The sequence below is a fragment of the Nuphar pumila genome, chromosome 10, assembly GCF_984573655.1.
Source record: "Nuphar pumila chromosome 10, dmNupPumi1.hap1.1, whole genome shotgun sequence".
Classification (NCBI taxonomy): Eukaryota; Viridiplantae; Streptophyta; class Magnoliopsida; order Nymphaeales; family Nymphaeaceae; genus Nuphar; species Nuphar pumila.
Window position 1 is genome coordinate 5,848,380 of NC_143258.1, and position 119,076 is coordinate 5,967,455.

At 37.0% G+C, this 119,076-nt stretch overlaps 4 protein-coding genes across 4 annotated transcripts; all 4 read right to left on the reverse strand.

The window, feature by feature from the left end:
- Positions 1 to 872: 872 nt before the first annotated feature.
- On the reverse strand, positions 873 to 1,403 carry LOC149823354 (histone H4-like). Its single transcript, XM_090020033.1, has one exon. It carries the CDS (start codon positions 1,324 to 1,326, stop codon positions 1,015 to 1,017), a length of 312 nt encoding a protein of 103 aa, XP_089876159.1. The 5' UTR covers positions 1,327 to 1,403; the 3' UTR covers positions 873 to 1,014.
- Positions 1,404 to 3,694: 2,291 nt separating this feature from the next.
- Positions 3,695 to 7,011, reverse strand: LOC149823355 (uncharacterized). The gene is made up of 2 exons (XM_090018790.1): positions 6,625 to 7,011; positions 3,695 to 4,147 (listed from the first exon to the last, which is right to left on the reverse strand). The coding sequence occupies exons 1-2, from the start codon at positions 7,003 to 7,005 to the stop codon at positions 3,737 to 3,739; spliced, it is 792 nt and encodes a 263-aa protein (XP_089874916.1). The 5' UTR covers positions 7,006 to 7,011; the 3' UTR covers positions 3,695 to 3,736.
- Positions 7,012 to 11,332: 4,321 nt separating this feature from the next.
- Positions 11,333 to 19,850, reverse strand: LOC149823356 (UDP-glucuronic acid decarboxylase 5). Its single transcript, XM_090018789.1, has 13 exons — positions 19,738 to 19,850; positions 19,021 to 19,126; positions 18,429 to 18,515; positions 17,990 to 18,077; positions 16,881 to 16,972; positions 16,054 to 16,118; positions 15,166 to 15,254; positions 14,290 to 14,367; positions 14,091 to 14,184; positions 13,790 to 13,856; positions 13,196 to 13,259; positions 12,343 to 12,383; positions 11,333 to 11,715 (listed from the first exon to the last, which is right to left on the reverse strand). The coding sequence occupies exons 2-13, from the start codon at positions 19,114 to 19,116 to the stop codon at positions 11,533 to 11,535; spliced, it is 1,044 nt and encodes a 347-aa protein (XP_089874915.1). The 5' UTR covers positions 19,117 to 19,126; positions 19,738 to 19,850; the 3' UTR covers positions 11,333 to 11,532.
- A 7,385-nt stretch (positions 19,851 to 27,235) lies between these two features.
- LOC149823357 (uncharacterized) lies at positions 27,236 to 108,975 on the reverse strand. Its single transcript, XM_090020034.1, has 10 exons — positions 108,906 to 108,975; positions 105,424 to 105,523; positions 105,263 to 105,334; positions 105,091 to 105,176; positions 104,327 to 104,471; positions 86,402 to 88,030; positions 55,629 to 55,716; positions 55,385 to 55,443; positions 29,873 to 29,930; positions 27,236 to 27,590 (listed from the first exon to the last, which is right to left on the reverse strand). The coding sequence occupies exons 3-10, from the start codon at positions 105,305 to 105,307 to the stop codon at positions 27,529 to 27,531; spliced, it is 2,172 nt and encodes a 723-aa protein (XP_089876160.1). The 5' UTR covers positions 105,308 to 105,334; positions 105,424 to 105,523; positions 108,906 to 108,975; the 3' UTR covers positions 27,236 to 27,528.
- Between the last annotated feature and the right edge of the window lie 10,101 nt (positions 108,976 to 119,076).

Below are 119,076 nucleotides of genomic sequence, written 5' to 3' on the forward strand. Positions count from 1 at the left end.
ATGTGGTCCTTGATGAGTTTTTTTTTTTGTAGTGTTCCAAGTTTTTTTGTTTGTGTAAACGGTGTTTTCATGTTTTGCTATTGTGTTTGTGGAACTCAATGCTTTGTTGAGTTTCATTTAAGTAATGTTAATAGCTTTTCAGTTCTCTCTCTCTCTCTATATATATATATATATAGAGAGAGAGAGAGGGGGGGGGGATAACTGAGAAAAAAAAACCCTCTTTTTGAATATAAAACCAATAAACTGAGGAAAAATACCTCGCTCGTGAGTCCATGTCAGGTGCAGTCACAGTGCACAAATGCAATATGCCGCTGCACCTGTCCTCCCTCCATCTGCTGTTCGGCACCAAACCAGACAGGTGTGAAAGATGAATGGCAGTCAGGTGCAGCATCATATTGCATTAGTGAAATGTAACCTTCAGTTTGGTAGCGTTCACAAGCTACTTCTACGAAACGAGCAGAGCTCTCTAGGCTGGAGTTATTCAAGATTTGATTAAACAGAGAAACCATTACAATGTAACAAGAAAAGCCTAAAAACAACAAATCCAATTGAGCTCGCACGTCTTACCAACTTTCCTACAAGGATTGGTTTGTGTAAGATTTGAGATCGTGGATAAAAAACTAAACAGGAAGAACAAAAAAAACCCCACTTCAATAGCGAAGGGTACTCTCACCAACATTCAAACCAGTAAAGCCCTCGGCATGTTCTTCACCGCATTTACCAAACCAAAAAAAAAAAAAAACGGATTAACAAAAAAACCAAGATCATAAACCAAACCAAACAACTCCAATCACCCGAATCACAAAGAATCCACCAAGCCCAACACTCCAAAAGTGGAATGATTGGAATCAATTCAATCCACAAGAAAGCAATTTCGCAGTAGAAATCACAAAACCCATATGTTCATACTGAACTTTCCCAAACATTGCTACCATTACACAATGGGTTCCCTTTAAAACCACATACAAGCCCACTAAAACAAAAGAAAGAACAAAGAAGATGAAGTTGGCCATCTTAACCACCAAACCCATAGAGGGTCCTCCCCTGGCGCTTGAGCGCATAGACGACGTCCATGGCAGTGACCGTCTTCCGGCGGGCATGCTCAGTGTAGGTCACGGCATCACGAATAACGTTCTCAAGGAAGACCTTGAGGACGCCTCTGGTTTCCTCGTAGATAAGCCCGCTGATGCGCTTCACTCCTCCCCTGCGAGCGAGGCGGCGAATGGCGGGCTTGGTGATGCCCTGGATGTTGTCCCTCAAAACCTTCCTGTGCCGCTTCGCACCTCCTTTGCCCAACCCCTTCCCTCCCTTTCCCCTGCCTGACATTTCTCTTTTTCCGGAAATTGGAACTTCCTGCTTTTTCTAGATTTTGGGGGATTTTGGCTTCTGCTCTAGAGTTGAATTGGTGATGTGGTATAGGACGGGGGAGGAGTTAGTTTTATAGCGTTTGAATTTTTTTTTTTTAAATTTTGAATTTCGCGTTTTCGAGGCGGGAATTGGGGTGAGAGATGGCGGGGTGGGATTTGATCGGACGGTGGGGAGCTTCGATCCGTGTCGAGGCATGTTCCTTGTTTCGAGCCGTCGATTTAGGTATATCGACGGTTGGTGGAGCTGCTTTGATGGTTGGCGGGGATTAAAGTGACCGCCCCATGGAAGTTTTGTGCCGAGAGAGAGAGAGAGATGGTTTAAGCAAGGCCTGAATCCGAACCCGATTAGTCGGAATAGGTAGCCAAATCCAGATCCGATTAGAAACCTGAGTAGGGTTTGTTATTGAGTTTTGTATGGAAACCTGACTCGAATCCGATTAAAATCCGAATCTAACTAATACCTGAACCCAATTAAGCGTAAATATCGGGTTTAGACTAGTCAAATCTAGATTCAGTATTATCTTTTTCCATCGGGCTCCAAATCTGATTAGGTTTTGTCCTTTTCATCCTACTAGGGATGGCAGTGAACCAGGGGAAAACAGGGCCCCGCCCCGCCCCGCCCTCGAGGACGGAGGACATGAAATGGGGATGGAGGTTAAAATCAAAACCCATGCAGGAATGAACTAAAGCTTTTCTCTGCCCCGTCTTGTCTCCATCCTTGAGCCTCATCCCCGTCCCTTCTTTAGAGATGGCAGTGGATTGAGGAAAAACAGGGATGGAGGTTAAAATCAAAACCCATGCGAGGATGGAGGCGAGGATGGAGGTTAAAAACAAAATCTCCATCCCCGATTCAAATGGGGCGAGGTGGGGCAGGCCCCGTTTTCCCCCGATCCACTGCCATCCCTAGTGGGATGAAAAGGATAAAACTGAATCAAATTTAAAGTAGGATGAAAAAGATAAAACCGAATCCAGACTTGACTAGTCTAAACCCTATATTTAGACTTAATTGGGTTCAGGTTTTAGTTAGATTTGGATTTGGGTCAGGTTTCAATACAAAACTCAATAACAAACACTACTCATGAAATGTGGATGGAGGTTAAAATCAAAATCCGTGCAGGGATGGACTTGCGCTTTTCTCCACCCCGTCCTGTCCCCATCTTCGATCCCCGCCCAACCTCCTCGATCCTTCTTTAGAGATGGCAGTGGACCAAGGGAAAACGGGGCCCCACCTCGCCCCAATTGAACCGGGGATGTAAGACATGAAACAGGATGAAGGCAAGGATGTTGGTTAAAATCAAAACCCATGCGGGGATGGAGGGTAGGATTTTGAGATGGGGCAGAGGTGGAGACTTTGTCCCCTGCCCCCACCCCGATCCACTGCCATCCCTACATCTGACTTTAACCTGAATCCGACCTGCTGACATCCCTACTATGGTCCATAGGGGTGTAACTGGGTTTGTTCAGGTTGAACATTGTTAGACCCTTTTTTGAGACTGATCTAAAATTTGGATGCAAATCCAACCCAATTTCATTCAACTTTGGATCTGGGTTTGGGTATGATTAAAATTAGTGCTATCGACAGGTCAAGTATTCAATCCACCAGGGTATACCAAACCCACCCAAATAACTAGTTGCGGGATTTCAGGTTCGGGTTTAAGTTTTGCCAAATCAAGCAAATGATATCCTAAACCCGAATCCTATAATTGAAAGTGCTTATTTTCACCAAAAAATACTTATAGAATACTCGGGTTAAGCAAGGTTAGATCGGATATGGACAAAAATCATAACTCAAGCTTGAGCCACATATTACTTGGGTCAAATTCTTGCCAACCCAAATAATCGAAGCTCAGCATTTTTTATGCCCACACCCGAGTCTAATACAAACCTGATCCATTGATAGCACTAATTAAAATTGTAATCCCATATCGGTTAATGGATCCGAAGTATTACTTATGCAAACGGTTCGGATTTCATATCCCAAAATACATTGGGAAGTCGGATCGGTTTGGATCTGGGACAGCCAAATTTGCAAAATTCCCTTCATGAATTCTTTCTGTTTGCAAGTTTTTAATATACCAAATTTTAATTGGGGTCTAAAATTTTGGATAGAACTCAACCCAATTTTATTCATGTTCGTGCTTGAATCTGGGTGTGACTGAAAATAAACATGTCAAGTTTTAAACAGACCTTGTTTTTTAATTGGGTAGGGGTGTGACTGATGCTCATGTTCTACCAAAGATTTGAGAAAGTACAATACCCATATAGTTTCCAAGTCACAAGCATACATACAGGCAAACTAACTAGTTTTTCTTTAAGCTCGTAGCTGCAAAAGAAGACATACTTTATACAAAAGTTAAATATAATCAGTTTTATAACTCAGAAGTGGCTTTTTTCCTTCTCATTCTTACATTATTCAAAAATTCCCCCCCTTCCTCAAGATACTCTATCACATCATTCTCTACATTCTTTATCAATTCAACCTTACCAAACCTCTGTAAATTCCTTAGCAAAACTGTAAATGTCAACTCACTGGGTTTACATCCAGCCTCTTTCATCAGCCTGTACATATCCATAGCTTTATCAACCATGCCTACCTGCATATATGCAACCAACATCTCTGTGTAAATTCTAGTTTCAGGTTGCAACCCCTCTTCTTGGAGCTGCTGAAAGTAATACTCAGCCTTCTCAATCAAGCTGTTTCTTCCCAGCATGTATATCATGTCAAAGTAGAATGATGCTTCTGGTATATACCAAATCTCTGCACGTGCGTAATCGAAGACCTAGCAGAAAATGAAAGAAATTTGCTTTTTCAATCTTGGGCCAAAAGTTGCAACTTGTTAGACCAAATATAATAAGACTCAAAGAAACTAATAAAATTAATAACAGAAAATGAATCTTCAGACAGTGATAGGAGAACAGTTAAAGACTGAAAACAAGATTAGAGTTGAGAATCCTCATCACAATCCTAATCAATATAAGATAAAAGTTTGTGAATATGGAACTGTTTACTACATGCCAGACTTTCCTTGAATAACATTTCGCATGCAAAGAGAAACCAGTACTCAAGTTTAAGCTTTTTGTAGTAGAATGATCAAACTATTTATCCTTTAGTATCTTGGAGGTTTTATAGTAAGTAGGAATCCAGAAAGATTCTAGAGTCACACAGAGTCATGTTTCATAGAAATATATCAGTTTTCATTCACGTCATATGTCTTATTTGAGTATTAACAGTTAAGATGACTCCAAGTTTCAAGAGATCACAGCTTAGAGTTTAAATAATATACTTATTTTACAGTTTGGTTTATCACCCCTTGGTTCAATGAAAGGAAATGTGATGGATGGACCTCTGTGCTACCTTTTTTATAGGCAAGACAGGGGATGACACCCATGGGATTCAAACCTGAGGCCCTTCGGTTATGATAGTGAAAACAAACCATCCAGCTATCTCATTCGATCCCAACCCCTTTGCACAGTTTGCTAGATCTTAAATAAATTGTGGGCACGTCTAGGAAATATTGGGTCTACAGCCATAAATTTCTCGATTAGGTCACAGAAGGTGTTCCACACATACAGAAACTGAATTTTTGTTGCTATGATTTAATTATAATGCCAGTTTTGCTTCTGCTTGCCAACAAAAGGCGCAACCCAAGGCTTTGAAACACATTGACAATGAAAACAAGATCCTAATTAAAAAAGGATCTCAAACCTTGAGGATACAGAATCCTTAGAGAAAAGGGATGAAACATACCTGTCCCATCTCACTATTTTCGATGATCTCAAGTAGTGAAATTTTGATTGGGTGTGTAGAGGGGATGTAATCCAACTTGAAGATGATTAAAATAAGTGGAAACCAAAGCTTCGGTTTCAGAGCAAGGTGACTGGAAGACGGTATGCTAAGGTAGAAGAAATAATAAAACACAATGTTCGGACAATCAAGGTTAGACCTTTGAGAAAATGCCAGAGAAAAATTCTGCAGTTGGTGCTAGATACAAAATTGTCTATCAGAATAAAGCATATAGTTCAAATCTAAATAAGTTGGGTAAAGTAAGAGGAGGATCCAGCCATATTTTATTTGATAAGATTGATTCCCCTCACTTTGAGAGAGATGATCTACAAGTTGCATTTGCTCAATGGGAAAAGACTCTAGATTTCAACACAAACTCTTGATAAGAAATGTTACACCAGTGTCATTTGATTATGAGTGAGGCAATTAAGTGGTACCGGTGATAAAAGCAACATTACAGGATTGAACTAGAAGACGCTTAAGAAAACTGTATTCTCAATCAGTACGTTACAAATTCAATGGTCTTGCAAGTTTTATAACAAGCCACCATCATCTGAAAATACCAAATGCAATTTCAAGAGTTAGGAAACTGTCTAAAGGGATTTCTTAGCCTTTGCCCTTTCCTGTTTCATTTAGGGTGGACTCAGTAAACAAAAGTCCTTGGTGACAATGATCAGATTGATCAAAGAAAGAAGAATAGATGAGCATGCAAATGCAACAATTGGAAGAATCTGAAGATCAAATTTGTATAGTACAAGATTAATGAAGTCCAGTGCTTCTAATAAGCGATTGCCAGGCATGAAAATGAATGAAATGACATTCCACCTATCAAGAAATGGTCATTGATTACTGAAATGACAAGGAAAAGTGTACAGGTTTCATTGGCAATGAGAAATTGCTTCAGGCAACTAACACAAGACCCAGCTAGGCGTTTGGAATGTGTTATCAACAAAGATTGATGCAGATCAAGAGCAGGAACGCAACCTGGGTCATAAGATACATTCGGATTCATTCTTCTGTTTGGGATTTTTGGGTCTTCCCATTGCAGTGGATACTGTATCTGTGCATATGGTCCTATCTAGAATTTAGAAGTTGAGTAGAACTAGGAAATTTATAAAGCTCATCTGAATTGGAAGCTTACCAACATCAGCAATCCTCACATATAAATAGATGAGAGGTACGGGAGAATAGAAAGATTATGCTACGAGACAGCCTTTACATTTTACTAATTTTCTGTTATTTCCTGCTTTCCTAGATAATCCAATTCTCAGTTAGTTCCACTTCCAGTTCGTACTTGCTAACGATTTTTTGGTACGTTTGGTTCGCAAAAACGAAATCGAATTCCTCAGAATCGAAACGGTTTTCATTGATAGACATCGGCATTTCACAGAACATCAAGCCAGAAAATGAAAATGGGTAAAGAAAAGAAATGTGTGGGGTAAGAAAAGAACAGAAAGTTGGGAGAGACCGAACCTTGATGGCGAGGTGGCAGGAGTCAGTGCGCTGGAGGTGAGCGAGGAGGGAGAGGAGGTCGGGCTTGACCAACCTGGAGACACTGGAGCCCATGACCCTCTCCACCGCCTCCTCCGAATTGCTCTTGCTGGCCATCCGGAGGGCGAAGGAGGCCTGCATCGCCTCCGAGCTCATGTCCTCCCTCGTCCTCCACAGCGGCTTCTTGCTCAGCCCCTTGTCCCTCAGGCTGCACTCCCATGACGCCCACCTTGGCGCGTTTCCGCTTCCGCCATAGGGAGGAGGTCTTCTGCTACTGCTGCTTCCCAAAGCCTTCTTGGGTCGTCTCGTATCCCACGGCAGAGCCAGACGGCTGCCCGGATGAAGACGAAGAAACACAGCCATCTTCGTCTCCCCTCTGGCTTACTACAGGATAGAAGAGAAGAGGAGGGGTTGTAAATATTAATAGGTTGGATTCGTGTTGGGTTACTTCGGGGTGCGTCACGGAAAACCTGGATTTTCCGCGGAAACGCATAGACGGGCGTGCGATTCCGCGGATTCCATAATGCCAAAACAAACATGGCATCGTAGAAACGCCTCGACGGGTGTGCAATTTTATACGCTGAACCCCTTTTCTGCGAAAACGGTTCTCGTGGATGGGATCAGATTCAGGGAATACTCTTCTCTATCTGCAGAAATGCAACGACGGGTGTGCATTTCCGCGGGCCCTACCTTGACAAAACAAATGTTGGAAATATGGAGCCCACATGTACACACTGGACCGCCCTTTTCCGCGGGAAGCATTCCTGGGAAAAGAGGTGTTTGCGGCTTCCTCTTCCGTGACATGCAAATGGACTCTTAGGGGTTGTTTGATGGCGTGTCCTGTGCGTTGTGCAGGATGCCATTGCCATCCAAGAACGGATGAGGTCGATGCGCAGAACGCTGTATGTTGTAGCCCTTTTCACGGTAAAACACTATTTCACCCCTGTTATGAAAAGAACAGGGATGGAGAACGATCTAAATATACAAAAAATAAGTCGGGAGAGAGGGGTCTCTGACTCTATCTCTCTTCTCTTGTAGGCGGGTGTTGATGCCACCAACAAGAGGCCCTGGTCTGTCTCTCTCCTGTGCAGTGGCTGGGCAGCGAGACCTTGGTGTCATCGCCTCGCCCTCTCTCTCTCTCCTCTCTCTCTCTCTATATATATATATATATATACATATATATATATATATATATGCTATTGAAAAACGGAAGGGTCAAGAAGGAAATTCCATGAAAACAAAAGGCTGGGGTGAAATAGCTAAAAATACTAAATTTTTTCATTCATATGCTTCTCATTGTTATAGGAGGAAAGTCGTTCCTTCAATCACCATTGAGAGAGTTCCTTATTTTAATCAACACGTTAATTCAGCAGTCACTCAATATTTTAAGGATTTATGTTATGTTTCGTTAACAGCGGAGGGCATCATTGGTTGAGCTTTTGTTGGGACGATTCAATAAGAGCAAGTCAAAATTATGCAAAGAAAGTTCTCTGAAGAAGAAATTTATAGGGCCATCAAAGATTTGTCGGGGGTGGAAAGCACCAAAAGGAGATGGGTTTCATGTGGATTTTTTCAAAATATTTTGGGATTGTGTCAAGATATGGTTAACATTTTTGATGAGTTCTATTGTAACTTCAGATTGCCTAAACAAACTTACATCATTAATTTCGAAAGATGATGTAGCCACGGATATCTCAAGGTTTCGCCCGATTTCTGTTATGAGTGCTCTCTATCGTATGATTGTCAAAGTTTTGGCTAATAAGATGAGAGCAGTGGCACACCAGATTTTTTTGGACTCTCAGTTCGCATTTATCTACAATAAGAGGGTTCAACAATCGTTCATCATGGCATCAAAAGTCATTCATTCCTTGCAACTTAGCGGTCAACCATATTTTGTTCTAAAATTAGATTTTCATAAAGCCTATGATTCTGTGCATTGGTCCTTATTTTAAATGTTGTTAAATTTTGGTATTGGTCATCGTTTTTCTGGGTGGATGAGAGAATTAGTTTCAAATGCTCAGGCCATGATAAATATTAATAGTGTAAGAGGAGACCAAATCAAGTTGGGGCATGTATTACGACAATGTTGCCCACTCTCGCCATTGTTGTTCAATGCAGTTGCAGAGGGACTAGTGGTGTTGCTTAAGCGGGCAACCTTACTCAGGGTCGACTCTTAAAGCAAAAACAAAATACTATAACTGATGAAGAATCAACCCTAACACTACGCACCAAGTACACAACCCGTGCATGAATATTTTATTATCTTTTATTCAGTTACATTTGTATTACATGTCATGTGCATACACAACTTTAGTTACGATTTTTTTTACACAAAAGGAGCACCACTCTTGAAAAATTATGAGCATCTTCAGCCTGTCCAAGGATGTTCATTCATACATTTACTTGTATCTTTTAACCCTTGGAGGACACCAAGGCACTTGTACCAGAGTTTAAGACCTTTCGTCAAGGTATCCCTCAACCTGAGACTCAGAGTTTCTGGACCTTATTCCTCACCCTTAAGTCGACATAATACACTACTAGGCATATTGTCACTTCTACCTCGAGTATCGGAGTCCAGTGTCCCTTAAGGCTCATGGTGGAGGATGGATCCCTTAGATCTACATGACAGGAGTTCAGTGTCTCTTAAGGCTCTCAACCACATGCTTCACAAATGCGAGATCGCCAACCCCCATGTTCCTTGTTGAACTAGTAATAAATCGGGAACCCCATATTTAGCATGAAGCAAACAAGCACATGGATTACCCGGTTGATGAGCCAACCAACATTGCTTGGCAACAAGTGCAATGCTCCTCTGTCTAGGTGCAAAAACTTCTAAGCCAGTCATACGCCTAGGTAATACCACCGTTCACTAACCAACCAAATGACGTTTACCCTAGATATGACACCCCGACCATAAAAAATTTGCCAATAAACGTGTAATTTGCTTCTTCACTCACACAAGTATCACAAACATAGACATGAAAAATTCTGCAATAGTTGAAAGATTATGTCTTCTTAAAGTCAGTCAGACAACGATAAAGAGATAAGACGCCTGCCACGAAAATAATTTGTTTTTCACTTTTTGAATTTTTGGTGCCCATGCAGGTGAAGATAGCTGCTTCACTTGTAACGGAAAGGCCAAATACGTCATCGACAACTCATAAATCATGCAATTAAAAATCATTTTTCATGTTATAAGCATAGTAGACTCAACATTGAACATAATAAGTGAGCATTTGTTTTCATTTAGTGCAAGTTTAGATAGAGAGAGAAAGAACTGAAGGATTAGTTTGAATCTAAGCATTTGTTGTACATTTGCTTGACCAAAATTGTTTACATTGATATTACATTATGTAATTAGGGTTGACCACTGGGTTGGTGGGTCGACTCCTTTGTGGCAAGTGATGATTTCATTCAGTTGAGGGTCGTCTTTCAGATTGGGAGAGTCGACTCCTACTCTAAATTTTGAGATTTTACTTATGCTGAGAGTTGACTCTTAGGTTGGAAGACTTGACTCCACCTGGTTCTCTTTAGAGAGACTTACCCCCCCCCCCCCCCCCTTAGTTGAGAGTCTACCCCTGGTTTAGCTGGTCGACTCTTCCTACTCTAAATTTTGAGATTTTTCTTATGCTGAGAGTTGACTCCTAGGTTGAAAGAGTCTATTCCACTTGGTTCTTTTTAGAGAGACTTAACAACACACACACACACCACCCATACACACAATTGAGGGTCTACTCCTGGTTCAGTTGGTCGACTCTCCTGAGTCTTTTTCACAATGAGAGTGCTCCTGAGGGTCGATACCTGATGAGTTAAGGGTCGACTCTTCTTGTTTGAGAAAAATAAAATTTTAACAAAATGACTTTCCAATTGACTTGATCTCACATGATGTTTGTGTTGAATGGTTGGATAACACTGAGATGTGTTGTCTCACCCCTTCAATTGTTATTATTTTCAGACAGTCATCGGTAGGCAGATAAGGCAGCAGAGGACATATGGGCAGTGCATGAACATTCAAGGACGTGGACCTAGGATTGCTTCGGATGTTTTTTGGAACTTTGTATAGATATGTAAATAATGATAAACATTTTATATAAAACACATTTTTGTAAATGTGCAAATTGTCTTGAGAGTTTTGGATCCTAGTTTGGAAACCCATATTAAAAAGGTAGTTTTAATATAAGAATAATCTTCTGATGTGTTTAAAAAAAATTATTAAGGAAAAAGAAAATACTGAAAATTTCATGTTAAAGTAACCACCGTGGTGTGGTCATGTGGTCAGTGAGGTCCTTTGTCAATAAGGCTCAAGATTGAGCCCCACTTGCACATGCAGGTTGTTGTTGCTTTGCTGGATGGTCACTCTCATCCTGGAGTTTTTACATTGCAGGGAGGCAGGCCCATTAAATGACCTGGTCTTGGGTGGGGGTTTTCCTTGGTTATATTAGAAAGAAAAGCCACAAGTAGAAAGGAAAACTGCAGCCCACTTGTACCAGCATCCCACTACGATGATGGGATGTATGTTTCACTTTTGTGGGAGAGGGATAAGATTGTCAGCTCACCAATTTCTCATGAAAATTACATGAAACAAACAGCCCTTAATGCATCTTTTCTCGCACCCAATTCTTAGTCGGGTAGCTATAGATCAAGATATCAACCACCACCACACACAAACACACGCATCCAAGAAACTCTGGCCGCTTCAAACACCAAAATATGCATTTATGAGAAAAGAAAGGAATAGCGAGTCTGTTATTCCACATACCAAAAATTTCCAAGACAAGATTTAAACTGACATAATCCACAACATAAAAATATGACTTGTATCTCTCCAAGAATCAAAATCCAGCTCCAGCATGTCTGATACACCAAAAACTATAGCAAGAACCATGGCAATCATTTCTTCGGGACCGCGAGCCGTAGCCTGAAGTCATCTTCCATTAGCGGAAGACCGTCACACAGTTTAACCTTGGGCTCCCAACCTAGCAAGGTTCTCGCCTTTGTTATATCAGGCTTTCTCTGACGAGGGTCATCCGGTGTGTTCTCCACATTATTTAGTGGTATGGATGGATCAATCAACTGGAAATGAAAGCAAAAATAGATAAACCAAACAGAGGAATTACAAGATACACTTTTATTGGTATCGTGTTTTGGGTGGGCTAGCATGCACTGGCATATTGAGACTTAAACATGAAAACACTGCTAGGACCATCCCACATTTTCTTGGCATTGCATTATGGATGAGATAGCATGCACTGGCATATTGGAATTGGAGGTTGAAATGAAATGCTGTTAGGACCATCCCATATTTTTTTTGCGTTGGATTGAGGATGGGGCAACCATGCACTATGGTCCCTTATGTGCCCTTCAGATGACGCGGGTTGGCCTGTCCCCCATGCATCGAAAGGGTCACATCAGATGAACACTCCTACATAAGATCTGAGAATGCACCAATTTCTAGTTGAACAAATTAAGAAACATTTTCTAGGAGAAGATACTTTCAAACTGCAGTGATAACGTGATAAGATTAAACATTTTGCTTTTGGGATAGACAAGCTAAGAAATACAGCTAGTGGGAATCAAATCTAACCATCCAGATATCTCATTGGATAACATTAGAGAACTATTTCTGTTTCCTTAGAGATAGGAAACTAGCCTATAAAAGGAGAAATTCATCAATTCAGTAAAAATAACATGTGAACTGACCTCCTTCACTGTTTCAGCAAGCTCCAACATTGTGAATTCACCTGCAAGCAAAGTGAAAAAATGAAGTCAGACATGTTTGAGAATAATATGCAACATGGTAATGATCATACTATGCAACTCAGAGTTAGACTACTTGGAACAATGTGCAGCACGACCACAGGGACCTGAGACAACATGTAGAGTGCTGGTGCTCTGCACCAAACTGAGAGAGAGAGAGAGAGAGATTGCAGGTTGCTGAAGGGTTGGATATGCATCAGCCACACCACCCATATCTAAAATTGAAATAGACCCTATTGCAAATGTCTAGATCCACAACGCAAGTGAAACATATAGATTATAAGTTAAAAAATGGAAAATGGGCTAGTTTGTAACCGGTTTCGACCCAAGTCCAACCATATATATCCATATGCATGATTCCGACCCCAAACCTAATAGATCCAAATATATTGCTTATAGACCCGACCCAGATTTAAATACATGCCACTTGAAACAGATAAATCTGCATGAGGTTGTAGCGCAAGTCAAAAGCTTAAGAGGCTTAAGATGTTGATGTTCTCTTGATCATAATTTGAGTTATACATTTAAAGTCAGTGCAAGAGGCATCCCTCTAGGGTTTCAAAAAGCAATTATGAAGTCATAAATGCAGGATCAATATAAAGCTACTGTGAAAGGGAGTCATCAGCCACACAGCTCTCTCTCTCTCTCTCTCCACCATCTTTCACGGTATATTTCTGATCTTTCATCCAACAAACTTTGAAGTTTGAATGACATGGTAAAGATGCTGAAGATGGAAACAACGTTATTCACTGATATTTCACTTTCATTCATGCAACATAGCATCCAATAAGGTAACCTGGATTCCCAAGGTTGATTGGTCCAGTGTGCTCTCCTTCCATGAGTCGTATAAGTCCATCAACCTTCATTCAAGAAAATGCAGCAAAAAGAGGAAAAGGCAGCTCTTAGTGCTGATCACACCGATCCTTCAAATTAGTGTTATAGAACTGAAATTGACGGAGATGGCACTAGCTTTTGGGCACAATACCGAGATTGGCTGCGAACTAGAAATTATGACAAATCCATCTATTCAACTTTTTTCTTGACAGTTTTGCCCTTTTGTCGCCTGAAAATTTAGGTGCCTTGGTCAACACCACTTGTCTAAGTTTCTCACCTGAAAAATTAGGCACCATGATAGTTCTCGCCTGAAAAATCAGGTGCCTTGATCGAAAAAATCAGGCACCATGAAAGGACCACCATGCAAGTGGTTTCGACCAGGGCGCCTGATTTTTCAAGCAACAAAAGGGCACAAGTGTCAAGAAAAAGTTAATTGGTCAGATGTGCCATAGTTTTTAGTTTGCGGTCAGTTCCGGTATTGTGCCAAAAGTTAGTGTCATCTATGTCATTGTCCGTAGTTAGAAAGGACTTGGAAAGAAAGACGAGAACTACATACCATGTCCGATACATAACAGAAACTCCGGGTTTGTGTTCCTGGAGCTTGAACTGTTAAAGGCTCACCCCTACACACAGATACCACAACAATAACATTTTTGTTAGTGAATAAGTCCAGTTAAACCTTTGCTTCAAGATTGTAATAAAGGTTTCAAGATTTGTGTAGCACTTTCACTGTTGGCTTCCAAGTTGACATCAAATAACTCATGGAAACATCGAGAAGTTGACCATACTATTAAATAAACTTGCATTTGCCCTTCTTTCGCAATCAGACAAGCTTCTTAAAGGAAAGCTGAATTTACCTGAGTGCTTGAGCTATGAAATTGCTAACAACACGCCCATCATCAATGTTCATTCGGGGGCCATAAGTGTTGAAGATTCTTGCAATACGAATCTCTGAAAATAAGGACCATGCTCAATACTCATGCAGGGCTAGGGTATAGACAGTAACTATATTTAGCATGTCTGTAGCATGCCAGATTAAAAATCCATATGTTTTACCAATGCCATGTTGCCTATGATAATCAAACATCAAAGTCTCAGCAACACGTTTTCCCTCATCATAGCAACTTCTAACACCTGAAACACAAAAAAACATTACATAAAAGCAGTAAAAATATGGCACTATGTGCAATTCAAACATATCATCTTTTAAGCAGCACTAAATGCATGCACCATGAAGCCGGCTCAGGTCAAAGTCTCAGCTAAGTTTCAAAACATAATTTGCAGACATGCCACCAAATCAACCAAAAGTAGGCAGGTCGACATGTAAGTCTCACTTACAAGTTACTTCTTGAAGACTTGAACGGTTCAGCTAAACTAGGACCATCCTTCGGCTGACAACTCAAAAAATGACAGGAAAACATGGAAAAATCTGAGATGGTAGTCCTACTCTTCTTGACTTAACCAAACTGGATGAATCTAGCTAACCAACGTATTTAGGCCAATATAATTTACAAAAACTACTAAAGTACATGCAATGTGAAGCTTTCCAAGTGATCCATATCATGAACTGAGTCACTGATGCTTATTATGCCAGGAGTTGAAATATTTGAACATTGACCACAGCAGACAAAAAAGATAGGAGCAAGTATGCCAGAATACCAATTATAACATGTGATTCGGTTAGATAGTGCCAATAATTTTCACATCAGTGTTCAGGGCCATCAAATTAGCCGTTTACAGGAAAAATACATCCACCAGGATCACATATTTTCTCTACTTCCAGTTAGAGATGCAAAGAGATCAGATAGTCAGATATCCAATTCAAATCTGTGCCCAGTTGCACATGTATTTGATTCAGATCATGCTTAGAAGTTCACAAAAGGAACATATAAAGCAATGCCAGTGATAAGAGCACTTCAGATTCAGACTTACCAATTGGGTTGACATTACCCCAATACTCTTCCGTCTGAGGATGCTCAAGAGGATCACCATATACTTCTGAAGTTGATGTAAGCAAAATCCTAGGAAAATAAAAAATAAAAATTAAGAGTGCTACACTATTTGAGGGAAATAGCTTACATTGTATGGTAATTAGCAAACAGTAGCACACTATGAGAGTTTGCCAAGGTTCTAACAAAGTGCCCTGGACATGCCTTGAAATTAAAGACTTGGTGGAAGATATCTCAAAAATTTCAACCAAAAGATATAATGGACACATTTCTCTAACCAAAACCAGCTTTCCAAGAAAACATCAGGTAGTCCAATGACCACTTAAAGTGATTCCTCAGAATAAAATGTGAAAAAGAAGAAATATGTCAGTCAGCACATTCTCCAACAAGGTACTTTTTCAGTTTTTTAAGGTCTTCCCGATATCTGGAGGAAAGATTGCAAAATAAAAATTCATAATTGATCTTCATTTGTAGCAAATTTTCTATGAGGAAGACCAATATGAAATTTAAGGATCTTAAGGAAATATCCGTAGTACACACACACAGCAAGAAAGAATAGGTTTTCTATTATTTTCTTACAAAAATATAAAGAAACAAGTTTTAAAAGTTATTAAAATACAAAAGAAACAAAAAAATTAGAAAAACTGAACTTAAAATATATAAAAAAAATTTATTTTGCAAAAATATGATAATATCATGATATTTTCATTTTAACGATATTTTGAAAATATCACGAGATTTTTCCAATATTATCAGCTACCTTAAAAAATCAGAATTTCTCGCGATATCGATATTGGTGAATATATGTATATATATATATACACACACAGTCATGCCTACACACACAGGGGGAAAGGAGAGAGTATCAAACCTTGCTCCAACCCGCTTTGCAAGTCCTAACATATTCAGTGTCCCAATCACATTTGTCTTTATGGTCTGTTAAAATGTCATAATATCTAATTAGATTGCAGATACATGAGCAGACCATAATCTTATGCAACTCAAATCCACTACATATGTTAAGTTGAAGCTATATAAGAGGTGGATTGGATCAATAGGGAGGCAGTTATAAGAATTTCTCTACAAAAAGCAACACAATACTAAAATGGTTTGAATAACCAACCACCAATAATGCAATTCAATATCAAGAAAGTTGGTTTGAATTGATATTTTATAAAGATGACCATGATTGCATGGTTGGTAGAGAATTGGATCATTATATTGACTCCAGATTCTAATATGTCAAGAAAGGTCATATTCTAGGAGACACAAATGCACACACACAAAACAGCATAAACTCAATTCCTTTGTTTTTGTGTTCAAGTAATGGTTGTTCAGAGAGAGAGCCAGGAGCCATTAGCATGCGAGCGCACACACACACAAAGTTGCATAAACTCAATTGTTGTTTGTGTTCAAGTAATGATTGTTTAGTTAGATCCATTGGCATAGGCATACACACACACACACGTGCCCAAGTGGATGCATGCACACATATACAGAATTGCACAAACTCATTTGTTGTTTGTATTCAAGTAATGGTTGTTTAGAGAGAACAATTAGCGTAGAGATAACCTTGAGATTAAACCTTATGACATTAGTCATCCAAAAGCAAGGCATATAATAGGTGAAGTATATAGAAAACATGAAAAGCCATAAAAAGGAGGTACTAATGAGGCACTTAAATTATCGGATACTTGCCTTTACAGGGTTATATTTGTAAAAAATTGGAGAGGCTGGGCATGCAAGATGGTATATTTGATCAACTTCTATCAACAAAGGTTCTGTCACATCTGCAGCAAAAAAAATATACATTAAGAATCAAATTGACATTGCCATAGGCAAGACCTCAAGCAAATACAAAAAAGTAATAATGATAAAAAAAAGTTAGCAGAACCATTAAAAAGGGCAAACATAATAAAGAAAGAAATAAGACCTAAAAAGATTAATAATTGATCATTTGAAGAGAAGGATACTGCTTGATTTTCATTTCTCTTTTCCTTTTTTTAACAGCACCAACAAAGGATTTCCTTCTAGTTATTATATTTGCAAGAAATGGAAACAGATAAAGGCTTCAAATTTAAAACCAAAAGAATTGAAGTTTCGAAATGCACAAATAAAATGGTTGTGCTCTTCCATGGTCCAACTTGGATTTTATGTTTTCAGAATAATTACATATGCACGCAGATAATAAACAGCTCCTAGATAAACTACAGAAAAGCCATTTCAGTGACATGGAATAAAGCACAATCTGATAACATAAAACATGATTATCTTTCCAAGTAAGATATAGATTAGAAGCATCGATGTTTTGTTTGCTTTAAGAAAAATCTCAATTGTGGCAGCTACATAATTTTCTCTATCCAAAAGCTCTAAGTCCATTATAAGCTATAGCAGTGAGTGTAAACACACATCCTATGCAAGGAGGCAACTTGCTCAAGATAATCAAATATTTGAAGCTGTTGGTTCTGTAACGCACAAATTTATGACATCCACTAATTCTGAAATCATATCCTGGCAATTTCCGTAAGATCATCACCTCAAGATTTTACCTTCTCTATTAACATGTTTCTTAGTTTCTCATCATTTCATTATATTTGGACTAGTCAAAATTTCCTAATTTTACTTGATAAACCAGGACTACAAAAATATTACAAAAAGATTCCAGAGCAAAGGACACTTGCAACATGAAGTGTAAAACACATTTTTAGAAAAAAGAAAAGAAATATAATCTTAAAAAAATTGGAGAACATAATACGAGTGGATTAGAAAAATCAGCTCTTAAGTAGTAAAGAAAAACAGAAAAATACCATGTCGAATAAGCTCAAAGTTTGGATGACCAATCCATTTTCGAAGGTTGTCCTTTGAACCGGTGAAAAAATTATCAGCAACAATTACCTATTTACCATAAGAAGCCTGTCAAGGATTCATCTAATACAACAAAGTCAAACTTAAATCCTATAATTTAAAATTTTCATGATATTATGTAATAATTGGGTGCAATACAACATGCTGATGCATGTTTGCTGACAACAGCATGGTAAAGAAATTCATTGATATATGTTTCCATAAATAACAAAACAAATGTAGAATGTTCATGACAACCAAAATCACTGAAAAGGTTAGTAGGTGTCATTCCTTCCGTTAACTAAAAACTAACAGTGACTATGAGTGTTTCCTGAAAGAATTACCAGTGTTCAGCATAAAAAGAGCAAACTATACTATACATAAAAGAGAACAATGCATTACCTCATTTTTATCATTTTCCATCAATTTATCTACCAGGTGGGAACCAATAAATCCAGCTCCACCAGTCACCAAGATCCGCAATTTGGGCTGTCATTACTAATGACATGAGATTATGAAAAATAAAGTTGAGACAGAAAACAAAAGCGTTCAAAAAAGGTAGCCACACGGTCCCACCAAATAACAAGAAATTGTTGTAACAACTCAGTCCAGACCAGAGATTCTGGCACTAAAGCAATGAGAAATTTCAAAATTAAGCAAGCATCAGTGCCTATTCTAGAAGACTAAAGATATTACAGGTGCCAATGACAAATCTCAACATTCAACAACCGTTTTAGTAGGAAGAAATTACTACAAGGAATAGGTATCAGAATGATTGCCGTGCAGACAAGCACCATGCTCCCATAACAAAAAATTTAAAAAATAAATAAATAAATCAAAATTCAGCAACTTCTCTGCCAATGCAGAACTAAATTCCTGCATACCATGCATCACTAAGCATTTACAAATCCAAAATCAAGCTGTAAAAAGGACTAAAAACGTAACAGACCACACGATACGATAACAAATCGAAAAGATTGTGAATTGATCATACCTGACAAAATTTGGAACTGCGCAAAGGTGATGGCATCGGAGGTGGCTTTGAAGCCGTTTGTTGTGAAGCATGGTTCTCGCTACCATTGGCAGCCATTTCTGAAAATCTGTCGAAAAAGAAACATATCCAATTTCAACGAACAGAATTAAGGGGAAAAAGAAAAAACCATTGCACTCGACAAAAAGACAAACAATCAGATTCAAAACACCAACCAAACAGGCATCAATAAAAAAAATCAGTCTAACCCCTGAAAATCGACCAAAAATACGTTTTTCAAGCAAGCAAATCTGATCCAACTACAGGAACTTCAAAAACCCAATACAGATCTACCACCCAAGAACCAAAATAAACAATAAATAAGTAAATAAATAAATAAAATCTCACACCAAAACCAAGAAAAGGAGCAACGATCTCTCTAGAGAAAACCAATAAGAATTCAAACTCGATCAAACTAGAATCGCTCCAAAGAAAAGCTCAAGTTCATCACAAACACAAATGAAGATCAACGAACCCAAGAAAACCCAAAATCAAAATTCACCGCAATCGCAAAATCAACACCACCAAATGCCAAACGCACAGCACGAAACTGATAAAATTATTATACATAACAACACAGATCACAGAACCAACACATACCCAATACAGATCTCGAAGAATTACGCAACCCTAGAACTCTAAAGAAACCCTAAATACGAATCGAGAGCATAAGAAGCCTACCAATTAAAGCAGAAAACCAATCTTCGGACTGAAGCGAGTACAGTCGGTAACGGCACTCGGAAGCAACAAACCACCACGATTTACCAAACGCTTTTATACGATTGCTTCACCAGGAATCCATAAGAATTCAAACCCAAAATCTCCGAAAAACCCTAAAACTTGAGAAGCATGGTGAAAGAAAGGTCTGCGTTTGACAGGTAATTTTTTTTCACCGCCGTTGGGAGGGGCCGTTTGTTTCCGCCGAATATGAGGGAAAGAGGCCCACTTTCGTACGAAAATGAACCTCTTTCCAGATCATGTGATGGGGCCCACGTGCTTTTCATACAATTGGGCGCGTTTATATGTGAAATGCATAGCATCAACCCTCTCTCGGGAAGAAATTTCTTGTTGGGTGGGAGGTTTCAAGCTATGTTACGATGATTCGTAGACTCAAGGATGTAGGATTTGGATTAGACTCAAAGTTCGAAAAAAGGTTAAAAAATGAGACATGAGGATAAAGATTTTTTTTTAATATTTTAACATTAAAAGTGGTTTTTTATTGAAATAAAATTTAAATGTAAGAAATTATTACTTTAAAAAAATTAAAATATTGTTGTACGTGTAGGTGTCCAAGTCGGCATGTGTGATGTGTCCCTGTGACATGGGTTTCATTCATAGCCACAAATCTTGGTATAGGGATTTTCTGGGAGAAAGAAAATCTCAGTACAAATTAAAAGAAACTTGTTTTTCTCACAAAAATCTCAGAAAAATATTCATATATTGAAATTTTAAAATCTATAAAAAATGTCTAAAAATACAAAAAAAATATTAAAGGAAACACACACATATATATATATATATATATATATATATATATATATATATATATATATATATATATGAATAAAATATTGGCTAATAATGAAGGTGAGAAACAAATTAGTAGAAATCACGGTTTTCTTAAAAAAATTTCCAATTTTTTGTAGGTTGAATGTTACGGATGTGATCTACATGGTTTGATTAATAGGAAACTTGTTTTAAATCATGATAAGTAATTAGGTTTTTAAAGGGGTTCAAAAATCAATTGCCCACATTGTGTCAAAATTTCATAACTCAAAAATCATATTTTTACATCAGAAAGCTCAAGGCTTGATCCTTAGCAAACAAATCATGTAGAACACATCTATGTGGTTAGATTGAGTCGATACAAACTTGTACCTATGATATATTTGGTGCCTTTGAAAGCACCAAATTATATGTAACTATTGAGCTCAAATCATAAGTTTGAGTAGTTTTTTTGTAAATTAAATCCTATGGATGTGATATACAATGCTTGTTTCAATCTTGTGTTTGAATGCACTAAAATTTTGACTAAAAAATTATATTTTAAAATTGAAATGACACGATCCAAAGCTTGATCCTTAGCAAACAAACTTTTTTCAACTGTTTTACGTGGTCAGATTGAGTTGATAAAGTTTGAACCTATGATTTTAGGCTCATAATTTGGTGCATTCAAAGGCATCAAATATGTACACACTTTTGTTTGTTTGGATCTAGCCATTGGTAGATCTAACTGTATAGGTGTTTAACACGATTTACTTACTATATTAGAAGGTTGTATCATATATGATACAAGCATATTTTTTAGACCATGAAAATCAATCGCTCACAATTCATGAAAACAAGGGTGGCCTATAAATGGTATAAATTATCACATTTCATTTAGTAAATAGACCATGTTAACCATGATCCAAAGGTTAGATTTTGCATTTGGTGCTTAGATCTATGTAAAAGAAATATGTGCCACCACCACAAATTATTATGGTGGTATGGACTGTATGGTAACACTATATATATATATATATATATATATATATATATATATATATATGTGTGTGTGTGTGTGTGCCGGAGCACCTATTCCCATATCCTAGAAATCATAGTTGTAGTTTTACATCTTCTCAATCAAATCTTATAGATGTACTTATATATATATATGTGTGTGTGTGCCGGAGCACCTATTCCCATATCCTAGAAATCATAGTTGTAGTTTTACATCTTCTCCATCAAATCTTATAGATGTACTTAATATAGTTTATTTGATAGAATTTTGAACATAAAAATAAGTTTTTTAAAGTCATGAAATTTTGGTACATTATGAGCCATTGATTTTTGAAGATCTTAAAAAGCCTACTACATTGACACTATAGCACTTACCTAATATATATATATATATATAAATTGCTAGGAATATCGTGTATTTTTTATAGAAAAATGCTATTATTGAATGCTTCAATATGTATGAAGATTATGAGCCATTAAAGCATTAAAAAATCTTATTTATGCATTAAATTTGAATGATTCAAGAGCCGGTTCTTATAAAACCAAACATGTAGATTGCACCTTAGATTCAAGAGAAAAAAACAAAAAAATCATGAAAATCATGGTTCACTTAATTCTCATATTCTACTGACTCTCTTTTTATATTCAAGAGAAATGAATCGCTGGTGGAACCAAAGACGGTTTTTTTTCCCAAAAATGTATTAGCCCATTAAACTGTGTTAAGATCATTAGGACCCACAATCCACATGTTAGTAAATGCAAAATGATTAATTAAGCAGCTGCTATACTTGTGACCAATTCCAGGAACTCAAATGCCTTTCTTTTTCATTCCTTCAACAAACTCATAATGAGTAAGACCTGATGTTTTTCTCAAATCAATGGCCTTCATTAAGGTTTACTCTTTATTCTCTATCTGTCAGAGGATTTCAAAAAAATAAAAAAAAATGATGTGGGTTGTGAAAAAAAATGAAGTAGGTCGTGGTAGATCCTCTACTGATGTTTCTTCCTTGGTAATAACTTCCTTTTTAGTTGAACACCCCTCTCCTACAAGGACAACTGATTTTTCTCAAAAAAGAAGTGAAGGTAGGAAAACAATGAATACACACAAACAGTAAACATACAGAGAAGAGTTTTTTTGGTTCCTGATTTTCCCAAAAAAAGAAAGGAAGATAGGAAAAAAAATGAAGAGGGCTCGACTCAAAGAGAGATTCCTTTACCATCGTGTATATGCAGAGAGAAGAGAGCTCGGTGGTGGCCGCGTACAGGAGAGCGGCCAGAGATGGCAAGCTGCTGGGAGTGTTGAAAGAAAGAGGAAAGATGGGAATGAAAAAAAATTGAAATGGTCATCACTTCTTGTTTTTTGGTATTTGAAATAGTATGAAAGAGATAGGACATTTAAAATCTCTTAAAACAGTGAGGGCCGTCTGATCAGAGTTTATCGAACGACCCTTAATAGTTCAACCAGTGAACAGGTTCCCTGGTATACATATTCGAGGACCCTATATATAGTTAGGGGTGGCAACCCGACCCGCCAACCCGCTTCTTAGCTGGGTTCGGGTTTGGCTTAAACGGGTTCGTGTCATAAATGGGTCGACCTGCCTAACCCGTTTATTAAACGGGTCGGGTTCATCTTAGGGGTATGCCAACCCGCCTGACCCGTTTAATAAACGGGTTAAGCAGATGGGTCAACCCGTTTACCCGAACCCGACCCCGACCCGCCCGCCAACCCGTTTACTCGAACCCGACCTGCCAACCCGTTTACCCGACCACGACCCGCCAACCCATTTACCCACCTGACCCGTTTATTAAACGGGTTACCCATGTCGTGTCGGGTTACCCGTTTAATAAATGGGTCGGGTTCATGTTTGCCACAGCCGACCCATTTGTTGAGGTATGCTGACCCGCCAACCTGCCAAACCGACCTGCCAACTCGACCCGATTGCCACCCCTATATATATAGTAGAGGCTAGGTGCTTAATGAGTTTTTCTGCTAAAAGAGCTGATCCCTATAAAATAAAGTACATAGATCACATCCGCAGGATCATAATTTAAAAATAAAACAAAAAAACCTGAAAAACCCATTAAGCACCTACGCTCTAATATATATATATATATATATATATAGCTCCAATGCAGCAGGCCTCCCCACCCGATGCCAGTTTACCTATATAATAAATGAAAATAAAAATATTGAGACTTGGATGCTGAAAGAAAAATCAACTACGGACCCATTAAATCAGAACCCTTCTAGAGTGGACATTGGGTCCCATATTTTTAATTGGAAAGAAAATGGCAGAAAAGAGAAAAGATTTTTTTAAGGGTACTTGGCACTAATTCAGTGGAGATAGGGTGAGAACTATAGCTCAGAAAATCAGAGCATGCTGTTATGATCCACGGTGTCGGAGGTTTGAATCTCTACTAACATTTTGGGGCAGTTTAGGGCAATATCTGACTCAACCCAGGTGACCCAAGTGTTTTATTATATGATTTTATGTAAAAAAAAAAATCTAAATTCATTCTAAATTATGTGGGTTGGATTTGAGATCCCATTTTCTTAACCTGACATAACTTGAACCGAAATCCGAACCTCCGTTCTTGTAATCGGGTGGGTTTTGGTTCACCACAATTGTTTGGATACCCGACCCATTAATATACCTATGGCCAAGCACATGATGAATGAAACAAGCAAGACGGAGGGCTTGAACTTTGAAGCAGCCGTACCTGTGTTTTATGGGGCCCGAGGTGGAGGGAAAAAATGGCCCCCCTATTAACAGTAGGAGTTCGGGGGCAGCGCCTCCAATTTTCTTTTAAAGAATCAAAATAACAATAAAATTTGCATTCACATTAAACAAATATAATATTCCAAATATTTATATTATATTAAATAAAAATGTATAAAATATTTATATAAACTACCTAAACAATGGGCCCCTAAATTTTTTTTGGGCCCAGGGACTCTGAGGCCCAAGCCCCATTGGCCTCTTTACAAGTCCGGCTCTGCTTTGAAGGATTCCGCATGATGCACATGCACACATGGATAGGTTCCATCACCGACGGCACATTGGCTGGCCTCCAGTTGGTAAAGCCCTCAAGGTCTCCCCTGCCCACTGGGGAGTACACCCAGCTTCGACCTTGCGGCAAGGGACACCACCCGTGGGTTTCAAACTTGTGATGTCCCGTCAACTTGGTGACATTCACAAGTCACCCCTACCAGATGAGCAGAGCCCTTGTGGGCATGTTCATCATTTTTTTTAGAGATGCAAGTCCGTCAGACTTCCAAACCGGATCCAACTTGTATTATTCGACCTAAGTTGTATATATCCAAATCCAGTTAGATTGGAAACCCACATGGTCAGGGACTATTCAGATCTAGATCTGGACTAGGATCAAGTAAAAAAGTATGAGAGCATGAAAGGTATCCTTTTTTATTCCAGCTTATAAAAAATTGATGCATGGAACTGAACCACAATACTCTATTGCAACACCCTATGGCCAGCATATGCCCAATTTTGAAAACTAAAGTTCACTCCTTGAATGTATTTGAGATGGCCCAGCTACTGATCTTGTGTGCTAGAGTCCAATATGAAAATTCAGGCTCTTCCTCGACCATGGTCATTTTAGAGCAATGATAGGTCATTAGGGGTTTGCTGCTTTATTAGCACATCAATTGTGCAATTATTGGCTATTATCAAGTACATGAATATTAAATACCTCATCACCCTTGAATCGGCTATTTTTTAATAAATTTTAAAAACACTTAAAATTATTTTTTAATAAATTTTAAAAACACTTAAAATTATTTTTTAATATTATTTTAATGGATTTAACACATGTCAAGTTCTGATTGACACATAATATATTATTATTATTTTTTGGCCGAGTCAGAATGATTCACTTGAGTATCGGGGGGGGCCGATTCAGCTGAATCGTTGGCCAAACGCTACAGGGCCTATACCGAATACTGACAACATTGGTAGCAAAAGCTACAATCCAACTCATGCAATATGTACAGCATAATATATTTACCATGCAGGTAAATTCAAATAAGATGACTCAAGTTGTGTTGGATCAAATTTTTGATGAATAGGTTACTAGGTCTCTCTCTCTCTCTCTCTCTCTCTCTCTCTATATATATATATATATATATATATATATATAGAGAGAGAGAGAGAGAGAGAGAGAGAGAGAGAGAGAGACCATTTGATGCTAAACCATGTGCTAAATAGGGTTTTTTGTTTTTTTTTTTCATTTTATTTTTAAATTCTGACTGTACAGATGTGATCTATGTACTTGATTTTATAGGGATCTGCTCTTGAAGCGTTTGTTTCCAATACATGGGTGGGTTTTTATAAAGTTCCAAAAATGAACGGTCCAAAATCTTTGTAAAATTTTTAGGCTCCAAACATCATTTTTTTCATAGAAAACACATGATCCAAGTGTGAATTCTTAGTAAATCGACCATGCCCAACATATTTATAAAGCCGAAACCTCATAAAAAGCACCGAAGAAGCTGAAAAACCCATTTAGCACGCGGTTTAGCACCAAATGAGTTCAGCACAGACCCATTACTCTCTCTCTCTCTCTCTCTCTCTCTCTCTATATATATATATATATATATATATATATATATATATATATATATCATGTGATAGGGTTTGAGAGGAAATGACGCCCTGACTTATGGCCCAACCCCACGCAATTAAAACCCCACCCAAAAGCGAACCTAATACTTTGGCCTTGTTATAAATCTGAATTTTCTGTTTAATTTTTTTTTTTTGCTAATCCAAGAGAAAATCTCCTACATTGACGAGTACACCCAGCTTCGCGACAAGAGATGCCACCCTTGTTTCTAACTTGTGACGTCCACATTTACAAGTTGTCCCAACCAGATGAGGGAAGCTACCTCTACAACCTCATGGGTTTGATAACCGAGTGACAGTCCTTTGCTGCAAGGCTTAAGCTGATACGATTGCCTAGGGCGCGCTGAAGCTTAGGGTTATATCAGTGGAGGCGTGGGATAAGGCCAACCGAGTTATGTCACATCTATCCTAGTCGCAGCCAATGAGAACCAGGTGTTTTTCTTGGCTTAGCCAAAAATAGAAAACAAAAAGCAACACCAAAATGATCATCCTTATATTTTTTCTGATAGGCTGGGGATTCAAACCTGAGACCTCTTGGTTATGACACTGCAACCTCACCATCCATCTATCTCATTTAGGGATGTAAACAGTTCAGAATTAAGTTGGATGTACCCTTTACTGAAACTGACCTAGTAGGATCTTGGCTATTGAGATTTTAAGCCAGATTCAGATTCCTACGGTAAAGGCTGTGCCAAATCCAACTTTTACATGTAATCCAGTTCCAATATTCAGATGCAGATATCCAAACGGATTTGGTAATAATATCTCAAACCAAATTTCAGTCCAATTATTAACTGCATTCAATTTGGCTTTACCAAATCCAGGGGGGTGCTCCTCTTGTTTGGCAGGAGCAGTTAGTGCACGTCACATTGTGTTGGGACGTTGCAAGTTCTAACTCCATATGGTATGGTTGTATAACTAGTAGGGGTCTGCCTAACCCCAGCTTTCTATGTCGAAAAAAAAAATTCCAATTAGTTGGAGTGGGACTCCTGTTGCATGTCAGATAACATTCAATCCATTAACATCCCTAAATCTCATTTGACTTCCATTCTTAATGACAATTAGCAACAAAGCTTTTCACATTGTAGCAGCAGCACAAGAAAACTAAACCACATATACATGACATATTTACAGGCATAGTGACAATTAGCAACAAAGCTTCACATTGTAGCAGCAGCACAAGAAAACTAAACCACATATACATGACTTATTTACAGGCATAGTGACAATTAGCAACAAAGTTTTTCACACTGTAGCAGCAGCACAAGAAAACTAAACCACATATACATGACATATTTACAGGCATAGTACAGTTTCAAAATTGCATCATCTACGAGCTTTTCTTCCTTTTGCGGGTTCCTGTTTGTGGGGTGCGTGACCTGGTGCCTGAAACTATATAGTGAAACGAGAATCAAATTATCATGAACAAAAAGTACAGGGAAAAAACAACACACGAACAAGCAATTTTTGCTTGGCCCCAAATGAGAATCGTTCTCCCATATTGATGAGAGTGATTCCCATTCACCCCATTTCTAATGTGCAAGCAAACATGAGAAAATGGGGCAGTGATTCAAATTATATTTGGGTCATTTTGCTCACTAAATCATATTGTCCTCCCTGTGATTAGGAATCATATAAGTTTGAATCACATGAAATGGAATCACACCATTTCATGACTTCGAACCATATGAGATACAATGACACATACCCCAAAAGTTATAAGAAATCCCAATGCAATGCTAATGCTTAGGACACAGTTTATTCAAAAAACAACTGCTCTGTACAATTTACAATGGAAAAATTCCTGTTCGTTATAAGATCACCGAAAGAAAGGTTGATCATAAATTTGGAGAGTTTGCTTCTACATGGAAATGAAGACGTTCCAGAATGGATAATAGACTAAGAAGAAGGTAAAAAATTAATAATTGGTTCCACAAAATATAAATGAAGAGTTTTTGAGCTGATCTGTTGGTTGACAGAAAACACTAATAATGCTCAAAAGCAAGAAAAAAAGAATAAAACTTTTGTGGGATTCTGATAAAATATTGTAAGCATTAGTGCTTTAATTCTTATAGAAAAGTTAAATAGTACATAGTGAAATGGATTCTTCCAGGATTTTGAGGTTGTTTTGAGAGGATTAAGTTGTTGATATATGCAATCAGTGAGGTAAGAGTGGAAGGAAATGAAAGGTTATGCAATCAGCGAGTAGAGAACGAGGAGAAAAATTAGGGCAGCTTGTCAGGCTCTTCTCATTTCAGAACCAATATCACATATATCTTAAAGACTTTTCTGGACCGAAATTTCTCCATAAAAACAATGAAAGACACCTATGTACAAGAGAGGGAAAAGACAAAAATGCCCTTGTATATACAAATAATGGCAAACGTAAGTATTATACTCTCTCCAACATGTAGGGTGATGAATCCCCCATGCAAAAAGTACATGAATTTAGGGCATGAACATATAATTCATAAGATGAGAAATCAAGAGATATGAGCCAATATGAAGTCTACGCAGATATGAAAAACAACACTACCAGGAATAAAAACAAGATCTGGAGTTGCCTTTGTATTTTATGGTTTTTTCAAAATGTAGAAACCTACAGCACAAGCAGATTCAATCAACTACAATACCAAAAAGCATATTTGGCAGAACTGCATCTTTTTTATCTCATTCTATTATAATTTTGGAAAATGTTCTAGTCAATACCCATTTTCGTTAGGCTCCGAGCTCGGCCCCCAGCAAAAAAAGTTCTTAAAGGTGATTTTTGTCAAATCTGAACCTGTAGATGTGCTCGTTATTGTTTATTTACCAATAAACATGCTTTGGATCAAGTCAATTTACCAAAAAAACTTAGAATCTTTTATCACCAAGTTCTGGTGACTTTTCACCTTTTTTAAACACACACATGTGCATGAAAACTGCCTAATCTAACGCATGTTCTTGTGTAAACTATGATAAACACATCTATCAGTTTAGATCAAGCAAAAAGCACCTACAACCATGTTTTTTGCCGAGGCCTAACTTGGGGCCTACCTAAAATGGATCCTGACTAGAACATGCCCCTTTAATTTTTTATGGTAAATCCGTTAAAAACCCATCTATTATCCAAACCCAGGATCCTTTGGCTAAGATGGTGCAACTTCACTAATCCAACTATTGCATTCATCCCAGAAATTCTAATCATATGTGCAGAAAGCATCAACTTGCGGCTGTATAGTATTATAAAGAAAAATCATCATAAAGCTAAATAGAGAAAAGGGAAATAACAAGAGTTCAGTCAACTAATTAAATAATAGATGTAAATTTATTTTCACCTGCTGGAGTCAACCCTGTATCATCCATTTAGAGTAGGGGTAGGCAACAAGCTGGCCTAACCTAACTGCCCTTTTCTAGGATGGGCTGGCCAGCCAATTAATGGGCCAAACCCATCAAATGGCCAGCTCAGTGTTCAAAAACCTTATTTTTGACCAGGCCAACCAGCCCATTGAAAATCCATGAGCAGTTTGACCACTCCATGGCTCGTCAATAGGCCAGGGCAAGGCTCAAAAAACAGACCAAGGCCCAGCTCAAATGGGCTAGGCCATGGGCAGCCTGCAGTCAGGCTAGCCACTAATTTAGGGGTTATATTTCCATGACTAAGACTTGGTGGCGCTCAAGGACAGATTACAAACCTGTATCTGGCCGTTTTATTACTTTTGAGCCATTGAAAATACAAGTAATGCCCCCATCCTGCAAGACATAAGTAATATATCAGCTGTATTTATGTGTGTGTGTGTGTGTGTGTGTGTGCATGCAGGCACACACAAAAGTTTCAAAGAATTGACACTATTTGCTGACATAGTCAAGTTTTTTTTCGATAACTATGTGCTGACATAATCAAATTATTTGTAACAAAAAGATTATAGAGCCCAACCCCCTCAGCATAGTTGACTGGAAAACTTTTCTTTTTATTATAAAAAAAAGTTTTTCAGTCAACTATGCTGATTATGAAATTAAAGTATGATGTTTCAAAGTTCAAATACTCTATCCCAAAGGAGCATCAAGGCATGCATTTACAAACATTATCATCTTAATAACCATTAGATATGTTCATGGGTCAGACCCAGAAAACAATTAGTGTGGTTCAGTTTATGCCAGGCCAAGAAGATGAAGACCAAAGCTGTAGCCCATATAATTTAAAGGGGTTCAAAATGTTAAAATGTATCTAATATATATACTGTATATTACATCAATACCCGATATGGGTATTTTTGTAATTTCACATAGTTGTTTTAGAAAACAACTATTTTCGAATTTCATAAAATGTAATTTTCTTTTTTTATTTTTTAGAATTCTTTTTTGTATTTTTTGAGGACTAAAAGAGGCTCCAACCATAGAGTCGTTGGAGCCCCCAACGGTCACAAATGTGACCGTTGGGGGCTCCCAACGACTCTATGGGAGCCCCCTTTTGGGCCCTCCTTTTGAGGCCTTTGGCCATCCCTTCTCTCCTCTCCCTCTTGTATAAATAGGGGTGAACCCCTTGTATATTTTTCATTCTTGAGAGCTTTCTCTCTTCTCAATAAGAGGCTTTTTATATTGTTGCCTTCTTAAAGGCTTGTGCTTGTATTGTCCCTTTGTGGACTTGTGATATTGTCTCTTTATTCATTGTTGTAAGTGCTTGTATGAAATCATTATATTTCCGCAATATCTCATTACATGGTATCAGAGCCACTCGATTCTTGAAGGAAAGGTGTGGTTCGTGTATCTCATATTTAGTGAACATCTTCTCACTTCTTGGCAACATCATGGAGACAAAGATTGACCTATCTTTCAAGCTCAATGGAAAGAATTATATGATGTGGGCATCGGCAATGAAAAATAATCTCAAAGGAAAGAAGCTTTGGGGTTTTGTCATGGGTACCGTTCCAGAACCTAAGCTTATGCTCACGAAGGTAGAAGAAGGTCAAGAAAAGGCTCTTGAAGGAGATGCTCGCCTCAAGGCCATTAAAAGTCATCAAAAGGAAGTGGAAGATTGGGAAAGCAATCACGCAAAAATCATTGCGTGGTTTATGAACAATGTGGAACTTAAGGTATGTGCTAATATAGCTAAATTTCGTAGAGCCAATGAGGCTTGGTCCTTTATGAAGGGTATGTATACCCAAAAGGATCTTGCAAGAGCATACTTCTTGCAAGAAAAGATTAGAACCACCAGGCAAGGTGATTTTAGCATTCAAGATTATTATAGTGCCCTAAACCCACTATGGGATGAATTGGCTCTCTTGGAGCCAAAATGAGTTTCTATGAAAGATATTGATTTAAGGCAAAAACAAATGGAACAAGAGCGATTGTTTCAATTTCTTTTTGGGCTACGTCCCGAATTTGAGCAAGTGAGATCTTCACTTCTCCATAGATCTATTTTTCCTCCTATTGAGGATGCTATTGCCGAAATCACTCAAGAGGAGACAAGGCTTGGCATGAGTAAGCATGTTGATGAAGTCCTTGCCGTATCAAAACCGGGTAACAATGTTAGAACCTACAAGCCTCCTCATTTTGGGAAACAAGGAAACTACAATGGAGGAAGAAAAATGATTGTTTGTCATTATTGCAATGAACCGGGTCACATTAGACCCGTTTGTCCAAAGCTTATTGGAACCTTCAAGCCTAAAGTGGCTTCTCTTGAAGAAATCACCACCAAAGAAGATGAAGGCAAGAACAATGACATCAAAGAAACTCTTGGACAAATATTTATGGCTCTCCAACAAATGCTAAAAGTTTCTTCCTCCACATCGGGTGCGGCTATTGCTTCAACATCATCGCCCGGTACGTATTCTTGGATCCTTGACTCTGGAGCTTCTTTTCATATGACCCCTCATGAAAATGCACTTAGTGATGTTTGCACCAATTCAAAGGACTCTTGTGTCTCTACGGCCGATGAAACCTTTTTTAAAAATTTCAAATATTGGCTCTTTTAAAGATTCACAAAATTTTTGTGTTCCAAAAGTAAGAGTTGTTCCCAAACTAAATTTAAACCTATTTTGGGTTTCTCAAATTGCCGACCATGGATGTGAAATATCTTTCTCATCTAATGGTTGCTTTGTGCAGGATCTTCGGTCCGAAAAGCGGATTGGGCAAGGCCATAGAAAGGGAGACCTCTATTATATGGACCATCTTGATCTCCCTACAAACTTTTTTTGTTCTTATGTACAAGAAAAAACCATGGAAACTTGGTCATCCAAGTTATTCCAAAATGTATCTCTTTCCTTTTGGAAACAAATTTTGTAAGGAAAAAGAAATTAATTGCAAAGATTGCATTTTTGGAAAAATGAAGTCTATGCCATTTCCAACTAGAACTTTTCTCTCATCAAGGCCTTTTGAATTGGTGCATTCGGATGTTTAGGGGCCTTCTCCGGTTATGTCTAAAGGGGGTTATTCATATTATGTTACGTTTATTGATGACTTTACTCGGTATGTTTGGATTTATTTCCTTAGTCATAAGTCAGAAGTATTTACTTTCTTTAAAGATTTTCATAAAAAGGTTCAAAATCAATTTCAAAGTAACATATCTATTTTAAGATCCGATTCCGGTGGCGAATACTTATCTCACGAATTCCAAAACTATTTAACCCAAAATGGCATTTGCCATCAAAAGTCATGTCCTAGGACTCCTCAACAAAATGACCTAGCGGAAAGGAAACATAGGCACATTATAGAAACTGCTAGAACATTACTTGTTTCTAGGAATATTCCAAAGAAGTTTTGGGCCGAAGCCGTTCTAACCTCAACCTATCTAATCAATAGAATGCCCTCTTCTAAGTTAAAAAATGCTTCTCCTTATGAAAAACTCTTTAAATTTTCACCCGATTTCAATCGTCTTCGTATTTTTGGTTGCAAATGTTTTGTCCTATTACATAAAAGGGATAAGTTATCTCAAAAAGCAATTGAATGTGTTTTTCTAGGATATGGTGAAAATAAAAAAGTGTATAGATGTTATGATTTTAAGAATGATAAACTATATGTTTCAAAAGATGTAACATTTCTAGAAGAAGAAAACAGTTTTGATAAAATAGAAGAAACAAATGAAATTGATTATATATTCTTATATGATCTTATTGATGACATACAAGAAGATTCTCTTGAAAACATAGACGATACTCGTGAGGTATCCCCTCTTGACATAACACCCTCAAATGATAGTGATTCAAATATAAATGTTCATGATAGTGATACCAATATAAATGTTTACTCAAGAAGAAATCAAGAAAATCCTATTAGTGCCCTCGAAAAATACTCTCAAATTTCTGAATCCACTGAGGAACCACAAGTTAGGCATTCTTCTAGAATATCAATACCCCCAAATAGGTTTGTATCCTATGATTCCTTAACTCCAAACTATCGGGCATGTTTAATAACCCTACATTCTTATTTTGAACCGGCCCACTATAATCAAGCTAAATCTATACCTCATTGGGTTGAAGCAATGGAAGTTGAACTAAATGCTTTAAAAAAGGCCAATACTTGGGAAATAGTTAATCTACCCTCACACAAAAAACCTATTGGTTGTCGCTGGGTCTTCAAAGTTAAAACTAAAAGCGATGGCTCTTTAGAACAATATAAAGCTAGATTAGTTGCTAAGAGATACTCCCAAGAATATGGCATTGATTACGAAGAAACATTCGCTCCCGTAGCTCGAATGACTAGTGTCAGGACCTTAATAGCTGCCGCATCAACCAAAAAATGGCCTATTTATCAACTTGACGTAAAAAATGCTTTTTTAAATGAAAGTTTAAGTGAAGAAGTTTATATGGATTCGCCACCCGGAATAAATATTAAGCAAGGTCAAACACTTCGGCTTTTGAAGGCATTATATGGTCTTAAACAAGCTCCTAAGGCTTGGTATGATCGTTTCAGTGATATCATGATAAAGTTAGGATTTCACTCTTGTTATACTAACACTGCTCTTTTTGTTAAACATGCATGTTCTAGTATCGTAATTTTGTTGCTTTATGTTGATGATATGATTATCACTGGGAATGATCAAAATAGTATTATTAATGTTAAAAATATGTTAAAAAATAATTTTGATATGTCTGACTTAGGTTTTCTCAGATATTTTATTGGAATTGAAGTTGCCTATTCTCCTAGAGGATATATTTTGTCACAGATGAAGCTTGCTGCAGATATATGTTCTAAGTCTGAGATTTCTGATGATAAGAAAGTAGAGACTCCCGAGGTTATTAATGCCAAATTGCGGTTAGAGGATGGGGTTCTTCTGGAAGATCCCACACCTTACAGACAACTCATTAGGTCTCTTACCTATTTAACCATCACCAGACCAGATATCACTCATGCGGTTCACTCAGTTAGCCAATTTCAGCATGCTCCTACAACTGTGCATATGAGTGTTGTCCTCCGAATCATCCGCTACATTCGGAATACCATCAATAAAGAGCTATTTCTATCATCTTCTTCTTCTTTGAATCTTCTTGCTTATACTGATGCAGATTGGGGAGGTAATCCCAATGATTGAGTCTCAACTACTGGTTTTTGTGTCTTTTTAGGGGACTCTTTGATTGCCTGGCGATGCAAGAAGCAGCAGAAAGTTTCACTATCATCCACTGAAGCTGAGTACCGGGCTATAGCAACCACGACAATGGAGCTTGTATGGCTTCGCAGTCTGCTTAAAGACATGGGAGTTGATATTACCGAAGCCTCAAAACTATGTTGCGACAACAAAAGTGCCATCTATATTGCGAGCAATCATACTTTTCATGAGCGTACAAAACATATCAAAATGGATTGCCACTATCTTCGTGACGAATTCTTACGAGGAACTATTGCCCTTCCATATGTCACTTCAGAATATCAGTTGGCGGACTTCTTCACTAAAGCTCTTTCGGCTCCTCGCTTCATGTTTCTTCTTGGCAAACTTTCTGTCATTTCCCCATAAAGTTTGAGGGGGGGTGTTAAAATGTATCTAATATATATATATACTGTATATTACATCAATACCCGATAGGGGTATTTTTGTAATTTCACATAGTTGTTTTAGAAAACAACTATTTTCGAATTTCATAAAATGTAATTTTTATTTTTTAGAATTCTTTTTTGTATTTTTTGAGGATTAAAAGGGGCTCCAACCATAGAGTCGTTGGAGCCCCCAACGGTCACAAATGTGACCGTTGGGGGCTCCCAACGACTCTATGGGAGCCCCCTTTTGGGCCCTCCTTTTGAGGCCTTTGGCCATCCCTTCTCTCCTCCCCCTCTTGTATAAATAGGGGTGAACCCCTTGTATATTTTTCATTCTTGAGAGCTTTCTCTCTTCTCAATAAGAGGCTTTTTATATTGTTGCCTTCTTAAAGGCTTGTGCTTGTATTGTCCCTTTGTGGACTTGTGATATTGTCTCTTTATTCATTGTTGTAAGTGCTTGTATGCACTCATTATATTTCCGCAATATCTCATTACACAAAAATATCCATTTTTACTGAAAAATACATAAAAAACACTTGAGTAGGGTTCAGCCATAATGGATATTCAACAAAAATCAGAGCTCAAACTCAGCCCCAATTATTTTTTGGGTCAGGTTCAGGTCAGCCCAAATACTATTTAGGTTAGCATTCTTATGGCCATATCTGAGCATTCTTATGGCCATATCTGAAAATACATAGTGGTCGGGTCACAGATACTCAACATGAATCTGAACCAGCCCATGTAATTTAAAGGGATTTAAAATACCCATATAATACTTGAGTAGGGTTCAGTAAAAAATCATAGCTCAAACCCAGCCCCAAACATTTTTTAGGTCAGGTTCAGGTCAGTCCAAAAAATATCTAGGTCAGTATTTTTATGCCCATATCCGAAAATACATGAGTTGGGTCGCAGATACTCAACATGGATCTTGTTAATATATATATATACCAAAATACCTGATAGGAGTATTTTGGTCATTTTTACTGTATATTTTATTTTTATGTATTTTTTAGGTTTTTTTTTACTTTTCTTTTTTTCTTTTTTCTTTTTGCTTTTGGGGAACCATTGGGGGCCCCACCTAAATAGGCGTTGGGGTTCCCAATGTCTATTAGGGGAGCCCCAATGGCACGCCCTTTTCAGCCCATTCTTTTTGTATATATAGTGGGTTTGTGTAATTTGCACATTAAGTGCTTGTGTTATTTAGTTCATTATTGAACCCTTTTGCATTTTCACATATCTCATTACATGGTATGAGAGCCATTTGGGTTATTTGTAGTCTTGAAGTATTTTGCCAAGTTCTCTCTCATCTCTACCTCTCTTTGTCATCATGAAGCACGACACAAGAGTTGAACTTTTCTTCAAACTCAACGGATGTGGGCGTCGGCTATGGAGAATGACCTTCGTAGAAAAAAGCTATGGGGCTTCGTGATGGGAATCGCTCTTGAACCAACGTTGAAGCTCACCAAGATTGAAGGTGACATCGAAAAGGTTCTTGATGGTGAAGATCACATTAAGGCAATCAATGAACATCAATCTAAGGTAGAAGATTGGGAGAGTAACCACGCCAAAATTTTGGCGTGGTTCATGAACAATGTTGACGTAAAAATTTGTGCCAATATTGCTAAGTTTAGAAGAGCCAACGAAGCTTGGTTCTTTCTTAAGGGTATATATGAAAAGGAGTGTGTACACACGACTGGGTTTGGATCTTATCCAAACCCAATCTGAGTTCATCCAACTAGCACTCTAATTAGCACATGTTCATTAAAGTCACTAATGGCATTTTGTAATTTACATTTCTTGTATGATGGGTATTTTCGTACCCTAGTAATTGTAACAACATGTATTTAACGTGAAGCCCAATACCACAGTCGTGTGATTCATTTTGGGGAAAATCCTGCAGCTTTCTCTTCTCTCTCTCTCATTCGGCTGCTCTTGTGTATGAAACAGAGAACCACGATTTCTATCATGGTATCAGAGCTACAGATCCAAGCTTAAGGATCTTATTCCTTCATCCGGTAAAGTCTCTTCCCACTCACTTGCCTTTGAATCATCTCTCCTACTTGTTTCTCTGCATATTTCTGTTTTCACTGTTTGTTGAACAACCTTCTTTCATTAGACTACCTGTTTCTTTCTATACATATTTCTGTTTTCACTGTTTCCTCTATTTTCTTCACATTATCATATTTCACTGTTATCATATTTGCCTTTGAATCATCCAACATATTTTTGTCTCCCTTTTGACTTGTCACTGCACGTGATCTTATATGTTAACAACACAAATACTCACGCAAGATCAGATTCACATCATTTGATCTTTGCGTGAATAGGGTCACGTTAAATATTTTTTCTTTTACAAGTTGACTGCATATCAGATTCAGATCTTGCTGTCCTGATTAACTAATATTACATTAGTTGATCTTTCTCTATCTTCTTCTTTGTTTCACACTGTCTGTTTCTATCCCAGAGTTATAAATCCATATTCCCTCATATTATGAAATTACACACGTTAATTTTAAAGTAACGTATCTCTTTGATCAAACTCTAATTCAGAACAGTTTCTTGGTAAATAGTTCTGGTTTTCTACCTCAGTTTTATCATTCAAAAAGGCTTGCAGCAGAATTTTTGATATTAAGTTTCTGTTCTGATTTTCATTAGATCTCAACTGCAATTGGGTCCTTGTCGTAAAGTCATTTTCTTAATTTTTATCTCTTCTTATATTTTTGGTTTCGATAGAATATGGACTCATTTCCTCACCCTCAGTCTGGTCTTTCCTCAAACTTTCTTAGTCAACTCGTGTTTGAGAAACTCAAAAATTCCAATTTTCTAACTTGGAAGCGACAAATCATTTCATTCATAAGAAGTCAGGACCTTTCTGGACATCTGGATGGCTCTGTTCCTGTTCCTCCAGAGTTCGTATCACAAGAAGCAAAGAATGGTGAGGGAGATCCTTCTATTACCTATGTCAGAAATCCAGAATATGTATCCTGGATGAAGCGAGATCAGGCGCTGGTTGCCTACATCACTTCTACATTATCACAGGAAGTGCTTGTGGCAATTCCAGATGACTGCTCTGCAATGCAATTATGGCATCGATTGGTTCAGACATATTCTCAAGTTTCTCAGGCCAGTATTATTTTTGAAGAAAGAATTTCAAATGTTAAGAAAGGACTCCATGACCATCATGGAGTACTTGAACAAAATAAAGATCATTACAGATCAGCTGGACATCGTGGGATGTGCAGTTAGTGACAAAGATATGGTGCAACAGACTTTGAGTGGGCTGGGATCGGATTATCATATGATGGTTACTTCCTTATTGTGTTTGCCAGAGTTACCTGCCTTTGAAGATCTTCGTGCCAAACTTTTGCAGTATGAGATGACCCTAAAGGGATTTTCTGAAGATACTCATTCTCAAGGTGGAGCACACACTGTTCTTGCCACAGGAGTTGCATATGGGCGAGGACGTGGTACATATGATTTTCGAGATAGAGGGAGTCAAGAAAGAAATGGACAAGGAAGTCGTGGAATATTACCTACACCTAATATCCATCCCAGTGGGCAAAGGCAAAGACCAATACCGACCTGTTTTCTATGCAATAAAAGGGGGCATATCAAAGCAAATTGTTGGTTCAATCCTCAAAATAAAGGTAAACGGACAGAGACAAGCAAGGGGCCAGATAAATTGAAGAACAGTGATGAAGTGAAGGAGTTGTTACTCTCTGCTTTAGCTGAATTGAACTTAAAGCAAAATGATCAGGGCACTTGGTATGTTGATTCAGGTGCAGCCACTCATGTCACTGGTGATGTTGGTAAGCTCCTAACTTGTGTTCCCTATGCTGGTAAAAATAGTATAGTCATTGGAGATGGGTCTCACTATTGTATTTCCCACATTGAAAACTTTGTCATACCTATGTCTACTTCTTCCCTTGCTCTTTCAAATGTCATTTATGCTCCGAATATCAAGAAAAATATTGTTTTTGTCTCTAAGCTTGTTGATGACATCAATGCCTTAGTTGAGTTTACTCATTTTTTTGTTCGTGTCAAGGATCTCCACACGAGGGAAACGTTCGCTGAAGGAAAGTGACAAGGGAATATGTACGTGTTTCAAGAGAATCCTTCCACTTCGAAGCTCGCATCATCATCTTCTTCAGCTTCTTTTAAAAATGTTTTTAGCCTTTCTGAGTGTAATAAGCCAAATCTTTGGCATGGTCGTTTGGGTCATTGTAGTAGTCGTTTTATTGAAAAGCTTGTTTCTAGCAGTCTTATTCCCAAGTCAAGTCTAAATTCAAATGTTGATGATAAGAAATGTTCTAGTTGTCTTCAATGTAAGAGTCATGTCCTTCCATTTCATTCTATCAATAAAAGAGCTTCAAAGCCTTTTGAAATTATTTGTTCTGATGTTTGGGGTCCGGCTCCAGTTCCCTCCATGTCTGGCATCAGGTATTACCTCATTTTTGTTGATAGCTATTCTCGGTATACATGGATCTTCTTTATGAAATGTAAGTATGAAACATTCAAGTTATTTCAGAATTTTCATTCTTTTGTTCAAAATCAATTCTCTGATAATATCCTTTGTTTCCAATGTGATGGAGGGGGTGAATTCTCCTCAAATGACTTTATTAAATTTCTCCAGACAAACGGAATACGTAGGCAGGTGTCTTGCCCTCATACACCTCAACAGAATGGGATTGCTGAACGCAAGCATCGCCATATTGTCAAGAGTGCCATGAGCATGATGCATGATAGTAACCATCTAGTTACCTTCTGGGCAGAGGCCTTTCATTCAGCCGTTCACATCATAAATCAATTGCCCATAAATATCTTGGAAAACAAATCACCCTACCTTTCCTTACATGGTGTTCATCCAAATTATCATGAAAAGCGAGTATTCGGGTGTGTATGTTATGTTCATGTTGACAGTTCAATGCGACATAAGTTTCAGGATAAGGCCTTGAAGTGCAGATTCGTGGGGTATGCTGATGATTATAAAGGGTACAGATGCTATGATCCCGTGGGCAAGCGTATCAAAATATCCAGGAATGTTGTATTTGATGAATTGAATTTTGATCACAAGGTTGACAACCTTCCTGAAATTGAAGTTTATCACCCCTGGTTGAACTCTGACCTCTTCTCTAGTGTTAATGATGTTTGTCCTTCAGAATATAATAAAAGAGATGAGAGAAACATGGAAACATGTCTGATGATGTACATACGACTCAGGAAAATGTCATTTCCGATCCACTCTTGCCTCCCGAAAGGTATAAAGCATTGTTTACTCTCGACGTGAGAAGGGGATTCTTCCTAATTCTAATCAAGAGATGAATTCTTCTTCTGCTCCCAGAAGATCCACTCGACCTCGACATCCTATTGATAGATGGGTAAGTTATGAGAATTTCACTATGGATTTTCAACTCTTCTTAACCTCTTTAGGTAAGGAAGATCAACCCACGACTTTCCATCAAGCAGCAAATTCTAAGCGATGGATTGAAGCTATGAATGAAGAAATGGAGGCTCTTCATGAATGTGGCACTTGGGAAATTGTTCCCAGACCACATGATCAAAATGTAGTTGGGTCCAAGTGGGTGTACAAAATAAAGTATAAGCCGGATGGTACTATTGAGCGATATAAGGCTAGGCTAGTTGCCAAGGGATTCACCCAGGAGCAAGGACAAGATTACGATGAGACCTTCAGTCCGGTTGTGAAAATGGGTACTATTCGAATCATACTATCATTGGCTATTGAACATCAGTGGATTATCAGTCAACTGGATGTAAAAAATGCATTTTTACATGGAACTCTAAAGGAAGAAGTGTACATGGAACAACCCACTGGGTATGCAGAAGGGAACTCCAGAGAATATGTGTGTCGATTAAAGAGAACTATATATGGTTTGAAGCAAGCCTCTCGATCTTGGTTTGACAGCTTTTCTCTTGAAATAGAGAAATATGGTTTTAGTCATTCGCTTCTTGATCATTCACTTTTCATATTCAAATGTAACGACACAATTACCTTATTATTGATATATGTAGATGACATAATCATTACAGGTAGCTCCGCTGAACACATTGAGCAGGTCAAAGAACTCCTGAACCACAGGTTCAAGATGAAAGACCTTGGTAAACTGCGATATTTTCTTGGAGTAGAAGTTGACAGAACTATTGAAGGCATGACACTTACCCAACATAAGTATACCATTGATGTTCTCAGCAAAGCAGGTATGAAATATTGCAAGCCTCTAAGCACACCCAGTGTACTTCATCAGAAACTCAGTTCTAAAGATGGCGATTTGTATGAGGATCCTACAGGATATCGCAGGATAGTGGGGATGCTTCAATATCTCACTTTTACTCGCCCTGATATTGTCTATTCAGTCAATCAGGTATCTCAGTTTATGCATGAACCGCGTATTGGACATATGGAAGTTGTTAAACACATTCTTCGATATTTGAAGGGAACTATTGGAGATGGTCTTTTGTACAGAAAGAGTATGAATGAACATAATATGCATGAACTTCTTGTTTACACAGATGCAGACTGTGCAGGAGATCCAGATGAGCATAGGTCAGTGTCAGGATACTGTATTTTTGTTGGCCTAAATCTTGTATCTTGGAGCAGTAGAAAACAAATGGCTATTGCCAGATCAAGCACAGAAGCTGAATACAGATCAATGGCAGCTGCTACAACTGAAGTAACATGGATTAGACATTTGTTGATAGAAGTAGGAGAATCAATATCTAAATGTATTCTCCTATGTGATGAAAAGGAGTGTGTACACGACTGAGTTTGGATCTTATCCAAACCCAATTTGAGTTCATCCAACTAGCACTCTAATTAGCACATGTTCATTAAAGTCACTAATGGCATTTTGTAATTTACATTTCTTGTATGATGGGTATTTTCGTACCCTAGTAATTGTAACAGCATGTATTTAACGTGAAGCCCAATACCACAATCGTGTGATTCATTTTGGGAAAAATCCTGCAGCTTTCTCTTCTCTCTCTCCCATTCGGCTGCTCTTGTGTATGAAACAGAGAACCACGATTTCTATCAATATATACGAAAAAAGATTTAGCTAGACAATTTTTTTGTCAAGAAAAAATTCGACCTACTAAACAAGGGGATATGAGTGTCCGAGATTACTTTAATGCTTTATCTCCCTTTTGGGATGAGCTTGCTCTTCTTGAGCCCAAGTGGGTGGCTCCGGAAGATGTTGAATTAAGAAGAGAACAAGTTGAAAAAGAACATTTCTTTCAATTTCTCCACGGTCTTAGACCGAAATTTGAACAAGGGCATCCGTTTTTCATAGAAGCAAGGCCTTACCTATTGAAGATGCCCTTGCCGAAGTATGCCAAGAGGAAACTCGTCTTGGCATGACTCATAAAAGTAATGAGATTTTGTCTGTTACTAGGCCGGGATCCAATGTTAAGCCTTATAAGCCTCTCCATTTTGCTAAAAATAATGGTTTTAGAAAAGGTGTCATTTGCCACTATTGTAATGAACCGGGGCACATCAAACCGATTTGTCTTAAGCTCAAAGGAAAAGTGGCCACGGTTGGTGAAAATGTCCAAAATAAAGAAGTGAATAATAATGGAGGAGACATTAAAGACACCCTAATATAAAATCTTGAAGGCACTTCAACATCTTCTCAAGTGTTCTTCTACTTCGGGTGCCGCTATTGCAACCTCATTATCTCCTTCAGGTATGTGGATTTTGGACTCCGATGCAGTTTTTCACATGACATCTCATAAACACATCCTTTCCAATGTCTATTCCTATGTCACATGGGTGCGGGTGCGGGTGCGGGTGCGGGTGCGGAGATTCGGCACTTCCAAAAAACCCGGGTGCGGGGGTGCGGCAGGGGCAAAAATGTAAAAAAAAAATTATATATATATATATATGATTTTGAAGTTTTAACAGTTTAACATTTAACAGTAAACATTGTCATAAACTCATAATATGATTCATCATGCATGCAATATATCAACCTAAATATCAAATTATCAATCAAATAAGTAAAGCAATTACTTAAATCGACCTAAATATCAATCAAATAAGTATTGCATAAAAGAACTAAATTACATACCAAAGTATATCCTGATGAAGTAATGGATGCTAATAATTTTCTTCTTCATCATCAAATGCATCATTAGAAGGAATACTGGGCTCAGCTAAATCCATGTTTGTTACGTTGAATTCATGTTCTCCCTCGAAGTCACACTCTTCTGGGTTTACATCACAAAATTTGGATGTTCCTTGTCTGCATTATAAACCCAATTTGAAAATGATAAATACAATACAAGTATATTTAAATGAAAACTAAGAAATAATCAAATAACTAAAAGAGCAAATTAGTATCTGTATTCATCATTGCTTCGCGAAAGTAATCGAAGATTTGAATGAACATATACTAAATCCTCTGCACGCTTGCTGGTAAGTTTGTTTCTCTTCATGTTGTGGATTTGAGAATATGTGCTCCAATTTCTTTCACAACAAGATGAACTAGCAGGCTGCGATAGCAATCTTAATGCAAGACGTTGCAGAAGAGATGTTTCTGATCCAAATGTTGACCACCATGTGATAGGATCTATATTATCTTCTTCTCTCGCGAATAATGCTGGTGCATATAATCTCGAAGATGAAAATTTTTCAAACTCTTGTGTGACTTGATGTAGAAGATATGCTTCTGGAAAAAGTCTTGTCATACACATATTTCTATGTCTTGATAGCTCTGGGTCTAAATTTGGAGGGACACGACCAATACCACCAGCCCGCCACTTATTTGCATAATATTTTGGATTAAGAGAATGTGCCATGCAATGCAAAGGAGTGTTGCTCTTATCCCATCTTCTGACTAAAATTGAATGAATATGATTAAAAAAATCTGAATCATCCAATGTAGGATTTTTTCCTTCATGCATGAAAACTATAGCTTGTATTTTTTCAATCATATTATCCCACATTTCATAAACTCTGTGAAGCATGGGCTCATCCTTATCAACTTCTCTTAACATTTCCCAAATAGGTTGCGTAAATTGAAGGAAGTATACCACTTTGTCCCAAAATTCATCATCAAGAATGAATTTCTTAATTTCTTGAGCCTTCATATCATCATCAACACGATAGAATGTCCAATTTTCATCAGTCACCATGTTAATCAAAGCATTCTTCACTCTTTTAATCCTCTTCATCATCACAATGATGGACGCAAAACGTGTTTCAGCGACCTTCAACAATTTTAAATCAGAATGCCTATTAAATATAGCATTAACACGATGGTGGTTAACAACAAAATTCTTAATGCTTTTGACATTTCTTTATAAATCTTCAATCCATGAACATAAAGCATATGCTTGTGAATTTTCTTCTTCTTTGGGGTTGCATATGCTCTTTAGGGCTAGATTTAAGCTGTGTGCTACACAGGGAGTCCAAAAAATATGAGGGTACTCACTCTCCAAACTCAACGCTGCACTTTTACAAAATGGAGCGTTGTCTGTAATGATTTGTACCACTTTCTGATCACCCACTTCTTTTATCACTTCTATAAACAATTCCTTCAAATACTCTGCATTTTTATATTCCCCAGATGCATCAACTGCTTTCAAGAATATTGGGCCACTAAGCGAACAAGCAATGAAATTGATCAATGGACGCCTTTGAATATCTGTCTATCCATCAGACACAATGGAAACTCCATTTTGCTCCCATGAATATTTTTTAATTTCTAGCAACCTCTCCACATTTGCCCTCTCTTCTGCAAGAAGTGTGGTTCGTATTTTTTCTGAACTTGGAGGCACATAACCACTCAAATTACAATTTGCCAAGGATGTTACTAAATCCTTCCAATAAGGATTTCTAGCCGCATTAAATGGGAGTGAACCAGAATAAAAATACCTCCCAACTTTTCTATCCAATTCTTCTCTTCCATATGTATTGAATGCTGCTTGTATCGTTCCTCTACCTCCTACATTGACTTTTCTTTTTTTTTCAGCATCTTCTTGGTGGCTTGCAAATGGCACACTGACTGCAGAAGAATCGGCCATTGCCTTTCTCTTCTCATATTCTTCTTGTATTTTCTTGTATTGTCTTCGCATTGCCTCATCAACTTTTCTGCAAGCTGAAATGCCATGTCCTGGTATCTTCAACAAATGAGCCTTCACTCTTGTGTAAGACCCAACAAAATCTCTTTCGCAGAGCTTGCATCGAAATCTCTTGTTTCCACCACCTCCTTCTCCAGTTTTTGCGAGTTTATCTACATGTACCCATAGTGGCCCCACATCATCAATCCCACTGCAACTATCAGCAAAACTAGCAGCAGAACTCGCATATTGGGATGAGGATGATGCAAGTCCTTTCCCTTTGTCCGTCATTTTTATCCTGAAAACAAAAAAAAAAATACATTACAATTTTCAAATCAATTCGAAAACACAGGGAGAAGGGGGGGCTCAGCCCCTCCCCTGCCAACCCAACAAGAGAGCGAGAGCGAGGGGGGCTCGGCCCCTCCCCTGTCAACCCAACAAGAGAGCGAGAGCGAGGGGGGCTCGACCCCTCCCCTGCTGAAAACAGAGGGAGCAGGGGGGGGGGGGGGGGGGGCTCAGCCCCTACCCTGCCGACCCAAAAAAAAAACAGATGGAGGAGGGGCTCGGCCCTCCCCTGTCGACCCAAAAAAAAACAACAGATGGGGGAGGGGCTCGGCCCCTCCCCTGTCGACCCAAAAAAAACACATGGGGGAGGGGCCGAGCCCCTCCCCTGTCGACCCAAAATAAACAACACATGGGGGAGGGCTCGACCCCTCCCCTGTCGACCCAAAATAAACAACACATGGGGGAGGGGCCGAGCCCCTCCCCTGTCGACCCAAAATAAACAACACATGGGGGAGGGGCTCGGCCCCTCCCCTGTCGACCCAAAATAAACAACACATGGGGGAGGGGCCGAGCCCCTCCCCTGTCGACCCAAAAAAAAAACCCTCCTGTGCCGAAAAATGAGGGAGCAGGGGGGGCTCAGCCCCTCCCCTGCCGACCCAAGAAGAGAGTGAGAGAGGGTACCTGCAAAAGGAGAGGATGAGCCGAGAGGAGGAGCTGGGGCGGCGGAGCTGGGAGAGAGCTCGAGCTCAAGGGGAGAGAGGAGAGATTAGGGCAAAATTTTTTTTTTGCCCTAATCCTCCTTTTCATCGGGGAAATTTTTTTTTTACGCCCAAATCGTGAACAAAAATGACCCTGGGTGCGTTGACCGCACCCAGGGTCGTGTTGACCGCACCCGGTGCCGCACCCGCACCCGCACCCGCGTCGCGTCGCGTCGACGCGGGACGCGACGCGGGTGCGGCATATGTTTTGCAGAGTCCCTGTGACAGGTCTATTCCATTCCCATAACATCTTATGTTTCAACGGCAGATAGGACTTCTTTAAAAATTGAAAATATTGAAACACTTGATTTAAAACATTCTCAAATTTTTTTCGTTCCAAAAGTAAAGGGTGGTTCCAAAAATCAATTTAAACTTATTTTTTTTCTCAAATTACTGATTAAGGATGCCAAGTCTCTTTCTCACCTAAGGATTGCATCGTGCAGGATCTTCAGTCAGGGAAGCTGATTGGGCAAGGCCATAAGAGGGGTGATCTGTATTTCATGGATTTTTTTACTCTACCATCCAAGTCATTTTGTAATTTTCTAAATGTCAAAAGTATAGATGTTTGGCATAAGAGACTTGGCCATCCAAATTTTTCAAAGATGTTTTTTTTCAAGTTTTTGACAATGAAAGAAATGAACCTCATGAAAGTATAGATGAACATATGACAAACAATACTCAAGTTTATACTAGGAGAAGTGAAAATACTCATCCATGTGCTTTTGATAGATATTCTCGAAATATGTCTTTGGAAGAATCATCTCAAAGAAGGTCAAATCGTATCTCTAAAGTACTAAATAGGTTTGTGTCTTATGAGTCTTTTTCACCACATTTTAGAACTTATCTATTAGCCATTCACTCCTTTTATGAACCATCTCATTATAATGATGCTAAACAATATGCACATTGGAATGAAGTCCTGGAACATGAACTTAATGCTCTTAAGAAAACCCAAACTTAAAATTGTGGATCCTCCTCAAGGAAAGAAACCCATAAGATGTAGATGAGTTTTTAAGGTAAAAATCAAAAGTGGTGGATTTTTAAAAAGATATAAAGCTAGATTGGTAGCTAAAGGATATGCACAAGAGTATGAGGTAGATTATGATGAGACGTCTGCCCCGGTTCCTCGAATGACAAGTGCCCGAGCTCTTATTGTAATTGCTTCTATCAAAAAATGACATATTTATCAATTTGATGTTGAAAATGCTTTTTTTAAATGGAGATCTTAATGAAGAGGTTTATATAGATCCTCCTCCTGGTATGAGTTTAAATGAAAAAGTTTTAAAACTAAAGAAACCTTTGTATGGTCTTAAACAAGCTCCCAAGGCTTGGTAATGACAAGTTTAGTAATGTATTAATTAACTTGGGTTTTGTTTCATTCTATACTGACACTGATCTCTTTGTTAAGAAAATAGGTGGTTCTATTGTAATTCTGCTCCTTTATGTTGATGATACGATCATCACAGGTAGTGACAAAGAGGGAGTAAATGTCATTAAATGTATGTTAAAGAAAACTTTTAATATGTCTGACCTGGCTTTTCTGAGATATATTCTAGGTATTAAGGTGGCCTATTCACAACGAGGATATATTTTATCTCAAATGAAGCTGGCCACAGACATTTGTACTAGGTCGGGGATTTCAGATGATAAGAAAGTAGAAACTCCTGAAGTTATAAATGCCAAATTAAGACTTGAAGATGGTGTTTTACTTAATGATCCTACTCCTTATCGACAATTAATTGGATCATTTACTTGTCTATCACCCGACCAGATATTGCTCATGTCGTTTATTCAGTAAGCCAGTTTCAGCATGCCCCTACGATAGTTTACATGGCAGTTGTCATGAGAATTGTGCGATATATCAAGAATACTATCTTAAAAGGGCTTTTCTTATCCTCTTCTTCTTCTTCTTTTAATTTGACTGCTTATACTGATGCAGATTGGGAAGGTAATCCCAATGATCGAATCTCAACTACTGATTTTTGTATTTTCTTAGGGGATTCACCTATTTCTTAGAGGTACAAGAAGCAACAAAAGGTATCTTTGTCGTTAACTGAAGCTAAATATTGTGTCATGGCTACTACAACCATGGAGATCGTATAGCTTAGAAGTCTTCTTTAAGATATGGGAGTCGTCATCTCTGTTAAATTGTCTCTTTTTTGTATACATATATTTATATATATAAAGAGAGATACATATACATATATGTATGATACATATATTTATACGTATCTGTTAAAATATGTAATCTCATATAATATCTCATATGTAATCTCATAGACATGTAATGTTTTATCTCCTTTTTAGTTAGGATTTTTCGTTTAATTAATTCTAGTTAAAATACAACTAGAATTAGCCAAACCAGTCCATCATTGGACTGATTTGGCCTTTACCTTTTTGACTAGTCAAAAAGGTACTTTTTTTACAAAGTCAAAAAGGTAAATCCAAAAAGAGTTGTTGGAGAGCAGTTGGAGAGTCCAACAGCTCTCTTAAGGCTTCTCTCTACCTCTCTATAAATATGGGGCTATTCCCCTTGTAAATACTCACTCTTGTTTTGGGTTTTTATCTCAAATCAATAAAATTGTTTATTTTTCATTTTTTATACCTGTTTCGGGTAGTGTGTATTCTTAAGTTCTCTTTGTGAACCTTTGTGGTTCTTATGGTGTATTTGTGAGAACTTGTTGAGAGACATTTGTTGTAGTGTATTTTTCACTTTCTTACATGGTATCAAAGCAAGGTCGGTGGACATGTATTGGGAAGCGTGTCATGCAACTACTCTTCAAAAAAGTGAAGTCTCTTTGAAGGAGTGCTCGTGTGTAGCCTTGAAGGGCGTGGAAGGCTACTTATTTTCGATCTTTGTGGTTAAAATATTCCTCTTCCCACTTGCTTTTCTTCTTCCCCTATCATTCTCAAGCTTGTAAAATGGATGACAATGATAATGTCACCATTAAGTCCATAAAACTCAACGATTCAAACTATGTAACATGGGCTTCAATCATGAAGGATCTTATTTGGGGAAAGGGTCTATGGGGCTTAGTTGATGGAACCGATAAGGAACCTAAACTAACGCTCACTAAAGAAGAAGGTGGAAGAGAAGTACCTCTTTCGGAGGTGGAAAAAACTAAGGCCATCTCCACATATGAAAAGGAATGGAAAGAATGAAGAATGGGTCACGCCAAGATCATGTCTTGGCTAATTTCTAGTGTAGACATAAAGAAGTGTTCAAGTCTCACAAAATTTGAACATGCTAATGATGCGTGGGAATATCTTAAGAGAATGTATTCTCTTAAAGATATTGCTCATATATGTAACTTACAAGAAAAGGTTCGGAATATGGTTCAAGGGGAGAGAAGTATTAGAGAATACTACAATAGCTTATCCGAACTATGGGAAGAGTTGGCTCTTCTTGAACCAAAGTGGCATTGTCCACAAGACATTGAGCTTCGCCAAAATCAAGTAAATGCGGAGCATTTTTTTCAATTTATAAATGGGTTGAGACCCGAATTTGAATCAACCAAGTCCGCTCTTCTACATCAGAGAAATGTTCCCTCTATTGAAGATACTATTGAAGAGCTAAGTATGGAAGAAAATCGACTCAAGAAACGAGTTGACAAAAGTGATGATGATACAGTTTTAGCTGTATCTAGACCAGGTAATCACATTCGCACATACAAACCTCCACATATTGGGAGAATAAACAATGAAAGGCAAGGAGGCGATTTTGAAAGGAGAAAAGTTATTTGTTATTACTGTCATGAACTCGGACATGTTAAAACTTACTGTCCAAAGGTGAAAAAATCTTATGAGAAGAAGGTAGTTGTTGTTGAATCAAAAGAATCAAATGAGACATCCATTGGAAACATGTCCCTGTCTCAGCTGGTGGAGGCTCTACAACCTCTTCTTAAAGGAACTTCTCCCTCAGCTGGAGCTGCGATCTCTTCTGTTGGCACCTTCGATCCAGGTAAACCCCTATGGCTTCTTGACTCTGGTGCTTCTTTTCACATGACACCAAATTTAAAATTACTGTCGCATTGTTATGACTCAAGTGGATCGAGTGTTTTTACTGCGGATGGAACATCCCTTGAGATAAAAAGAATAGGAAATTTCAAAAATAACTCTCAAAACTCAAAAGGATTTTGTGTTCCAAAAATTAGATATATCCTCAAACTTAATCTAAATCTCTTATCTGTTTCTCAATTAACTGATCATGGGTGTAATGTTTCTTTCTCTTCTCATGATTGTCAAGTACAGGATCACCAGTCAGGGAAGCTGATTGGGGAAGGCCATAGAGAATGAGGCTTATATTACATGAACTTTTTGGAATTACCCAAGAAAACATTATGCTGCAATGTTCAAAAAGTAGGCTTGGATCTTTTACATCAAAGATTTGGTCACCCTTGTATATCCAAGCTTCAGTACTTTCCAAACATGGAAAAATTTTGTAATTTTGAAACTTTCACTTGTGAAAAATGTATTCTTGGAAAAATGAAACGACTAGCATTTCATGAAAGAACTTTTGTCTCCACTCGACCACTTGAATTAATTCACTCTGATGTTTGGGGTCCTGCACCAGTTATGTCAAAAGGTGGGTTTTTATACTATGTAATTTTCGTGGATGACTTTACACGATATACCTGGATTTACTTTCTCAAACACAAATTTGAAGTGTTCTCTTTTTTCCAAATATTTCATAATATGGTCAAAAATCAATTTAAGAATGATATTTTAATATTTCGCACTGATTCAGGAGGAGAATTTTTATCAACTGAATTTAAAGAATATTTGAACTCACATGAAATTTCACACCAAAAATCTTGTCCCTATACCCCTCAACAAAATGGGTTAGCTTAGAGAAAACACAGACACATTATAGAAACAACTAGAACACTACTTATCACACATCAAGTTCCTAAAGTTTTTTGGGCCGAAGCTATTTTGACTGCTGTGTATCTTATTAATAGGATGCCCTCATCCTCAATAAACAATATTTCTCCTACTGAAAAGCTTTATAAACAAAAACCTGATTATTCTAGACCGAGGGTGTTTGGGTGCAAGTGCTTTGTTTTTACAGATAAGAATGATAAATTCTCTCCCCGTGCTATACCCTGTACTTTTTTAGGATATGCAAATAATAAAAAAGGATACAAATGTTTTGACCCTAAAAACAACAAGTTATACGTTTCAAGGAATGTATCATTTCTAGAAAATGAATGTTTTTTTGAAAACAAAAATTCTACTGAAATAGATGAGTATTCCTTCTTGTTGGATCTAGTTCCAAAGAATAGTGAAAGAGAAATTGATCTAGATGATCAGATGGATGTGATTGATTCTGATCCTCATAGAAATAGTCAAGATTGTATTCAATACTCTAGACGAGGAAATTTAGAAAGACAATGTGCCCTCAATAAATACACAAGGGAACAGGAATCTGCCTCTTCATCTAGAAAATCCACTAGGATCTCGAGGGTTCCTGCAAAGTTTGTGTCATATCAGTCTTTTTCACCAAAACATCAAGCCTTTATTGCTCTAATTCATTCCTATGAAGAACCTCCCAGTTATGATATAGCCAAGGATCAACCAGAATGGGTCAAGGCTATGAAAGTCGAATTAGAAGCCTTAGAAAAAACAAATACTTGGATCATTCAAGACCATCCTCCAAACAACAAGAAACCTATTAGTTGTCGTTGGGTGTATAAGGTGAAAACCAAGAGTGATGACACTCTTGAAAGATTCAAGGCCCGATTGGTGGCAAAAGGCTATTCCCAAGAATATGGAATAGACTATGAAAAGACCTTTGCCCCAGTAGCTAGAATGACTATTGTTAAAATCCTAATAGCTCTTGCATCAATAAAGGGATGACATATCTTTCAAATGGATGTTAAAAATGCTTTTCTAAATGAAACTTTAGCTGAAGAAGTATACATGGACCCACCACCAAGAATGAATATACCTAAAGGGAAAACACTTCGCCTAAACAAGGCTTTATATGGTCTCAAGCAAGCTCCAAAAGCTTGGCATGATAAGTTTAGTAAGGTTATGCTTGATTTTGGTTTTCGATTTTGTCTTACTGACACAACTTTGTTTGTTAAGAATTCTGATGCAAGTATTATCATTCCTCTACTCTATGTTGACGACATGATCATCACTGGAAGTGATAAACAGGGAGTTTATGATATTAAAAAATTTCTCAAAACATATTTTGAAATGAGTGATTTGGGTTTTTTGAAATATTTTCTTGGTATAGAAGTTGCCTACTCACCTAGAGGTTACTTGCTAACTCAATCTAAGTTTGCATTAGATATTGTTGTCAGGTCAGGTATTTCAGATAAAAGACATGTTGATACTCCTGAGATTGTGAATGTCAAAATGAAGATTGATGATGGAGAGACACTCGAGAATCCGACTCCGTATAGGCAACTTGTTGGGGCTCTATCGTATCTATCTATCACAAGACTTGACATTACACATGCGGTCCATACAGCCAGTCAATTTCAACATGCTTCAACTTCTATTCATATGGGAGCAGTTTTGCGTATTATTAGATATATCAAAAATTCTATTTCTCGAGGATTATTTTTATCCGCTTCCTCTAACTTAGAATTGCTTGCTTATACTGATGCAGATTGGGGTGGTGATCCAAATGACCGCCACTCAACTACAGGTTTTTTTGTCTTTTAGGGAGAATCCTTGGTGTCTTGGCGATGTAAGAAGCAACAAAAGGTCTCTCTCTCATCAATTGAAGTTGAATATAGAGCAATGGCTACAACTACTATGGAATTAGTCTGCTTCGACGTCTACTTTCCGATATGGGAGTTGAAAGTCCAAAAGCATCAAATCTGTGTTGTGACAACAAGAGCTCTATCTATATTGCAAGCAATCGGACATTTCATGAACGCACCAAGCATATAGAAATGGATTGCCATTATGTTCAAGAGGAATTTTTGCGTGGCACCATCAATCTTCCCTATGTTGCTTCAGAATATCAGCTGGTCGATTTCTTCACCAAGCCTCTCACTGCTCCTAGGTTTCACTTTCTCTTAAGCAAACTTTCGGTTATCCAACCGTAAGTTTGAGGGAGAGTGTTAAAATATGTAATCTCATATAATATCTCATATGTAATCTCATAGACATGTAATGTTTTATCTCCTTTCTAGTTAGGATTTTTCGTTTAATTAATTCTAGTTAAAATACAACTAGAATTAGCTAAACCAGTCCATCATTGGACTGATTTGGCCTTTACCTTTTTGACTAGTAAAAAAGGTACCTTTTTGACCAAGTCAAAAAGGTAAATCCAAAAAGAGTTGTTGGACTCCCCAACAGCTCTATTAGAGCCATTGGAGAGTCCAACAGCTCTCTTAAGGCTTCTCTCTACCTCTCTATAAATATGGGGCTATTCCCCTTATAAATACTCACTCTTGTTTTGGGTTTTTATCTCAAATCAATAAAATTGCTTATTTTTCATTTTTTATACCCGTTTCGGGTAGTGTGTATCCTTAAGTTCTCTTTGTGAACCTTTGTGGTTCTTATGGTGTATTTGTGAGAACTTGTTGAGAGACATTTGTTGTAGTGTATTTTTCACTTTCTTTCAGTATCTACCGTTATATATATATATATATATATATATATATATATATATATATTATTTTCACATCATGTAACCCTAGGGGTATTTCTGTCTTTTTTACTTTTTACGCATATTCACATTAGTGAATGTATTTATAAATCTTTTCTTTTTCTTTTCTCTTTTCCTTTTTTCTTTTTCTTCTTTTTCTTTTTCTTTTTCTTCTTTTTTTTCTCTTTGTTGACTTAATCAACACTTTGGAGGGGGTCCAACACTAGATGTTGGAGCCCCTCCAACGGTTAGATTTCTAACCGTTGGAGGGGCTCCAACGTCTAGTGGGAGCTCCTCCAAGGTCTCCTCTTCATTATAAATAGGGGTGAACCCCCCTCTTAAATGTATTCATTGCTTGGAGCATTGTTCTCCATTGTTAAATAAAATTCTTTATATTTTAGCATTTGTGTTCTCTATTTGTACCTTGTGTACATTTTGTTCTAAGTGTTCTTGTGCCTTTGTGCACATATCCCTTTGTGGAGGTGGTGCTTATTTTGCACATTATCTCTTTTGAGATATTTTCACAATCAGAACTCCTTCGAAGATGTGTTGGGACAATAAAAGTGTAATCTACATTGCAAGCAATTATACCTTTCACGAGTGCACCAAGCATATTGAAATGGACTGTCACTATGTTCGAGATGAATATCTAAGAGGGACAATTTTCTTGCCTTATGTCACATCAGAATAGCACTTGGCCGACTTATTCACCAAAGCGCTTCCAACTCCTCGCTTTCTGTTTCTCCTTAACAAACTTTCAGTTTTCTTTCCATAAAGTTTGAGGAGGGGTGTTAATATATGTATATGTTAAAATACCCGATAGGGGTATTTTGGTCTTTTCCACTATACATTTTATTTTTATGTTTTTTTTGTATTTTTACTTTTCTTTTTTCTTTTTGCCTTTTGGCAACCATTGGGGGGGGCACCTAAATAGGCGTTGGGGTCCCCAACGGTCATATTAATGACCATTGGGGCTCCCCAACGTCTATTAATGGAGCCCCAATGGCCCCCCTTTTTCGGCCCATTCTTTTTGTATATATAGGGGTCTTCCCCCTTCTTTTTTGTAAGGAGTTTTCTCCTCTTTTCTCTCTTGAATAATATTCTTTTGCCTTTTGTCTTTCACCCCATAGTGGGTTTGTGTAATTTGCACATTAAGTGCTTGTGTTATTTGGTTTATTATTGAACCCTTTTGCATTTCCGCATATCTAATTAGAGATCTCACCCATTGGCAGCCCTAGTTTGCATTAACATTCAAAGTCTAAATAAGCTTATCTAATTATAATCCAATGCAAGCTCAAATTTCTTAATATACAGAGAAAGTTCACATGTTTCGGAAATGGTTGGAGTGTGTTCAAGAATAAACGAAATGACTATCATGAAATGTGCATAAACCATGTTTTTATCAAGTGACCCACAAAAAAATATTTAGGTCAGTAAAACAGAACTGTGGCCTTTGTAATGATCTAAAACATGATTCAAAAACGAAAGGTGAAGAAAACCTTTACCATGTCATAGACAATTTGTTCATTCTGCCAGTATGCCAATGGAGGAACAATCAATCGCCCTGTAGTTGAAGAAAATATACTTTTTAGCACTTGGGAAAAGTGACATACTCAAAATGACTGAATATCCAACAAAACCAAATTAAGAAAAAAAAGACATCTGCAAATTCAGGCTCCAGGATAAGCCAGCATTCATCTTACTTATTGAATAAAGAATGATTAATTCTGATATGCTAGAAAAGAGTACCTGAGCTAGAGACTTTTAAATTGAATGCTTTTCCAGGACTGGAGGATGATTTTTGCATACTATTGGGAGGGGTATACGGCTGACGTATCTGAAACGGGAAATAAAGACAGAAAAAAAGGATCACTGTATGTTATGGAAGCTGCAAAAAGAATACAAAAAAAAAAAACAGTAATGCATAAAAGCAAATATTGAAGCTTATGTTTCAGGAACTCTTGCTTTGGTTCACGATATCATCACGAAATGAACTAGTTGCCATAGCTTGAGTAGGTGCAACATCAGGTTGAGCAGCCTACCAGTACCAGGCCATGGTGACCTGGCTCAGTCCTGGATGGGTTGGGTTGATTGCCTGGAAGTGGTAGTTGCCTAGCCAAAATCCAACATGATAGTTGATAAGATTGAGTCTAAAGACTCTAAACCACCCAATGACCCAAACCAGGCTGCCAAGTAAAGGAGGAGAAAAAAGATAAGCTCCCACCTTACACCTTCCCTTTTTCTTATGTCGGCTTAGTGTTTGGCAACATTGGCTGCCAATCTCAGCGGGCAATGGGCCTACCCTTGTCCTGAGCCCAATAAGACCAGGTGCTATATACTGAACCCAACCACAAATTTTGCATCAATAAGTTTACATCATATAGTTATTAGGCATTCAAATGGTCATGAAGTTTGATCATCAGTAAGCTTTCCAGCCAAGAGATCGTGACAGCATAAAGTGGAAACATTTGGTGTAAAATTCCAGGTCTAGGGCCAGTTTCAAATTTGGATTTTGTAAGCACAATTTTAAATAACCCTGGCTTCTCCACAATCCTATGATTGGGGAACTCCAAAATTCACCAAATTTAGGATTCTCATAATCCTAAATTTAAGTACAAAACTGGGATTCCTAAGGTCCCTTGTTCTGGAAAAAAGTTCAAGCATCCTACATCCTCTTGATTCGGAACGAAGAGATACGTAAGAAGGTAGGTGTTGCACCCATTGAAAATAAGATGCGAGAGAATCGTTTACGGTGGTTTGGACATATTCGGCGAAGGCCTAATGATGCTCCAGTTAGAAGGTTGGAGAAATGGGAAAATATATTAGTTAAAAGAGGTCGGGGTAGGCCTAGGAAGACTTGGATGGAGATGATAGGAAAGGATATGAATGCTTTGAACCTCACCGAGGACATGGCGTTGGATAGAAATGATTGGAGGAAAAGGATTCATGTGGAAGACCCAAAATGAATTTCTTTTTTGGTTCATATCGCTGACCCCAATTGTTTTGGGATGAAGGCGTAGTTGTTGTTGTTGTTGTTGTAGTTCTAATACAGAATTAGACCATCAACATGGTATGGATGTTCCTAAACCACATATAAATCCAAATTGAAATCCAATAATGATCCAATCCATCTATTATGTAAAATTTTCAAAGGGTTTATCTATTAGGAATGATATGGTTATTATCCATTTGAATCCAAACCTGCTCAAGCCAAGGTCCGACTAGATCTAGATCCAGGCTCAGTACAAAAACAGCAAACTGGATCATGATTTGGACACAAATGGATTAGTATGAAATCTAATCTATTAATAGAAGTATGCTGATTGCTAGATTTTAATAAATTCACCTTAAGTCATAAACAGTCATTCAAAATGTTATTTTCTTGGATGCCTAATGTATGTGGGGCCAAATGGCTAATCCAAATATAATTTATATTATAGCATGTTGATTCAAAATAGGCCCCCAACATATCTAATGGATTGGGCCTGTCAGGAAATATATGTGGTTTTGATATGGACTTTATTTGTTTATTTTCTTGTTCAAAGAAAGAAAAGATCCTATTCACATCTTATATCTTTCACCAGGTTCAGTACCATCCAAACCAGATCATGCTCAATTTAGAACCAATTTGCCAGCTAAAATTTGCATGTGAACTAGCCATGTTTTAGTATAGATTTTACCTCTTTTCCCCTTGGCTGAAATTAATAAAGAATCTTTAAGTTTTAAAACAATTTCTGGATGTGCATCAAACAAGGAATTCTTGAAAATTCAGCAAATATGTATCCTGGCATTCTAAGAATAGTGTAATTTCTGAACCCTAATTCCAAAAGTCCTGTCTCTAATTGTCTATAAAGTGTAGATCTAGAAGAACAAACATTTTACTACAAACATTCAAGTAAAATATAAAACAAATAAATAACTCATAGCAATAAATAATTGGTATAAGTTGAAATTTTAAGTCATAATACAGAACCTGTCAAGCACTTATTAATTTTCAGTGAGGAAGGAGAGAAGGAAAAGCTTGAGGAGATTGTCATGGCTCCCAACAACTCAAGTGTGGGGGTAGCAGTTACATTTTAAATATTACAAAGATTTAGGTTTGTCAGATACAATTGTCAAGTCCAGACTGACAACACCCCTAAACCCAAGACTCTTTATTTGATTTTTTATATCATAAGAAAAGAGAAAAAACAAAATATTCACCAAAAATATAAAAGGAAACAAATATAACCCATGAAATCTTGACTCATCCAATCATGACCTATTGAAACTTAGACAAGTTATGCATATTATGTTTAGATTGTTAAAATATATATTATGCATGTATATATAATATATACTTATATATATAAATTTTGTATTGTAATAATTTGCCCTATAAGGGCATTTTAGTCTTTTCACATGTACTTATAGTTGTTTATTATAAATAGTTATCCTTTTCCTTTTTTATTCTTTATTTTATTTTTTCATTTTTATTTTTCTTTTGCCATTGGGGGCCCCACTCCATAGAGTCGTTGGGGCCCCAACGTTCATAAATATGACCGTTGGGAGCTTCCCACCCAACGACTTTATGTTGGGAGCTCCCAATGGCTTCCCTCCTTGTTGGTTGTATATAAATAAGGGATGTGTTCCCTCCTATTTCTCAATGCTTTCTGAGCATATTTTCAATAAGATTATATTCTTTTACTTGTTTGTATTGCCCTTTGTTGGCTCTTTGTATTGTCCCATAGTGGACTCGTGTCTTTCACTCTTTTACTTGTATTGTGTCTTTGTGCCTTTGTATTGTCCATTACTGAACTTGTATGTGCTTTTGCATTTTGTTCCTACAATTCTGCATACTTCATTACATGGTATTAGAGCCATAGTGCTCTTGGTCATTTGGGAAAGTGTGCGCGGATTAGTGGTGCTTGCAAAACTCAAGGTTGAGAAGCTCTTTTCGTGGTCTTCCATATTTTCTCTTCCCTCTTCTATTAAGGCAAATGGAGAATGAACAAAAAATAGATCTCTCTTTCAAATTAAATGGTTTCAAGTACATGATGTGGGCGCCCGCTATGAAAAATAACCTCAAAGGCAAGAAACTTTGGGGATACGTGATGGGCTCTATTACGAAGTCTCAACTCAAACTCTCTAAGTTGGAAGCAAATCAAGAAAAAACGTTAGAAGAAGATGCTCAAATCAAAGCTAATGAAGATCATCAATCCAAGGTAGAGGATTGAGAAAACAAACATGCAAAAATTCTTGCATGATTCATAAACAATGTTAAGCTCAAAATATGTGCCAACATTGCTAAGTTTCGCAAAGCTAATGAGGCATGGTTATTTATAAAAGGTATGTATATCCAAAAAGACCTTGCGAGACAATTTTTTCTTCAGGAAAAAATATGTATCATCAAACAATGAGACATGAATATTCGTGACTACTTCAATACTCTTGGTCTTCTATGGGACGAGTTAGCCCTTCTTGAACCCAAATGGGTTGCTAGTGAGGATGTTGAGCTAAGAAGGGAACAAATGGAAAAATAACATTTTTTCAACTTTTGCATGGGCTTAAGCCCGAATTTGAACAAGATCTTCTCTCCTTCCCCCAGCGTTTACTTCTCAAAAAAAAGTGGGTGCTGATAAGATTCTTGTAACAAAGCCCTTATATTTATTATCCAAATCACAAATATATAATATTCTTTATACTGATGATTAATAGATTGCCTTATCATAGCAACCTGATCTACACTTATTGTGACACAACCTGAAAATGTTTCTTTCTACTATATTATCTCACTTCTGATATGTATAATGCTTACTTGGGAAAATAGGGAATATGTCCATAATTCTCACCATCAATTAACAACAGTAGAAAGATTAATTACTTTGAAAGCTCTGTGTTGAGAGCATAGTCACGTTAATCATTCAAGCTAATTTCTTGGCAAGGGGTTTTTCTAAATTTTCAAAAAGTGATTTTTCTTGGGAAAATCTCCGAAGCTTTAAAAATGAAAAAATATAAATAATAATAAGAATTATAAGAAAATAATAGGTTTTCTATTATTTTCCTTGCAAAAAATATAAAAAAACAAGTTTTAAAAGTTATTTAAAATATAAAACAAACCAAAAATAGAAAAACTGAATTTAAAACATCATGATATTTTCATTTTGGTGATATTTTGAAAATACCAAGATATTTTGCTGATATTATTGGCCTAGCTGAATATCAATTATATCGGTGATAATGGTTGAGAGATGTAATATAGAGTATTGTGTATTTGGTCTTAACCCTACTATATGTAGATTGTCATTATTTATGAGGGCAGTGTAGTCCGCTCAATTGTAATGCTATTGTAAAGGCAAAAAGTCTAAAAGTCATTGTTGTTCGTTTTAGAATATGAAGTTAGAATGGGGGCTCAACCTATATGTTGTATTCTCCTCTATTGCTTTTGCTTAATGAGTTTCTCATCAAGAGTGCTTAATATTCTATTGTATATAGTCTTATTGAGCTTCGATATGGTATGAGGGCAATATTCAGGCAAGAAGGAGGTTGTGAGATAGTGAATCTACAAGAAGGAAGCTGCATTCTCGCTGTGTCAGGTCTGCCTTGGGATTTGTGCTGTTAGTGTCAGCATCAGTTGTACGATTTTAGGGGTTCTTTGAATCAATAATCGCCGCAAACGGTGAGGATTTGGATTTATTACACATTTTTCTTTGAGTTTTTTGGAAATAGTGTTATTTTGGGACCAGATTTAGATTTTTGCTCACGGTGACTAGATCAATATTTTTTTATGACTACAACTTGATGCAATCAGGTCGTTTTTGTGTAAGGAAGCCTTTAAAAGTGGTAATTTTGACATGATTTGGTGATATGTTGATATTTTATTGGATTTTGTAGGTGTATATGGGACGTTAACTGCATTTTTGGGTATTGACATCTCTTTTGTTTACTGTAGTCATTACCAGCATAGTCTAGCCTCTGTTCTGTTGTGAGAGGCTTGTATTGGACTATGTGAATCTGAATATAGTTGTGCATGTGATCTTGGAATTTTCGTCTATAGGCATGAATCTTGAAGTCTTTAGTATATTGATTTGTGCCTTTGAGTATTGTGATATTGGGACAATTAGTCATTATTTTTGGTTATGTTGTTATTATTGTTGGTTGTGTGCAGGGATTTGCTTTGTAGTTTGGGGGTCGATGTGAGATGGAGAAAGAGTCTATCCAAATTATCCCGGTTAAACTAGATGGCACAAATTATGCCTATTGGGACAAGTTCATAAGAACTATGGTGAAGGGATTTGGCTATGTGGGCTACTTGGATGGTACCAAATCTAAGCCAAAGAAGGGTGATGCAATGGATGTGTGGGGTATTTGAATGGTACTAATCCTCTAGTACTTCCAATGCAGATATATTTGATAATTCTCTTGGTTGATAGATAGACTTAGGGAACATCATGTCATATGACTGCTCATGATTCTCTCCTGGCCAATTGTTATCCATGCAATGACATTTTTCGCACTATAGATGGGTCATCTATGTTTGTTTCAAAAGTTGAATTTATTACTTCTTATTCATATCTTAGAAGCAAATTGAATCTCTCTCAAGTATATCATGTTCCCTCTCTTGCTATGAATTTTATCTCTGTTGATAGAATAACTAAACTTAGTTGTAATATCACATTTTCTCATGTTGGTTGTATTTTGCAGGATCAACTATCAAGAAGGAAAATTGGGATTGCCCATAGAAGGGGAGATATGTACTATCTGTATCGGTTAGATATGAGTTCACAAAGGAGATCTAGAATCAGTCTAGGAGTTATCATAAATGAGTTTGTCTTATGGCAACAAAGGCTGAGACATATATCCAATTATAGGTTGCAGCAGTTGGAGTATTCAGGGAGTCTAAATGGGTCTAAGATGGTTGTGTCGAGTCATGTATAGGAGTGTGATTGTTGTAAGTTGGCAAAGAGTTATGCCATACCATTTGGGTCTAGAGATAGAGAGACTAATAGTCCTTTTGATTTTGTGCACTCAGATGTATAGAGTCTCTCATCAGTTTTGTTTAAGGGTGGTTCTGCATATTTTGTCACTTTCATTGATGATTGTACAAGATATACTTGGGTTTATTTCATGAAAAATAAAAATAAACTTTTTGAGATTTTTAAGAAATTTTGTGTTATGATTGAAACTTAATTTACTACTAAGATCAAGATTTTTTGCATTGATTATGGAGGTGAATATGTTAGCCATATGTTTAAAAGTTTCTTGCAAGAAAAAGGGATAGAACATCAAACATCTTGCCCTTATACTCTTAAGCAGAAAGTAATTGCAGAAAGAAAGAATAGACACATACTGGAAAGTACTAGTGTCTTGTTATTTAGTGGGAGTGTACTTAAAGGTTATTGCCTTATTGGGCATATGCAGTTTGTATGACAATCTATCATGTTGATTGTATGCCATATGGAGTTCTTAAAGGTATTTTCCCTTAAGAGAAATTATATAGAATTACTCCAAATTATAAAATGATGACAGCTTTTGGATGCACTTGTTTTGTTCTTTTGCCCGATAGATATAAAGATAAGCTTTCACCTTGGGCAGTAAAATGTTGCTTCTTGGGATTTCCAAATGGGGAAAAAGGTTATAAACTATGGTACCCGGAAACTCCATTTTGTCTTCTGTACCCGTGTTGACACCTGGATATGCCATTTTACCCACCGTACATAAAAGTTTGTATTTAATTTATAATTTATAATTATATTTTTAGTATATAATATATTTTAGATATAGCATATATATTTATATTATATTCAATTTATTTTGTATTTATGTGATATTTAATATATATATATATATAGCCGTGTCCCCGTACCCACATTTTTTGGAATTGTTGTGTTGTACCCTCCGTACTTGTATCTGTACCCACACCTACACCTGTACCGAGGTGACATAGGTTAGAAATGTTCTAATCTTGTTGAAAAAAAGATTTGGATATCCAGAAATTTCATATTTCATGAGGATACACCTTATTTTAGTCAGCTTAAGGATAAGGAGGAAAGTGAGATAGATTTCTTCTACATGGTGTTCTTTTTAATAGTGGAAAGAAAGGATAAGCATGTTATTGTTCAAGGGGAGGAAACGCAGAACAAGGATAACAAATTTGGACAAATTTGTTAAAAAATGATGTATATTTATATATATATATATATCTATATACATAGATTACGACACATACACATATATATGATATATATATGTCTATGTGTCTATCTATATATATATAAATATATATATTTATTTTGTAAAACCCGATAGGGGTATTTCTGTCATTTCACCTGTACACGCATATCATTGATATGCTTTTCTCTTTTTCTTTTTCCTTTATTCTTTTTCCTTTTTTGCTTTTTTAGTTTTTTGTTTTTATTCACTTGAGAGGGGTCCACATAGAGTCGTTGGACCCCTCCAACGGTCATAAATATGACCGTTGGAGGGGCTCCAACGACTCTATGGGAGCCCCTCCTTGGGTCCCTTGCTGTGTATAAATAAGGGGCACAGCCCCATGTATTTGTCAAGCTTCTTATGAAGCATTCTATGAAGAGAAATATATTTTTCTTTTTGTGCTTGACCACTTTTGTGGTTTATTTCGCCCTTTAGTGGCCTCTTGTGTATGTGCGTGCTTCCGTGCTTTCGCTTGGAGACGTTGCACTTTTCATTTGGCACTTCATTACATGGTATCAGAGCCTTGGTTAAGAAGGCTTCATTGGATCCTCCCTTGACAAGTAATACCTCTCCTCTCTCTTGTCTTATAAATTTTTCTTCTAATGGCCAACAAAGATGCAAAAATCGATCTCTCATTCAAATTGGATGGGACCAATTATCGCATGTGGGCGGCCGCTATGGAGAATAATCTCAAAGGTAAAAGGCTTTGGGGTTATGTATGTGGAACCATTCCGGAACCACAACTAAAGTTAACTAAACTTGAAGGAGGTGAAGAAAAAGCTTTGAATGAAGAAGAAAAAGAAAAGGCTATTCTTGATTATTCTTCTAAAATGGAAGATTGGGAAAGTGAACATGCTAAAATCTTAGCATGGTTCATGAATAACGTCGAATTAAAGATTTGTGCAAATCTTGCAAAATTCAAGAAGGCTAATGAAGCATGGTTTTTCATGAAAGGTATGTACACTCAAAGAGACCTTGCTAGGCATTTTTTTCTACAAGAAAAGGTAAGAGCTACCAAGCAAGGTGATATGAGCATTAGGGACTACTATAGTGCCCTATCTTCTTTATGGGATGAACTTGTCCTTCTCGAACCGCAATAGGAAGGAAGTGCTATTGCTATGCAACAAGAGCAAATGGAAAAAGAGAGGTTCTTTCAATTTATTCATGGGCTTCGTCCCGAATTTGAACAACTTAGAGGATCTCTACTTCATAGAGCCTCTACTCCTCTAAGCGATATTTTGGCCGATTTATGTCAAGAAGAAACCCGTTTGGCCTTAAAAAGGGATGTTGATGAAGTACATGCCGTGTCTAGACCCGGCAACAATGTAAGATCATATAAACCACCACATTTTTGGAAGAATAATGGTGGTGGAGGAAGAAAAATCATTTGTCATAATTGTAATGAACCGAGCCATATTCGTCCCGATTGCCCTAAATTCAAGAAGAAGGTAGCTTCCGTGGGAGAGACTCCTCCAATCATCAATGAAGATACAAAAAAGGATGGTGACATAAAGGATTCCATCGCTTATCTAACCGAAACTCTCCAACAATTTATGAAGATGAACGCCTCTACATCATCATCCTCACCTTCCACTTCCAGTGCCGCCATCTCTTCATTTCCAGGTATATCCTCTTGGATTCTTGATTCGGGTGCCTCTTTCCATATGACTCCAAATGCATCACTTTTGTCAAAACCAAGTCTCAATAAATTTAAATCATATGTATCCACCGCCGATGGAACTTCTTTAAATGTTGAGGGTATTGGAAACCTTGAGAAAATTTATGACCAAAACAAAGAATTTTTTGTTCCCAAAATCCGAATCATCCCAAAACTTAATCAAAATCTTTTTTCCGTCTCTCAAATTACCGATTTTGAATGTAATGTCTCTTTTTCACCTACCCATTGCTATGTGCAGGATCTCCGGTCCGGGAAGCGGATTGGGCAAGGCCATAGAAGAGGGGACCTTTACTATATGGATTTTTTGTCTTTGCCATCCAAATCATTTTGTAATCATGTTCAATCCAAAGATATTGAGACTTGGCATAAGAGACTTGGACACCCTAGTATTTCTAAATTGTACCTTTTTCCATTTTTGGAAAAATTTTGTAATACAAATACATTTACATGCAATGATTGTATTCTTGGGAAAATTCACTCTATTCCATATTCTCATAGCAATTTTGTGTCAAAAAGGCCTTTTGAACTTGTGCATTCCGATGTATGGGGACCGGCACCCGTTATGTCCAAAGGAGGCTTCTCTTACTATGTTTCTTTTATTGATGACTTTACTAGATACACATGGGTTTATATTATCAAGAATAAATCCGATGTCTTCACTAATTTTAAAGAGTTTCACGCTCTTGTTCAAAACCAATTCCAACACAATATAGCTATTTTTAGATCCGACTCAGGAGGAGAATACATGTCTAAAGACTTCCAAAATTATTTTAAAACAAATGGAATTTTGCACCAACGATCTTGTCCTAAAACTCCGCAACAAAATGGTCTTGCGGAAAGGAAACATAGGCATTTAATTGAAACCACAAGAACTCTTCTTGTGTCTAAATGTGTTCCTAAAAATTTTTGGGCCGAAGCTCTTCTTACCGCAACATATCTTGTGAATCGTATGCCCTCTTCCTCTTTGAAAAATGTTTCGCCCTTTGAAAAATTATTTAAAATTACTCCCGATTTTAATAGACTAAGAATCTTTGGATGCAAATGTTTTGTACTTAGTCTAGGACAAGATAAGTTGTCACCTAAAGCTATTGAATGTGTGTTCATTGGCTATGGTGAGAATAAAAAAGGCTATAGATGCTATGATATTCGAAACAATAAATTATATGTGTCGAGAAATGTAAACTTTATTGAAGAACAAAATGGTTTCGATATCCACACATCTAAGGAAGACATCGATTATTCTTTTCTATTTGACTTAGCTCCTAGAATTGAGTCTCCTGAGGCTATTGCTTGTGATACTAGTTGTGATGGAATTTCACATTATAATATACAACATGATAATACCTCCCAAAATGAAAACCTTAATGATATAAATGTCTATACCCGGCGGATAGGAAATGAACATCAACCTGCTATTGACAGATACTCTCAAGACTTCTCTTTAGAAGAATCTACTGACAACAATCTACCTAGGAGATCTTCTCGTACTAGTAGGCCACCACAAAAGTTTGTGTCCTATGAATCTTTTTCTCCGAATTATAGGGCCTGTCTTATGTTAATACATTCGTATCACGAACCTACCTCTTTCAAGGAAGCTAAAGATCACCCACATTGGATTGAAGCCATGAAAATCGAATTAGAGGCTCTTAACAAGGCCCAAACCTAGAGCATTATTCCTCAACCTTTAGGGAAGAAGGCAATTGGGTGTAGATGGGTATATAAAGTCAAAACTAAATGTGATGGGTCTCTTGAAAGATACAAAGCTCGTTTGGTTGCTAAAGGCTATGCCCAGGAATATGGGATTGATTATGAAGAAACTTTTGCTCCCGTAGCCAGAATGACTAGTGTACGAACCTTAATTGCTTTAGCATCCATCAAACAATGGCCTATATACCAACTTGATGTTAAAAATGCTTTCTTAAATGGAACTTTATGTGAAGAAGTTCTTATGGACCCTCCACCGGGTCTTGAAATTGGGAAAGGTAATATTCTAAAATTAAACAAAGCTCTTTATGGGTTAAAACAAGTGCCAAAAGCTTGGTATGATCTTTTTAGCAAAGTAGTTCTTGATAATGGTTTCTCCTCATGTTACACTGATACTGCTTTGTTTGTTAAATCCTCTAATGAACACATAACAATTTTGTTATTATATGTTGATGATATGATTATCACAGGTAATGATAAGAAAGGTATTGATCTTATTAAAAATATTCTTAAGAAAAATTTTGATATGTCTGATCTAGGTTTTTTGAGGTATTTCTTAGGAATTGAAGTTGCATACTCCCCCAAGGGGTATGTCCTATCTCAGATGAAGCTTGCCTCTGATATTATTGCTAGGTCTGGGCTAACAGATGACAAAAGGGTGGAGACTCCAAAAGTGATCAATGCTAAGATGAGAGCCAATGATGGCACTCCTTTAGCAGATCCCACGCCTTATCGTCAATTGATTGGATCCTTAACATATTTATCTATCACCAGGCCTGACATTTCTCATGCAGTTCATAGTGCAAGCCAATTTCAGACTGCTCCTACCACCACTCACATGGTAGCAGTAATGAGGATTATCAGATACTTAAAAGATTCCATAACTAAGGGAGTATTCTTTTCCTCTTCTTCACCTCTTACTTTACTTGCGTATACTGACTCTGATTGGGGGGGTAACCCCGATGATCGTATTTCTACCACAGGTTATTGTGTGTTTCTTGGGGAGTCACTTATCTCCTGGAGGTGTAAGAAGCAGCGTAAAGTTTCTCTCTCATCTACTGAAGCAGAATATCGTGCGATGGCCACTACCACAACTGAGATTATATGGTTAAGAAGCTTACTTAAAGATATGGGTGTCTCATTCTCCACTCTCTCAAAGCTGTGCTGTGACAACAAGAGCTCCATTTATATTGCTAGCAATCACACTTTTCACGAACGAACAAAGCATATTGAGATGGACTGTCATTATGTTCGAGATGAGTTTTTACGAGGCACCATTCAACTTCCATATGTTCCTACCGAATATCAGTTAGCGGACTTCTTCACCAAAGCTTTGCCTTCGCCTCGCTTCTACTTCCTCCTTAGCAAACTCTCGGTGATCTCACCATGTGTTTGAGGGGGGGTGTTAAAAAATGATGTATATTTATATATATATATATATATATACATAGATTACGACACATACACATATATATGATATATATATGTCTATGTGTCTATCTATATATATAAATATATATATATTTATTTTGTAAAACCCGATAGGGGTATTTCTGTCATTTCACCTGTACACGCATATCATTGATATGCTTTTCTCTTTTTCTTTTTCCTTTATTCTTTTTCCTTTTTTGCTTTTTTAGTTTTTTGTTTTTATTCACTTGAGAGGGGTCCACATAGAGTCGTTGGACCCCTCCAACGGTCATAAATATGACCGTTGGAGGGGCTCCAACGACTCTATGGGAGCCCCTCCTTGGGTCCCTTGCTGTGTATAAATAAGGGGCACAACCCCATGTATTTGTCAAGCTTCTTATGAAGCATTCTATGAAGAGAAATATATTTTTCTTTTTGTGCTTGACCACTTTTGTGGTTTATTTCGCCCTTTAGTGGCCTCTTGTGTATGTGCGTGCTTCCGTGCTTTCGCTTGGAGACGTTGCTCTTTTCATTTGGCACTTCATTACAAAATTTACTCTAAGATGCAAGAGAATGTTGTTGAAATACCATTTTCGGATCTTGTCAGGGAACTTAGAAGCTTATTTTGATCCCCTTCCAATTGTTATTTATGAGCACACAAGTTCAAAGCCTTCTCCATCTCTTTCACTCACTCAGGTACGTTAGAATGAGTTCCTATCCCTCCTACTAACTCTGCATCCTGAGTTATTTTCTCCTAAGAATTGTGCATTTTTTTCCTTAATTCACTCTTATGTTGAACCTAATTTCTATGAATAGACATCTTCTAAAGAGGAGTAAAAGAGGCTATGACTAAAGAGTTATGCATAGGATCTTGTAAAGCTACCACCTGGAAAGAATGTGGTGGAATGCAAACGAGTTTACAAGATAAAAACTAAGGCGAATGGGTCAATTGAAAGATACAAGGTAAGATTGGTGGAAAAGGGTTGTAGTCATTGTGACAAATCTCACGAGATTTATGAAATCTCGCGAAAATATCACGAAAAACTACCTGAAAATTAAGAATGGAAATTTCTCGCGATATTTTCAATTTCTTACAATTTTTTCATCAAAAACATAAATATTGTGTTTTAAACATGATATTTATGTTTTTATAGGCTATTTATCATAAAAAAATGTGCATTTTGTTAATATATTTATTTATAAAAAATATTTTTATATTTTTAATTGCTGATATTTTGTTGAAAAAACACACATGAGATTTTAAAAAAATCTATTTTCATGAGTTTTTGGCTGTTGATATTTTGTCATTTTTAACTTTTGTCACTATGGTTGTAGTTAGCAGTTTAGAATTTTGCAATATTACGAGATTTAATCCACAAGGACCAATATGACTACAAGAAAATAACAATTGAGTCATCACTAAAAAAGATAAATACGAGCATCCAATAAACAATAAGGATCATATAAACAATTGAGTGATATAACTCGCTCATAGAACCAAAGATTAAACAATCATCAGTCAGAGCCAAAACAAACGCTAATACTACACTCATAAATCGGCAATCCAAAATGACAAAAGAAACGAGGTGCACATAACTCACCCCAACAAACATCTCTAGCTCCACAATACTGAGGTGAATACAACTCACCTCGAAAAGGCTGAACGAAATAATGGATATATCGAATAGAAAAGTGATTGACTAAGCCAAAGAAAGGCAAAAAAAAGGAAAACCTTGAAAAACACATTCCAAGGATAAAGGAAACAAGAACTGATTTGACAAAAGTTTCAAATCAAGTGAAATAACAAGAGTTTGAATCCTCAAATAAGTTTAGTAAAAACATGCAATAAATGCAACCATATGACAAGATAAAATGTCTACCAATGAGAGTCTTCAATTACGAACAAGAATGTCCATCAATAGATACAAAATGGACAAGCACAAAAGTGAACCACAAAAGGCACACACAAAGAAGGCTCTCATAATTAACAAATTAATATTTTTTTAATACCAAGTATGCAAAAAACATAACACTTAAATCCCATGTGAGGCAACACGATGTAAAACATGTAAGATAATATTCACTAAAGGGTCATGAGTCCAAGGAATAACACAATCACAAGGTAAAAATGCCACTAAGGTCTTCAAAGAAAGATTTCACAAAACCTTTAAAATTTAATTATTACGATACACTAATCATGCAAGGCATAAATCACTCAAGTGCGATTAAAAGAAGACATAAAATGACTTGGGTCATAAACACCTTTCAAGGACAAAAAATACAAGCCACATATGGGCACAATTACAAGGGCCACTAAAGGGCCAATGAGAGGGCACAAAATAAATATTATAATAAAAAGCACATTAAAATGCCTTCAAAGAAGTCAGAAGATTTTAACATAAAACCCACAAGGATGAGTGAATAATTCCCATAAGGAACAAGTCATGCATGAAGAAAACATGCTCACAACCTAATGCATAAATAAACAATCTTATTTATTAATGTGTATGCAAAAATAAGACAATCTCAAAGATCATATATCAATAGGGAAAAATCATGTATACAAACTCAAATTTACAAAAATAACAAGATACTCATGATCACTAAGAACCAACCACATATATAGATATTTTTCAAATACATAAAATATCTAGGTTACATATAAGAGAATGTCAAAGAAAGTTCAAATATAAGTTAAGCAAGCTCTCAAAAGATCATATGAGTGGATAATACACAAAACCATTATACAAAAATGAAAGGCTATTTCAAATAATTTTAAACTATTTAATAAGATTGAAAAAACAACACCAATGTGAGTCCAACTAATTCCAAGATAGGGATAAAAACACAAAAAAAATTGAAAAAAATCAAGAAAACATAAAGACATTCAAAAGAGCTCAATCATGTGCTCATGATCAATCAAAAAAACAAAGAATATTACAAAAAGATTTCAAAGGAATAACAATCAAACAATTTTTAATAATTTTTTTCCTTTTAAAAAAACCATAAGCAAATGTTTTCTCATACAAAATGCATGAGATGGGCAACAAAATCAAAAAAAGATTTTAAAAATACTTACCTGATTAAGATTACCTTATCTCCACGATTAAAGTATCCTAAATTCATTGTTAAAAGCCAAATATCAAGATGGTCATATCTTGGCTCTAATACCATGTAAGTAAATAAAGCGGAAAGCAAACTACAATGTGCACAAGTACAAGGGACAATACAAATGCCAAACACAATACAAAAGCACACAAGTGCATACAATGGCTATAAAGAGCCTAAATGTGTACAACCACAAGTCGACAAAGGGGCAATGCACAAGTCAATCAATAGCAAAAACACATATCACAAGAGACACCAATGTGCATACACAAAATAACACAAAAACATAAAAATAATAATCCTTTATTGAGATAGAATGCTTAGGAAAAACATTAGAAAACAAGAAGAGGTTTTAACTGTTAAAATGTAAACTGTAATACATATATATTATTGTTAAGATAAGTCGACCACTTTAAAGTAAAGTTTATTTATTCTTAAAGTTGTTTTTGGTATTTTATAAATAATGAGGGACTCTAATATAAATTTACTCTCTTGGCTAATCTCTATTTAAACTAAAGGAGATTAGACCTAATTAAGTTTATAAGGTCTTTCTTTCTCTCTCTCTCGTTTCTGAGTATTCTCTGAGTTTTTTCTTCTACAATTATTATATTTTTCCTTTAATTATTTTCTTTTTCTATTTTCCTTTATTTTCTTTTTTAGCATTAGTTCAATAGGAACTAGATATTTGATCCAGTCAAGTTCTTGTTGGAACTTGATTGTGCAATGGCTATTGGACTCTAGTCCAACGGCTACAATAAGAGTCGTTGGAGTAGAGTCCAACGTCTCTTTTGGAGAGCTCAAAATGAGCTCTCCTCTCTCTTTCAAGGGTCATGCTTGTAGTGTCTCTAATAGACACTTGTTTGTGAGTTATTCGTGCATCTGTGGAAGACCACCATTTCATTACATGGTATTAAAGCTACGGAATCCTTAGATCTTGAAGTGCTTTCGCCTCGATTTTCGTGCTACATTTACAAAAGATGTTTCATCACCTTGTTCTTGGCTCAAGAATATTTGTTTGAAGAAAGGAGGACTTGTGCTACAAAAATTGGTTTTGTATTATTTCTCTTATTCCCTTGTCTACTCTTTTTCTTTCTCTCTCTCCTCCTATCTATTCCTCTCTTACCTTTGTAAAAGATGGATGACAATGATAAGATCAACATCATTACTATGAAGCTAAATGATACTAACTATATAATGCGGGCTTCAATTATGAAGCATCATATTTGGGGAAAAAGTTTATGGGGTATAGTGGATGGTTCTGATTCAGAACCTAAACTATCTCTTACCAAGAAAGAGGGTGATAAAGAGGTTCCTCTAATGGAGGAAGAGAAGAGTAAGGCGTTAGCCACTTATTAAAAGAAATGGAAAGAGTGGAAGATAGGGCATGCAAAAATTATGTCATGGCTAATCAATAGCGTAAACATTAAAAAATGCTCTAGTCTAGCTAAGTTTGAGCATGCCGATAAAGGTTGGGAATACCTAAAAAAACATGTATTCTCTTAAAGATAATGCACATGTATGCAATTTACAAGACAAAGTTCGGACAATGACTCAAAAAGATAAAACCATTCGAGAATATTACAATGAGTTGTCCGAACTTTGGGAAGAGTTGGCTCTTCTTGAGCCCAAATGGCATTGTGCCGAAGATATCGAGTTTCGCCAAAAACAACTCGATATGGAACATTTCTATCAATTTGTGAATAGTCTAAGGCCGGAGTTTGAATTCACCAAATCGGCCATTTTACATCGTGGAAAAATTCCTTCTATTGTTGATACTATAGAAGAGCTCACTATGGAGGGAAATAGACTTAGAAAAAATACTCCAAAAGTTGATGATGACTTAGTTTTAGCAGTGTCTAGACCGGGGAATCATACTCGTACTTACAAGTCATTTGTCATCATTGTCATGAACCGGGGGGTACTATAGGCCTCAATGTCCAAAGTTAAAAAGAAGAGAAGAAAAAAGAGTTTCATCTTTTGAATCCGAGTCAAAAGATCAAGATGCACCTGTATCTATGGTTCAACTGATGGAAATCATTCAACCTCTTCTCAAAGGGGTATCTTCCTCAACTGAAGCCTTAATTGGAGCGGTTGTTGCATCTTTCTCCGGTACAGGTAACTTTCCTTGGCTTTTAGATTCACATGACCCCAAATGTTAATAGTCTATCTGAATGTCTTAAAAATAACTCAAGTGTGTCAAAGGTTTTTACAGCCGATGGCACATCTCTTAAAGTAAAAGGATTAGAATGTTTTTTTGAAAATATTCAAAAATCCAAAAAAAAATTTATCCCAAAGTTAGATATATCCCTAAACTTAATTTGAATCTCTTATCTGTCTCGCAAATATCTGATTATGGATGTAATATCTCCTTCTCTTTTCATGGTTGTTGAGTACAGATCACCAGTCAGGGAAGCGGATTGGAGAAGGCCATAGAGAAGGACTCTATTACATGGACTTTTTGGAATTACCCAAGAATGCATTTTGTTATAATGTTCAAAAATTAGAATTGGATTTATGGCACAAAAGGCTTGGCCATCCTCATATGTCTAAAATTCAATATTTTCTAAGTTTGGAAAAATTTTGTAATTCTGAAATTTTTTCTTCTAAAGACTGCATTCTTGGCAAAATGAAAAGGTTACCATTTCTTAGTAGAACTTTTGTTTCTTCACGACCACTTGAGTTAATACATTCGGATGTTTGAGGCCCCACACAAGTTATTTTCAAAGGTGGTTATACATATTATGTCATTTTTGTTGATGACTTTTCTATACATACTTGGATTTATTTTCTTAAACATAAATCTGAAGTCTTTGCTAACTTTCAAATATTTCATAAAATGGTTAAAAATAAGTTTCAAAATGATATTTCCATTTTTCGCACTGATTCTGGGGGAAAGTTTATGTCCAAAGAATTCAAAGACTATCTCAATTTACATGGTATTACGCATCAAAGATCATGTGCACACACTCCACGTCAGAATGGCCTAGCCGAACGCAAACATCGGCACATTATGAAAACTACTAGGACCTTGCTAATTGCAAATCAGGTTCCAAAAAGTTTTTGGGTTGAGGCGGTCCTAACTGCCACCTACCTCATCAATAGGATGCCATCTTCCTCATTAAAGAATACAACTCCAATAGAAAACTTGTTAATTTAACTCCAGATTATTCTAGATTAAGAGTCTTTGGATGCAAATGTTTTGTTTTCACCAACAAAAATGACAAACTCTCTCCTCGTGCAATCCCAAGTGCTTTTTTAGGATATGCTGATAATAAAAAAGGTTACAGGTTTTCGATTTTCAAAATAATAAATTATATACGTCAAGAAATGTATCATTTTTTGAAAAAGAAAGCTTCTTTGAATTTGAAAAATCCAAAGATGCCACTGAATACTTGTTTTTAATTTATCCAACTTCAAAATCCAATGAATGTGACCTTGACAATGATCAAAGTCCTATTGTTGTTGAAAATGATGATAATGAAGAGCAAATCCATAGGGATGTTAGTCTACAATATTCAAGAGGTAGAGAGCAAAATCTTCCATGTGCATTATAAAAATACTCTGAAGTTCCACCCAGAAGAACGTCTAGAATCTCTAGACCTCCTGAAAAATTTGTATCATACGAATCTTTTTCACCCACATATAGGGCAACCATTACATTAATACAATCATATGTTGAACCATCATCCTATTCTCAAGCCAAAAATCATATAGAATGGATAGAAGCCATGAAAATAGAATTAAATGCATTAGAAAAGGCCAACACCTGGACGATCCAAGATATCCTTCCAGGTAAGAAACCTATAAGTTGTAGGTGGGTATACAAAGTCAAAACCAAAAGTGATGGGACCCTAGAAAGGTATAAGGTCTGTTTAGTGGCAAAAGGATATGCCCAAGAGTATGACATCGATTATGAATAAACATTTGCTCATGTGGCCAATATGACCACTATTAGAACTTTAATAGCCTTGGCCGCCATTAGAAAATTGTCTATCTTTCAATTGGATGTCAAAAATGTTTTTCCTGAATGAGAATCTCATTGAAGAAGTATACATGGAAGCCCCGCCTGGTATTAGTATCTCTAAGGGTAAAGCTCCTCGTCTAGAAAAAGCTCTTTATGGTTTTAAACAGGCTCTAAAAGCCTGGTATGACTGATTTAGTTATGTTATGCTTGATATTGGTTTTCAACCTTGTTTAACTGACGTTGTTTTGTTTGTTAAGAAATTTGATGCAGGCATCATTCTTCTTCTTCTTTATGTAGATGATATGATCATCACCGGAGGCAACAAACAGGGAGTTGCAAATATCAAATCTCTTCTTACAATTCACTTTGAAATTACTGACTTAGGTTTATTAAGATATTTTTTAGGCATTGAAGTCACTTATTCTCCTCGGGTGTATTTGATATCTCAATCTAAATTTGCTCTTGACATTGTTTTCAAGTCTGGAATTACAGATGATAAGAAAGTGGACACTCCAGAAATTGTCAATGTTAAAATCAAAATTGATGATGGAGAACTTCTTGATGATCCTACTCCTTACAGGCAACTTATTGGAGCTCTTTCTTATCTTTCTATTACTAGGCCAGATATAACTCATGTGGTCCATACCAAGGTTGTTAAATGCGATGAGGCGAAGCGAGGCGTTGAAGCGTAAGCTTCATGATCAAAATAATAAAATATATAATATTAATAAAATAATGAAAATTTTAAATAAGAACTACTAATAAACGACAAAACTAAATTCAATGATCTGTTTTATATTTCTTTGGAGATTCACAGATGGAAAAAGACTTCCATTTTCTACTCATAAATGAATTTAGACATTGACAAAAAAATTCACGTAGTTACCATTGATCAAAATTAGAAGAAGAAAAACCATTAAAAATAATGGGTATGAAGTTTTGCCCATAGTGACTATCAGGTTCTATTTATTGATCAAGGTCTGGCATCCTGATGCCAAACGACATGCATGTGTGCTTATGCAAAATCCCACTGAACTTAGCTTTGAAAATGCACATAGATGCATGTATACTTCCAACACATGGCACATGTGAATACAGATACAACACTAGGAAACAAACATCAACATGATTGACATATAGAACATTGTAGAAACATACAAAATATTATATACAAGTTAGATAAATGCCAAAAAATTCAAAACTTTGATTGTTTCCTATCATTTCTGCAAGAATCTTAACAGCAAATTTGCTTCGACTTTTGACGTGAAAAAGAACTTCAAATAAAGGCACTAAATCCAAATAGTTCTCAGAGCATACATTTACAACCACCTCAAGCATTTAACTAGAACTACTATACAAAACTACTTGACTTAAATAAAAAATGCATATGGTAACACTCAAAATGGATGAAGAAATGAAAACATAGGATCCTGTGGACATAATCTCTCTCAGGAATTTTGTCAAATATTTGATCTGTAACTTCTCACTCCCCAAAAGACCTACAAAGAATAAACAAATGTCAAAGAAAAAACCATTCACACCACCTCAAGCATCAAACTAAAATTGTTTTACAACAACTACTTTCTCAAATAAAAAGATACACAGTAAAGAAACAAAAACATGAAATTCCGTGGATGCAATCACTTTCAGGCATTTCATCAAACCGTTGATCGGCAACTTCTCACTCCCCAAAAAACCCAACAAGAATAACCACAATGGTCAAAGAAAAAATTGTCGATCTGGTCAAGTTTAGCCTATCCATCAACAACGAAAGCATATAACAAAAAACTACGTTGAATCATCTTACTAAGTATTGTGGATGGCAGATTGATGCTTGATTGGAGATGCAAATGGGCCTGTTACTTAGAGAAGTGAAGAGAAGAATAAAGTTGGTTTGAAGCAGAAAACAGAGAGAGAGAGAGAGAGAGATCTCACGGGCCGAAAATGGCCACGAGAGATGCCAGAGATGATGATGCGTACGCCTTAGAAGCGAAGCGCGCCTCGACGCGAGGCGTGCACTTCGAGCCTGCAAACGCCTCACTACAGCGCCTCGGTTCTTTGAGCTTGCGCTTCGCCTCTGAGGCGTACGCTTCAGGTACTGAGGCGTTCGCCTCTCACAACACTGGTTCATACAACCAATCAGTTTCAACATGCTCCCACCTCTATGCATATAGGAGTAGTTTTGCGTATTATTAGATACTTAAAATCCTCTCTTTCACGAGGACTTTTCTTGCCTACTTCATCTTCATTAAATTTAATTGCATATAATGATGCTGACTGAGGAGGTGATCCCAATAATAGGCACTCAACTACTGGTTTTCGTGCGTTCCTAGGTGAATCATTAATTTCGTGGAAGTACAAGAAATAGCAAAAAATCTCTTTTTCCTCCACCGAAGCTGAATACAGAGCCATGGCAACCACCACTATTGAGGTTGTCTGACTCAGACGATTGCTAGCGGATATGGGAGCTGAAGCAACGCAAGCTTCAAAGATGTGTTGTGATAACAAAAGTGCGATCTACATTATAAGCAATCGAACATTCTATGAGCGCACTAAACACATTGAGATTGACTGTCACTATGTGAGAGAGGAATACTTACATGGAACCATTGATCTGTTATATATTACATCAGAATATCAATTAGCAGACTTCTTCACCAAGCGTCTCGCTGCTCCTAGATTTCACTTCATCTTAGACAAACTTTCGCTCATTGTACCGTAAGTTTGAGGGGGAGTGTTAAAATATAAACTGTAATACATATATATTATTTAATATTATTATTATATTTTTTCTTTTATTATTTTCTTATTTTTATTTTCCTTTATTTTCTTTTTTAGCATCTAGTTCAATAGGAACTAGATATTTGATCCAGTCAAGTTCCAAGATTGTGCAATAGCTGTTGGATACTAGTCCAACGACTATAATAAGAGTCGTTGGACTAGAGTCCAACGTCTCTTTTGATGAGCTCTCCTCTCTCTTCCACTTTTTTGTATATATAAGGGTGAACCCCTTCAATGTAAGTTACTATGCTTCTCAAGCATTTTATGCATGAATAAAGTATTATTTATTTTTCAAGTGTTCTTCCTTTTATACCCTTTCAAGGGTCATGCTTGTAGTGTCTCCAATAGACACTTGTTTGTGAGTTATTCATGCATTTGTGGAGGACCACCATTTCATTACATTAACCCCTTTATATAGACCAAATTGTGAAGAATCCTTGCAAACAATCAAGTTTTCAAATAACTTGATACTTCAAATACTCAAGACATAAAATAAATGCAGAGTGTTTATAAGCTTTACACCACAAAAGAAGTGCAATAAATGCACAATGTTTATAAGCTTAAGGAGACAACTCCTTACTATAATACTTACATTCAATGGGCTCACATAGCCCTTATTTATAAGCACACTTAAAGAGTCGTTGGGCTATTCCCAACGGCTCTTATTAGAGACGTTGGGAATCAGCCCAACGTCTATCTTTTTAAACTGTGTTGTACACTGTACACAGTCAGCCACTGACTGTGTACAGAAATATTACATAAAAGAACAAAAATAAAAAATAAAAAAAATCATAAAAATAAGAAAAAATAAAAAGGAGGAATTACAATCATATTAAAAAATATGAATATGCATAAAATATAAAAATAACTAAAATACCCCTACAGCTAATACATTGTCTTATTAATTACAATTTAACACCCCCCTCAAACTTAGGGCAAGATGACCGAAAGTTTGCCAAGGAGGAAATTAAACCGCGAAGCACACAAAGCTTTGGTGAAGAAATCTGCCAACTGATATTCTAAAGTTACATATGGAAGATCTATAACTCCTTTCAGATACACTTTTCGAACATAGTGACAGTCCATCTCAATGTGTTTAGTCCGCTCATGAAAAGTATGATTTTTGGCAATGTATATTGCACACTTGTTATCAGAGCATAGCTTGGTGGGCCCTTCTATTGAGATCCCTATGTCTTCTAATAGCTGATGAATCCATACAATTTTCATGGTAGTAGTCGCCATGGCACGATATTCAACTTCTGTTGAGAATAGAGACACTTTTTACTAATTTTTGCATCTCCATGAGATCAACGAGTCTCCTAAAAACACGCAAAAACCAGTGGTGGAGTAACGGTTATTTGGGTCACCTCCCCAGTCAAAGTCAATATAAGCAATTAACTTTAATTCAAAAGAAAAGGACAGGAATACTCCCTTATTTAGTGTACCATTTATGTATCTTACGACCCGCAAGATGTCACTCATGTGGACTGATGTCGGTGCATGTTAAAACTGACTTGCAGTATGAACTGCATGAGAGATATATGGTCTAGTAATACTCAGATACATTAATGATCCCACAAGTTGTCTGTAGGGGGTGAGATCAGATAGAGGAATACCATCATCAATCTTCATTTTGGCTCCTACTATAGCAGGAATTTCACAAACCTTATCACCCGTAATACCTGACCTGTCAATAATCTCAGAGGCAAGCTTAGTTTGAGATAAAAAATACCCTCTATGAGAGTATGCTACTTCAATACCCAAAAAATAAGTTCGAAATCCCAAATCAGACATTTCAAATCTATCCTTCAAAATTGTTTTTATGCTTTTAACTCCCTTAGAATCACTTCCGGTTATAAGCATATCATCCACATATAAAAGCAGAATGGCAATCCCTGCATTGGTTTTTCTAACAAATAAGGTAGTGTAAACAGAAAGAAAAACCATTTTCTAACATTACGGAGTTAAATCTATCATACCAAGCCTGGGGGGCTTATTTTAAACCATAAAGTGTTTTTCGAAGGCGAAGCACTTTCCCTTTGGGAGTCTTCATTCCTAGTGGAGCATCCATATATACCTCTTCATTCAGATCACCATTAAGAAAGGCGTTTTTAACATCCATTTGATAGATGTTCCATTTGTTGATTGAGGCAACGGTAATGAGACATCAGACAGTGACCATTCGGGCCATGGGGGCAAAAGTTTCTTCATAGTCAATCCCGTATTTTTGACTATATCTCTTTACAACTAATTGAGCCTTATATCTCTCAAGAGATCCATCGCTTTTAGTTTTTACCTTAAATACCCATCTACATCCTATTGCTTTCTTACCCTTAGAAAGATCTTGGAACTCCCAAGTCTTTGCCATGTTGAGAGCTGAAAGCTCACATTCCATTGCTTTCAGTCATTCATTATTCTTTTTAGCTTCTTTGAAGTTTCTGGGTTCTATATAGAAATGAATGGCGCTAAGGCAGGCTCTATGTTTAGGAGTAAACGAATCATATGAAATAAACCTAGAAGACATCTTTCTACTTCTCTAAGTTCTTCGTAGGTTTTCATCATTTGTTGAATTGGACCCACTAAGTTCACTGGATTTTTCAATTGCACTCCTAAAACTGTTTTTATCTCTATGGGTATATGTTATAGGATCTCTCAATGCTCCTTCATTTCTATGTTGGGAGATAGCTGGATGGGAAGAGTCATCTTCTTTATCATTGGCGTCATTATGAATGAAATTGTCATCACTATCATCATCATGTGCTAACATTTCAAATAAAAAAGAGTAATCCATGTTTTCTTCAAAGGGTTCACTCCTTTCAAAACCATTAACATTTTCCAGAAAACTCACATTTCTGGAAACATATAGCTTGTCATTTTTAATATCATAACGAAACCCTTTTTGGGTTTCGGAATATCCAAGAAAAGCGCAGGCAATGGCTTTTGGTGAAAGCTTGTCGTTCTTGTCAATAAGAACGAAGCATTTACAACAAAAAATTCTCAACCGACTATAGTCTGGTTCTTTGGTATACAATTTTTCAAAAGGCGAGATATTGTTCAAGTTTTTAGAAGGTAGCCGATTTATCAGATAGACACATGCTAAAGCCGCTTCAGCTCAAAAACCTTTTGAGATGTTTTGAAAAACAAGTAATGTTTGAGTTGTCTCTATTATATATCTATACTTTCTTTCGGCTAATCCATTTTGTTGAGGGGTTTTCGGACAAGATCTTTGGTGAAGAATACCATGACTTTCAAGATAATTTTTGAATTCACTTGAAAGGTATTCTCCACCAGAGTCAGTTCTAAAATTTTTTAGATTCTCATTAAATTGATTTTTAATCATCATATGATAGGTTTTAAAAAACGAGAAAACTTCATATTTGTGTTTAAGAAAATAAATCCAACAATATCTCGTGTAGTCATCAACAAAAATGACATAATATGCAAAACCTCCTTTTGATAAGATGGGTGTCGATCCCCATACATCCGAATGGATAATTTCAAAAGGTCTTGTTGTAAACATAGATCTTTGACAAAAAGGCAATTTTTTCATTTTTTAAAGAATACAATTGTTACAAGTAAAATCACTTTTACATAGACTTTTAACAAAAGGTAAATGAGAAATTTTTGTAATATTTGGATTTCCAAGTCTCTTGTGCCACACATTAATATCCTTTTGTTGGACAACATTACAAAATGGGTTCTTTGGAATTTGAAAGGAATCAACATAGCATTGATCGCCCTTTCTAGAGTTTTCCCCAATCAATCTCCCGGACCTGCGATCCTGTATCCAACATTTGTTAGATGAAAACTTTATATCGCACCCATGATCCGAGAGTTGAGAAACGGAAAACAAATTTAAGTTTAATTTGGGTATAAATCTAATTTTTGGAATAAAGAACCCTTGTTTTTCAAAATTTCCTATTCATTTTACTTCAAGAGATGTTCCATCCGCGATTGAAATAAAAGATGGAGAGGGATTTTTTGAGTATTCGAAAAAAGAACTAAAACTTGGAGTCATGTGAAAAGAAGCACCTGAATCTAAAAGCCAAGAAGTCTTACCGGGAGGAGAAAAGGTTGACATGGCGGCTTCGAAAATAGCACCTTTTAGAAGAGGTTGAAGTGCATCCACCATTTGTTGCAATGAGAGAGCTCCATTTGAAGATGACGAATACTCTTCCTTTTGAGATTGGGATGTAACTTTTTTCACTTTGGGCAAATAGGCTTGATATGCCCCGGTTCCTTACAAAAATGGCATAAAAGCTTGCTATAATCCTTCTTTCCTCCTTGACCACTTGAGTTTTGATTCTTGAAGTGAGGAGGCTTGTAGGTCCTTAAGTTGCTCCCCGGTCTTGAGACAGCATTACCTCCTTCATTTTCTTCATTATTGGAAGGTGTAGCTAAAACACTTGGGTTGTTCTTGCTTATACCCATACGAGTCTCTTCCCCACTTAGTTCAGTAATTACATCTTCAAGAGAGGGGGAAGTGAAGGCGGATAAAAGAGAATACCGGATTTGTTCGAATTCAGGCCTAAGCCCATTCAAAAAATTAAAAAATCTATCTTCTTCCAATTGTTTATGACGAAGCTCTATGGCTTCTCCACTCCACTTGGGTTCGAGCATAGCAAGTTCATCCCAAATAAAAGAGAGTTCGGCAAAATACTCCCTTATAGTCATCTCTCCTTGATAAAGAGTTAGCGCCCACTTTTGGAGGTAATATTTATGAGACAAGTCCCTAGAGTTGTACATCTTCTCAAGGTAATCTCACACTTGAGAGACCTTCTTAAACTTGATAATATTGGCGTTAATTTTTGTTTCTACGGATGAAAAAAACCATGAGAGAATTTTAAAATTCATCATCTCCCATTCTTCATGCTTTTTGGTGTAGTCTTCAAGAGCCTTGGCTCTTTCTTCGCCTTCAAGGATTTTTATTTTTTTCTCCATCAAGGTTATCTTTGGCTCCGGTTCGGGAATCGGGCCTTGGACATAGCCCCAAAGCCCTTTCCCTTTAATATAAGCTTCCATGTTTTTGGCCTAAACGTGATAGTTGGACCCATTGAGTTTGAAGTCGAGAAAAAAATAAGTCTTTTTCACCCATTAGAGAGGAGAGATGATGAAAAAGAATAAGTAACATAAAGGATTTTTAGACCTTTCTTGATAGAATAGTCTTCTAAAATATTGGATGAACAAGAGGATCCACTCCAATCACCAAAAAATTGAACGCACGCTTTTCGAGGCACCCAAAAAAGTGAGAATCCACACGATCTTTCTTTCTCCAACCTTGCTCTGATACCATGTGAAGAATCCTTGCAAACAATCAAGTTTTCAAATAACTTGATACTTCAAATACTCAAGACACAAAATAAATGCAGAGTGTTTATAAGCTTTACACGACAAAAGAAGTGCAATAAATGCACACTATTTATAAGCTTAAGGAGACAACTCCAGACTGTAATACTTACATTCAGTGGGCTCATATAGCCCTTATTTATAAGCACACTTAAAGAGTCGTTGGGCTATTCCGAACGGCTCTTATTAAAGACGTTGGGAATAAGCCCAACGTCTATCTTTTTAAACTGTGTATAACAGTCAACGACTGTCGTACACTCTACACATATAAAAGAACAAAAATAAGAAATGAAAAAAAAATTATAAGAATAAGAAAAAATAAAAAGGAGGAATTACAATCATATTCAAAAACATGAATATGCATAAAATGACTAAAATACCCCTACAGCTAATACATTGTCTTATGAATTACAATTTAACACATACAAGGCCAAGATGAAACACAAAGGGTTTTAGTCAAAGATGAGGAGATTAAGGAGAGATGGAAAAATTATTTTGATAAGCTATTTAATGAAAGTCATGCTCAGGATCTTGGAGACTTCTTTATTCCTTTTCATGAGATGAATCGTGACTTCATGCGCAAGATTCAAAAGAAAGAAATTGCAGAGGCTTTGAAGAAAATGAAATCAAGAAGGGCAGTTGGCCCAGATGGTATTCCTATCGAGGCTTGGAAATGCTTGGGAGAGAAAGGTTTAGAATGGTTGATAAATCTTTTTAACAAGATTTGGCGGACAAATAAGATGCCTAATGAGTGGAGGAAGAGTACTTCGGTGCCTCTATATAAAAATAAGGGTGATATACAAGATTGCACAAACTATCGTGGTATAAAACTCATGAGTCATACTATGAAACTTTGGGAGAGGGTGATTGAGTCTAGGTTGAGGAAGATTGTCATGATATCGGAGAATCAATTTGGTTTTATGCCTGGAAGATCAACTATGGAAGCTATACATCTTCTTAGACAACTTATTGAAAGATATAGAGAGAGGAACAAAGATTTGCATATAGTTTTTATTGATTTAGAGAAGGCATACGATAGAGTACCTAGGGACGTTCTCTGGTGGACAATGATGAAGAAAGGTGTTTCTCTCAAGTACATTAAAATAATTAAATATATGTATGAAGGAGTAGTAACCAATGTCCGCACTTGTGGAGGGGTGACAACCAATTTTCCTATAACGGTTGGGTTAGATCAAGGATCTGCTTTAAGCCCTTTCCTATTTGCTATAGTGATGGATGAGCTTACGAGATCAATTCAAGAAAATGTGTTGTGGTGTATGTTGTTTGTTGATGATATTGTTTTGATTGATGAGTTTAGAGCTGGGGTTAATGCTAAGTTAGAATTATGGAGACAGACATTGGAAGCAAGAGGTTTTAAGTTGAGTAAGAGTAAGAGTAAGACAGAATACATGGAATGTCGGTTTAGTAAGCAACAAAGTAATGATGAGAGTGTAGTGAAGCTTGGTGAGCAAGAAATACCGGTGGATGATTGTTTCAAATATTTGGGATCTATCATTCAAAAGTATGGAGAAATTGATGGAGATGTAAATCATAGGATAAAGGTTGGGTGGATGAAATGGAAAAGTGCAACTGGAGTGTTGTGCGGTCGTAGAATGCCATTGCGGTTGAAGGGAAAGTTTTATAGGACGACTATTAGGCCTGCTTTACTATATGGTACGGAATGTTGGGCTGCCAAGAGACATCATATTCAAAAAATGAGTGTAGCTGAGATGCGTATGCTGAGATGGATGTGTGGAAATACAATAAAAGATAAGATTCGGAACGAGGAGATACGTAAGAAGGTAGGCGTTGCACCCATTGAAAATAAGATGAGAGAAAATCGTTTACGGTGGTTTGGACATATTCGGCGAAGGCCTAATGATGCTCCAGTTAGAAGGATGGAGAAATGGGAAAATATATTAGTTAAAAGAGGTCGGGGTAGGCCTAGGAAGACATGGATGGAGGTGATAGGAAAGGATATGAATGCTTTGAACCTCACCAAGGACATGGCATTGGATAGAAATGATTGGTGGAGAAGGATTCATGTGGAAGACCCATAATGATTTTCTTTTTTGGTTCATATCGCCGACCCCAATTATTTTGGGATCAAGGCGTAGTAGTTGTTGTTGTTGTTGTTGTTTGTAAGGCCAATATAGTCTTTGAGATGCTCCCAACAGCTATAAATATAGTCGTTGGGGTTATCCCAATGACTATATTGGACAAAGTCCAAAAAGCCCTTATGAAAAAGGGAAATGATAAGAAACATAAAAGATAAGAAAAGACAAAACTGCTCCTAATGGGCAGTACTTATTACATGTGTACAAATGACCAAAATGCCCCTACATGGAAAAAACCTATTACAATAATAAAACAGTTAAAAATATATATAATATATACATATATATGAATATATACACTCATATATGAATATATATATATATATAAATATGTATATATATATATATATGAACCAAACATTTTAACAAATACAAGGAAGCAAAACTCCTCTCTTTGAGAAACAGCTAGAGTCATCTAATTAGACACTAACCTTAAAAAAGTGAACTGAGAAATGGAGTGCCATAGCATGGGAATTAGACAAACTAATAGTGGATGAGGACGATTGAATTACATATGCTATCATATGAAGGAGAAAGAAATAACAGTTAATATATGATGATATGGTTAAAAATGAGAAAAAGGACATCAAAAGATTCAACAAGAAAATCCAAAAAACAAATGGCCAATAGAAAAATAAAAAGGGCTTGGCTGAAGAAAAGTTGGGGGCAAGATCATGTTAAAGATTCTTTCATGTAACATGACTGGTTGAACAAACTATGGTTTTCTTTACCATGTAAAAAGTTAAAAACTAATAGTGTAGAAGAAGAAAACATGTCAGAAAAAAAAAAGTGAAAGGGAGGAAAAAACAACAAGGTAGCGAAGATGAAGTGAACAGAGGGTAACAAAAATAAGGTGAGAGGTTAACAAAAGATGGAACAGAAGGATACTGTAAAACATAGTTCAGTTTAAGGAATGAAAAAAGCATGAAAAAAAGAAAACAATGGTGTAAATAATACTGGAAGAAGATTGAAAGGAAGATACCAAATATGAAGATTTTGATGAAACATGCCAACAACATCCCTGAAGATATGGTACCATACAATCATGCTTAGCTAGGAATAGAAAGATATAAAGAAATGCTTGAGAGATTGACATGACCCCCAATGACCTCAAGTTAAGCAGTAGACCAGTGTTCTCCTTTATATATATATTAACCTTAATAGTCTTGTGATACTGCTATCAGAAAATTAAAGCAAATTCAATGAACCAAACAAAACTTACGTGTCCGATGTGTTTTCTGTCCCTTTTTCTTCTAGTTGTGCCAATTGTTTTACTGCAGCTTTGCAGTGGTTTTGTTGGTTCATCAGAAGCATTTGACTTCTCACTTTCCTGGTCTTGAGTATGATCACACCCAACAACTGACCTCAAACATTTATTCTCACTAGTATGTGGACTATGGGGATCCGCAGCATGGTCATACTGCAGTTCGCACTTTGCAGTAGCACAGCTTATTGTATTGGAGACATTAAGCTGCTTCTCATTATCAAAAGTTGTAGGACCTGACCTTACTTGATCTTTAATTTCTCTGAGATCAGGCTCAGATGAACCTGCTTTGCTGTCATTTTCATCCCGAACAGCATCCTTAGAACAGTTTGGTGAAACAGTGATATCCTCATTGTCACCATCCTTTAAACCAGACTTGGCTGTCTGCACCTCTTTCTGAAGGCTCCTCAAACAAATTGACATGGCACTGGATCTTGTGACCCTGTGGTTGCTTGGAGCTACTGTTGGTGCATCCACCTTGGTATCTAACAGGTTCATTGTCTTTGTATCTGCACTAGAAATTTCTAAAGAGAATTTACTCTCTGCATCTTCATGTTTTACCTTAGCTATGTCACATGGAACTCTTCGGTCCCTTAGAATCATAGAACTGGATCCTGATCTGGCATCTGGTTGTTCCCTTGAAGAACCTATTGGCATCTCTGTTTCTGATTTAGATGGATAGATGACTTCTGAATCAAAAACATTTTGCATGTCAAAACCCTTGTCAATATTATCATGACCATCTCCTAATTTCTCTACAGGAAGTTTTCCAGTTACAAGGTCATTGCCACATTCAAGTGGGTGGCTGCCATGTTCCTTCATAGGTAGGTCCCCCCCGTCTTCTTCAAGGTCCACATTGGCTGCATCCAATGCAGCCTCATAGCCTCCATGGTCAAGAATGAAATCTGCCACCACCACAGAAGAATCATCCACTGAAACAGAAGTTGCAGAAAGCAAATTGTTTGTGCCATTCTCTTGGTAAGTTTTAGCTACCAGCCCTTCTTTTACATTATCATTTACGCAGTTAAGCCTAGTGTCTGCCCCTGTGTCTCTATGCTTACTTGGAATGTTCATCTGCATGCTTTTTGACACATGAAATGATGTCCGATTCAGGATTGCTTCATCTAAATGAATTTTTGCACGGTTGTCACCACCCTCAGGAAGCATTTTTCCATCATCAAACTGAGGAATACTACTCAAAGCACTTGCAGTAGAAGAATCCTTATATTCAATAATGCCCTTTTCTGTGCCCTTGCATGTGTCAGATGAATTAACAGCATTTGTATTTGAGCCTCTATGCAATTCAGAATCTCTCAAGAAAGCATTTGTCCAATCTTCAAACTTTATACAATAAGAGGTTTGCATTGATTCATCACTCCCTGGCTCACTGATAAAACCACTTTTGTTTGTTCTAGCTTCATCTGATAGTATCCTCATATGCCTTGCCCTACCAACTGAATGCATCAGGGTATCATTATCATCATAATCATGTCTTAGAGAACAGCTTGCAGTTGCATACTTGCCTAAGTATATATTGGCAAGGATCTCCCATGTAAAAGGAAATCCTATCTGGAAAATATTAGTTACCTGTTCAGATTATAAAATGTATTAAACTGAATGCTTGTGTGGACAAATAGAAACACTGATACACAGGAAACTGCTGCACACATGCAGTGACAGACACATCAATGTATGAGCGCAACACTCTGGCGACTGTTAAAATATGTGTATTATCGTCATTTGTAATCTCGTATATATTTATATTCATATATATATAGATACATATACATATATATATATATGTATATGTATATCTATATATATATATATGAATATAAATATATATTCTTTATTCACCCAAAAGGGTATTTCTGTAAATTCCTGTTTTGCGCATATTCCACTTTGGAATATTGCTTGTAATTTTCCATTTTTATTTTTTATTTTTCTTCTTTTTTCCCTTTTTAATTTTCGGCTTTTGTGCCACATAGGGAGGCTCCCCAAAGAGTCGTTGGGGAGCCTCCAACGGTCACATATGTGACCGTTGGGGGCTCCCAACGACTCTCTTGGGAGCCCCCTTTGTGGCTCCTTTTCTTGCTTATAAATAGAGGCTCTCCCCTTTGTATTTCTTAATTCTTGAGGGAGCTTATGCTCCATTGTAATGGGGTTTTTACCCCTTCTCCATTATTCTTCAATGATATGCAACTTATGACTTTATGTCATATTTTTCCCTTTTTATGGGTTTTATGGGTTAGCACATTATGTGCTTGTGTTGTTTCCCTTTAATGGGTATATTTGCACTTCACGTGCATATGTATGGGTTCATTATTGAACCCAATGTATTCCAACTCACTTTCTAACATGGTATCAGAGCGAGGTCACGATGGGGTTGTCCTTTGGTGCAACGGAAAGCGTGTCGCTCAAGAAATGGTGAAGTATTCATTGCTCTTCCTTTTTGCTTTGAAGTTATTCGGTATGTATCCCTTTTCTTAGAGTATTATGCATTTGAAAATATGTTTCTTGCATATAGTTTGTTCGTTTGATCGTTATGATAGTTGAATTATGTCTTTTCACATTTCGTGTGCTCGTATATTTTAAAATTATCTCCTTTAACTTTGGTGAACTCGTTTGTTGTTCAAATATATAATTTGTGTTTATCGAATTACTCATCGCATACAATAACAATTTATGTTTTTTTTTAAATTACCTTCAATTATGTGAGATTTATAATTCTTACATAACTATCTCATGATTGACCTATAAGTTAATTTTTAAAATTATATATATGATTTCTTGCTAAAGTAATGATCTTTGCTTAAAATTTCTTAACTCTCATATGAACCCTAATTTGATTTGAGTTCCTCTTTTGATTATGAATTTTAGTGCATTTTTTGAAAAAATTGATATAATCCTTATATGAAAATCTCTCACATCTAAAAATCTTTGTTGAATTCTAAAGTAGTTCTTGTTAATGATAACTTATAAGAACTCCTAAAAGTTTTTCAATGTTTCTTTTTTGAAAAATTGTTTATGATAAACCATTAGGAAAGATTTTTTAAAAGGAATTTCTCACACTTCATAGAGTGCATAGTTCATCTTTTGCATCCTTTTGGTATAAATGATTTCATTTTTCATCTTTATAAACTTGTTGGTTTGTATTTTTCATAAGGTTTTGAAACCTCTTAATAATATCTTTTAAAAATGCCTACATTGGCCATAATATGGTTTTCTTTGTCCTCAATTGCAATTGTTAAAGTTTGAGAATTTCAAGCATTGCTCTTTTTATAAAGTGCATACTTGCTCACTTTTGTGTATTTTTGTGTTTTGTGCACATTTGTTTCTCAAATATTTGCGCTTGTATGCATTCCCTCTTTTTTTATGAAATACATGCCTTAGTGCATGTTTGTTTACACCTTGGTGTGTATTTGTTCAAGTATTGTATGAGTGCCTTCGTGCACATCTTTTATAAAGCCTTTTGTGCTCACATGTGTATTGTCTCTTCGTAGACATTTTTGCATTATGGAGCCTTTATGCACATTTATTTTTTATGAAAAATATAATGAATTTAGATATTGAGTCCTTTTTAAATCATTGTAAGTGCTTTTAGCACTTTGGATGTTTCCGCATATCTCATCACAATCAAAGGTTTTTTAAAAATTGTTGTATGGGATTTAATCCCAAATTTATAAATTTTCAAGTGTTTTAAATATTCATTCCTTGAGTATTGTGTTAAAGCCTTCTTTGTGAACCATTACGGTTCTTATGATTTCTTTGATTAAAAGCTTGATTGTCTTGATGAATTCTTTATGTTGTTGTGTTTATTGCTTAATAAGTCCTTTTTGGTATAAATGACTTGTTTGAAGATTAAGCATAATTTGTGTTTATGCAAAATTGTTGTTATAAAGCACATTATTGATTATTGGACCTTTTGATTCAATTTTTTAATCGGTCCTCTTTTCTTTGAAAAATGATTCCTTAAGTTTATTGCCTTTTTGTGGCATTTATATTTGTCCATCACATGTTATTTAATGCATCTTTTATTTGGCCTTATTATTGTTATATTAGAGATGTTTGTTGAGGTGAGTTATGGGCACCTCGTGTTATATCATTTTAGTTTGTCCACCTTCCATATTATAGATGGTTGTTGAGGTGAGTTATGGGCACCTTGGGACTCTAAAATGATTTGTTGTATGATCTCTAATTATGAGTGTGTCACTCATTTTTTTCTCTTGTGGCCATTGATATTATGGATGTTTCTATGTAAATGTGATGGACATATGGTGTTTTAAAACCTTAAATGTTTTAAGGTATATTAAAAATCAAGGGTTTTGGGATTATTGCCCAACCTTTTCTTGTTTATGAATCTTATGAGTGCATTTGCACATTTATGATTTTGTGTTCTTGTGATTTTGCACAAGTATTCTAAGTGTTCTTGGTGTGTGTATGTTCACACATTTGTTCTCAAGAATTTTATTTTATCGATTATAGTATCTTGTTGAAGATATTTTTTACATGCATGTTATTGTTATGAGAATTCATTTTAAAAGGAGTATTGTTTTATTAGAGGTTTATTTTCATTACAAGTTTATTGCCTCAAAAGTCTTTTCCTTTTATGCCCATTATCTAAGTGTCATCATATGTAGACAAGAATTTTATTACACCTTCGTGTGTTTTTAGCCCTTTGTTGGCTTTTGTTTTTGGTCTAGTAGCTGAACACACTTGTCTTGAGTGTTTTTATATGTAGACAAGGCACGTTGATTCACACCATGGTGTGTGATTTTTAGCCTATGTTGGCGTTTGTGTCCTTGTTCTAGTCGCTTAAGATGTATGCCCATGGTTGGCTTATTTCACTCATTTCAAGTGCTATCATATATAGACAAGAGATGTATTATGTTTTAGCCCATGGTTGGCTTATTACTCTTGTTCTAGTAGCTGAACATACTTGGTTTTAAGTGTATTTTTTACGTAGACAAGAGATACTTTTTAGTCCATGTTGACATGTATTCTCTTGTTCTTGTCGTAGATGCACTTATTTCAAATATTATTATATGTAGACAAGAGGTTCTTTCACACACCTTTGTGTGTGTCTTTGGCCTTTAATGACATTATATTTATATTCTTGATCTAGTAGCTTATACACTTGATTTATGGGTTTTGGAGGACTAATGAGGAAGATGTTTGTAATGGATAAACTATTGTTGAAATTTGCAAAATTTCATTCATGACTTGTGTTTTTCAAGCAAATCATATTTTTGATATGCATATCAAGTTGATTTCTTAGCATTTAATCTATATATTAAGTGCTTATGGCTTTTGCCACCCTTATATGCAAAATGTGTATTAAGTATGTCTTTCATAAATGATTTTAAAATCTTGTGAACTCTTGGGTTTATTTTGCGTAAAGTATGCTTGGAGACTTTGTTTCTCTTGTTTGGCACTTTATTACATGTTTGAAGCATGTTCATTAATGAGTTCTTTGAGTATTAATTCATTTAATGATAAGTATATGCATATGCTCTTTATGGCCTCTTTTGGGCTCTCATTCAATAAAGCATAGGAATTTTATGCCTCTTCGTAGGCTTCTTGTGGTATCCCTTTGTGGATCATTTTGTTATTCCCCATTATGAGGTTATATTTGTCCAATGTTGGACCTTATGAATGCATTATGCATTCTTGCAATTTATTTTTGCATAATTTGCTTCCGCTCAGTTTGTTTTAACATGATGTATGATTTTGAAACTTTAAGTGTCATTTCTGCATAATTTGCATAATTTCTAACATAGGTCATCCATAATTATGCTAGTTAGAAATTGTCCATTTGAGTAAAAGTGCAAAGATATGTTTTACTTGTTTCTTTGTTGATTCTCTATAGGATCGCTAAAGATGTGGAACATTAGATACATCATGGATTCGATCGATGGGGAATTGGACTTGAAGACCTAGCTCAAACTGTCATGAAGATGGAGTTTTTTCTTAAAGACTTTTGAAGAATTGGACTTCGTCTCAAGACTTCCCTTTGATTTTCCAAACTTTCGGGTTTTTTCCCCGCAAAGTTTGAGAGGGGATGTTAAAATATGTGTATTATCGTCATTTGTAATCTCGTATATATTTATATTCATATATATATATAGATACATATACATATATATATATATGTATATGTATATCTATATATATATGAATATAAATATATATTCTTTATTCACCCAAAAGGGTATTTCTGTAAATTCCTGTTTTGCGCATATTCCACTTTGGAATATTGCTTGTAATTTTCCATTTTTATTTTTTATTTTTCTTCTTTTTTCCCTTTTTAATTTTCGGCTTTTGTGCCACATAGGGAGGCTCCCCAAAGAGTCGTTGGGGAGCCTCCAACGGTCACATATGTGACCGTTGGGGGCTCCCAACGACTCTCTTGGGAGCCCCCTTTGTGGCTCCTTTTCTTGCTTATAAATAGAGGCTCTCCCCTTTGTATTTCTTAATTCTTGAGGGAGCTTATGCTCCATTGTAATGGGGTTTTTACCCCTTCTCCATTATTCTTCAATGATATGCAACTTATGACTTTATGTCATATTTTTCCCTTTTTATGGGTTTTATGGGTTAGCACATTATGTGCTTGTGTTGTTTCCCTTTAATGGGTATATTTGCACTTCACGTGCATATGTATGGGTTCATTATTGAACCCAATGTATTCCAACTCACTTTCTAACAGCGACCATGCAGACAAAGGTGTACATGAGCAAAATGCATGCATCCACACACACATGCACACATAACTGTAATGAAATATGCGGAAAAGCAAAGAGTGCACTAAGCACTTACAACATCTACTAATGAACAAACAAACAAAAGGGCTAATACCCAAACTCACAAGAGACAACACAACATAAAAATATAAATGTCTCTTATTGAAAGAGAGAGAGCTCTCTAGAGTGAAAAATACAAGAGGGGTTCACCCCTATTTATACACAAAAGAAGGAGAGGAGGAGTGGTCATATGGCCTTAAAAGAAGAGCCACCTAGGGGCTCCCATGGAGTCGTTGGGAGCCCCCAACGGTCACAAATGTGACCGTTGGGGGCCCCATCAACTCCATGGTGGGGCCCCTTTTAGGTGGATAAAAAACCAAAAAATAAAAAGTAAAAAATAAAAAAGGAAATTTACAAAAAGAAAGAAAAGAAACAAGTACCCCTATCGAGTACTTGTGAAATGACTAAAATACCCCTATCGGGTATTTTAGATTATACAAATATATATGTATATAAATATATACATATATATGAATTATATATATTTTAACACCCTCCCTCAAGCTTTACGGGGATATAACCGAAAGCTTGTTAAGGAGAAACAAAAACCGAGGAGCCGCAAGAGCCTTAGTGAAGAAGTCCGCCAACTGGTACTCTGATGTGACGTAAGGTAGTGCTATGGTTCCTCTTAGGTATTCATCACGAACGTAATGGCAGCCATCTCAATATGCTTAGTACGCTCATGAAAGGTGTGATTGCTTGCAATATAGATTGCGCTTTTGTTATCGCAACACAGCTTCGAAGGAGTAGAGATGACAATGCTCATATCACTGAGGAGGCTTCTTAGCCACACAAGTTCCATGGTTGTAGTGGCCATAGCACGATATTTTGCTTCTGTCGAGGACAAGGATACTTTGTGTTGCTTCTTGCATCTCCAAGAAATCATAGAGTCACCTAAGAAAACACAAAATCCGGTAGTTGAGACTCGGTCATTGGGATTTCCTCCCCAATCTACATCAGTATAAGCAATTAAATCAAGGGACGAGGCAGAGGAAAAAAAAACTCCCTTAGTTATGGTATTTTTGATATATCTGACGATCCTTAAGACTGCACTCATGTGCACAGTTGTAGGTGCATGTTGAAATTGACTGACAAAGTGGACGGCATGAGCAATGTCTGGCCGTGTGATGGATAAGTAGGTTAGAGACCCAACAAGTTGCCGGTAGGGAGTAGGATCCTCGAGAGGTGTTCCATCTTCCAACCTTAATTTTGCATTGATGACTTCTGGGGTTTCTGTCTTTTTATCATCGGAGATACCAGATTTAGAACCGATGTCAGCAGCAAGTTTCATCTGAGAGAGAATGTACCCTCGAGGAGAGTACGTCACTTTAATTCCTAAAAAATATCTTAAGAATCCAAGGTCAGACATATCAAAATTTTCTTTCAAAACCTTTTTTATATCATTAATGCCTTGCTCATCACTTCTTGTGATGATCATATCATCAACATAAAGTAGTAAAATAACTACTGAAGACCCTGCACTTTTCACAAACAAAGCAGTATCAGTATAACATGAACGAAAATTCAAACTTGTCATTACATTGCTAAATCTATCATGTCAAGCCTTTGGGGCTTGTTTTAAACCATATAATGCCTTTTTAAGTTTAAGAATTTTATTTTTACCAATACATACTCCTGGTGGGGGATCCATGTAAACTTCTTCATTTAATTCGCCATTTAGAAATGCATTCTTAACATCGAGTTTATAGATAGGCCATTTTTTTCACTGACGCAATAGCAATAAGAGTCCTAACACTAGTCATTCTAGCAACAGGTGCGAAGGTTCATAATCTATACCATATTCCTGAGCATATCCTTTAGCTACTAATCGTGCTTTATAACGTTCTAATGAACCATCACTCTTGGTTTTAATTTTGAAGACCCATCTACATCCTATTGATTTCTTTCCAGTGGGTAACGAAGTTATTTCCCAAGTTTTTGCTTTTTCAAGAGCACTAAGCTCTAAGTTCATGGCTTCAACCCATTGGGGAATATTTTTGGCCTCATTATAGTGTGAAGGTTCATGAAATGAATGCAACGCAATTAGACATGCTCTATATCTAGGAGTTAGGGACTCATAGGAGACAAACCTATTAGGAGGGTTGGAGATCCGACTGGATCTCCTTAAAGATGTTTCTTCTATGTTGGATCCTTGAGAGTATTTTTCTAATGCGCTTATCTGAGTTTGTTGACCACGCCTAACATATGTTTGGATTGGTCTATTATTCTCATCTATAGCATTATCAAGAGGAATTTCCTCTAGGTCATTCAAAGACTCATTAGAGATTTCCTCTTCTTGAGGAGTCTCATCTTCTTGAGATAGAAGATCAAATAAAAAAGTATATTCACTTTCATCAATATCTTTAGTTTTCACAAAACCATTTTCATTTTCCAAAAATGTTACATCTTTGGATACATAGAGTTTGTTATTTTTCAGTCAAAACATCTAAAACCCTTTTGATTTTCTCCATAACCCAAGAAAACGCATTCAATAGCTTTAGGAGATAATTTGTCCCGTTTATGAGTAAGGACAAAACATTTACATCCAAAGACTCTCAATCTATTGAAGTCGGGTGTTCTTTCAAATAGTTTTTCGTATGGAGATGTATTTTGTAAGGATGAGGATATCATTCTATTTATTAAGTAAGTTGAGGTTAAGGCCGCTTCGGCCCAAAAATTCTTTTGGAATTTCTTTGGAGATAAGGAGTGTCCTAGTGGTTTCCATGATATGTCTATGCTTTCTTTCGGCCAAGCCGTTTTGTTGGGGAGTCCTAGGACACGATCTTTGATGACAAATTCCATTTACTTCTAAATAGTTTTGAAATTCATTTGATAAATATTCTCCACCCGAATCGGATCTAAGAGTAGAGATATTACTTGAAAATTGATTTTTAACTATCATATGAATTTTTTTGAAAAACTCAAAGACTTCGGATTTTAAATTGAGAAAGTAGATCCATACATACCTAGTGTAGTCATCGATGAAAGTGACATAATAGGAGTGTTAGAATTGTATTTGTCTTGGATATGGATCTAATATGGGATCCATATCCGTACGTATGCTCCCCCATACTTGGGTGGTGGCATACTTGTAAATCTTGTAATGTTTTCATGTATTTTGTTTAGAGGTGTAAGATCCTATATATACATAATTGAAGAGGGACACAGATATTATGTGCCCTACTTTTCTCTCTCCTTTTGGCGTCTTCCTCCTCTCTTCCTTTCCTCTCTTCTCTTTCATTACTTTGATTTTCAGATTGAAGATTGTTCTCCAAAGCTTGAAGGCGCTCTATCTTGAAGACTTATTCAGATTCTTACATGGTATCAGAGCGGAACGTCACCTGGTAATCCAAATCCCCAAATCTGTCTTCTATACCCTAACCCTAATATTTTTTTTTTCTGTCCACGTCAAAATATACTGTATGTGTCTATTCTGATTGTTATTCTCTTGTGTTCTGTGTTCATCTTGGTGATTTTCTTTTATGCATACTGGTTTTTCATACGTGACCTCTTGCTAGAATCTCTGCCCTCCTTCCTGCATGTTGTATGTTGCTATCTTTCTACTGTTTTCCTGCGTGCTATCCCTCTTTCGATTGCTTTTCGAACAGCATATTCTCTGCTAGCATATCCGCCATCCTTTGCGGGTAATTTTCTGCTAGTTTCTTGTTGGGTTTCACAGCAACACTGCTTTTCTCTGCTTCACGTCAAATGGTGCTTCTTTAATCTTACATTCCAGCATTATATCAGCACAACCATGTCTGCCCTCTCTTCGAGTTTCCTCTCCCAACTCATCTCCCAAAAGTTAACCCATTCCAACTATTTGACGTGGAAACATCAAATAGTCCCTTTCATTAAAAGCCATTGTCTATATGGTCACATTGATGGCTCTACTCCAGTCCCGCCTGAATCGATTTTGTGTGAAACAAAGGATGCTACTAGTTCGGTGACTGCTACAGATAATATCCCTAATCCGGCATATGCCGTATGGATGGCACATGATCAGGCTTTAGTTGCTTATATTACTTCTACTCTCTCAGAAGAAGTGCTTGCAGGTATAGATGATGATATCTCAGCTTTTCAATTATGGAATATGCTTGCAAATACATACTCTCAAGTTTCAGAAGCTAGATATCTCCAATTGAAGCGTCAATTTCAAAGCATCAATAGAGGCTCCAGATTTGTACTTGAGTATCTCTATGAGATTAAAAATGTCAGCGATCAACTTGCCATTATTGGTCATCCTATTTTAGACAAGGATAAAGTTCAGCAGGCCCTCAGTGGACTAGGGTCAGAATTTGATATATTTTGCACTGCTCTAGTGGTTCTTCCTATTTTACCCTCTTTTGAAGACTTAAAGGCAAAATTGATCCAGCATGAGGCTAGTAGAGTTAACAGGCATGATGCTTCCCTTTCTACTTCACCTAGTGTTTTAGTTACTTCTACACATGGTATGTCAGGACAGCGTGCACATACTTGGGCTCACACATCCGGCCAAGGAAAGGGTATTCTTCCTATTCCTCAGGGCAGTACTCCTGTTAACATGCCAAAGCGTATCCCTACATGTTTCTATTACAACAAGAGAGGACATGTTAAATCTGAATGTTGGCACAATCCTCAGAACAAAGGCAAGGGAGGTCGACGTGATCACAGGCCCACCCCCTCTACCACTTCTAGATCGTCTTTCTCCTCCTTCACGCCCGATGCACAACAACTCCTAATGACAGCTATGTCTAACCTGAATCTCAAGCAAAATGATGATGGTGTCTGGTATGTGGATTCTGGTGCTGCCGCCCATGTGACAGATGATGCAGGTAAACTCTCTAGTGCTTCTCCATATTTAGCAAAAGGTTCTGTAGTTACAGGTGATGGCACTCATCACAAAATTACTCACATTGGAAATGCATATGTTTCTTTGCCGCATACTTCTCTTCCTTTACACAATGTTTTAGTTGTCCCTAATGTCAAGAAAAACATTATTTCAGTATCTAAACTCATTGATGACTCTTCCTCATCAGTTGAATTCACTCCTTCCTCTGTTTTTGTCAAGGATCCTCTCACCAAGACGATATTCGCTGAAGGAACTCGTGAAGGCAACATGTACGTCCTCAAAGAAGCTCCTCCAGTGTCCAAGTCCAGTCCACCTGTTTCATTTCCTATTAGTCCGAATGAAGTTAATTTGACTCAAATTGATATGCCCTCTGTTTGGCATAATCGATTAGGCCATTGTAGTCATTCTTTTATTTCTAGTCTTGTTATGGATGGATTGTTGCACAAATCCAGTTTGAGTCCTGTTAGTGAGTCAGGCATGTGCTCAAGTTGTCAACTTTGTAAGAGTCATGCCCTCCCTTTTAATTCCATCAATAAAAGAGCTTCTAAATTGTTTGAGACGATTTACTCTGATGTTTGGGGACCAGCTCCTGTCTCATCTTCTTCCGGCAGTAGATACTATGTCATTTTTGTTGATTCTTTTTCTCGCTATACATGGATACACTTCATAAAACACAAGTCTGAAGTGTTCCATCTGTTCACTCAATTTCATGCCCTCATTCAAAACAAATTTTCATCCAACATAGTGCAATTTCAATGTGATGGTGGTGGTGAATATTTATCATCTGAATTTACTGAATACTTGTTAAATCATGGCATCACTAGACAGATATCTTGTCCACACACACCACAGCAAAATGGCATTGCAGAACGCAAGCACCGGCACATTGTAGAGACTGCCTTAAGCATGCTCCATGACACTGATCTCCCTATGACTCTATGGACTGAGGCATTTCACACGGCTGTTTATGTTATAAATCGATTGCCTTTAGCTCTTCTCGCAGGGAAATCTCCTTTCTTCCTTTTGAATCATGAGCATCCTAAGTATGATGAGCTTCGGGTTTTTGGATGCATTTGTTATGTTCATGTTGGTTCCAGCCTCCAGAACAAACTTCAAGCTCGGGCTGTTATGTGTCAGTTTGTGGGCTATGCAGATCATTATCGAGGCTATAGGTGCTATAATCCCCTAACAGGTCGTATACATATTTCAAAACATGTTGTTTTTGATGAACTCAGGTTGCAGTTTCACACTTCTTCCAAGGCTCTTCATGATTCAGCGTCCAGACTGTATGATCCATGGTTATGTGCTGATATCTTAGGCGATGGGATTCAACCGACCACCTTCCCAACCCCTTATGACAGTACTCACATTGAAGCAGATATGTCTGATGCCCAGATGGATGATCCTCCTTTAGACAGGTTTTCTGGCTTGGTTTATTCTCGTCGCACTCCTGCCTCTACTACTGATTCTGCCATTGTTCCTTCCCATGCACGAAGGTCCACTCAAGTGAGGCATCCCGTGGATAGATGGGTAAGCTATGACACTTTCACTTTGGATTTTCAGCTTTTTATGACCAGTTTGCATAAACAGACTGAACCAAAGTGTTATTCTCAAGCCTCTAAAAATTTCCGTTGGATTGAAGCTATGAATGAAGAAATGGAAGCCTTGAATGAATGTCAAACATGGGAAGTTGTTCCACGGCCAAGGGATAAGAATGTTGTTGGGTCTAAATGGGTTTATAAAATCAAATATAAACCAGATGGCAGTATTGATAGGTATAAAGCTCGACTTGTGGCTAGAGGTTTCACTCAACAACATGGCGAAGATTATGATGAGACTTTCAACCCTGTTGTTAAGATGAGTACCATTCGAGTTATTCTTTCTCTTGCAGTTACTCTTGGATGGCCATTACATCAACTTGATGTCAAAAATGCATTTCTTCATGGTTTCCTCAAAGAGGACGTTTACATGGAACAACCACCAGGATATGCTACTAATGATTCTAATTTATGGGTATGCAAGTTGCACAAGTCATTATATGGGTTAAAACAGGCTTCTCGTTCATGGTTTGAAAGGTTCTCCCTTCACATTCAAGAAGCTGGTTTTCAGAAGAGTGCCCTTGATCATTCTCTATTTATCTATCACAAAGGAGGGATCACTACTTGGTTATTGATATATGTGGATGACATAGTTCTCACGGGTAATACTTCCTCTCACATCGTTCAAGTCAAAGAGGTGTTAGAACAACACTTCAAAATGAAGGATCTCGGGGACCTCAGATACTTCTTGGGTGTTGAATTAGACAGGACTGATGACTCTCACTCTTTCCCAACCAGAGTTACCAGTCGAGGAAGCGGGAGCGGGAAGCGATACGGGAAGCGGGAGCGGGAAGCGAGGCACTTTAAAAAATTTAGGAAGCGGGGAAGCGTGGGACCACTTAGAAGAAAATTCCGAACCGTCTCGGAAACGACCTAGGAAGCGAACCGGAAGCGAGGGGAAGCGAAAAAAATTAAAAAAAATGGGGAAGCGAGGGGGAAGCGAGGGGGAAGCGTGGGGGAAGCGTGGGGGAAACGTGGGGGAAGCGTGGGGGAAGCGTGGGGGAAACGTGGGGGAAGCGTGGGGGAAGCGTGGGGGAAACGTGGGGGAAGCGTGGGGGAAGCGCGCTTCCCATTTATGGGAAGCGCGTTTCCCATAAAAGGGGGACGCGCTTCCCATAAAAGGGAAGCGCGCTTCCCAAAAAAGGGGGACGCTTCCCCTCACGCTTCGGAAGCGCGACGTTTCGCGCTTCCGAAGCGCGCTTCGGGGAAGCGCGCTTCCCCTTTTGCCTAGGCGCTTCCGGTAACTCTGTTCCCAACACAAGTATGCCCTTGATATTCTCACCTCCTCTGATATGACTGATTGTAAGCCCATTAACACGCCCAGCATTTTGCATGCAAAGTTGAACGTTTCAGATGGCAGTCCTGCATATCCTGATCCGACCTTTTATCGCAGTATTGTTGGGAAACTTCAATATCTGACATTCACTCGGCCCGACATTGTATATGTTGTCAATCAAGTTTCCCAATTTATGCATGGTCCCACAGACACTCATATGGAAGTTGTCAAGCGTATCTTACGTTATCTCAAGGGGACTATTGGCGATGGACTTACTTATAAATGCATGTCTCCTACTGTGGATGGTCATATTATCTCTACTTACACTGATGTTGATTGGGGAGGCGACCTTGATGAACGCCGATCTGTTTCTGGCTATTGTGTCTTTCTCAATTCTAACCTTGTCTGTTGGAGTAGTCGCAGACAACGCGCCATTGCAAAATCCAGCACAGAAGCTGAATATAGGGCCATGGCTGCTGGCACTGCTGATGCTACTTGGCTTCGTCACCTCCTTGGTGAATTATCTCTTCCTATTGCTCAGTCTTCCGTGTTGGTTGACAATCAGAGTGCCATTAAAATTTCATTCAATCCCATACTTCACAGTCGTACCAAGCATATTGAGATTGATCAACATTTCATTCGTCAGAAAATAGAAGATGAGGAAATCTCCCCTGCATATATACATACTTCTGAGCAAGTTGCTGATCTTTTCACCAAAGGACTCACTGGATCACAGTTTTGGCATTTGAAGAACAAGTTGGGCATGATGAAAACTCATGCACAACTTGAGGGGGGATGTTAGAATTGTATTTGTCTTGGATATGGATCCAATATGGGATCCATATCCGTACGTATGCTCCCCCATACTTGGGCGGTGGCATACTTGTAAATCTTGTAATGTTTTCATGTATTTTGTTTAGAGGTGTAAGATCCTATATATACATAATTGAAGAGGGACACAAATATTATGTGCCCTACTTTTCTCTCTCCTTTTGGCGTCTTCCTCCTCTCTTCCTTTCCTCTCTTCTCTTTCATTACTTTGATTTTCAGATTGAAGATTGTTCTCCAAAGCTTGAAGGCGCTCTATCTTGAAGACTTATTCAGATTCTTACAAGGAGTACCCTCCTTTTGACATGACAGGGGAAGGACCCCAAACATCCGAATGGACTAACTCAAAAGGTCTTTTGGACACAAAGGTTTGGTTTGGAAAAGGAGTAGATTTCATTTTGCCAAAAATACAATTCTTGCAAACAAAATGTTTCTCATTACAAAATTTCTTTCCAAATGGAAAGAAGTACATTTTTTAGAAACTTGGATGCCCAAGTCTTTGATGCCAAATATCAATATTTTTAGCTTGGACATGGTTACAAAAAGAGTTAGAAGGGAGTTTCAAGTTGCTCATGTAATAGAGATCTCCTCTTCTATGGCCTTGCCCAATCAGCTTCCCGGACCGGAGATCCTGTATAGAGCAATCCTTAGTTGAGAAGGAGATTTTACATCCATGATCACATATTTGAGCAACAGAGAGGAGATTTAAATTAAGTTGAGGTACAACTCTCACGTTTGGCACAAATAAGTCTTTTGAAAAGTTTAAGGTTCCAAAACTTTTTACTTGTAGAGATGTACCATCGGCAGTTGAAACATAGGAGTTTTTATAATTATTACATAAATCGGAAAGCTCATTTTCAAGGGGGGTCATATGAAAGGAAGCTCCAGAGTCAAGGATCCAAGACGACATACCTGGAGGAGAGGAGGAAGCTACGGCGGCACCCGAAGTTGATGGAATCTTGAGTAGAGTTTGTAGTGCCTCCGATAGTTGAGCAAGAGAAAAAGAGTTTGTTCCTTTGATTGCTTCCTCTTTCTTTTGAGTAGCTTCTTCAACGGAAGCAACTTTATTTTTTGGTGCTTCATTCAACTTAGGGCAATTAGGTCATATATGACCCGGTTCTTGACAATGCTGGCAAATGGCTTTTCTATAGTTGCCATTATAGTTATTTTGCCTTCCAAAATGTGGAGGTTTGTAGGTTTTCATATGGTTGCCGGGTTTTGATACGGCCAAGACATCATTTCCTCCTTTAATCATGCCAAGACGGGTTTCTTCTTGGCATATTTCGGCTATAGCATCTTCCAAGGGAAGAGGCTTTGATCTATGTAGGAGGGAGGATCTAACTTGTTCATATTCGGGCCTAAGCCCATGTAAAAATTGGAAAAAGTGTTTTTTTTTCATTTGTTCTCTTCTTAATTCCACATCTATACTAGAAACCCATTTTGGTTCTAGTAAGGATAGCTCATCCCATAGAGGGCCAAGAGTGCTAAAGTAGTCCCTAACACTCATTTCTCCTTGCTTGATAGTCCGGATTTTTTCTTGAAGAAAGAATTGACGAGCAAGGTCTTTTTGGGTAAACATACCTTTCATGAAGAACCATGATTCATTTGCCATCCGAAATTTGGCAATGTTGGCGCAAATCTTGAGCTCCACATTGTTCATGAACCAAGCAAGAATCTTGGCATGCTTATTTTCCCAATCTTCTAATTTAGATTGGTGATCTTCAATGGCCTTCATGCGGGCATCTCCTTCAAGAGCTTTTTCTTGGTCGCCTTCCATCTTAGTTAGTTGGAGTTGTGGTTCCGGAATGGTGCCCATGACGTATCCCCAAAGCTTTTTCTCTTTAAGGTTGTTTTCCATGGCGGCGGCCCACATCATGTAGTTGGAGTCATTGAGTTTGAAGGAGAGATCAATCTTTTGTTCTCCTTCCATAATAACCACTCACAAGAAGATAAAGGAAGAGAGAAACAACAAGAAACAAATATAGCTACACAACTAGCTATATTAAGAAGAAGAGCATAAACCTTGCTCTGATACCATGTAATGAAATATGCGAAAAAGCAAAGAGTGCACTAAGCACTTACAACATCTACTAATGAACAAACAAACAAAAGGGCTAATACCCAAACTCACAAGAGACAACACAACATAAAAATATAAATGTCTCTTATTGAAAGAGAGAGAGCTCTCTAGAGTGAAAAATACAAGAGGGGTTCACCCCTATTTATACACAAAAGAAGGAGAGGAGGAGTGGCCATATGGCCTTAAAAGAAGAGCCACCTAGGGGCTCCCATGGAGTCGTTGGGAGCCCCCAACGGTCACAAATGTGACCGTTGGGGGCCCCATCGACTCCATGGTGGGGCCCCTTTTAGGTGGATAAAAAACCAAAAAATAAAAAAGGAAATTTACAAAAAGAAAGAAAAGAAACAAGTACCCCTATCGGGTACTTGTGAAATGACTAAAATACCCCTATCGGGTATTTTAGATTATATAAATATATATGTATATAAATATATACATATATATGAATTACATATATTTTAACAATAACGCACCTCATTTGGAAAACCATTCTCACATGTACGCTGTCCATCAATAAGCCCACTGAGTAGAATGACAACTCCATTTGCAGTCTTGAGTCTGAAGGCGTTAATTCTCTCAATGATTGGTGCGGAATGGAAAATTTTAACATTTTGATCCCTGTGACACCATTCCGTCATGAAATTCTCTAGAAAGAGTGTGGATGACTGGAATATGGATCAAAACAATCATAAACATGAACACACAAACAAGATATTTCATCATGCTAAGAAACAATGAGACTGAAAAATGAAGCTTAAAGGCCATAAGATACAACTTCATTACCATGTCTACTTATAGACTTCATAGCCTACAAGTCTCCAGCTTATATGAATCAGGACTAATTCAAACATCATTCCACAAATGGGCAGTAGGTACTTCACCCTAAGCACAATTGCTAGTATAGATAGTACGTACTAGTAGGTACTTCCCTCTAAGCACTTTTGCTAGCATAGAGAGTATGTACTTCACTCTTAAGCATCATTGCTAGTATAAAGATCAACACAATAGCACACTTAGGTTATTGCTCTTTTAGTTAACTCTTGTTCCTTCATCTTGCCAAGTTGGTCTATAAAGCTTAAAGGGTGTTTCAGTGTCAAACTAAAATTAATCCAACTTGTTCATTTATGCAATCCAGATTCCCGACTAGGATAAAATTGGAGATCATCAATGTTAAATCAAATCATTGAATGATTTGTGGCAGAATATCTAACTAGATATGTATCAAAGTAGAACTTACCCTGTTGACAAAAGCCCTCCAACAGCCAATCCTTTCCCCATATGATCTTTTGGTGATTTCATCAAGTACCACTTATGCAAAAGAATCTGCAAAGAATATTAGAGAAATTAATTAATGAAAAACTGAATATCAGCAAAATGATAAGGTGCTAAGGAAAAAAAATTGTACATACCATCTTATCTTGAATGAAACTTTTGCAATAATTGTCCGACTCCATTCCACTTGTTTCACCATGAAAGTTTATCTGCAAAGCATATGAGAGAAATTAGTGAATGGAAAAGTGAATTTCAGCAAAAAGAGGACAGATGACAAGGTGCTAAGGGAAAAAAATACAAATCATCTGATCTTGAATGGTTCTTTGGCAATAATTGACTGCCTTCATTCTACTTGTTTCACCATGGGAGTTGCTGAACATAGGCCTGATTCTCAGTTTCTGCATGAATTCAAGTGTGTTGTTGAAATTCAGTGAAGATCTATAATATATGGTGCGAGATGCAACAGTCTTTCAGTAGAATACTCAATACAAACACGGGTTCACGCAAACACACAGATACATGAAAAAATAAAAAGAAGAAAGTCAATAGTAAAAATGTGAAAAATATGCAGCAAACAAAGGTCAAGAACAAGATAAAGGGCCCAAACCTGCTGCAAGCACATTCGGAACACGACCATAAAAATCCTAATAAAAATTATGAAACACATGTTCCCATAGAAATGATGGTTACAGTAAGAAGATTTTCATGTCTAAGAAAGAAATAAGTTCTGAAAGATCACAAATTGTTCCAGAACATTCAGTTTGGGTCATTTATCTGAGATCTCTTCAGAGCAAAAAATACATTTTTCACACTTTTCTTTTACAAAATGAGTCCTTTCTTTTCTCTGTCACAATGACACGCCTAAATGGTTCTGTGTCACAGACTGTCACCTGGGTACATGTGCAGGTACGGGTACAGAGGGTACGACACGGCAATTCCAAAAAATGTGGGTATGAGGACACGACTATATATATATATATATATATATATATATATATATATATATATATATATATATATATATATATATATATATATATATTACATAAATACAAAATAAATTCAAAATAAACTGAATATAATCTAAATATATATGCGATATCTATACTGAAAATATGAAGTTATAAACTGAAAATATAATTATAAATTGAATACAAACTTGTATGTACAAAGGGAAAAATGGCATGTTCAGGTGTCGATGCGTGTCAACACGAGGATACGCGTGTCAACACAGGGATATGCGTGTCGACATGGGTACTGAGGGCAAAATGGAGTGTCCGGGTACCACAGGTCACGGATGACAATTACGAACATGAAGACCGACATGTTTTGGCGCATGACACACATATGGCATGCTCCAAAATGTATCGGGCTTGAGGAAAAAGTGTTAGGACTGTATCTCAGGTCATTTTAGTTAAAAAATGGGCCTTATAGAAAAAATCTTTCATTTCAAGGGGTTTCACGATTCTTCACCATTCCCTGAGAGAGAGTGAGGGCCAATTAGAGAAGGAGAAACACTCTCATCTCGCTTACAAATATTACAAACATGCCCTCACATGTAGGCAATATAAAATATTTTATATTAATTGTATTATATTAATATAAAATGTTTTTCTAAATGCATGATACAAAACACAAAAAAGCTTTTCAAGTGAAACATAAAAAATATTTTTTATTACTGGAAACTACTTTATATATATATATATATACACACACACACACACACATATACATATATACTGGTCGATACAGTAAGTAGGTTAGCACATGTTTGCCTTGGATAGTGTGAGATAGCTTAGTATGTTTTCCTTAAGATTTAGCCCACCGATAACTATCTACGAAAACCTGGTGTATGAACCTCGCTCATTTACATCCGAGAGAGAGAATAAGAGAAGGATACAGCTGAACGAAAGAGAAGGGGTTCCTATGGCTAAAGCTTACCTTTGCATCTCAAACAAGGGATGCCACCTTTGCTTCCAATGGTCATTTCCTATTATGGGAAAGCCTCTTCACTGAATATGCATACCCTAATTTACATATTACACCAAGCCTAAAAATATCTGAGGCAATGTCAAAGGATTCTGACTTTCTTTTTCTTCTTAATGCAATGTAAGAGCAAGGGAACTCCCCTTGTTTTGGAGGGCACATGAGTCCAAACTCTATGTTGAATGTGAGAATGACACTTCATTAACACTATGAAGGTACCTGTGCAAGTGAGGCGTGGGTCGGACCTAGAAATAGCGGCAGCAGTGCAAGGAGTTAACAACCAGACATGCTGCAACCTAGGGATCACCAGACAGCTCTTTCACTCTATAGGGATCGGGATGGGGTATAGCACAATTCTTCTTGGAGGAGGGTGTTCTGCTTGACAGAAAAGCACAAAGAGGTTCTTTTACCCACTCTCACGTGTTAGCAGAAAAAGTGAGCCCTTCTCCAGAAAGGGAAATGGGTATTTATCATAGCACCTGGTACAACATGCTTGCCCGTAACTGACCATGAACCTTATCCTGCCTTTAGACCTTGATACAGCCATACAGGCTTCCTGTCACTAGTCCTAGAAGTAAACAGAACCTGCGACCACTTATTCCATAGTGGTCTTTTAAGTCATTTCTTCAGAGCTAAAAGCTACTGCTATTGTTTCTATTGCAGCTGCTGCAGCCCCAACAAAGCCACTCCGATTTCGAGCAAGGAACAAGCCAGAACAGGCTTTCTGTTCGCTCAGTTGCCACACATACTTCCACATAGTTAACTACTTATATATATAATGTATCGCAAAAGAGATACATTTTAATTTATCAAGAAAATAAATAAATGCTAAAGTTAGACAAACTCCAAGATCACCTTCTCAAAATATCAATGAAATTCAATTGCATAAATTACAGAAGAAAGAAGACTCAATTGACCATGTCTGTCCACCAATATCCAATACGTCCACGAACTTGAAATACTTTTGAAAGTTGGCATAGAAAAAAAAATTGGGTACCTCTAACCACATCAAAGATACTCCCATAATAAACCCACAGAAATCTAGTGAAAATCAAAGAAAATTGACGGGAAAAAAAAACTGTAAATAACCAAATCCCACCTCTGAATTCCTCAAAAAATCTCTATAACCACTATTTATCGGAAAAGAAAGAAAACCCCAATTCTAATACCGATAAGATAGACCAAATATCCAAATAAAATCCAAACAGCAAAAATAGATTCAAGCAAACCCAATGTGTTCCGGTCGCATATCCTCCCAATCTGTGTCACCTTCTCAAGAGGGAGACTTATGTGCGTCAAAAGGAAGAAACCCCAGTTCACAATCACAACAAAAAATGCATACCACAGCACGCGATACATTAATCTCTACGTTTAATACCATGACACTACTTTTTTCTCATTGGTTTTAAATCGTGAGGCTGCTGTGAAAGCGTTCAAAATGAACCACATCTTCCACAATTGTTCAATGGTAGTCTTTCTAAATATCAGAATATCATCCATGAATAGTATACGAGCAGAGGAAGAGGTAAAGTGAAGCAGATGAACAAGCTCTAGAAAACCGGTTATGAGTAGCAAGCCATAAAAGTCTACTGCACCAAATTTCCAAGGTGCATAGACTAGAAAACATAAGAGTGGTGCACCTAAGCATGCGAGTTATGGAAATTGGAACGTTACCCATTTGCTCAAACGCCTGGAAATTCCGTATTTGACGCTCCTATGAATGAATTTATTCGAGATAAGAAGTACTCAATTGAACGAGATAGAAGGGGAGGGAGGGAGGGAGAAGGGTCGTACCTGCTGTACTGGAACGAAGAAGGCCCGAAGAGAGAGAGAGAGAGAGAGAGAGAGAGAGAGAGGTTTCATTTCCCGGGATATAAACCCCCAACGTGGGTTGGCGTACTGGTGGGGCCTTGTCTGTTAGACGGATAGTCAAGGTTCGATTCTCGTAAGGGTCGCTCCTCTGCACAAACCAATGTAAGCCTAACCCCAGGAGCAGGGGTCCTAGCCTTGGAGTTTTACGCTGCCGGCACGATGGCCGTAGGTATAGCAGGCTGAGCCAGCGCGATGAGGTCTTCCTGCCGCTGAGTGAGGTTTTTTCGGGTTATAAATTTTAAAAAAACTAAGAATATAAACTGTTCGGATCCAATTAATAAGATTGGATAAAATAGAATCCGGTTAATATTTGGATTCGGATTCCGTATGCAGTTTTGCATCAGAATTAGAACATAATCCAAACTCATCAGATAATCCAACCCAATTGCATGTAAGATGTACTTGATTGACTAATCAGATTCGAGTTCAGTGTTACCTTTTTTTCATCCCACTCAGGATTCAATTATATTAGATCCGATTAACTCGGATTCAGTAATTCAAATTTTACCAATTTGCATCCATGGACTCTGGTTACAAGAGGCCTGAGTTGCGTCTCGAACACAGACTCGAATCCAAATGGGTAAAAATTTGGCTTGGGTTTTTAATTTTCTCTAAGAAACATATGGTTCATCTGATTCAGTCTGGATTGAGAATTAGCGACTGGAAAATTTGCTTTTATCCACTTAACCTTCAGAAGAAGTTTCACATGAGAACTGGCCTTTTTGTATGTAATGTAGCTTACATGAGTAGGGGTGGACATAGGCCCGGCCCGATTAGGACCTGATAAGGGCCCAACAGGCCCGACTCAATCATACTTGGGATTGGGTACCAAATTAACGTGTCTGGCTTGTCGGATCCTATGTTATTTACACAAGGGCCGGCCCAATTAGAGCTCGATTACGGGCCGGGCCCAGCCCAACTTTATTCAGGCTGGGGCTGCAAATTGCAGCCCGAGCCCAAACCGGTTCGAGCTGGGTATCAGAAAGCCCGAGAGCTATCCTGCCTGATGTCCACCCCTACAAATGAGTAGATCCATCTAGGCATTCAGGCATTTGAAATATGAGCAGACTTGGTTGAACGAGAGTTGTTTTTGGCTCGCGTTGGGGACATATTTTATGAAAAGATTGTCCATTGAACATCTGATTGATATGTTTTGTTCTTCTTATTTTGTTTTTGATAGGCAAGATGGGGTTAGGCAGACCCCCACCAGTTATACAACCGTACCATTGGGTTTTGAAGTTGCGACGTCCAACACAAGGTGACGTGCACTATCTGCTCCTACCAGACAAGTCGAGCCTTTTACTTAAGTTATGTGTGCATTTATGAACTGCATTTTGCAGGATTGATGTAAAGGCAAATACAAAGTTTTTTTCTCCTTGCAGTGCGGTGATTTGTCTCTGCAGGTATAGATAAAATTTTCCAAATTTAGTGGTGAACTCTCTTTCAAATAATGTTGGGCATATTTTGTGTCAATGAAGCTTATAGGTTACATAAGAAGATTAATGTTATGTTTGGGGTGCCTTGACTTGGAGGCACATTGCAGTCTTCTGAATACCCTCTGCTTAGGGGCAGGGGTGGGGGCGGGAGACAAGGCCTCCATCCCCGCCCCATCTCAAAGTTCCACCCTCCATCCCCGCACGGGTTTTAATTTTAGCCTCTATCCCCGCCTCCATCCTTGGTCTAAATGGAGCGAGGCAGGGCGGGGCCGTTTCTTCCCGGTCTACTCCATTCCTAAAGGCATTTTAGTTATTTTACTAATGGGGATGGGGGACAGGGCGGGGTGGGGGAAAGCGTAAGTCCATCCCCACCTCCATCCCCGCACGGGTTTTGATTTTAACCTTCATCCCTGCCTCCATCCCGGTTTCATGTCCTGCATCCCCAGTCCAAATGGTGCGAGGCAGGGCGGGGCCCCGTTTTCTCCCAGTCCACTGCCATCCCTATTCTGTTGTTTGAGATCTTGCTCAAACACCATTTTGAGATCCCAACCCTACATTTTAAAACCATTCATAAAAGGATGCTTTTGGCAAGTCCAATACCACACTTAGGTAACACCATGTTTTGTCACCACTTTATTTTAGCAATGCAAGGAAACAGCGTTTAGTCCTAATGCAATGCTCTTGAACACATCCTTAGGGGGAGTTTGTTATACTCCCACCCAAGGGAAGCCACTTTCACTTAAAATGGATGCCAAGAAGGTAGTGCTGGTAAACAAACTGAGCTTGAAGTGTTCTTCTGGTAAGCCAAGTCGAGTTTGAGCTTATAATGAGCCCAGATTAAATGACCTGAGTTCAAGCTTAGCCTTTTTTGGATATTTACAAGAAGAAACCGCACCCAACATCAGAGACCTAGCTGCGCTGGCTCTACATGCCGTACTAACGGTCATTATTCTGATAATGTAAGGCTCCGTGGGCTTACCCCTTATCCCCAGGAGTCACCATGCTTCGGCTTGTGCAAGGGGTGACATCCATGGGATTTGAAACTAGACCGCCTGCCTAGCAGCCTAGGCCCCATCCTACTACGCCGCTAGGTAGACAGTCTAGGTTCAAATCCCATGGGTGTCACCTTATGCGCAAGCTGAATCATGGCAACTTCCTGGGGGTAAAGGGTAAGCCCACAGAGTTTTACGCTATCAGGACAGCGATGTTAGTACAATAAGCAGAGCCAGCATGGCTTACAGAAATGTACATTGTTTTAAAGCTGAATGAATGAAATATGATCCTAAAAAATGCATTGTTTTAGAGCTAGAAGTAGTAAGATTTTACTACTAAAGCTATTTTTTGCAAACCAAATAGTTCATGCATATGTTTTACATATATTATACGAGGTAAAATATATTTAAAAAATATTTTTTACTACTTGATGAGTTTGTACAATTTGAGCCATACCGAGTACCTATTATTCATATTCAGCTTGCCGAGCTTATTTTTACCAGTTTGAACAAGCTCTTTACGGGCCGAACATGAGATGAGTGACAAGTGACTCAACTTGTTTCTCAGCCCTATCACAAGGGAAAGTGCAGCTTTGCCATGGGGGATTTGGAAGCTAGTTTTAAACGAAAAGATGGTTTTTTTTTCATCTGTTATGTGGACTCCACCACCATGTTTCTCATGGAGATGTTTGAATCACCCTCCTTAGGAAAGAGGCCAAAGAGGACCTCTTTCATAAGAAATAAGAAAGGGTATGAAATAAATGCCTACAATGCCCCCTTAGTTACATGCTTGCACATGTGATATTGTAATAGTGCATCTCTTGTTTCTGTTGTGCCGTTGATAAATTAGGAGCTCTTCCAGGCCATTTCAAATGCACTTTTAATTGGATTTGTTTGTGGGTCTTGTTTACATTAGATTGGACTTTGATTTCTGAACATGCTATACTTAATAGGTTGTTTTAATTGGATTTGTGTACCACTACTACACTACCTATATATATATATAGCACATGAGAGCCCTACAGGGTATTTAACCTCTCTGTCAGGCATTAAATTCCAAGTAATTATACAAACTTGATGCCTTCTCTATCTTTATACTTGTTCTAGGTTTTGGAGGGTTACTTGATAGATATGCCATCAAGTGAACCTCTTACTTTTATCGCGAGGTGCTTAGTCTGCTGAATAAGAATTGAGCTTTATTTGCTCAAAAAATTTGGTATCAGCTTTTTGATGCTAAAATGCCACCCTGAATGTTTTGTTAGCTTCTTTCTTTTTGGAAAATGATTGTACTATCCTTGCAAAATGGTGTGCTTCCATAAATGCTTACCAAATTGATGAAATCTTTTGCTTATTCAAAATCTCTGATTTTTTTTTTTATATTTTTTCTCTTCTCACATGCGAACTTGTTGAGGTTTGCGCAATATATAGGTACATTGTAGAAAGCTCGCAACCTTTCAATAAAAAGGTGATTTACATGATCATTTTGTGTACCTTGTGAATTTAACATACAAATTTGAGAAACTGGTTGACTTTTATCCCAATAAAGAAGATTCGCATATCAAACACATGCATCTCCTGAGGTTCGGAACTCCTATACAAACCTTCTCTAATTGAAAGGTTTTAGCTTGGCAGGTTCGCCCTATGCATTTGCAACAATCCCAAAATTTGAACGTGCATCATGCTGACCTCCTTTAACTGAAATCCTACGAACTGCTACAAATATAATACGACCTTCATAAATATAGTATGACAAGATACCTTTCGAACATGTTTAAGTAAGTACTTCTCAAAGAGCTCTGCAAATGTGTGCTGACATGCAGAGTCCCCTGTTGCAAATGTCTCCAATGTTTGCACTCTGATTTGAGCTCTGCAAATACATTACGACCTTTGCAAATATATTATGATCTCCTTTAACTAAATACTCCTCACATACGTCTGCAAATGTGTGTTGACATTCGTAAATACCTGTTATGAATGTTTGTACCTTCATATGTTTGTTGATTCATATATAAAGTCATTGCGGTCTTTTTTTTATTTTTATTTTGTCTCTCATTAGAACTCTAACCCCTTTTCCTTTGTGGTGATTCTTGTGAAATCATCTTTCAATATTCTGGCCAGGTTGCGGCATCTTTTTGGTCAACTTTTTCGTCTTTCAGTTAGATAAAAAAGTGAGTTTCATATATATTATTTTATTGTATTCCTAAGTTATTTTTTTGTAGATATATGTATTTAATACTATGTAGTCAAAAGCCTTAACTAGGCACTGACTACTCCGCCTAGTCGGTCTAGGCTAAGTAAAATGCCTAGGCTTTTCAATTCTTAAGTGGGTATCTTAAAAGGTACCCATTTTGCCAACTAGGCACCGACTAATGTGCTTAGTCAGCAACTAAGACACCTTCGCCTAGGCACGAGGGCAGTTTAGTTATTTATTATTTATATATATAATTATTTTTTGTATATATAATTATATGTATGTGTGTGTATTTGTGTGATTTGTTCTGTGAAATCATGAAAACATGCTTAGTTATTATATTTATATGTGTGTGTGTGCTACTTTGTTTTTGGGATTTTTTCTATGAAACATTGAAAGCATGCACAATTAAGTGTAATTGATTATGTTTTTTATATATGTGTGTGTTACTTTGTTTTTAATTAATTTTCTATAAAAGACTGAAAGCAGGTTTAACTTTATGAATTATTTAATATGTTATTTATATATGTATGTGTTATTGTGCTTCTGTGAAAGGTTGAAAGCATATTTTATTGATTATACTGAATATGTTATGAATAATTGAATATATGTATTTGTGTGTACAATTTTATATATATATATATATATATATATATATATTGGTTATGTATATTAATATATTTTGTGAAAGCATGTATAATTTTGTAGTTGTGTAATGAAATCATCTTATTAGTAAAAGAATTAAACATATTTTTATGTATATTTTGTATATTTTTTATATTTAATTGGGGTACCAACTAGTTCGACTAGTCTCATCTAGTCCTTGGCTAGTCTTTTTAAGGGTCTACCTATTAGGCACCACCTAATGCTTTTGATTACATGGATTTAATATGACCTTGTAGTATTTGTATTTGGTTGTTGTCGTGGATGATTTATATATGGTTGTTTGTGTTTTATTTAACATTTAACATCTAGTTTTTTATTTAGGATTATATATATATATATATATATATATATATATATTAGTGTTAGAGATGATTTATGTTTGTTTTATTGCTCTTTATTTAATATTTGATGGTTTTATATTGGGTAATGGGGTTAGGGTTGACTATGCACAAGCATTCAATAGGGTCAAGGTTTTTTGTAGGTAGTTGGTTTTCAGAGTGGTTGTTGCAGGTAGTTTTGTTAATTAAATGTATGAAGGATATATGGATGATATTTTTGTCACATGCTATTTTTATTAGATAAATTATATGTTGTGTGTTTTGTTTAAGCAATTAATGTTAGCCTCAGAAAGGTTTAAAGTATACTATTGTAACACTTGATCACCCTAATTGGAGACCTATAATAGTCTTTAAACACAATAGCTTTAAGAAATTTATGCCTTTGATGTTTTGTAAAACTGGATATGCAGAAGAGTTATTGAGCCTTCGGTATAATTATTCTCTAAATACAAATAGCCGACAATTATAGATAGATGTTTTAGATGATAATAATGTAGAAGCGATGTTATCTAGTGGTGATGTTTACTTGAATACTTGCAAAGTTAAACAAAGAGCAATTGCTTTGGCACCATCTATTGAGCTCGGTCCTTTGGTGAACATCCAGTTGTCCCAAATAGTGAGCGATATTAATGTTTTTAACATGCATGTGGAGGGCATGCAATTGCTTAAATCAACTAGGGATATAGATATTCGACGTGCAGGCAACAAAGAACTTTCACGAATAATTGATGTTATACATGATCAAAAGATCACTGCAGAGGATGTGAAAAGATGTCAGCAAACCAATGCTATTGATCTTCACTGTAGTAAATTAGATAACATTTAGTCTTCTAAGGTAGATGACATAACTAGGTATAAGTTGTTGCACTTTATAATTTATGCTTGAGATGAATGTGTTATTTTTATGGTTAATCATAAAATTTAGAAATATAAAAATATTACATGCATGAAAGCTAATAAAGTGATAAATATAATGGTTTATTATTTAGTTTTTGCATCTGAACAATCAATTAGTTGTAGCAAGGATCACATTGACAGTAAAAAATCAGATGATGTTGATGACTATACCATGTCAGATGAGGATAACTCATAAATAATAGGAGAGGAACAAGACACTAACGACATGAGACAATTAATAATAGATGTGATGCACAAATAGTAATTAAAAAGACGAACCCTTGGTATGTTGTATAAACTATATGAGCATTTATTGAGCAGTAAAATTGTTTGATATTTTTATACTAATGAGATGTGATTGAATATGTTCTTGTTTAATGGATTCTTATACAATGAAGAGCATTTGAAAATAATTAAAGAAGCGACATTTCAGTTGATAGACAAGTTTTATGATGAAAAACTTAATGATCAAGAATCTTTCCAGTGGCTAACAATAAGCTCAAATGATAGAGACATTATTGTCAGCCAAAGGTTTAATGATGTAAATCACTGTCATGAGTTTTTAAAAAATCATGTGATCAAGAATAACTATTAAATAAAATTCATGAGGAGTTGTAATAATAGAGTGACTGTGGTATGTACGAGAAAGAACATGCAAACTATAGGTGATTACCCTTGAAAGATCCAATGCACAAAGGTGCATAGAACAACATTCTTTCAAGTGAAAAAGTGTGAAAGAGATCATGTATGTGGTAGATTATTGTGCATCTTTTGAATAGAAAATGTGTCTATCACATAGATTGAAGGTGTTATTCGCAAACACGTGCACAATAACCGAAGATGACCCCAAGAAAAATTAATAATGACATCAGTCGTGAGAAAGGTATTGATAAAGATGTTTAGAACCATCAATCACTTCTCAGAAATAGCTATATTAAATAAATTTAATGATCAATGGAAAACATTTCACTAAATACATATTTTTTTATAGTGTACAACTCATGACTACATAAAATTTACAACCACATGAAAATGAGCATCTTACCAAATTATGAAAACAAAGCGAGAAACAGAACTCACATGAAAATAAATTAAACAAACAAAAAACAAAATAGGCTATTGAACATGCAAAGATAACTTTAGAACCATGCAATTCTTTCACAAAATAATTGATTCATGCAAAAAATAATAATAATTCAGTCGTTAAAGATGTGTTTACTTAAATATTTTGTCGTTGATGATGTCCTGGATACTAAAAAATTTACTGATGTAGTGTCGTCGTGCGATGAAGAGCAAGCAATAGCACCAAAGAATTTTGCCCAAAAATATGTCAAAAAAACACCAAAAAAAATTGCCTAGAGAAAAATAGGTTGGGGACCACAAGAATCCAAGTTTATTAAAAAATAACCTCAAAATGGGACAATTTTGAAGAAATGAAGCATCATATTTAATGTTTGTAAGGAGTTTCACAAAAAATGAGAAAATTCACATTAAAGTCTTGAAAATTTTTATGAATATGATGTCCAATGTGCGAATGTTTGGCAAGTCCGCAAATGAGGTTAGACAAACTGCATATATAGAGGATGTTTGTGATTCATCTTAAGAACATAACGATGACGTCTGCATATGAGTGACGACATTCACAATAGGTATTTGCGAATGTTAGCACATATTTGTCGACGTACGTGAGTATTTAGTTAAAAGAGGTTTACATGTTTTCTTTGTGAAGTGACCTATATTTGTGAATGTAGTATTGTATTTGCAGAAGTCAAATCAGAGTGCGAATGTCAGAGACAATTATAATAAGTGACTTCGAGAGCACACATTTGTAGAACTCCTCATGGAGTATTTACTTGAGAGAGGTTCGCATGGTATCTTTGCAAAGGTCATACTATATTTGCAAAGCTCTGCAAGCTATCTCCTTTTTATTGAAGTTGTGAACTTACTACAGTGTACCTATATATCGTGCAAACCTCAGCAGATTCAAATGTGTGAAGAGCAAAATTATCCTACAAAAATCATGAATCAAAGATTTTGGATATACACAGGATTTCGTCAAATTGGTAGGCATTTTGGGAAGCATAGTTTTTTTGCAAGGACTGTACAATCAATTTCTGTTTGTTTATTTTTTCAAGAACAATGGTGTTTAGACTTCAATTGGTGTTGCTTTGATACTCTTTTATATAGAATGGCACAATAGCAACTGCTTCATCAGCTACTTTTAAGGAAGCAATTATAACTTTTTGAAAATATTTTTTTCTTTTTTAACTACTCTTTAAAAAGAACAGTTACTTCACCTATCTACCATTCATTCCCCATTTTTCAATCTCTCTCTCTCTCTCTCTCTCTCTCTCTCTCTCTCTCTCTCTCTCTCTCTCTCTCTCTCTCTCTCTCGCGCGCGCAAGGCATCAATTAAGAGTTTGGAGCAGTTATGGCACTCAGTTGGCCTTGTCATTGGTGGACTTTCAGTTGTGGCTTCTTTATCTTGCCACAACAAACTTAGCTAGAGCATAGTTTTCGAGTGTGTCAACTTCTATTTTTCCTTTTTTTGATGACGAGGAACCCTCTCTAAAAACCGGGTCACTTAATGGGCCTGCCCCAATACGAGGTAAACACTGGGAGGGGTCCGTGTGTTAAAACTTTTTTTTTTTTGACGGATCAAGCTGGGGTTAAGCAGACCCCTACCAGTTATACAACCATAGTATTGGGATTCGAACTTGCATCGTCCCAACACTAACTGCTCTTGCCAGACAAGCGGAGCCCCCCGTTGGTATGTTAAAACTTCTTTTTGCACGTAAACGAAGAGCTTCACTTCGTTCACTATGCCTTTCCGCTTGCTTTACGTCCCTGTTTATAATCGGAAATAATTTTCCTACGCCTTTTAATTTTGAAAATTTACATTTTGGGTCTACTTTTTACCCCTAATTCCAAATATGAGACTCAGTTCCTGAATTACACCAACGGAGGCTCCGCTTGTCTGGTAGGAGCGGCCAGTGCATGTAACCTTGTGTTGGGACGTTGTAGGTTCAAAACCCAATGGTATAGTTGTATAACTGGCAGGGGTCCGACTAACCCCAGCTTGCCTATAAAAAAATGTTCTCCTCTTTTGCCCATAAAAAAAAAAGTGCACAGGCGAGTCCGTAGCTTTTAGAGGTGGGCCAAGTAAAGCAGAGTGGTCATAGAACCCCATTCAAGGTTTTTCTTGCTTAGGTGAGGGTTTCTCATCTTCAAAAAAATAAAAAACTTGTGCACTGCCTTTTTACAGCGAAAACAAAGTACAATGGGGGGCAGTCGGACTTCGTGTCCTTCGGAAACCTGGAACCATTTCAGTGCTTTTGTGTGCACGGAGGGTAAGCACACGGAGAGTGTTACCATGACACACAAACGCCCCCCTTCACCACCACCATACGCATTCATCATTGGAAGCTCTTCATTTTACCGGCATAGGAATCCGCAGTTGTAGTAGACCTGGTTAGGGCAGAGGGTTGAGAGTTAGCAAGCCCCAAACATCTCATCAAGGTTGAATTTACCAAAGGGAATACCCACAAGGCCACAACTTCACCAGTGGTGTTG

What these genes read in the sequence shown, in the direction of transcription:
- LOC149823355 (XM_090018790.1), bottom strand. Translation starts at nt 7,005, where the DNA reads ATGGCTGTGTTTCTTCGTCTTCATCCGGGCAGCCGTCTGGCTCTGCCG. An exon ending in CCTGCCACCTCGCCATCAAG is followed by an intron (nt 4,148 to 6,624) that starts GTTCGGTCTCTC and finishes ATTTTCTGCTAG; the next exon opens with GTCTTCGATTACGCACGTGC.
- LOC149823354 (XM_090020033.1), bottom strand. Translation starts at nt 1,326, where the DNA reads ATGTCAGGCAGGGGAAAGGGAGGGAAGGGGTTGGGCAAAGGAGGTGCG.
- LOC149823356 (XM_090018789.1), bottom strand. Translation starts at nt 19,116, where the DNA reads ATGGCTGCCAATGGTAGCGAGAACCATGCTTCACAACAAACGGCTTCA. An exon ending in CTTTGAGCTTATTCGACATG is followed by an intron (nt 16,973 to 17,989) that starts GTATTTTTCTGT and finishes TTTTTGCTGCAG; the next exon opens with ATGTGACAGAACCTTTGTTG. An exon ending in TTGCTGAAACAGTGAAGGAG is followed by an intron (nt 11,716 to 12,342) that starts GTCAGTTCACAT and finishes TTTCATTTCCAG; the next exon opens with TTGATTGATCCATCCATACC.
- LOC149823357 (XM_090020034.1), bottom strand. Translation starts at nt 105,307, where the DNA reads ATGGAGTCGGACAATTATTGCAAAAGTTTCATTCAAGATAAGATG. An exon ending in GTTTCATTCAAGATAAGATG is followed by an intron (nt 105,177 to 105,262) that starts GTATGTACAATT and finishes TATTCTTTGCAG; the next exon opens with ATTCTTTTGCATAAGTGGTA. An exon ending in ACAGAAAACACATCGGACAC is followed by an intron (nt 55,717 to 86,401) that starts GTAAGTTTTGTT and finishes TTCCCGTTTCAG; the next exon opens with ATACGTCAGCCGTATACCCC.